General features: G+C 39.1%; 1 protein-coding gene across 1 annotated transcript; it reads left to right on the top strand.

Moving 5' to 3' along the window:
* Positions 1 to 25,387: 25,387 nt before the first annotated feature.
* wdr11 (WD repeat domain 11) lies at positions 25,388 to 139,650 on the top strand. The gene is made up of 29 exons (XM_062058622.1): positions 25,388 to 25,602; positions 30,618 to 30,729; positions 48,763 to 48,916; positions 49,154 to 49,327; positions 50,575 to 50,776; positions 58,568 to 58,733; positions 69,176 to 69,287; positions 69,919 to 70,117; positions 72,887 to 72,987; positions 73,611 to 73,787; positions 92,117 to 92,201; positions 95,520 to 95,626; positions 96,721 to 96,796; positions 103,029 to 103,137; positions 103,764 to 103,885; positions 104,047 to 104,194; positions 107,323 to 107,429; positions 109,407 to 109,521; positions 111,346 to 111,517; positions 111,682 to 111,790; positions 112,116 to 112,178; positions 112,889 to 112,954; positions 117,364 to 117,553; positions 130,296 to 130,391; positions 132,333 to 132,498; positions 132,827 to 132,924; positions 133,850 to 133,995; positions 134,496 to 134,578; positions 136,808 to 139,650. Exons 1-29 carry the CDS (start codon positions 25,517 to 25,519, stop codon positions 136,999 to 137,001), a joined length of 3,735 nt encoding a protein of 1,244 aa, XP_061914606.1. The 5' UTR covers positions 25,388 to 25,516; the 3' UTR covers positions 137,002 to 139,650.
* Positions 139,651 to 144,179: the final 4,529 nt, after the last annotated feature.

The raw sequence follows: 144,179 nt of genomic DNA, 5'->3' as shown, positions 1-144,179 counted from the left end.
AAAAACATTAACATTTAACTTAAGTGGGTTTTAAAAGCTTTTAATATGTTAAGTAATGTTAATAGGCAGGTAAACCATTTACATCATGTTGGAAGGCACACCTGGTGGAGAGTCTTCCTCAACACCTATTCATGCAACAAAGGGTTGGAGTTGGGGGTTAAATCACCAAAATGATTCCCGGGCGCGGCGCCGCTGCTGCCCACTGCTCCCCAAGGGGATGGGACAAATGCAGAGGACAAATTTCACCACATCTAGTGTGTGTGTGACAATCATTGGTACTTTAATCTTAATCTTAATGTATCCACCTGTTCATTCTCACCCTGCACTGCCGGCAGACTAACGTAACTCAACAGCGCCTGCTGCTTTGAGGGAGCAGCAAACATCTCCATCATTGTCTTGCACATTGATTTATGCTTTCTGATTAATAGGTTTATAGACCCCAAAGATTTATGCAAAACTCAGTGGAACAATTTTAAAAATGGTTATGCCACATTATGAGAGAGTGTTGATTTCGGATGACTTCAATATTCATGTCTGTTGTTCTGAACACAAGTTAGCTGCTGGATTTCTGACATATTTTCGTTTAAACCGATGTGTTACTGGGTTCTCTCACAACAAAGGTCACTGTTTGACACTGTCCTTTTCCAAGGTTTTTTATTAAAAACGTCTCTCAACGAAGGCAGACACTTCCCTTCCCTCTCCCTTAACTTTCCTCTACTTTTGCTTCTTTGTGTCGTTTCAGCTCTAAAACATAGAATTGATAAACTGGTCTCTGAATGCAATTGAAACATTTTTACGACGAGAAGCCGTAAGACTCTTGAACGCATCATAATTAAATTATCCCCTCAACTCAACTCCCCCCAAAATGGATTAACTCGCTGGAATAAAAAAGACAATATAACATACATCCATAAATGCGGACGCATGTGAAAAAGTGCAATATATTTATCTGTACAGTAACCTATTTATTTATTTATATATGCACCTTATTGCTTTTTTATCCTGCACTACCATGAGCTTATGTAACGAAATTTTGTTCTTATCTGTACTGTAAAGTTCAAATTTGAATGACAATAAAAAGGAAGTCTAAGTCTAAGTTTAAGGTTCGGGGGAATCTGTCTGTCCTGATGGAACGTTTGCTGCTGGATACACGATGGACGCGTGGGAGAAGTGGAGGGTAGAGAGCCTGGTCATTCTTTCCATTGAGGACATCGCCGTTATTGGTATTATGATAACAGGGCATCTGCTGATTGGATTGAGCGATGCCTTGGTGCATCGACAAATTCAGAAGTCAACGGAAGCTGTTCAAGGTACCCAGAAGCTGCCTGTCATGATTGATGGGATTAGCATGGCTCTAGACCAGGGGTGTCATTTTAGATCCACGTGGAGGAAAATCTACTCCCAAGTGGGTCGGACTGGTAAAATCACGGCACGATAACTTAGAAATAAAGACAACTTCAGATTGTTTTCTGTTTAAAAATAGAACAAGCACATTCTGAAAATGTACAAATCATAATTTTGTTGTTTTTTGTACAATTACCTGTTGCGGTTAATAGTATATATACTTTATTTGTAGTTATTTAGCGATGAGGGGGCGATTTGTCCAGGGTGTACCCCGCCTTCCGCCTGAATGCAGCTGAGATAGGCTCCAGCACCCCCCGCAACCCCAAAAGGGACAAGCGGTAGAAAATGGATGGATGGATGTAGTTATTTACATGTTCTGAATAAATGATGTGATAATGTTCATCAATCAACTCATTGGTGTTAATTTTCATTCAAACAAGATAAAAGATTTGTATCAAAATCAAATTACAGTATGTTATTTATGTAGTTTGCTCATTTTCCTCGACTGATGTACTAACATCATGTGGTTTATTTTGTACATACGTAGCATTATCTACAAAGATACAAAGAATTGCTATTGCGACATACAGTGGACACATTTAGAACAGCTGTCTTTTTCATTCCAAAATTTCAGGGTAATTTTTATACTTGGCAAACTCATCCCACGGGCCGGATAAAACCTGTTCGTTGGCCTGATCCGGCCCTGGGGCCGTACGTCTGACACCCCTGCTGTATAGCACTACGACAGGTGAACCAGGTAGTTGCCTGTGGCGCAATCCTTTGGAGGGGGCGCAAAATTGCAGAATGTAAAAAACAAATAATAATAATAAAAATATGTAAATAAAAATGTTTGTATAATTAGAACCTTTATTTAACCAGATAAGAAAACCCATTGAGATCAAGATCTCTTTCACAAGGGTGACCTGGCCAAGAGGTCAACAGCACATGTCACAGAGCAGTTTCAAAATAAATACATTAAGACATACATTTTAAAATACATAAGAGAAGTGTAAAACAACAGAGATTTACATCTTTAAAAACACAGGCACTGTGCAAACGTCTCTCGCTGTTTGTCCCTCAGGACAGAACGGAAGGCTCCAAATGGAAGTAGTATAATGCACACTCTGTACATTTAATTGGAATGTTTTCTTTAAAACATAACAATCTAACCTATGACCTATGACGTGACGTGCTGCTACCTGCGCCATTAACCTGACTGGTATACTCCTGCTATTGCTGGTGGAGGGGCCACGTCACATCGTGTCACGGTCAAAGAAGGCCAGTGGAGCAATTTTAATCTGATTGATAATCTTTTATGATGAAAAATAGGACATCAAAATGATCTGCTGCAGTCCATAAAGCAAAAGAAGGAGGAGGAGGAGGAGGAAATACGGGCTAAAAGCAGAGGTATGAATATACATTTAAGCTAATTCATTTTTAGCGTTGGCATCCTCCATCCATCTTCTACCGCTTGTCCCTCTCATCACTTTTCTTATATGGGCTAACAGCAGCAACAGGTTGTTATTGCTTTTATTGCTATTTCGAGACCAGCGAGAGTAGTACGCAAACTGTAACTATTGTAAGGGTATCAGTCAAGGTGTTGACCCCAGGATGCAGAGACGGGAGACAAGGTTGAATTACAAAAAGGAAATACTTTATTTAGTCAAAAAAGGGGTGACAAAAGGCGATGGGGCAGAAGCGCACACCATGTGTCACAGACCAATACATGTTCCTCAGAGGTCGGCAGGGGGATAGGCCAGGGCGCACTGAGCACAGAAAAAAGTACAACAAAAGATATCCTCTCTACCTCAGGGAGGGTATGAAGAAAACACAAAGAGGTCAGGGATATCAGGACTAAAGAGCGACCAACGTACCAGGACTGGTGAGGCCAAGCGGGCGCATGAGACGTGAGGAGTTCAGGAGACAATAACCGGCAAGGCCAAGCTGTCAGTGACGAGCTTAAATACTAACAGGCAAATTAGTTGCAGGTGTGCCTCAAGGTCCGCCCCTCGCAGAGGACGAATGAACTGAAGACAAAGACCATAGGAACAAATGCAGACATCAAAATAAAGGAGAAGGCAGGAAAATGATAAAACACAACAACTACTGTATAAGCTCAATTGGGCGAACTTCTGAAGTAAACCGACAGTAAATAAGCCACATCTGTAAAAAAAAAAAAATTCAGAAATGCACTAAAAAAGTCAAAAAAGGTGAAAAAGTCGGTTACACAAACTTAAACAGTATTTAATGTAAACTATTATTTAAATGAAATAATGGATGCTATTTGCAATGATCTCGATGCAATCAGAACATATTTACGGCCACGATAGGCACATGGAGAGGCTGCTAGAGAGGAGGAAGTAATACTGTGTTCACCTGAGCCTTGCCGTGAAGAAACATGTACGTTTTTCAGTTTTGGAATATGATTGCAGGAGAATTTCTTTCCATTTTCTATGTTTTATTTATCAATGATTACAATATGAATGTAATATCCATCCATCCATTTTCTACCGCTTGTCCCTTACGGGGTCGCGTTACGTGCTGGAGCCTATCTCAGCTGCACATGGGCGCAACAGCTCAATTTTTGTTTCATCTGACATCGCATTGACAAAGATAAGACTTTCTGGAGGAAAGTTATGTGGTCAGATGAAACAAAAATGCAGCTGTTTGGCCACAATACCCAGCAATATGTTTAGAGGAGAAAAGGTGAGGCCTTTAATCCCAGGAACACCAAGCCTACCGTCAAGAATGGTGGTTGTAGTATTATGCTCTGGGCCTGTTTTGCTGCCAATGGAACTGGTGCTTTACAGAGAGTAAATGGGACAATGAAAAAGGACGATTACCTCCAAATTCTTCAGGACAACCTAAAATCATCAGCCCGGAGGTTGGGTCTTGGGCGCAGTTGGGTGTTCCAAAAGGACAATGACCCCAAACACACGTCAAAAGTGGTAAAGGAATGGCTAAACCAGGGTAGAATTAAGGTTTTAGAATGGCCCTCCCAAAGTCCTGACTTAAATATGTGGACAATGCTGTAGAAACAAGTCCATGTCAGAAAACCAACACATTTAACTGAACTGCACCAATTTTGTCAAGAGGAGTGGTCAAAAATTCAACCAGAAGCTTGCCAGAAGCTTTGGATGGCTACCAAAAGTGCCTTAGTGCAGTGAAACTTGCCAAGGGATATGTAACCAAATATTAACATTGCTGTATGTATACTTTTGACCCAGGATTTGGTCACATTTTCAGTAAGCCCATAATAAATTCATAAAAGAACCAAACTTCATGAACGTTTTTTGTGACCAACAAGGATGTGCTCCAATCACTCTATCACAAAAAAAGAAGAATTGTAGAAACTATTGGAAACCCAAGACAGCCATGACATTATGTTCTTTACAAGTGCATTTAAACTTTTGACCACAACTGTATATGCCCATATGGCTGACCATCAGCTTTCTGTCCTGTAGCCCCTGTAATATTGTATTTCTGTTTCTTGGACAGGTTCACTGTAAACATATCTTGTTGTACATATTAAGTGCAATGACAAATAAAGCATCTTGTATCTTGTATGTGGTAGAAGAGCTTGTATATCAGAACATAAATACCTACTCTTTTCATCTCCAATCTATACCCATGAGTCAAAAACGCTGGTTTCTGCTTGTTGTTGGGTTTTTTTTAATTACACCACTGCTGACAATATTCACCAATGCTCTCATCTCCTACTGTATAACTCAGTAAAATAGGGTCGTGTCCAGATGTGGTAAAAAGGCTTAATAATTTTAACCAGGTCTGCTCTGTGATTCTAGAATAAAATACTTCAGCTATGTACAAACGTTTGTATAACTGATGGAATATTTACTTTACAAAAGAGGAAAGATCGAAACTGAAAAACATCTCAACAGTGCACCTTGAAATTCTGAAAGACAAAAATTGAAATATTAAAGGCAGAGCACGATACTTTTCAAACTTAATCGAGTCAAACACAAATCTCTATTTATTATTGTTGATTAGACTAGTGTGGTCTCACCTAATACTTACAACCACTGTTCTTAAGATCAGTATAAATATTTTCATGGTATTTTAATAAAGTGTCTGATATTCATACAAATGTTGCATCACTACATCATATTACCTCAATACAAGACTGCACAGTCCTACAAGAAAAAGTCTGTCCTTGACTTGTTTGACCCAGTCTCATTATCATTCCATGTGAGGTGATCAGCAGGGTGAAATACTAATGTTGCTTACTTAATCTCTGAGTGAAGTTCTTCCATCAAGCTGGATTTATATCCCAAAGTCTAATTATGGGTTTCAAATAATGGCATTAATTGCGATTGATTGGAGTCATTTTTACCATATTATGTTTTGTATTTATGTTATTCTAATTTTGAATCTAACTTTTTATAAAATCTGGTTTCATGTGTTGAGCTTTTTGTGCTTGAGTTGTTTTGATATATTAACTTCAGCATTTAATGTGGACTTGATGTATTATTTCAGTAAATGGATGAGACGGCTGAAAACAATACAATAATTCATAAAGACACTATTTTGGTTATATATCAATCTGTTAGTATGCCACAATAACCTCGTGAATTTAAATGAAAATACTTCAAATTTAGTTTTTTTATGTGCGGTTAAAAAGTGATCAATTAGATCAATTAATTACATCATAATTAACTAATCACTCGATTTTTAAATTGCTTTACAGCACTAAATCTAATAAATATAATACACAAGTCAATATGAATTCATGTCATGCTAGTGGTTCTGTTCTTATTCACTTTAAGACAGTCATATTCAATAATCTTTAAAGAAGCACCTTCTATAAACTTTAGACACATCTCAAAATGACCCCTCCTTTCAAAGAAAAAAGTCATAAACCAATTGGTATATAACTTTATGAACCACGATTACAACTTATGAGTACCCTAACTTACGAGTGTTGCGAGATATGGTCTCTCTGCATTTTGTTTTTTTGAATTTGCTCAGAAATTAACTAAGCTGCTGCAGAAAAAAACTCATTGACTTACTTTACTCACTTACCGTTTTGAAGTGTAAGTTCATACATTACCTCTGTACACTTTCTCTATGTGAGATTGTTTTGTGCCCCAGGCAAAGGTTAGCGTTACTATATACAGCAGCCTGATAGTCCCAATAGACATGCTATCATTGTGATAAATATGACAGAATGTCTGGAAAATCATGACAATTACAAAGTGTGTTAGTATGAGACAGTCAGTAACATTTTGAGTCAACAACTCACAATCAAAATGCAAATCAGATAAGGACTGCAGGGGAATTTTTGACAACATTTCAAGGCATGAAGGTTACAACAAATGTTTGCCATGTTTGCCAGCAACTTAAATTTTGCAGCTGATATCAATTAATAGTGACAGAAATTCAATTAACAGCTGTTAGAGAACATTTCAGTATTGGTAAGTACAATGTGACAATGAACATTGAAGAATCCTAATAAACAACATAAGTTTGATATTGCCTAAAGCTAAGCTAAGCTGAGCTCAGTAAAGCTTAATGAGGACAGCAATAGAAGCCTTATAATCAATCAAAGTGACAATAATATTATATTTGGAGATATAGTGTAGAACAGAAAGTTGGACTGTGTGGATTAACGTGTAATAACCTTACCCTAACCCTAACGTGTAATAATACCAATAATAACCCTAACCCAACCTTGTTCTACGAGAAATAGGTTGATCTGAAAATATGCAGGCCTAATATTTTTATTCACACATTATGTAAAGGATACAACCAAATACAAAGGTGAAAGATTTTGCAACTCTGAAATGCCAACCAATATTCCAGTACGCACTTCAACTAATTTGCCTCTAAAGCCATTTATACGGCAATCTTTACAGCTGGATGTTAACATTAAAGGTGACATTTATCACTTTCTATAAGTATTGATGGTGTAGTTGACTGAGATGATTCCACAGTAAATACTGTACTGACTGATATACTTACAGCCATTGTGTCCTTGGGCAAGACACTTTACCCACCTTGCTCCCAGTGCCACTCACACCAGTATAGGAAAGTCTATCAATGTTCGGTGGTCAGAGGGGGCGTGGGCAAAAATTGGCAGGCATGCTTTTGTCAGTCTACCCCAGGGCAGCTGGCACACCATCGAAGTGGGAATGTGTAGTAAATGATTGATGGGTTTCCAGTTCTCCCTGTATAGAGCTTGGAGTGTCTAGAATTGCACTTTATCAATCTAATCCATCAATTAGTTAAATAGGCCATATTATGCAATACCAACTTTCCTTACCTGTTTGTACCTGTTTTTGTGTATTTGGGATGCCCATAAATCCCGAAAATGATATTTATTAAAAACTTACTTACTTAGGCCTTTAAATTCCCTAAGGAACATAGGCCATTGATGAAACTCCTCCATCCCCTTCGGTCTTGTGCCCTCCGCTCCAGTTGTTGCCATGACAGCCCTTGCGCCTTCGTCTCCTGCTCTGTGGTTCTTCTCCAGGTGGCTCTAGGCTTTCCTCTCTTCCTCTTGCCTTGCGGGTTCCATGTTAGAGCATGTTTCGTGATTGATCTATTGTGTCTATGCAGTATGTGACCAATCCAGTTCCATTTCCTCCTCCTGATTTGTGTTTCTATTCTGTCTTGTCTAGTGAGATCCCACAGGTTGGCATTGGAGATGGTGCTAGGCCAGTAGATACCTAGGAGGCGACGGAGGCAGCGGTTGAAGAATGTCTGTATTTTGTTGAATCAAAATACAGACATTCTTGAATCAACACTGTAGTTAATACTATGATCAATGTTAATTCAAATACTAAATGTGGGATATAAATAATAATGGAAGTGTAATTGTTTGTATATAGTATATAAATTGGTGCAAAGGTTTAATACGTGTACAAGGATATTTCACATGCCTTTACTGTGAATATATTTGAACTGTGTTTATGTTGTGTATAATGTGTATTTATAATATGTTGTACAAAGGACATTTAATAATTTTCGGAAGTTCATCTTGTACTTGACATTGTTTATAGGGTTAGGCGCAATAAGTGTTCAACTTCAGCCTAAACCCTTTCGGTCTGCAACATTTTCATTTTCAATTTATGAATGTATAACAGTTTGTTTATTTTGTTGACGATTGACCGAAGAATAATAAACTAGAGTATGTTGGCGGTGATCTTCCAGGTTTCTGAACTGTAGAGTAAGGTGGATTTGACGTTTGAGTTGAAGATTTGCAGTTTGGTCTTGAGTGATATTGTCATGATCCGTGGGCCGGATCATGTTTTTGTGTTTTCTGTTAGTTTTGGACTCCTTTTGTTATTGCTTGTGCACCTGTGAGTTTGTTTCGTCATCGTGGTTACTTATTATTTTCACCTGCCACTTGTGTTCCCGACGCGCACCTGTTTGCCATCACTGACACTATTTAAACCTGCCTTTTTGTTCACTCGTCCTGTTCTCCTTGTTTGCGGTAAGCATCAGTCACGTTTTCTGTATTCTTGTTCCAGACTCTTGAGCTAGTGTTAGCCTTAGCTTCCCGTGCGTTCGGCACGCTTTTCTTTTGCTTGTTTTCTGTTTGGCTATGATTTATGTTAATTAAACCATCTCTTACCTTCACGTTTTTGTCCGGAGTGTTCGTGTTGCATTGGAGGAACGATCCCGCATATGCGACCCCCACGTGACAGATATGTTTTTTGCTTTCCAGATTTTATTTAGGATAGTGAATGTGGTCCTTGCTTTTCCAATTCTCACACCAGTGTAGGAAAATCTATGAATGTTCGGTGGTCAGAGGGGCCGTGGGCACGAATTGGCAGGCATGCTTTTGTCAGTCTACCCCAGGGCAGCTGGCACACCATCAAAGTGTGAATGTGTAGTAAATGATTGATGGGTTCCCAGTTCTCCCTGTACAGCGCTTTGAGTGTCTAGAATAGCACTTTATCAATCTAATCCATCAATTAGTTAAAAAGGCCATATTATGCAATACCAACTTTCCTTACCTGTTTGTAGCTGTTTTTGTGTATTTGGGATGCCCATAAATCTCGAAAATTATATTTATTAAAAACCTTGCCTTATATTTTGAGCAAGATGTTTGGAATTTGAGACTTTAGTGATAGTCAGCGGGTATTTCCCTATATGGTAGAGGTTTATCCAAAGAGCTTTGCGTGAGTCAGCTGTTTTTATTTAGTTGAAGTCCAAAGCTGTAGTCATTAAACAAACACAGATACTTAATAAACTATGAGACACTCGCGATTTAGGGCTATATAAGTAAACATTGATTGATTGATTGATTGATTGATACCCAATCATGGCACCCACCTGTTCCCAATTAGCCTGTTCACCTGTGGGATGTTCCAAATAAGTGTTTGATGAGCATTCCTCAACTTTCTCAGTCTTTTTTTCCACTTGTTCCAGCTTTTTTGAAACATGTTGCAGGCATCAAATTCCAAATGAGCTAATATTTGCAAAAAATAACAAAGTTTTCCAGGTCCAACGTTAAGTATAATGTCTTTGCAGTCTATTCAATTGAATATAGGTTGTAAAGGGGGGGGGGGAGGTATAGTTATTTAATTTTAATTTTTTTGTCATAAAAAAATACAATCTTGTGTGCTTATGGATTGTATCGCTGCGCACATTGTGGTTGCAGACTGACAAAGACTTGTGCTGCTTTATACAGGAAGTATACAGTTGATTGGTGTGTCTAAATTTAAGCAAACTGTTTGCACACCAGATGGCTGTGTTGAACCAATTGGTTGGATGGTCTAGTAAGTTCAGTCAGTTCTTTGCCATTGCGAGGAATGTAGGTAGGTAGGTGGGTAGGTCTTTATTGTCATTGCACAAGTACAATGAAACTTTGTTTTCAGCACAAACCCGTTCAAGATTAGACAAACAAACAGTGTACAGGTTTACAGAACAGGAACGCTGATGGGTCGCCACAAGGCGCCCAGTAAAAGATGGGAAAAAGGTAAACGCTTGGGGAGGAGGAGTAAAAAAATACAATCCAGACTAGGCTCCTTCAGTGAGACTGAAGTGACTTTATGATACATGTATGTGTGTGATGTATATTAAGTGTGTTCGGTGTTTTGCAAATCACTGTATGCATTGTTTCGCAAAAATGTGAGGTTGACAGTGTGCTTATGGTTGTGCAAATCCGGGATGATGTTTTGTTTCTTAAGTGTAAGGTTTTGCTAATAGTGTGATGCTTTTCATTACAGTGCGAAAGCAATCCTAAAAAACTAACAATTTTTAGGCTGCATGTTTTTACTTGGAGAGAGGTGTTGTCTCTTGAGTTTTGGTTTTGATAAATTGAGTTAATTATATTGCGAGCATGAGGTGCCGAATGAATACACAGTGCGATGAATGATTTATTTGGTCACTTTTGTCTGAGGTACAGAAGAACGTTTCAAGTTTGTGACATGTGTGTGTGTGAAAATTGTTGAATTGTGTTTATAGGGAAATGTGTGGGTGCTTCTGGTAATGAAGTTTTTTGTAATATGGGAACCAGGTTTTGTGTTTAAGCTCCCAATATGTGACTGATTATGTACAGTATCTTACAAAAGCAAGCACACACCCCCACATTTCAACAACCATTGCTGTTATTAAAGAAATACAACTTTATTACAGTGCATCCAGGAAGTGAAAACGTTTTTTTTTTTGAGAAATCCTGGATAAAAACCAACACTTGGGTGCTACAAAGAGGAATGGGCAAAGCTGCCCAAAGATAGGTGTGCCAAGCTTGTGGCACCATATTCAAAAAGACTTGAGGTTGTAATTGCTGGCAAAGGTGCATCAACAAAGTATTGAGCAAAGGCTGTGAATACTTATCTATAAGTGTTTTTTTTTTTGTTTTTTTTTAAGATTTGCACAATTTAAAAAAAAAAAACTTTTGACATTTTTGAGGACAAAAATGTACTGTATATTTTTTTCCCATTTTGAAAATAAGGCTGTAACATAACAAAATGTGGAAAAATGAAGAACTGTGGATCCTTTCTGGATGGACTGTATAGTGAACAGTTTTGATTATTAAAGTTTTTGTTTCCAGCCTACAGTCAAACAGGGTGGTCATAGCATCTTGGTCTATGACTAAGACCTTACCTAGACACTAGGTATAAATGAGTTCTGCCGGCACTGAAGAGCTGTTGTTCATTGAAAAAACCAAACATTATGACATGTTGTTGGCAGCATGGTGGGACAAGGGGTAAGTGCATGTGCCTCACAAAACAAAGGTCCTGGGTTCGATTCCCGGGTTAGGGGTCTTTCTGTGCTTCGGCTTCCTCCTACCTCCAAAGAATTGCACCTGGGGATAGGTTGATTGGCAACACTAAATTGGCCCTAGTGTGTGAATGTAAGTGTGAATATTGTCTGTCTATCTGTGTTGGCCCTGTGATGAGGTGGCGACTTGTCCAGGGTGTACCCCGCCTACCGCCGAAATGCAGCTGAGATAGGCTCCAACACCCCCGCGACCCCGAAAGGGACAAACGGTTGAAAATGGATGAATGGATAAATGGATGACATGTTGTAAATGTGATATTTGCGAACGAGTCAAGTCTTTGAAACATCTGTTTTAGGTAAGCGATGAGAATCGATTCACAATTGCGAGCTGTTCTTTAGCAAGCCATTTTAGTACAAATGTTCCAGGCCCATGGATGGATGGAGAGATGGATGTTCCAGGCATGTACGCGCCACCTGACTGGACTAGAAAATGAGACGGACTCAAAAGAATTGTTGAAACATTTGGATTATCTTACACACATTCACAGTTTTATATTGTCATAAATTGTATTGATAGTTTTTATATACAAAGACATATAATTCTTAGTTAATTATGTGTATATTGTTGTGTACTTGTGATCCACAAAGTATTTTAGGTAAGGGAAAATGTGATCTCATTGTTAAAGTGTATGGATATGGATATGACATCACCTTTTGGAATGTTTGCAATGAAAACGAAATTAAATTCCATCCATCCATGTTCAAACGCTTGTCCCTCTCAGGGTCGCGTGGGTGGGGGATCACCCTATCCCCAGGTGCATGTCTTTGGAGGTGGGAGGAAGCCATAGTACCCGGAGGGAACCCACGCAGTCACGGGGAGAACATGCCAACTCCAAACAGAAAGACCCAGAGCCTTGGAACCGAACCCAGGACCTTCTTTTTGTGAGGCACCAGCACTATGCTCTGTTCCACCGTGCTGCCGAAATTATATTATTGTATCAAAATAATTCCCATCAATAAAGAATATACTAGTCGGTGTGAAAATTTGATTTATTTTGTATCCAAATTGTATTTTATAACTCCTACTAGTCATTGTATCCTTGATTTTTTTTAAAAAGTTACCTCAAAAAAATGTATGGAAATAATATATATAATATAACAACCAACCAGACTTTTGAACAGCTCTTTGAAATCAACGGTTCCTGAAGATCCGGCTCCCTTTAAAGAGCCATAAGTCCCAACTCTATACAACATGAACTGTGACATTCTGAAACAGAGTGGAGGTTGTTTCCCTCCTCGCTGTTTGGCACTGTGCCCGTCTTTCCAGCCACTGATCGCTGGGCGGTGCCATGTGCACCTCTTAAAGCAGGTGTGTGGCCGCGCCCTGCACTCTCACTTTCACTCCTTGCTGGCTCCCGTGGTGGCTGTGGCTTGTCGTCCCAGCTTCACTCAGAGTGGTAGCTTGTATCTACTGTTTCATCCTTGTTTGGTGTGGCAGTCTGTGGACTGCTTGGTCCGGGGGGCACGGGGGCGGCCTGCTGGAGCCCTGCTGTGTCCAGCTCCCTGTCTGCTCCGATATTTCTACCTGCTTGTTGTCTGCCTGTTCATATCTATCTGTTGCTCAACTCCCAGCTGATTGCATCTGGTGTGTGATCCTCCTCAGGCGGTGTGTTAAAGCCCAGCCCTGTAATGCTCGCATTCTCTGCATTGTCTGAGTTGCTGTGCAGGCCTAACCTTGGTATATATTCAATTTAGCTTAAGTAGGTTTCAATTCAGTCAATTAATTATTTATTAAACGTTAGGTTTTTGTCTTTCTTTTTTTTTTTTTTTAAGCAATTTTTTATTTGACTGGCTACAACCATCACGCCTCGAGGCTGGCTGCTGTTTTGGATCTCTTTATTTTGGATTCTTAATTGTATTCCTTCAGTTTGGATTTGTATTCTCTGTTTTGGATTGTTTATTTTTTATTACTGTGGAGCGGACCGAGTTCGGGGGCTGACGCTGATCGCTGACTGGACCTGCTCCGTTTTCTGGCCAGGGCTGTGTATCCAAAGGCTGCATGCTCTGGGGTCTATGACCTGCGCCCAGAAATGATGATTAATATATTTTAAAATCCTTCATTCATTTGTTTCCTTTGTTTTCTTTGATTTCCTTTGTCATTTATTGTGAATTGATTTAGTTATTTCTATTTTCTTACATTTGATTCCAATTCCAATTGTAGTTTGTTAGCCTGCACAGGCCTTGTGGTTAGAGTGTCCGCCCTGAAATCGGTAGGTTGTGAGTTCAAACCCCGGCCGAGTCATACCAAAGACTATAAAAATGGGACCCATTGCCTCCCACTCAGCATCAAGGGTTGGAATTGGGGGTTAAATCACCAAAATGATTCCCGAGCGCGGCCACCGCTGCTGCTCACTGTTCCCCTCACCTCGCAGGGGGTGGAACAAGGGGATGGGTTAAATGCAGAGGGTAATTTCACCACACCTAGTGTGTATGTGACTATCAGTGGTACTTTTTTAACTTTAAATCACTTATTTTGTAAATTATTTTATTGTGTTCAGTTTAGTCCGCAACATTTTTGTTACAGCGCTTGGGCATGTTTTATTAATCCCTATTTTGTGTTTTGTTTCAATTGCTGGTGGCTGACAGGGGCAGTTTAACCCTTGGTGGTGGTGCGTACTTCACAGCCCCCTTCCATTTTGCTTCTGTGGGTGCATGTGTAATGTGCGGGTGGTTCATTTTGAAGATCTCTTCTCCCTTTTTGGTGTCATGCTGCCTGGTAAGCCCCACTTCTTGCCCAAGTGTCTGCTTTATTGTTTGGCGTGTGACATTTTATTTTGTTTATTTGATTTAGTTAATACAGTTTGGTTACTTTTAAATTATCAACAGTCTCTTGCCCGGTGGTATTTACGAGCCTGTGTGCTTTTGTCTTGTTAAAATTTCAAGCTTAGTAATTTCTGGTGTGCAGTTCCCCAGGTGGCGTTGTCGGGCACATACATCCTGGTACTACACCACCCTCTTCTCGCCACACTACCTTCAGAATGTGGACTGCAGTTTTCCAACAAGACAACGAGCCCAAAGAGAACCAATATGGATGCAGAGCTAATGTTTCAACTTCGAAGGCTTTAATTGAAATTACAGAAGAAATTACCAATGGAATAGATAGTAAAAAATGCGCGGCAGTCGTGTTTATGGCTCTAACTAAAGCATTTGACACAATTAATCACAATATTTTAATCAAAAAACTAGAACGATATGGCATCAGAGGGTTAGTCTTAAACTGGATAAGAAGTTAAAAAAAAGGAGAAATTATAATCATAGAGAAAAATGTAATTTAAAACATTTGTATGCACGTACAACACTTAAGACTTTCAGTATGTGGAATTAAATTATGGAATGGATTAAGCAAAGCAATCAGACAATGTACTAATATGATCCACTTCAAGAAACTCTTCAAACTTAAAGTGTTTACAAAGTACAAAGAAGAAGAAGAACCATGATAAACATTCTGAATTTATTTCATCCATCCATTTTCAAAATAATCTTACTGTTAGGTCTAGGCAAAAATGAGGACTCCGGTGCAGAAGAGAGACACTTGACTCAGACTTTATTTAGATAGTTTTCTTTGCTATCTCTTGGACAGAGTGATTAAACAAAGTGGCTACAAAATCTATCTATGATATATAAGAGCAACAATAGGATGAGTAGCATAGGACATAAGGCAATAAACAGAAAATCACTCCATAAAGAGGAAAAGGGCAATAGCAAAAGTTCTATATGAGTCTAATAACAAAAAAAACAACAATCTATGATAATCTACAAAAAGGTAATTTCACTCATGCAAAGAAGTCGAGAAGCTATAAACAAAAAGTATGTTATAAAGAGTTGAGAAGCCTGCAAACTAAAAGCGCTCCAGAAGGAGGGGGGAAAAAAAAGGACAAGGCAGGCACTATGAAAATTGATACAAAAAGACTTGACCGAAAAACTTTAGCAAAAGAAAATCACTCTCTGAGGAAACAAAGAAATCTATAAATAAAGCGAGACAATACTTATCAAACTTGTTTCAAGGCTGTGGACAAGGCTGGAGGTACGTAGCGAGACGATATACTCTGGCAACAAGACAGGGGAAGACAAGGACTATATACACATGAGGGAGGGTGACACAGGTGGGCACAATCAGGCAATCAGGAGAGACATCAGACCAGTGACACAGGAGGAAGAACAAGTGGCCAGAAACGAGAGGAGGATTACAATTTTCAAAATAAAACAGGAAGTTTGCCAGACAACCCCAAAACAGGACTTCCCTCACCACGATGTGACAGTAACCCTAACTAAGGTCAGACGAGCTTGGTAATTGGGAATGGACCTACAAAGCGTGGTGCCAGTTTCTTTGATGTGACCTTGAGATGTAGGTCCTTGGCTGAAAGCCAGACTCTCTGACCGGGTTGGTACGCAGGCGCAGGTCGTCTCTTGCGGTCTGCCGCTCTCTTCATCCGATCTCGTTGTCTGGTCAATACTTGACGGGCGGCTGCCCAAATGCGGTGACAACGTCGAACCATGGCATGGGCGGAGGGGACCGACACTTCTGACTCATTCTCTGGAAAGAGAGGGGGCTGGTACCCTAAGGCACAGTGAAAGGGAGAGAGGCCGGTGGCTGATGTAGGCAGCGAATTGTGCGCATACTCTACCCAGACCAGGTGTTTGCTCCATGTGGAGGGGTTCTGGCAGACCAAGCACCGGAGGCCGGTTTCCAGCTGCTGGTTAATTCGTTCGGTCTGACCGTTGGCTTCCGGATGATATCCTGATGTCAGGCTGGCCTTGGCTCCAATGAGTCGGCAGAACTCCCTCCAGAACCGTGACGCAAACTGAGGTCCCCGGTCTGAAACAATGTCTTTGGGAAATCCATGAACTCGGAATACATTAGTCATCATAGTCTCTGCCGTCTCCTTGGCGGATGGTAATTTAGGCATAGCGATGAATCTGACCACTTTGGAGAATCTGTCGACCACAGTGAGGACGGTGGTGTTACCTTGTGAGACCGGGAGGCCTGTAACGAAGTCCATCGAGATGTCTGACCACGGTCTGGAGGGGATGGGGAGCGGCTGGAGAAGTCCCATGCGAGATCTGGAAGACGTCTTGTTCCTGGCACAGACCGAACAGGCCTCTAAGTACTCCCGGACCTCCGTCTCCATGGCTGGCCACCAGAACCGCCGGGAGATCACAAACATGGTTCTTTTAACTCCCGGATGACACGAAAGCAGCGAGGTGTGAGCCCAATGAATCACCCGGGGACGCAGCTCAGCGGGGACAAACAATCGATTAACAGGACATCCCCTAGGTGGCGGGGCCACACCGTTAGCTTGCTTTACCTCAGTTTCTATTGGCCAAGTTACCGCTCCTACCACACAGTTCAGTGGAAGGATGGTCTCAGGTTGCTTGGCCTCAAGCTCGGGATCGAATAATCGTGACAAGGCGTCTGGCTTGACGTTGCGGGACCACGGCCTGTACGAGAGCGAGAAAGAAAAGCGATTAAAAAAAAAAGCGCCCACCTGGCCTGGCGAGAGTTGAGTCTCTTAGCCTTCTTTATGTATTCCAGGTTCTTGTGATCTGTCCAGAGGATGAATGGGTGTTCGGCCCCCTCGAGCCAATGCCTCCATTCCTCCAAGGCGAGCTTCACCGCCAGCAACTCAATCAATCAATCAATCAATGTTTATTTATATAGCCCTAAATCACAAGTGTCTCAAAGGGCTGCACAAGCCACAACGACATCCTCGGTACAGAGCCCACATACGGGCAAGGAAAAACTCACCCCAGTGGGACGTCGGTGAATGACTATGAGAAACCTTGGAGAGGACCGCATATGTGGGTAACCCCCCCCACCCCCCCTCTAGGGGAGACCGAAACCAATGGATGTCGAGTGGATCTGACATAATATTGTGAAAGTCCAGGCCACAGTGGATCCAACACATCAGCGAGAGTCCAGTCCATAGTGGGGCCAGCAGGAAACCGTCCCGAGCGGAGACGGGTCAGCAGCGCAGAGATGTCCCCAACCGATGCACAGGCTAGTGGTCCACCCGGGGTCCCGACTCTGCAACTCCCCCTCCCAAGGGACAGGGGAGAAGAGGAGAGAAGAAAAGAAACGGCAGATCAACTGGTCTAAAAAGGGGTCTATTTAAAGGCTAGAGTTAACAAATGAGTTTTAAGATGGGACTTAAATGCTTCTACTGAGGTAGCATCTCTAACTGTTACCGGGAGGGCATTCCAGAGTACTGGAGCCCGAATAGAAAACGCTCTATAGCCCGCAGACTTTTTTTTGGCTCTGGGAATCACTAATAAGCCGGAGTTCTTTGAACGCAGATTTCTTGTCGGGACATATGGTACAATACAATCGGCGAGATAGGCTGGAGCTAAACCGTGTAGTATTTTATACGTAAGTAGTAAAACCTTAAAGTCGCATCTTAAGTGCACAGGAAGCCAGTGCAGGTGAGCCAGTATAGGCGTAATATGATCAAACTTTCTTGTTTTTGTCAAAAGTCTAGCAGCCGCATTTTGTACCAACTGTAATCTTTTAATGCTAGACATAGGGAGACCCGAAAATAATACGTTACAGTAATCGAGACGAGACGTAACGAACGCGTGAATAATGATCTCAGCGTCGCTAGTGGACAAGATGGAACGAATTTTAGCGATATTACAGAGATGAAAGAAGGCCGTTTTAGTAACACTCTTAATGTGTGACTCAAACGAGAGAGTTGGGTCGAAGATAATACCCAGATTCTTTACCGAGTCGCCTTGTGTAATTGTTTGGTTGTCAAATGTTAAAGTGGTATTATTAAATAGATGTCAGTGTCTAGCAGGACCGATAATCAGCATTTCCGTTTTCTTAGCGTTGAGTTGCAAAAAGTTAGCGGACATCCATTGGTTAATTTCATTAAGACACACCTCCAGCTGACTACAATCCGGCGTGTTGGTCAGCTTTAGGGGCATGTAGAGTTGGGTGTCATCAGCATAACAGTGAAAGCTAACACCGTATTTGCGTATGATGTCACCCAGCGGCAGCATGTAAATACTAAAGAGTGCAGGGCCAAGAACCGAACCCTGGCGAACTCCGCACGTTACCTTGACATAGTCCGAGGTCACATTGTTATGGGAGACACACTGCATCCTGTCAGTAAGATAAGAGTTAAACCAAGACAAGGCTAAGTCTGACATACCAACTGTGTTTTGATACACTCTAATAAAATATTATGATAGACGGTATCGAAAGCGGCGCTAAGATCAAGAAGCAGCAACTCCCGACATCATAGTTTCTTTCAGCTTTGGACAGCCGCCACGACAGAAAGGCACAGGGATGCATCTTCCCGTCCTGCTGAGAGCGTTGAGACAGCACTGCTCCAACTCCTTCATTAGAAGCGTCCACCTCCACGACGAACTGGCGCTGCGGGTCCGGAATGGTGAGGATGGGCGCTGAGGTGAAGCGGTGCTTGAGCGTCTGGAATGCCCTCTCTGCCTCTGGAGACCAGTGGAACCGCACCTGGGTGGAGGTAAGAGCATGGAGAGGAGCAGCTATTGCGCTGAAGTTTCTGACAAACCGCCTGTAAAAGTTAGCAAATCCCAAGAATTGCTGAACTTTCTTGCGGCTGTCAGGTGTCGGCCAATCGGCCACAGCGCTAACTTTAGCCGGATCCATCTGCACTCTTCCAGGGGCTACAATGAAGCCCAGGAAGGAAACAGTGTCGGCATGAAAAACACTTTTCCTTTAACATATAGATCATTGTCTAGGAGTCTCTTTAAAACCTGATTTACATGGTCTTGGTGAGTGTCACTGTCAGGTGAATAAATCAATATGTCATCAATGTAAACATGGACAAAATGGTCCAGAAAGCCTCTTAGTACTTAGTTGATCATGGCTTGGAACACGGCCGGGGAATTGGTGAGACCAAAAGGTATGACCCTGTATTCATAGTGACCATAGGGTGTGTTGAATCCGGTCTTCCACTCGTCTCCCGCTCTGATTCGGACCAGATGGTATGCGTTGCGTAGGTCCAGCTTGGTGAATATTTTAGCCTTTTGGAGTTGGTCGAAGACAGAAGACATGAGGGGAAGAGGGTAACGGTTCTTGATGGTAATGTCATTCAGGGGACTGTAATCGATGCAAGGCCTTAACGACCCGTCTTTCTTCTTCACAAAGAAGAACCCTGCTCCTGCTGGCGATGATGACGGGCGAATCAAGCCGGTTTCCAGTGATGCCGAGATGTAATCATTCATAGCAGCTTTTTCTGGACCACTTGGGAATTGTGGCCCCGGGGAGTAGATCAATGGCACAGTCGTAGGAATGGTGGGGTGGCAGTGACAGGGCCTTGGTCTTGCTGAAGACTTGTCGTAGATGGTGATAACAGGGGGGAACAGAATTCAGGTCCGTAAATTCTGAGTCTGTGACAGGTTTAGCAGAGAAAAGATTTATTTGACACTTTCTTTCTGGATAGTAGAAAAAATACAGTTCTGGGTACATTCCCTTCCCCATTCACTGATATTCCCTGTCTTCCAGTCCACACGAGGGTTATGCTGGTACAGCCATGGATACCCCAAGATCAACGGATGAGAAGGAGAATTAATCAAATATGGACAAATTTGTTCCTGATGGCCGTCAATGTTCATTTGGAAAGGTTCACTGATGTGTGTGATGGTGAAAAGCTCCTTACCATTCAGAGACCTGGCCCCTAACAGGTTAACTAGTGGTTCTGACTTGAGTCCTAGTCTCCTAGCTAAACCCCAGTCCATCAGACTCTCATCTGCCCCAGAGTCTATTAACGCCTCTAGAATTGTGACTGTGTGATTAGTTAACGTGATCTTGGTAAGAGTGCGTGGCCAATGAGTAACAGCCGGAATGTGACTCACTGCCTGGGATCTCTTAGGTGGACATGAAACGACAAGATGGCCGCCCTCTCCACAGTAAAAACATCTCCCCTCCATCAGCCGCTTGCGTCGCTCCTCTGGCGTCAGTCGGGCTCTCCCCAGCTGCATGGGCTCCTCCTCCTGGTTGGTGCGTAAGTGAGGATGTAGCTCCGGGGGTGAGCGCCGAGTCGACCAGTTAGGTGCTAAAGGATGGGTGGTTCTTTCTGCAGCTTCCGATCCTCCACCTCGCTGTCGTTTGAGCTGGGCCCGTCGATTGTCCGTCCTGATGGCGAGCGCGATGAGGGCATCTAGATTGTTGGGTAGGTCCAAGGGAACGAGCCCTTTCAGAAAAACATCGTAAAGAGCCGTGTCTTCCCACCCGCTTTCTGCTGCCAGCGTGCGGAAGCGGATGGCGTAGTCACACACGGACCTGCTGCCCTGCTTTAATCTGCTTAGTTCTTGTGCCTTTTCTCTGTTAGAGGTCACCGGGTCAAAAGTCCTGGTTAGCGCAGCTTGAAAGTCTGTGAAGGAGTGGCAGAGTGACGAGTTCCGCCCCCATTCGGCAGAAGCCCACGCCTTAGCTCTATCCGTAAGATGAGAAATCATAAAAGCAATCTTGGAATGTTCAGTGGGGAATGCATGGGGCATCAGTTCAAAATGAATAGCACAGTCTATCAAAAACGTTTTGCACAAACCAGGAGCGCCAGCGTATGGCGCCGGAGGAGCCAGCTTGCATCCGGCTCCGGGAGGAGGTGAAGACAGAGTGGGAGCAGCGGGTGGCGTGGGGGGCTGGGACGCCGGAATCGGTCGAGCAAGCTGCTCAAGTAGTCCTTGTAGCTGGGAGGAAAGGTGACCCATGTTTGCTGCCATCGCCGTCTGAAACTCCTGTCGGGCGAGCCGTGATTCCTGGGTGTGCAGGATTTCCGTCAGTTGTTTAGCCTCTGCTGAGTCCATACTGGCCAGAGTATACTGTTAGGTCTAGGCAAAAATGAGGACTCAGAAGAGAGACAATTGACTCAGACTTTATTTAGATAGTTTTCTTTGCTATCTCTTGGACAGAGTGATTAAACAAAGTGGCTACAAAATCTATCTATGATATGTAAGAGCAACAATAGGATGAGAAGCATAGGACATAAGGCAATAAACAGAAAATCACTCCATAAGGAGGAAAAGGGCAATAGCAAAAGTTCTATACGAGTCTAATAACAAAAAAAAAACTATCTATGATAATCTACAAAAAGGTAATTTCACTCATGCAAAGAAGTCGAGAAGCTATAAACAGAAAGTATGTTATAAAGAGTTGAGAAGCCTGCAAACTAAAAGCGCTCCAGAAGGAGGAAAAAAAAGGAAGACAAGGCAGGCACTATGAAAATTGATACAAAAAGACTTGACCGAAAAACTTTAGCAAAAGAAAATCACTCTCTCAGAGGAAACAAAGAAATCAATAAATAAAGCGAGACACTACTTATCAAACTTGGTTCAAGGCTGTGGACAAGGCTGGATGTACGTAGCGAGACGATATACTCTGGCAACAAGACAGGGGAAGACAAGGACTATATACACATGAGGGAGGGTGACACAGGTGGGCACAATCAGGCAATCAGGAGAGACATCAGACCAGTGACACAGGAGGAAGGGCAAGTGGCCAGAAACGAGAGGAGGATTAGAATTTTCAAAATAAAACAGGAAGTTTGCCAGATAACCCCAAAACAGGACTTCCCTCACCACGATGTGACACTTACTCATTTCACCATATGAAATGTAACTTACTTCACCGAGTATTATTTAATTATTTTTATTGTGATTACTTATGGAGTATATTGTGAATAAATTGAGAACAGGAAGTGAACAAATGTTTTAGCAACTGTTATGTAAAAGAAAAGCGGTAGGATTAGTGGGGTAGGTAGGGGACGGCGTGGCGAAGTTGGTAGAGTGGCTGTGCCAGCAATCAGAGTGTTGCTGGTTACTGGGGTTCAATTCCCACCTTCTACCTTCCTAGTCACGTCCGTTGTGTCCTTGGGCAAGACACTTCACCCTTTGCCTCTGATGGCTGCTGGTTAGCGCCTTGCATGGCAGCTCCCGCCATCAGTGTGTGAATGGGTAAATGTGGAAATACTGTCAAAGCGCTTTGAGTACCTTGAAGGTAGAAAAGCGCTATACAAGTATAACCCATTTATCATTTATTTATATTTAGGATTAAATACGCTCTGCTTCTTCCTACTCCTTTTCGATCATGTTGAAAAAAGAAACTGGAAATTTATTTTTATTTTATTTTATTTTTTTTGTCCTGTCCAGCTTCTCAGGCAAATCATATAGTTGATGTAGATGCCCATATCGGCTGTTCAGATTTACTTTACAAAAGAGAAGTGTAGGATTCTTCTCTTGTTGGCTTATTTGTATTTGACTTTATTAAATGTATTTATATTATCATTTGGTGCAGCCGGGCCGGAGCAGGAAGGGACAGAAAGAGAAAAAAAGGAAGACAGAGGGGGAAATTGTGGGGACAAGAGGGGGATTAGACAGAGAGACAAAAACAACAACAGCAACAATAGAGCAACATCAGCAAATACGATATGTCCAAATATGTACGTAAAATATGTAAAAGTGATAGCAAAGAAGCAGTTAGCGAAATAAATAATAATACAGAAATGACAATGAGCATTATTACCCTACAAATGGAGCATTACAAATACCAATAGAAATAGCGCTATTGATAATGAACAATACCAATAATTTACCTCTATTATCAACAATACAGTTTTTCAAATGCAACAATACATAAACATATACATAATGATAACTAGAGATACAAAAGAATGCTGAAAAATGGAGGGGAAGAAAGAGAAGCAACCAATATTAACCTTGTAGATTGTTATAGTAACAATAGGTTAAGCTTTGTCAGTGTGCCATGTGTTACCCAGTTTCCCCTAGGGCAACAACGTTAATATATGTTTGATGAAACGTGCGTATGTGCATGAGTGTATGTATATATATGTACTTGTATATGTACAGAATGTGTATATGTATGTTTGTTCAGTGAATGTATATGTACAGTATGTGTATATGTATGTTTGTACAGTGAATGTATATGTACAGTATGTGTATATGTATGTTTGTACAGTGAATGTATATGTACAGTATGTGTATATGTATGTTTGTACAGTGAATGTATATGTACAGAATGTGTATATGTATGTTTGTACTGTGAATGTGCGTGTGGAATCCACACTGTGGATGTACGAACTTTGAGTATGTAGGTATGTACTGTATTTGTGTATGTATATGAGAGCGTAGGTACCTATGTATGTATGTACTGTATGTATGAATTACGGTGTGTATGTGAGTATACCTGTATGTGTATTTGTATGTACAATATATTTGACTCCCAGTGTGTGTGGGAGCCAGTGTGTGGCCCCAACCACCCAGAGAGCCCAACCCACAAACAGCAGGTGTGGCGCCCAGGGAACCAGGGACCACCGGCCCCACGCAGCCAGGCCACTGGAAATTGTGATGTATCGTGTTGTATGCTTGCATGTTCGAAATAAACTCAAACTCAACTCAAACACACTTCCAAGACGAGACGTGCCTTGCTGAGGAAGCTGAAGGTGGCCAAGTATGTTTACACACCTGAATCCAATTGATTACCCGTAGCGCATCTTCAAGCAGAAGGAAGGAGAAAGAGAGGCGTCAACATGTCATCATGGACAATTGGAAGAGGTTTCCATTAACAACCTGAGCAACTCTGGTGAATTTGATGCCCAAGATGATTAAGGTAGTGCTAGATAATTGTGCTCACACTAAATAGTCACACTTTGGACACAATTTGGACATGTTCACTGTAAGTCGTACTAACTCGTGTTCACACCTATCAAGGTTTTTAAGAGGACCGTACATTTATACTGGTTTCCAAGCTGCACATTTGCTACTCTAAGTTATAGTTTAGTCTCATTTAGTATTCTCTCTTGAGAAGCTATAATACAATGGTGCTGATGTGAATGGTTTACAAATTTGTGTTTACATGTTTGTTTATGCCCGAGTATCCAAATAACTCAACATTTAGTGTGCGTATATATGTGTGTATATGTCATACTTGCCAACCTTGAGACCTCCAAATTCGGGAGATGGGGTTGCGGTAGGTAATGTGACAGCTGTAATGCATTTACAGTATTTCGATAGTTTAAGCGCAATTACAAGATGTAATAACCACAGCAGTGCACAGCAATCTGATGCTGCTATTACATCGTTTAGTGCTAAATCATAGCACTAACAAGAGTATGGAGAACTGCATGAAGACATACAAAATGAGTCACCCACTATGTTGCTTGCAGTCTCTGTAGTGGTGGGTGGATCCGTCCAAATATGGAAAAAATCACGACCAAAGACAGTATCAGTTTTGTCTCTACTGTAAGCTAGCGTCATAATATCTATATTTTTCAATTACCCTCTATGACAGTTTATTAGTTTCACATATCTGCTTTTTGCCGTGTTGTTCATACTGTTACGTACTGTATTTGATATACTTGAGGTATATTTACATGTTTATAAAAGCCAGGGGAATGGGTCTTTGGGGGGAAAACTGCCAACGGCTTTAAATTACAGTCAATAGTAGTCTTTGCTTTTGTTTACTTATTTTTCACAACAGACTTTATTTTGCTCAAAACATGTACATAATTAAAAATGGATCATTAATTGTTTATAATGTTACATTGTTTTACATTGTAATTATTGCTAAATTATTCACAAATAAGTTTTCTGATAACTGACATTACTTTATTTTGCTAAAATATGTGTCCTGTGTTTTATTTTGATTATAATCATGATAAAAAAATTAGGCAAAAATCAAACACTGATTTAATTATTTTTAAATTCCAGAAAATGAACATCCAGAAAAAAGCTAGCAGTGGCAATTGTAAATGCGCCAGCGGAACTGCGATGGTGCTGGTTTGAGTTCCCGCACGACTCTATTTTTCATGGCACAGTTTCACTTCTGTTACCATCCAAAACAGAGCACCGTCAGCCACCGAAGCTAAATAACATTCGCCACGTTCGACCAAGCAGCGTGAATGAGGTGCAAAAATAATCACTAACAATGATTCCTTACACGGTCAACATCAAACTCGCAGCCCGGACGTTGACTGGCACTCTCAATTTGCAGAATAAAGCCGCAGTAGATTGGTGAGTACTGCAGCTGCCCCGTTAGCATGCCTTGATAGCTTGTGGTTGAATGAACTCGCACGACAATGTTTACATATTGCAGAATCCGCTGGTATGCGTGAATTTCACTTCATTAGTTTTTTTGTGTGTGTATAGTTATTTAGGTGCATGTCCTATTAGCGGTTGACATTGTGGAATTGTTCCAGCTGTAATACAAATAAACCATCTCTTTTGTCATGTGACTTTCCTGGCCCTGTTGTATTTTTGAAGCCTGTTTCTGGTATAGGAATGCACCAGACACGTATATTTACATACAATATATTTTACATACTTGATTGAATGTTGCTCATAAAACTACAGTGATTTTGGAATGTCTGACCCAGGATACTGTGTGATATTTTAAACAGAAACTAGCATCACTTCAGTGGCTGCTTTAAGTCTTAAAGGCCTATTGAAATGCGATTGTCTTATTTAAACGGGGATAGCATTCTATGTGTCATACCTGATCATTTCGCGACATTGCCATATTTTTGCTGAAAGGATTTAGTAGAGAACATCGACGATAAAGTTTGCAGCTTTTGGTCGCTGATAAAAAAGCTTTGCCTGTACCGGAAGTAGCGTGACATCACAGGTTGTGGAGCTCCTCACATTTGCACATTGTTTACAATCATGGCCACCAGCAGCGAGAGCGATTCGGACCGAGAAAGCGACGATTTCCCCATTAATTTGAGCGAGGATGAAAGATTTGTGGATGAGGAAAGTGAGAGTGAAAGACTAGAGGGCAGTGGAAGCGATTCAGATAGGGAAGATGCTGTGAAAGGCGGGTGGGACCTGATATTCAGCTGGGAATGACTAAAACAGTAAATAAACACGAGACATATATATACTCTATTAGCCACAACACAACCAGGCTTATATTTAATATGCCACAAATGAATCCCGCATAACAAACACCTCCCTCCTCCCGTCCATATAACCCGGCAATACAAATCAAACACCCGCACAACACACTCAATCCCAAAGGCCAAAGTACCGTTCACCTTCACAAAGTTCATACAGCACATATATTTCCCCAAAGTCCCCACAGTTACGTACGTGACATGCACATAGCGGCACTCACCTACGGGCAAGCGATCAAATGTTTGGAAGCCGCAGCTGCGTACTCACGGTAGCGCATATCCAACTCAAAGTCCTCCTGGTAAGAGTCTCTGTTGTCCCAGTTCTCCACAGGCCAATGGTAAAGTTTGACTGTCATCTTTCGGTAATGTAAACAATGAAACACCGGCTACGTGTTTGTGTTGCTGCAGCCGGCCGTTAATACACCGCTTCCCACCTACAGCTTTCTTCTTTGCTGTCTCCATTGTTCATTTAACAAATTGCAAAAGATTCACCAACACAGATGTCCAGAATACTGTGGAATTTTGCGATGAAAACAGACCACTTAATAGCTGGCCACAATGGTGTCCCAAAATGTCCTCTACAATCCGTGACGTCATGCGCAAACGTCATCATACTGAGACGTGTTGCAATGTTAAGATTTCATCATTGATATATAAACTATCAGACTGCGTGGTCGGTAGTAGTGGGTTTCAGTAGGCTTTTAAGGATCCTGATCATGGCAGATGTGGAAAAAGGGCATGTGGAATTGTCCTACTAGATTTAGCTGTATAAGCTTTAGTCAATGTGAATCAGTGTTGGTGCTAGGAATTTTCAAAATCATCAAGTCATACAAACGGGTTTCCACAGTAAATTTTTGGGGTCCCACTTTTTTGTAAGCGTTTTGAAAACAAATGATAAATGTATGCATTATCCTGTTATAACTCACATTCTACTATAACAATGGGACCCATTACCTCCCTGCTTGGCACTCAGTATCAAGGGTTGGAATTGGGGGTTCAATCATGAAGACTAAAACAAGTCATTTACTGAAGACATGCCACAGAATGAAGTTAAAATGGTTCACTTTACACCAGTGGTTCTTAACCTTGTTGGAGGTACCGAACCCCACCAGTTTCATATGCGCATTCACCGAACCCTACTTTTTTTTCAAAATTCTAGACAAAGTTATTATATGTTTTTGGTAACACTTTAGTATGGGGAGCATATTCTAAGTAACAAAGACTTAATTTAGAGTTTTTTGGTCACTAGGGCAACATATTATAAGTAACAAAGACTTAATTTAGAGTTATTTGGTTAGGGTTTGGGTTAGGGTTAGAGGGTTAGGGCCAGGGTTAGAGGGTTAGGATTATAATGAGGCCATGCCGAATAAGACAATAAGTACTTAATAATGACTAGTTAAGAGCCAATATGTTACTAATTTGCATGTTAATTAACAACTAATTAATGGTGAATATGTTCCCCATACTAAAGTGTTACCATGTTTTTTTACTTGTGCATAAAATGAACCGTGCATGAACATCACCTTGTTCTAACAACAAAACCAACACAGTGCATGAACTCACGACAAATTACACACCTGCAAATCAGTGTGACTTCTGCTGTTGCCGTATCCGTAATACGCCGATAGGGAGAAGTTTTTATTTACACGATGAGTCGGGCGTGTTTTGACCTGCGCCGAACCCCTAGGGTTCGATCGAACCCAGTTTAAGAACCACTGCTTTACACTCCCCATAGTGTTTACCATCAAGTCTTTTTTTTGACAGCCACTCACGCTAAAGTTGTCCCAGTCAAACTGAGGCAGTATTTGTCATCGATAAAACTTTCGGCGAATCAAAATTTACGACCAATAAAAGCGCAATAAACACGGACGGAATTTTGACTTGGCAAATATAAACTAAACAAAACACCGGCGGAAAGCGATAATCGATCAAATAAAAAAACAAACCAAGCGGTAAAACAAATACAATAATAAAATCCGCGTCCGGGGAACGCGCGGGCTTCTGTAATTGCGCGTTCCTTTCTAAATTCAATGCGTAAAAAGACACAAAAAGTGGGTTAACGCCAACACTGTGAATGCAATGATAAACAGTTTAAAACAGCAGTATAGTTTATCATAATGACCTCTACTAGGCATCAGCTGTCATTGAACATGAGCTGTCAATAGCCTTGCGAGGAGAAGATTGACATGTTTGAATGGCTCGGAGCTAAATCCTTTTATAAAGTTTGATGGATAAGACATTTTGCTCAGTGGCCTTGTGGTTAGAGTGGAAGGTGGTGAGTTCAAACCCCGGCCGAGTCATACCAAAAACTATACAAATGGGACCCATTGCCTCCCTGCTTAGCACTCAGCATCAAGGGTTGGAATTGGGGGTTGAATCGCCAAAAATGATTCCCGAGCGAGGCCACCGCTGCTGCTCACTGCTCCCGTCACCTCCCAGGGGGTGAACATGGGGATGGGTCAAATGCAGAGGATAATTTCACCACACCTAGTATGTGTGAGACTATCGTTGAGACTTTAACTTTAACTTTTAGGACAAGGGGTGTCGTACTCATTTTCAACGTGGGCTCCATCATCGTTAGCGAGCCCCTTCATTTGGATACTATCTTGTTTACGAACAAACAGATGGAAGACTTGCTTTTGGAATCAGAAGTCAAAGTGACAAGCTGATATAGAATATTTAGTGTAGAATGTTGATTTGATAAGGGTTTCAATGACAAAAAAAGCTTAGATTAGCTTGTTTCGTCCAATAATATCAAGTTAAGAACTGCATTCGCATGCCTTATATTGTTTTCTGTCAAAATTTAAATACATTTATTAATAAAGATGAAATGCCTTATTCACACACATTATTTGCAGGCTGTCGCCGGCCACATAAAGCGCTGTACTAGGCGGGCCCAGATGTGGCCTCCTGGCCTTGTGTTTGACGCCTGTAGAAATGGAGTTTGTCACAATCTGACCGGCTGTAAGCATGAAATATCAAATATTGCCCAAGTCAAAATGTACCAGAAATCAATATTTTATCTTTAACATCATTATAATTGTATGGTGTCTTGCTTATTTTCTATATTTGTTATACTTTTTCTTCAATAATGCTCCAATTAAATTAATAAGTATTTGTTTCACATTTCACTCATGTTTTATTGGGTCAATTTTCACATTTAAATCAGGCTTTTGACTTTCTTTTTTTTTTATTGTACACCCTAACAACATTGTATATCAACATGGAAATAAATCAAAGAGTAAAAATTATTTCAATATGCATCATAACACAAAAGGGTAATATTTAAAAAATGGTGTTGTCAAGCTTATGAGATGTGATGCAAGTGTAAGCCACTGTGACACTATTGTTCTTTTTTTTTTTTAAATGTTTTTATTTTTTATAAATGGCTGTAATGATAATGTCTGGTTGATTTCTAATCACTGCTATGTTGGAATTTGTATTAATTTTGATACTGTTAATATTCATTTTTGTTTGACTGCTTTTGGATTATTTTGTGTCATGTTGTGTGTCCTCTCAATTGCTCTGTTGATTGCTATTCTGAATGTTGCTGGGTCGGGTTTGGTTTTGGAATTGGAATTTAATTATTATGGTATTGTTGTGTATTGTTTTGTTTTGATTGATTAATAATAAAATGTTTTTTTGAAATACAGCTAAGAATGTGAGTGTATGAGGATTTGTGTACTTTTGTATCCAAGTTTTTATTTCAGTTCTGTACAAGATATATTTATTAAGATGTACTTATTGCCTGTGCTTGAACTGCACAATTATACGCAAACATGTACTACACACCAGTTACATGTGTCTTATATCTGCTAGTGCTGTGTGGTACATTTTGTTTTTGTGCTGATGACACCTATGCCATTTCACTATATAAAGTAATACAATCTGCTCATAAATCAGATTTTAGAGCGTTGAGGGTGAGACATGCCTTTTGTAATGCAATATTCTTCTTGCACATTTTACTTTTGTCTGCAAGGGAGAGTGTTTGTTTGCTTAGTTAAAGTACCACTGATAGTCAGTCACACACACACTAGGTGTGGTGAAATTACCCTCTGCAGTTGACTTAGTTTCTTTTCAATTTTCAATCCTTTTTGACAACAAAGAGCCTCTTCTTCCTTCTTTTTTGGTTCATAGGGGCTGGCAGGGGCTGATAGCTCAGGGATGTCACTCAAGCATTCTCATCATTGATCCAAAGACAGCACAGATCATCCAAGTGCTGGAAAGGCACAGAGCCAATGTGGTCAAGGTAAGTGTTTCATTAATTGCCAGGACACAAACAAATGTGTTGACATTTTTTAAAACAAAGTGATGTTAAAATACAGTTGGGGCATTTTAATGTAGGCTTGATATTTATTATAAAAATGTTGCTCTTTATTCCTGTTCTCTTGCAACAATAAAGCAACTGATTTAATTATAGCCTTCTTTCTTTGTTTGTAATACATAGTCGTAAATGTGGGGTAAATGTGGGAACTTGCTTTTTGGCGTAATATACTTGTCAGATAAGATGCACACACTTGCTGCTGGCTGAGAACCTTCTAACCCCGCTATCATTTATCCACACTTAGTATGGTATGACCTTGAGCTAAGTTGTTTCTGACTGACACCATTGATCCTGTGAGGATATTTCTCTGCAATGACTGAGTCCTTTTGTGTGTTTATTTCTGTGTGTGTATATTCGTGTTTTGGAGAAAACTAAATAATGGGCCATAAATTATCCAGTGATTATCAGAGGCTACGCTCTGCCTGAGGCTTCCATTCTTTACTCCAAAACACTTTACTCTTAAAGGCCTACTGAAACCCACTACTACCAACCACGCAGTCTGATAGTTTATATATCAATGATGAAATCTTAACATTGCAACACATGCCGATACGGCCGGGTTAACTTATAAAGTGCAATTTTAAAATTCCCGCCACACTTCCGGTTGAAAAACTCCTTTGGATATGATTTATGCGCGTGACGTCACAAAAGCAACGGAAGAGGTTGGACCCCATCGGACCCGATAGAAAAGCCTCTTGTTTTCTTCGACAAAATTCCACAGTATTCTGGACATCTGTGTTGGTGAATCTTTTGCAATTTGTTTAATGAACAATGGAGACTGCAAAGAAGAACGTTGTAGGTGGGATCGATCGGTGTCTTAGCGGCTAAGTACAATACTGTAATATCTGTGATATTTGCATTAGTGTACTGTGTCTTTAAGGGTTTGGGGAACGCGCATGCGCGAGTGAGTTGGCGGAGAACTTGAGTGTGTGTGAGCGTGAGTTGTGGCTAACAGCAGCTCGTGTATGTGTGTGCGTTACTTTTTGAACTACAACCAGTTACCGCTTGTTAATAAAGCGATTGAGCAATTTGTTTAATGGACAATGGAGACTGCAAATAAGAAAGTTGTAGGTGCGATCGATGGAGCGGCGGAGTACACCAACACCAGGAGGTTGTGTTGTGTTTTGAGCAGGATAACAGACGCACTACGGTGAGTCTAGCTTTGGCTTCCAAACATTTGATCGATTGCCCGTACGTGCGTGTCGATATGTGCATGTGACGTACGTAACTTTGGGGAAATATATGTTTCTTGCCGACTCTGATGGCGGCCGGGGTGTCGTCAAAAGCGTACAACGCCCGCCGCCGCATCTAAGTTAGCTACGCAGCTAGGTTAGCTTCTGTTTTTTTTAGCTTCGCCAAGCGGAATTTTATTAATCGTGTATTTACATGTTCATGGTTTAATAGTATTATTGATCTTCTGTCTATCCATCCAGTCAGGGTTTTTTTAAATTTAGTTTCTATCTGCATTTGAGACTGACGCTATCATGTTGGCTACGCAGCTAGGTTAGCTTCTGTTTTTTTAGCTTTGCCAAGCGGAATATTATTAATCGTGTATTTACATGTTCATGGTTTAATATTATTATTGATCTTCTGTCTATCCATCCAGTCAGGGTTTTTTTTAATTTAGTTTCTATCTGCATTTGAGACTGACGCTATCATGTTGGCTACGCAGCTAGGTTAGCTTCTGTTTTTTTTAGCTTCGCCAAGCGGAATATTATTAATCGTGTATTTACATGTTCATGGTTTAATAGTATTATTGATCTTCTGTCTATCCATCCTGTCAGGTTTTTTTAAATTTAGTTTATATCTGCATTTGAGACTGCTGCTATCATGTTGGCTACGTAGCTAGGTTAGCTTCTATTTTTTTTAGCTTCGCAAAGCTGAATTATTAATCGTGTATTTACATGTTCAGTCACTGTGAATGTCCATTTCGCGTTCTCGACTCTCATTTTCAAGAGGATATAGTATCTGAGATGGTTTAAAATACAAATCTGTGATACACAATAGAAAAAGGAGAGAGTGTGGAATCCAATGAGCCAGCTTGTACCTAAGTTACGGTCAGAGCGAAAAAAGATACGTCCATCACTGCCTCTCAAGTCCTTCACTGTAACGTTCCTCATCTACGAATGTTTCATCCTCGCTCAAATTAATGGGGTAATCGTCACTTTCTCGGTCCGAATCTCTCTCGCTCCATTGTAAACAATGGGGAAATGTGAGGAATACTAGCTCCTGTGACGTCACGCTACTTCCGGTACAGGCAAGGCTTTTTTATCAGCGAGCAAAAGTTGCGAACTTTATCGTCGATTTTCTCTACTAAATCCTTTCAGCAAAAATATGGCAATATCGCGAAATGATCAAGTATGACACATAGACTGGATCTGCTATTCCCGTTTAAATTTAAAAAAAATCATTTCAGTAGGCCTTTAAGCCCACTGCAGCAGTTTGCAATTCTTCAACACAGTCACAATGCAGGGCATTATGGTGGATTATAGCTATAAAAGAAAAAACAGCCACCTTAAAGAAAGACATACAACAGTCAATTATTTTAGACACTCTGCTTTGATTAGTTTGTCTTTTTAAGTACAGAGCTGGCTGTGTGGAATCCACTGATTATCAATTGGAATTTTCCCCTAAGCACCGCATTTACACTGGGATCAGTTGATGCAAAGCATTTGTTTTAAATTGGTACATATATTTGAGAAGTTTTGCCTTTTTATCATTCATTTTTGTGACCTTTGAAATGTATAATTTTTTTGTTTTAGGGAAACAAGTTAAGGAAAATGAAGCACCTATACCAAATTTCCCTTGTTCAGAGTTACTGTATAGGAAATAGGACATACATTTTGCGGTTAAAAGTTCATGCACTCACTGTAGGCGTGACTGTCATATTGATTTTGGGCCCCTAACAAATTATTTATTATTATATTATATTTATTTCAGTATAAAAGTGTAAAATGTTTTTTTCTTCGGTCATGTAATTATGATAATCGTGTGCTAGGGCAGTGGTCCCCAACCACCGGGCCGTGGCCCGGTACCAGTCCGTGGAACGATTGGTACCGGGCCGCACAAGAAATAAAAAAAAAAAAAAAAAAAATATTTTTAGTTTTATTTATTTTATTTTATTTTATTAAATCAACATAAAAAACACAATATATACATTATATATCAACATAGCTCAATACAGTCTGCAGGGATACACTCCGTAAGCACACATGATTGTATTTCTTTATGACAAAAAAATAAAATAAAAAATAAATACCATACATCCCCCCCACCCCCGGTCCGTGGGACAAATTTTCAAGCATTGACCGGTCCGCAGCTACAAAAAGGTTGGGGACCACTGTGCTAGGGCATACATGCATGTAACAAATTGAATTGATTATTCTCACCTGGATGTAGATCATCAGTCGTTTAAAAACCACCACATCTACACTTTCATGGCAAATAATGCCAACAAATTTAGAATTTGGCAAGTTAGTTTCAATGTCATTTATTACAGTGGCACTCAATGCCTCAAGCATTTCATCTTTGGCTTCGTGATGGCCATAAGCTGTGTTCCCCTTTAAGAATGGAAATATGTGGGGTGAGTGACGTGTGTAAGTGAGTGGGCAAGTTAGGAGAGGTAGCGCTAGCATGTTAAGGAGTATTAATAGCATGGTGGATGTCCGGTTGGTTTTGTGGAAAACATAAAGAGTTGTAACAAATTGACTGCCTCGTCATTCTGACCCAAGAGCGGATCTGTAGGGACCCACTGCCGGGTAAAGTGGAGGGTGTTACCCCCAACTATACATCGGCCCTGGAGGGAACGTCTCCCCTGCGCTCCTCGACCACGGTCTAGGAGCCGACAAGCAGGAAAGGTGTAATATGATGTTTCTTGGTGCCTGGTGAGGCTGGATCTTTGGAAATCAGTGCACCCGGTCGTAAAGGTGTTTTTTTTCTTAGCCTGTTTACATAGCGTGCAAAACATCTTTCCATCTTCATAAGTGAGCCATTTGCTGAAAAGTGGATCTTCAGAAGCCACTTTGCTGAAAAGTGGCTCCTGAAGCCACTTTTCATTGAAGCTTCGCTTCTTGGGTGTATTGTTCGCCATGACAAAAACAATAACACGTGGAAGTCCTACTACCGGAAATGCAGTTTTTGTGATTGATAAAACTTTCGGCAAATCAAAATTTAAGAAATGGTACAGGAAAGTTAATTACTTTGAAGTCGACCAATAAAAACGCAATGAACGGGGACGAAAATTTGACTCGGCAAATATAAACAAAACAAAACACAGGCGGAAAGTGTTAATCGATTAAAAAAAAGTAAACCGGAGTTTTGCCCCGTAGAAGGCAGGGTCTGTAAAAAAAATAATAATAATCTGTGCTAAGGCTGCAGCTAACGATTATTTTTCTATCGATTAATCTATAGATTATTTTTTCGATTAATCAGTTAATCTATAGATTATTTTTTTTCGATTAATCTATAGATTATTTTTCCTTTTACCGATTATTTTTTTATTCAAAATGAAGATGAAAAAATAAATGTAGGCCCGTTTTTTCAAAAGGCATGGCTTTTATTTACAAAAAAAAAGAAGTATGGCCACTCAGTCAACATTGACAACAACATGACTAAATATTCTGTAACAATGTAAACATTTAAAACTTTTAACATTTAAAAAAATTAAAAGTAGCTTATTTGCTTTTTAATGTGCAAATATAAAAGTCAACATCCAGTGCAAATCTTAATATTCTGCAATAGTATAAGCATTTCAAAAGTAAAAGTATTGCTTATTTTGCTTTAAAATGGGCAAAAATAAAGATAAACATCCAATACAAAAAAGTGCAAAACGTGTAAACATTTCAACAAAAGTGAAAGTATTGCTTATTTGCTAAACTGCAAAAATAAAGATAAACATCCAATACAAAAAAGTGCCAATCTAAATATTCTGGAGCACTGTAAACATTAAGTATTGCTTTTAAAATGTGCAAAATAAACATCCAGTTCAACACAGTACACAATAACGAATGCTACTCATTCCAGTGAGTGTCTAACAGTTGTAATGACGAAAGGTTAGCATGTCTACATGCTTTGGTTATTTTCTTGTTTACAATATTCCCAGCAGCTGAAAATAGGCGCTCAGAAGGGGTCGATGTGGCTGGAACTGAGAGCTAATTAGCCTTCACCTCAAGCCAGGATTGCGAGTGAGCTGAGCTGCAGTTTAAGTTTCTAGAAGGTCAACGGGCTCATAGTGATGTTACTAGTAGTTGACTGGGAGGTGTTTATTATCATTTGGGGAGAGTCCGCTGCCTGATGCTCACCTGCTAAATACCTATCTGCTCCACGCTGAAGCGCTGACTACATGCGCTCTGAATACGCACTGCTGATTGGCTGATAATGCTTCGTGTGTACCAATCAGATGGTTGTGTGGGTGGGACAATGCTGCGTGTGTACCAATCAGATGGTTGTGTGGGTGGGACAATGCTGCGTGCTGAGACAGAGGCAGACGGAGCAAAGCAGCTTGTTAAGACTTTAGCTTTAGCTTAGAAACTCGTTCGGTACACCCCCGTACCGAACCGAAAGCCCCGTACCGAAACGGTTCAATACAAAACACGTACCGTTACACCCCTAGCAGATACAAATGACACATTCATGTTTTTGTGTAATGATGACAACGTATGCTCGCGCGGACGATTGACTAGTTGATGGTTTTCTTTTCAAATGTTCGTTCATAGCCGTTGTGCTGCTATGATAGGCCATTTCCGCTCGAAACAGTGTGCATACAACAACATTATTAGGCCGTTTATTGAAATACTCCCACACTTTTGACCACTTTTGGCATGCTTTTCCCCCCTCGCTCGCACCGCTCGCATCGTCTTCTTTGATCGTCTGCTTTGCGCTTCGCCATGACTGTAGTGTGACGTCCTTACGCGACGCGTCGACGCACAAAAACGGCGTCGACGTATTTACGTAACCGATGACGTCGACTACGTCGACGCGTCGTTTCAGCCTTAATCTGCGCCCCTCCGGAAATGCGCGTCCTTTCTGATTTCAATGCGTAAAAAGACACAAAAAGTGCGTTAATGCCAACAGTGTGTATATATATATATATATATATATATATATATATATATATATATATATATATATATATATATATATATATATATATATATATATATATATATATATATATATATATATATATATATATATATAAACATTCATGAAGTTTGGTTCTTTTATGAATTTATTATGGGTCTACTAAAAATGTGACCAAATCTGCTGGGTCAAAAGTATACATACAGCAACATACATTATCAATTTGGGTGATGTAGAAAAGTTACAATCAAATCAAATTAGCTTCATGGCATGGCCTCTTAATTTCATGTGAGTGATTATGATTGACGACATCTGTAGACTTCTCTGAGCCTATTTAAATAGTGCTCATGTGATGCAGTCATTAGACTCGGTTACAAATGCGACAATGGTAAAGTCAAAGGAACTCAGCACAGATCTGAAAAAGTTAATCATTGACTTGAACAAGTCAGGAAAGTCACTTGGAGCCATTTCAAAGCAGCTTAAGGTCCCAAGAGCAACTGCAGACAATTGTTCTTAAGTATAAAGTGCATGGCAAAGTTTTGTCACGGCCACGATCAGGAAGAAAACGCAAGCTATCACCTGTTGCTGAGAGAAAATTGGTCAGGATGATCAAGACTCAACCGAGAACCACCAAAAAGCAGGTCTGCAATAAATTGGAAGCTGCTGGAACACAAGTGTCAGTGTCCACAGTCAAGCGTGTTTTGCATCGCCATGCAAGAAGAAAGCCCTTGCTCCAGAAGCGACACCTTAAGGCTCGTCTAAGGTTTGCTGCTGATCACATGAACAAAGATAAGACCTTCTGGAGGAAAGTTCTGTGGTCAGATGAAACAACAATTGAACTGTTTGGCCACAATACACAGCAATATGTTTGGAGGAGAAAAGGTAAGGTCTTTAATCCCAGGAACACTAATCCTACCGTCAAGCATGGTGGTGGTAGTATTATGCTCTGGGCCTGTTTTGCTGCCAATGGAACTGGTGCTTTACAGAGAGTAAATGGGACAATGAAAGAGGAGGACTACCTCCAAATTCTTCAGGACAACCTAAAACCATCAGCCCTGAGGTTGGGTCAGTTAGGTGTTCCAACAGGACAATGACCCCAAACACACGTCAAAAGTGGTAAAGGAATGGCTAAATTAGGCTAGAATTAAGGTTTTAGAATGGCCTTCCCAAAGTCCTGACTTAAACCCCATTGAGAACATGTGGAAAATGCTGTAGAAACAGGTCCATGTCAGAAAACCAACACATTTAGCTGAACTGCACTAATTTTGTCAAGAGGAGTGGTCAAAAATTTAACCAAAAGCTTGTGGGTGGCTACCAAAAGCACCTTATTGCAGTGAAACTTGCCAAGGGACATGTAACCAAATATTAACATTGCTGTATGTATACTTTTGACCCAGCAGATTTGGTCACATTTTCAGTAGACCCATAATAAATTCATAAAAGAACCAAACTTCATGAATGTTTTTTGTGACAAACAAGTATGTGCTCCAATCACTCTATCACAAAAAAATAAGAGTTGTACAAATTATTGGAAACTCAAGACAGCCATGACATTATGTTCTTTACAAGTGTATGTAAACTCAGTTGTGGTGTGTGTGTGTGTATATATATATATATATATATATATATATATATATATATATATATATATATATATATATATATATATATATATATATATATATATATATATATATATATGTCTTGAGCTTAACTTTGTTTTATTAATGCTCATGAGAGAGAGACAATTTTCTCACAAAGATGTGGGGTTCCAAACATGCACAATACTTTTGTAGCAAGGGCTGTTCAGTTGGGGTAACCTGGCAAGAGATACTGATAAAATGTGTCCAAGCTAACTGCGGAAAATTTGCCCTTCAAATCGGAATCACACTGTAAGTCTATTATTTCTAGTTGGAAGTTGCTAGGCAGATCAGAGGCATTCACAGTGAATGGTGAGCAAACAACTTTGAGGTCTTTCTCCAGTTCACAAAAAATCTGAAAGTGTTGCTTAAACTCCCGCAGTAGTGCCGTTATTTTATCTTTAAGCCGCGTCTCGTTTGTGGCATGTTGGGTCGCACACACATCTTTCAGACAAGGAAAGTGAGCTGTGTCACCACTTGCGAGTTGCACCTCCCACAATGACAGCTTCAACTTGAATGCACATGTTGTCATAATACTGCGTGACAACTTTATTGCGCCCCTGCCGCATTTTGTTCAACTTATTTAGGTGCTCTGTAACATCCACTATAAATGCAAGCTTCTGCATCTATTCTGTTGACTGAAATTCTAACACCGGTTTGCCCTTTTCTTCCATGAAATGTTCAATTTCCACTCAAAGATCAAAAAAGGCCTCAGCACAGCACCTCGGCTTAACCATCCTACCTCGGTGTGGTATGGCAGGCCTCGGTTGGGCTCGAGGTTGTCAAAGTGACAGTGATTCAGGCCTCTTGATTGTAGGAAATTAACAGTTTGGACCACCCTCAAGACGTCATCCATCTTTAATGATTTGCAGCACAAAGCCTTCTGATGTAAAATACAGTGAAAAGTCCAAAAAGCACGTCCTACATTTGCAGTCTGCACTTTCTTTTAAAATGTTGCTGCGGCACCTGCTTTTTTTCCGACCATTGAGGGCGCACCATCTGTAACCAGACTGACACCGAGGGACCAGTCCACTCCCACTCTGTCCAAAACGCCGACAAATGCGGTGAAAATATCAGCTGCTGTTGTGGTATCCGTCATTGGCACCAACTCTACGAACTCCTCCGTGACGGTCAAAGTGTCATCATCTTTGCGGATGAATATGGCCAATTGTGCAACATCTGTAATGTCCGTGCTTTCATCATTGGGCAACTGAAAACGCAATAAATGTCTTTACTTTGTGCTTCAACTGGCTATCCAAATCCGCTGAAAGATCAAAAATCCTTTCTGCAACTGTATTTCTTGTCAGGCTGATATTTGCAAAAGCTAGGCGCTTTTTAGGGCACACAATCTCCGCAGCCTTCAGCATGCATGTCTTTACAAATTCACCCTCACTAAAGGGATTCGAAGCCACTGCGATTGCATTAGCGATAACTAGTTTTCACTGTAGCGTCACTGACTTCTCGACTATGAGTAAATACAGACTGCTGTTTTTTTCAGAACTGCCAACAATTCATTCACCTTCTGTCTTCCTTGCAAGTGGTTGTATTTGTTGGCATGAAGAGTCTCATAATGGCGACGAAGGTTATTATTCTTTCAGCACTGCAACTTGCTGTGAACACACCAAACACACAGCTTTACCTTTCACTTTCACTGCGTCCACTTTTCCCTTTTTTGACAAAGACATTTTGCGGCAAAAGGGCGCCAAAGCACAATGTTGGGTTATCGGGTTAGGTCGAGGGGGAGGAGCCAGAGTCACACTGTACAGTTTATCTCTTGCCTGACATACTTGTAAAAACAGTTTGCTTGTCAGCAGAATTGCAATTGCGTCATTGAGTGAACACATTTAGAAAAGCAGTTTCTTTCATAAAAAAAAAATCCAGTTTATGTTTGTATATCTTTACCAAAGTCATCTCGCAGGCCGAATTAAACCTGTTTGCGGACCGTATGTTTGACATCACTGCTTTAGACCATTAAAAGAGGTGGACTAGAGCACTGAGCATTTGAGTCCACACGCACATGCAGGCTTGCAACATAGTCGAGTCATCAAATTACTGTAATGCTTCTTGCAAGTTCTTACTGATAACAAACACATGTCATGTTAGAAAAGAAAATACTTAAAATACAATAAAAAACCCACCACGCTTGCTCACCTGTAACTACATTTGTGTGCGTAATAAAGATAGCCATTTAATTAATGCAATCACTCCCCTAACAAGTATTTAGTGACAGCCGCCCCTTTGCACAATAGAAAACAATCAGATTAAAATACTTGGATTGGCCAAGTGTGAATAGCCCTTAATTAGTTTGTTTTCTGGTATCGACAGGGCTTATAAAACTGCTGTATGTTACAGACTCTAAATAGAAAAACGATAGTCAAACGATTAAAATATTTAACCAAGATTAATCAAATTTTTGTTCATAATTAACTCAAAATTAATAGCAGAAAGATATCATTTTTCGTCATTAAATAGTGTAATCTGGACAGATAATTTTTAGGTTTTTAATACCATGACTGTACAATTAATTTGCTTTAATGAAATGTTTTTAAACATTGTGCTTTTTGAAACAGCTCAAGACAAAAGGATATAAACACGTTAATAAATAATTTTTTTTGCCAGAATTCCTATTTTGTAGGAATACATAATTTGTATTCCTGCTTTAGAGGAGAGGAGCTACACGTCCATGTTTAGATAGCAGTTTCACGCATTATAAGTTGGGACGGTATAGCTCGGTTGGTAGAGCGGCCATGCCAGCAACTTGAGGGTTGCAGGTTCGATCCCCGCTTCCGCCATCCTAGTCACTGCCGTTGTGTCCTTGGGCAAGACACTTTACCCACCTGCTCCCAGTGCCACACACACTGGTTTAAATGTAACTTAGATATTGGATTTCACAATGTAAAGCGCTTTGAGTCACTTGAGAAAAAGCGCTATATAAATGTAATTCACTTCACTTCATTAATAACACAAAATGTGGCTTGTTACGATCATGCTTTGATTGTCAAAGATGTTAAGTGATATTTTTTCTACATGAATAAATTGTTCTGATATTCTGTACTTTACATGTTGTACAACTTAGAAGTAGTAGTTAATATTGGAAAAATCATGAAAAAAGAAAATCATATTGATATTATTACAGTAAGGTAAATAAATAGAAACAAATATTTCACAATGAAAACACATTAAAAAAATGAAAACAATGCATAGAATAGAAATCAATAGAATAGAATATAAATTACTTTATTGATCCCTGGGGGAAATTCAGCACGACAGTTCGCTCACAATAGACAATAAACACTTAGGTATTTTTTTACATGTGAATAATATAAATACAGTCTATTATGCAGAATTATTCACATGTGAATAATATAAATACAGTCTATTATACAGCATTATTCACATATGAATAACATAAATACAGTCTATTATACAGCATTATTCACATGTGAATAATAATAATTACATTATACATTTAAGTACAGTCAAAAAGGAACATATGCATTATACAGTCTGATGACTGTCGGTATGAAGGACTTTCCTGTGTCGTTCCGTGTTGCATTTTGGGAGTCTGAGCCTTCCACTGAACGTGTTCATTTTCTCCACCAGGTCCGAGTGTAGTGGGCGGGAGGTGTTGTCCATAATGACTAAGAGCTTTGCTAGACTTCTCCTCTCTGACACCACCGCCAGAGAGTCTAGCTCCACTCCCACCATGTTACTGGCCTTCCTTACCAGCTTGTCCAACCTGTTTGCGTCCCCTGCTCACAGTCTGCTGCCCCAGCAGGCCACGGCATACAAGAAGGCGCCCGCCACCACCGACTCGTAGAACATCTTCATCATCTTTGTACAGACGTTGAAGGATCCTAGCCTCCTGAGGAAGTAGAGGCGGCTCTGTCCCTTCTTGTAAGTGCCTCAGCGTGTTTTGACCCATTCAGCTTGTTGTCGATGTGTACTCCGAGGTATTTATAATCCTCAACCATGTCCACATCGACCCCCCTGATGGAAACAGGGGTCGCCGGAGTAGTCCTCCTCCTTCCCAGGTCCACAACCAGCTCCTTGCTCTTCGTCACATTGAGCTGGAGGTGGTTCTTTCCACACCATGTGACAAAGTCCTCCACCAGTGCCCTGTATTCCTCATCATCACCATCTTCAATGCACCCCACTATCGCGGAGTCATCAGAAAACTTCTGAAGGTGGCAGGACTCTGACTGATAGTGGAAATCGGTGGTGTAAATGGTGAAGAGGAAGGGGGAGAGGACTGTGCCCTGTGGGGGCCCCGGTGTTGCTGACCAGTCTGTCAGACACACAGTCCTGCAGTCGCACGTCCTGTGGTCTGTCAGTCAGGTAATCAACAACCCAGGACACCAAGGGGGCCTCCCCCTGCATCGTCTCTAACTTCACACCCAGTAGCCCGGGCCGTATGGTATTGAAAGCACAGGAGAAGTAAAAAAACATGACCCTCACACTGCTCGCAGGCTTGTCTAGGTGGGTGTGGGCTCGGTTCAGCAGGTAGATGACCGCGTCCTCCACTCCCAATCGGGGCTGGTAGGCGAACTGGAGTGGGTCCAGGTGGGGCTTGATCGTCGGGCGGAGTTGTTCCAGAACCAACCTCTCCATGGTCTTCATGAGCTTGTCGGAGCCACTGTGTCAAACCTGTTAAAGAACTGGTTTAGCTCATTGGCCCTCTCTTTGTCTCCGTCCACCCCCCTACCCCCGACGGTTTGAGGCCGGTGATGGTCTGCATACCTCTCCAAACCACCTTCATGTTGTTGTCCTTCAGCTTCCCTTCCAGCTTCCTCCTGTAGTTCTCCTTGGCCTCCCTGAGTTTGGTCTTCAGCAGCCCCTGAACTATTTTCACCTTCTCCCTGTTACCAGCATTGAATGCCCTCTTCTTCTTATTCAGTATAGCTTTGATGTCCTTGGTCACCCACGCCTTGTTGTTTGGGTAGCAGGTGACCGTCCTTGATGAGATGTTTGAGTCAACACAGAAGTTGATATAGTCTCTGACGCACTCTCTGAGCCCGTCAATGTCCTCTCCATGAGGCTCCATGAGCACCTGCCAGTCAGTTACCTCAAAACAGCTCTGTAGGGTCCCTTGGACCCCCTCTGACCACCTTCTCACTGTTTTTTTGGTTACAGGCTGTCTTTTGACCAGAGGCATATAACAGGGGTTGAGGTAAACAAGGTTGTGGTCTGACCAGCCTAGCTCTGGTAGTGGTATGGGGCTATACGCATCCTTGATGTTCGCGTACAGCAGGTCCAGGATCTTATTTCCTCTGGTGTGGCAGCTGACAAACTGGGTGAAGTTGGGTAGTGATTTGTCCATAGTAACATGGATACAATCCCCCGAGATGAGGATGAGAGCTTTCAGGTGCTTGGTTTGGAGTCTGGCTATCGAGCTGTGGATGACGTCACTCGCAGCTGCAGGGTTAGCAGAGGGGGCGGATGTATATTGCCATAATGATAACATGCGGAATCTCCCTGGGCAAATAATATGGTCTGAGTCCTACAGCTATCTCTATATTCGGGTCACAGTGTCGCTCTTTTATTGTGATATGACCGGGATGACACCATTTCTTATAAATAAACAAAGCAAGCCCCCCTCCTTTCCGCTTGCCGTTGGTTCGGTCCCGGTCAGAGCGCACAGTTTGAAACTCGTTTATAGAGACGTTACTATTAGGAACATCGTCGTGCAGCCGCGTCTCAGTAAAACACATTAGGCTACACTCACGATATTCTTTCTGACTAACGGCAAGCACCGACAACTCATCCATTTTATTTGCCAGAGACCGCACGTTACCCATGACGACGTAAGGAAGATATGGTTTATATCTCCTTCTCTCCCTCCTCGCTTCAGCCCTCTTCTGTCTCGAACGTCTCCCCTCCCCCCGACAGCCACGTAAACCTCCATTAGTCCTTTTTAGCTCCTCCAGGATCTGGTTAGTTAGCGCCGGGTCCGTTAGCTGGATGCTAACAGCAGGTTTCGCCAACAACTGTTCCCTGGTGTAGATAAAGGAGCCTCTCCACTGTTGTTGTCCGTCTGAGCTCTTCAGTAGTGTCCCCACCATCAGTAGGACGAACAAAACACTTCTAAACTGCATGTTTAGAAGGGCATGACTAGATGAAAAGTTAATGTAAAGTACAAAGCGAACAAAGAACAAAGACGGAGCGAACTGCAGCAGCGGCCGTCTAGATCGACACATGCACACTAATAAATATATATACACATGTACAATACATTAGTTTTTTTTCATATCCAAAAAGGAGTGGGAAGAAGTCAAACTTATTTACTTCCACCCCTTATTTTATAAATCAAGGCTCCAGCACCCCCCGCGACCTCAAAAAGGGCCAAGCGGTAGAAAATGGATTGAAATAACTACCTTTCTTATCATCATTGTTAGTACATACAATGATACACTTACCGGTCAACAACATATCAATAATCTTTTACCCACTTTACTCACTTTCCTTTGGCACAAAAATATAGTACATACGTGCAATATACACATACTGCATATCGTCACATGACTACAAGTACTAATTGATTGTAACACCTACCAACAAATAACTACCCAAAAAATAATAATAATGTAAATATTTTGATTGTTAGAAAACCTAATTTTTGCACATATTGAAAATCATGTATTTGTATTGTTTTTTTCAAAATGTTCCATAGCTTAATCCCACATATTGAGACGCAAAAGCTTGTTTGTGGTGTGCGTACATTCTGAAATTTAAGATTGAAAATTACCCCTTAAATTGTAACCCCCTTCCCTTTCAGTACAAAACTTCCAAGGCAGTTAATTGTTTTTTGCTTTGTAATTTGTACTGTTTGTAGTTACACAAGATCTTTAAATTTCAATAGTTTTGAATGTAAGAAAAATCTATGTGTGATCACTTTATCCTGCCTTATGAATGACCTTTATTGCTTTCTTCTGCAGGATGATAAGTGGATATAGTGTGCTTATGTAATTATTGCTCCAAACTTCTGCACAGTAGTGCAAGTTAATGGCATTCATATCTCTGCGTGACGAAGTTTTAACCTTTTCTACCTACGTAATACAATGTAATATTCAGTCTGGTAAACATTCTACAATTGTGGACAATCAATCAGAACAGGTTGTTAAAGAAAAGAGAAACTGGAAATTGTGATGTATCATGTTGTATGCTTGCATGTTCGAAATAAACTCAAACTCAATATACCATAGCAATGTTAATATTGTGTAGTGAACTGAAATTACCCGATGTGGGCTGCAGAGGGCAGTGGCAGGCATGCCTGCAGTATTAGACCTTGTCTCAGTGGTAGCGAAGAAGCGACGATCAACGACGATCTTCCTTCATATTGCCGCTGCCATTACAATACACTTAATTTCAATCTACCAGAAAACATTTATTTAGGTAGAAATATCACATAACACAGAATAGCATGATCGTATTGTAAGACAATTTTTCCTTGTTTTGTTGGTTAGACCGGATGTGAAGTGTAGCGCTATTATTGTGAAGCCGCCAACCGGACGTCTGTGATTGGTATGAGAACAGACTTGACGTGTTTTGACGAAAATCTCAGATAAAACTGACTTTAGACTTCCTCTCTCTTCTTTGTTTCTGCTGAGCGTACATTCCATCTTACTAAAACAGTTACAATATCAATCTACATTTTATGTTTTTAATGCACTTAACTGTAATCCAAACACGAAGGTGAAGCTTCTCCTCACGCCAAGCAGCAATGCGCGCTCAGCGTTCACTCCAATGATGTCGACCCACGCCGATTGAAGGTAAAATTGTCTTGTCTTCTCCGGAAAACGACTTGCCATGGCTTAGGATCTGTGCAGTTTTGTGAGCTAGTTTCGAGCCTGCGGCTCAACAGTAACTGGACCCCATTACACTTTTCCCCAAACTACGGAACCAGCCGAGGGTAAAAAACGTTAATCGCGCGTTTAAAAAATGATCGCCGTTAAAGGAACGTATAGTTAATGCGTTATAATCGCGTTAACTTTGACGGTAAACCAAAAAGCATAAGAACACCACAACGGTTAGCACATGCTACTAATAGTGGTTTATAAGAACAGATTTAACAAATTAATGTCTCTATTTGTCACAATTAAATTAATCTTGTACAAATTGCAATTGCCACAAAATGAGTGGCAATCAGGCTGTCAATCACAGCTGTCAATATGCATGCCTGTTGCACGTGCACATACACAAAAGAGGTCTTTGACACACAAGGATTTAAAAACTGATGCTTTGGTTGCTATTTTGCTGTTGAACTGGTGAGTGAAATCATTCACTATTCCAAACACTGCCTTTGTAACAACGTTATTCTATTAGTGGGGCATAGCTTACATGGTTAGACCACGAAGAGGGGGGGATGTATTGCTTGCAGCTCATTCAAACGCTTGTGCCATCGAGGCAGCTGCCTCATTGTGACATATTGCATCTTTTAAGCATAGTCCATACATCTTCAGTAAAGTTACGGTTAGTTGTTTGGCAAGGCCATTCCAAAAGGTAGATACAGTATTAGCCTTACTTAACCTTTTCAAAACCATTTTGATGTGTGTTTGGGATCATTGTCTGTTTGGAACAAACAATTGTATCCATATCTGAGATGCATTTGAAGTTAGTCTTCCCTGTCCGTTATTCCATCCATTTTGTGTAGTGCACTAATGTCACTGGCAGCAAAACACCTCCAGAGAATGATACCACTGCCACTATGCTTGGCAATTGGCACAGTGTTTTTCGAATCTAAAACATAAATATGGAAAATATCTACTAAAACAAGATATACGTAGATGACATGTCAATGCACAGCAAATTAAACAGCAACATAGTTTTAAAAATGCACTCCCATAACAAATATCCAGGTTGAAAAACACAGTACTGTTGCCAGAAAGTTATATAACGGTAAATGGACCCAAACGCAATACTGAAACATGTAATGAGGTGATAAGGTATTGCCAAGTCTTATGAAGCAGGTATAACTTAAGAATAATTGTGGATGTCTAATTGGGTTTTAGAGTGTCATTTAGAGAATATTTGGCAAAAGTTCATTGTTAGAAACTGTTTAATACTATGGGCAGGAACAACAGTTTTTGGGACTTTATTTTAATGTTGTACCTTCAATGTTTGAGTAGCAAATGAAATACTTGCAACCACCTCTGAGCATGTACGTGAAGATGATTATAAAAACAGCCCTAAAGTTTCAGAAGCAGTTCTACCCTACAGCAGTGTAAAGCTTAGCTATCTGTTTTTTTCTGCTTGCTATTTCATTTTAAACATGTTTACACAAAACCAGCAAATACACATCAACATAAAATCTTTCTCACAGATACATTGATAAACAACTATTCAATGCACACTCAGATGTTTCCAGAAAACACTGTAGTACAAAGTTGTTTGTATAGCTGTGTGGATAAAGATGTAGTAGTAGCATACCACCAGTGATTCATTTTGTCTCAAGAATCCTGACGGGTTACACTTTATCTGTTCAATAAATTGTGTGTTATTTTAAAAGAAAAGGTCACAGACAAAGTTATCTAAAAGTAGTTTGGAGTTACACCACAAATAAATCCTTAGCTGGTATGATGGTAAGCGCAGTGAACTGTCCAGCTAAATGCTCAGTGTGGATTTTTCAATAAAATTATGGAAAGCAGTAATGTAGTCTGTAAGAATTTAACTTTGCATGAGTACTTTGCAGCTGTTAGACCTGTGCAGGAAAAAAAATCATAACTGTTTTACTTTAGTACCTTAGAGAAAGACACTTATTCAGTGAAAAACAACTTTCATATCACAACCCCCGCACTCTCAAATAAATTAATATTTATTCATTTTAATTCATATGTCCAGAGGACTACGTGTCCATGCATGCTGTCACATCCTGATAGCCAATTTCCAGGTACTGTTGAAAGGAGGAACAATTAAATGTCCAGCTTCTGACGTTGTCTAAAAAAACCAAATATATTTTTTCTCAACCCTATTTCTTCTCGGCCTTGTCACCTATGTCCAACATAAATGCAGACCTGCTTGTAAAGGGCTGTATTATAGGGTAATATTAATTACTTCGCCACTTAATTTCATGTTGCACCCATGTACACCTACAGCACCTACAGATGTGGACAATAGCAAAGCCTTTGTAGATGCCCGTGATTCACTTTGTGGTCATTATGTGGATCAACAAATTAAGTAGTTACATCCTATAATGGCTTGCATCAGAGGCGGTTGACTTTATTGTTATTTTTTCCTCCAGGTGAAGTGGTCGAGAGAAAATTACTACCATAACCTGAGCTCGCCCTACTGTTTGCGGCTGGCCTCAGGAGATGCCTCAGGGAAAATCATAGTGTGGGATGTTGTTAGTGGCACTGCCCATTGTGAGATACAAGAGCACTCCAAACCCATCCAGGGTAAGATATCATCGCTGTTTTTATAGCAGGCTGAATTGATTCTGTATCCTGAGGTAGGACATTATGGGGCAAGGCCTGCCAAAATAACAGTCTATTCTGACTAGTACATCTTACATTGTGCTCTATTTGTTTTCATTACAAGGCTTTTGCTGTCATTCTGTCAGTCCTGCTGCAGATATCAAGCATTCATCTTCTTCATTCCTTCTTATCTTGCTGGCTTCCCCTCCTTTCTTTCAGATTTGGAGTGGTTGTGGAATCAGGATGTGTCTCGTGATCTGTTGTTAGCCATACATCCACCCAACTACATTGTTCTGTGGAATGGAGACACAGGAACCAAGCTGTGGAAGAAGAGTTATGCTGAGAACATCCTGTCCTTTTCTTTTGACCCATTTGACCCCTTCAACATGGCATGTATGTGCCTTATTTGGTTTTGTTTATTATTTAAGTTGTATTGTCTAATATGTAGTTCATTTTTCTTGAAATAACCAAATGTTTTTCCACAAACGACTAATGCATAGGGTTGGGTATCGTTTGAATTCGAACGATTCCGATTCTTTGTTTCGATTCCGATTCCTGACAATTCTCGATTCCGATTCTTTTAAGGGGCAGGGTCAAAAAAAAGTTTAGGATATTTTAAATGAGCTAGTTAACCTACAGTCTTTCTTAATGAAATAGTCTGACATTCTCCATCAATTTTAATTCTATTAACTTTTTATGAACTTTACTATAAATTCCTCACAGGGCTGTTTTCAACTAGAAAATAAATATCAAATCTATGAACTTGAATATAAATATTATAAATTATGAATACATTTTCCCAGGGGTACACTTTCCTCAAGAGAGCTTTATTTTTGAAAACCTCATGAAAACACATTTACACATATGTGTATGATGCTGCAGGAAACCTCATGAAAACACCTTTACACATAAGTGTATGATGCTGCAGGAAAGAGCACATCGCGGAGCCTGGCTAGCAGGTTGTAAATTGTCTATGAAAAAATATGCGGGGTAATTTGTTAGCTGCCTCAACGTTGGCGCAAAACACATTATTTATTGCATATATATTGTTTTACTTACCGGATTCGGACTGCAGTGCAGTCACCGAGGTGCCAGGCTGGGCGTCGGAACCAGAGGAAGAGGCAGAGGAGGACGGTCGGCGCAGCGCGTCGAAGACGGGACACGCATTTATTTGTACTCCATCAACTCGGAGGTGCTTCATCATGTTCGACGTGCACCCTCCTAAGCACGAAACAGTCCTGTCGCATGTGTTACATTTAGCCGATATTTCATTTTTTTTAGTAAAGTAAAGCCACACTTTCGACCGCCGACGCCCGCTATCCATGCTTGACTGACTCGCTCAGCTACATAGGCTCGGCTATGCTAACACTTCCGGCGGTGGGCATTTCTTCGTTGGTGTTCAGCGGCTTCTTCTTCCGGTCGGCGGACTTATTCTTTTTTTCCGGTCGGCGGACTGGGTATCGAAACTAGGAATCGAAATTTAAACTTTTGAACGATTCCGGGAGAATCGGAAAGTTAGTCCCGGTTCCAATCGATACTCGATACTCGATACCCAACCCTACTAATGCATAGTATCTATCCTCAATTTGTCCAATGAATACATTCTGTTTCATGAATTTTAATTTCAATTTTGTCAACAGTGCTGACGAGTGAAGGAATAGTCTTTATTACAGACTTTTCTCACGCAAAACCACCAGGAAGTACGGGGAAAAAAGTTTACATTGCCAGCCCCCATGCAAGCCCCGCCCACACCAAACCTGCACCCACTGCTGCACCAGCTCCTACCGGTGCCAAGAAGGCTCTCAACAAGGTCAAAGTGCTAATCACCAATGAAAAACCCACGTAAGAGCCACCAGTTTGGATATGGAAATATTAAAATGCTGTAATACAGTTGTAACTTTGTTTTCATATGCTCCGGTTTTAATATGATTTGATTTTAGGCAAACGTTTTCACATAAATATTGCTCAGTTTTTATACGCTGTTTAGGTTTTAGTACGATTAAAGACATGCTTAGTCTCGTTTTTTTAAATTATTGAGTACAACTGCAAAATAACCCACCGTAGCACCAAATAAAGATGTACCGGTCGCTTATAGTAATAATCCAATCAAATTTAATGAGTGCTTTAGAGTCAGTGAATGCACCACACTGCTACAGTAAGCCTCGCCAAATATTCAAGAGTAATATTACACTTACCGCCTGTCTTTTGTAGTTTTGTACAGAGTCTGCTCTTGCACTTTCACCTTGATGGTAGAAATGGAATTTGCACGCGCTAAGAGGGCTACATACGCTGATTGCGGTCCACCACTTTAAATGTACCTGGCACTCTACGATTGCCTCAAAGATTAGTTAAATTTTTTATGTATATTCCCTGCTGATTTAAAGGGAATAGGGCAACCAGGCATTTTGCCAGAACAAGTAAGCATGTATTGTTGCTGAGTCACAACAACGTGACTTATTGTGCCGTAATGCTTTCTCCCGCATGCGTGTGATTGACAAAGTTGTGTGAGCACACACAGTGGATATAAAAACCGTGCCATCACTTTGATATATAGTGTGAGAAACAGCATAGAATTCAAGAAATACCGTAAGTCCAAGCATAGAGGTGGTGTTTGTAAGCTCACCTTCCTTGCTACTTATTGCCATCAAGAGTCTTTACCAAAGCTAATGATGTTAAATAGTCATTTGTCCACTTCATTCGTCATATATATGCAATTTGCATCTTCATAAAATTGTTTTGTTTATAAGTACAGGGTTTCCCCTATGTGTCTGATCGTGGTGCGGCACCACAGCTAAATTGAAGCCGCCACAACTAAAAAAGGAGGTTTTTTTTTACTCTGAAACATATTATTAACAAATGCCTAATAAGACACAGTTTCTCTTGCTACAGAATGGAAAAGAGGGTCCAAACTTAATAATTCAATAAGTAAACCGAGTAGTTTTAACATAATGTACTGTATATACAGTTGTGCTCATAAGTTTACATATCCTGGGAGAATTTATGATTTCTTGGCCATTTTTCAGAGAATATGAATGATAACACAAAAACCTTTCTTCCACTCATGCTTAATGTTTGTGTGAAGCAATTTATTGGCAAACAACTGTGTTTACTCTTTTTAAATCAAAATGACTCTGATCAAAAGTTTACATACCCCAGTGACTTTGATCTGATAACATGCACAAAAGTTGACACAAACAGGTTTGAATGGTTATTCAAGGTTCCAATCCTCACCTGTGACCTGTTTGTAATTAATTTGTGTGTATAAAAGGTCAGTGAGTTTCTGGGCTTCTGACAGACCATTGCATCTTTTATCCAGTGCTGCACAGATGTTTCTGGATTCTGAGTCATAGGGAAGGCAAACTAATTGTCAAAGGATCTACGAGAAAAGGTAATTGAACTGCATAAAACAGGAAAGGGGTATAAAAAGATATCCAAGGAATTGGGAATGCCAATCAGCGGTGTCCAAATGCTGATTAAAAAGTGGAAAATGAGAGATTCAGGTAGACCAGCAAAGATTTCAGCCACAACTGCCAGGAAAATTGTTTGAGATGCAAAGAAAAATCCACAAATAACTGAAAAATTGTGGTGTGGCTGTTTCAAGATGCACAATAAGGAGGCACTTGAACAAAAATGGGATGCATGGTCGAGTCGCCAGAAGAAAGCCATCACTCCAAATTACTTTGTTCCGGAAGTTTTGAGGCTTGTCTCTGTGCTGTTTGGTGTAATGTAAGCGGGATACTTTGTGACATTTGCGCAGAAATGGCTTTCTTCTGGCGACTCGACCATGCAGCCCATTTTTCTTCAAGTGCCTCCTTGTGGTGCATCTTGAAACAGCCACACCACAATTGTTCAGATAGTCCTGTATTTCAGCTGAAGTTATATGTGGATTTATCTTTGCATCTCAAACAATTTTCCAGGCAGTTGTGGCTGAAATCTTTGCTGGTCTACCTGAATTCCTAATTTTCTACTTCTTAATCAGCGTTTGAACACTGCTGATTGGCATTCTCAATTCCTTGGATATCTTTTTATACCCCTTTCCTGTTTTATGCAGTTCAATTACCTTTTCTCGCAGATCCTTTGACAATTATTTTGCCTTCCCCATGACTCAGAATCCAGACACATCTGTGCAGTACTGGATGAAAGATACAATGGTCTGTCAGAAGCTCAGAAACTCACTGACCTTTTATACACACACATTAATTACAAACAAACATGTCACAGGTGAGGATTGGAACCTTGATTAGCCATTCAAACCTGTTTGTGTCAACTTTTGTGCATGTTATCAGATCAAAGTCACTGGGGTATGTAAACTTTTGATCAGGGTCATTTGGGTACTTTCTTGTGTCATTTTGATTTAAAAAGAGTAAACAGTTGTTTGCCAATAAATAGCTTCACACAACCATTAAACATGAGTGGAAGAAAGGTTTTTGTGTTATCATTCATGTTCTCTGAAGAATGGCCAAGAAATCATAAATTCTCCCAGGGTATGTAAACTTATGAGCACGACTGTAATGACCATAACAGTACAATATGACAAAGGGTACCAAAAGCGTCTCACAAGAAAGAATTTCCCTCAAATCCCTTTAAATGTATTATGAAAACGAATGACAATTTTTTTACCCCTTTTATACTGGCTTATTTATAAGAGTACAACCCTGCTTTCTCTGTCTACACACCCAGAAAAAACAACACATACATTCACCAATAATCTTACTTGCCTGTATGTTTTTACTTCTCTTATGTCCATTTCATGTCTGTGTTCTTTCATGTGTACTGCAATTACAATTTAAAAATGTGAAAAATGCTACTGCGCCTTCTTTTGGTAATGTTGATAGTGCTAGATTTAAAATAAGAGTCTGTCACCTTCAGTGCTGTCATCATACACATTTTTGTCATGTTAGTGCATACATTAGTTATCCCTATGACTACAGCAGGCATAGGTTTTAATATTATACTTACCACTAAGGGTGTGGGAAAAAATCGATTTGAATTCAAATCGCCATTCTCACGTTGTACGATTCAGTATCGACTCTCATTTTTCAAAAATGTATTTTATTTTTTATTTATTTATTTTATTTTTAAATTATTCAATCCAACAAAACAATACACAGCAAAACCATAACAATGCAATCCAATTCCAAAACCAAACCCGACCCAGCAACACTCAGAACAGCAATAAACAGAGCAATTGAGAGGAGACACAAACACGACACAGAACAATCCAAATGTAGTCAAACAAAAATGAATATTATCAACAACAGTATCAATATTAGTAACCATTTCAACATAGCAGTGATTAAAAATCCCTCATTGACATTATCATTAGACATTTATAAAAAATAAAAAAATGAACAATAGTGTCACAGTGGCTTACACTTGCATCACATCTCATAAGCTTGACAACACACTGTGTCCAATATTTTCACAAAGATAAAATAAGTAATTTTTTTGGTTCATTTAATAGTTCAAACAAATTTACATTATTGCAATCAGTTGATAAAACTTTGTCCTTTACAATTATAAAAGCTTTTTACAAAAATCTACTACTCTGCTTGCATGTCAGCAGACTGGGGTAGATCCTGCTGAAATCCCATGTATTGAATGAATGAGAAACGTTTTGAATCGGAAAAATATCGTTTTTGAATCGAGAATCGCAATGAATCGAAAAAATTGATTTATAATCAAATCGTGACCCCAAAAATCGATATTGAATCGAATCGTGGGACACCCAAAGGTTCGCAGCCCTACTTACCACCACTGACAGCATATTTGATGTAAAGCTTGTATTGGATCGGTTTCGATTGGGCAGGCAGGGGCGTAGCACCAAAGTCTAGGCCACCATACATAAACTAATCCAATCATCCCGCCTCACACTTGTTATATTTTGTATAATTGTCACACATGTAAGCACAAGGCACTGTCTTACTACTGCTATTAAAAACAGAACAAATCAGAACCAACGTGTGATGTTGAAATTGGACATCCAATGTTTTGCCTCTGGCCCTTCTTCTCTGAAGATCTGTTGCTTTTCTTTTTGCATCTAAGACTTAGCAGTCTTTAACGGTCTCTATCCAAAGCCTTCTTTCGTGGCTCAGACATTTCAGGCGCAATTGCTTCCACAATTAGCATCATTGAGTTGCTAATCGTGTGGAGCTAAGCAACTCTGAAATATTCATCTTTTGAGTCATTTTTCTCTTCAATGCCTTCACTGTATAATAACAATCTCATTGGTGTTTGTCTCTGCTGTATTGTGATCTTGCATTAAGATCAAGAGGGAGGAAGCAAACTTGATAAGTTACAGCTCAAATACATACCCAACTAATTTAAAACATACATAGTTCATCATTTTCAAACTCCTAGACGGGAATTTGGCTCCAAATGTACTTGCTTGACTAATCAGCTATTCAATATTGCATCCAATTTTCAAAGTTTCCCACACCCCTTAAAGGCCTACTGAAATGAAATGTTTTTATTTAAACGGGGATAGCAGATCCATTCTATGTGTCATACTTGATCATTTCGCGATATTGCCATATTTTTGCTGAAAGGATTTAGTAGAGAACGACGACGATAAAGGTCGCAACTTTTGGTCGCTGATAAAAAAAAAAGCCTTGCCTATACCGGAAGTAGCGTGACGTCACCGGAGGAAGGACTCCTCACATTTCCCCATTGTTTACAATGCAGCGAGAGAGATTCGGACCGAGAAAGCGACGATTACCCCATTAATTTGAGCGAGGATGAAAGATTTGTGGATGAGGAAAGTGAGAGTGAAGGACTACAGTGCAGTGCAGGACATATCTTTTTTCGCTCTGACCGTAACTTAGGTACAAGGGTTCATTGGATTCCACACTTTCTCCTTTTTCTATTGTGGATCACGGATTTGTATTTGAAACCACCCCGGATACTATATCCTCTTGAAAATGAGAGTCGAGAACGCGAAATGGACATTCACAGTGACTTTTATCTCCACGACAATACATCGGCGAAGCTCTTTAGCTACTGAGCTAACGTGATAGCATCGGGCTCAAATGCAGATAGAAACAAAATAAATAAATCCCTGACTGGAAGGATAGACAGAAGATCAACAATACTATTAAACCATGGACATGTAACTACACGGTTAATAATTCCCAGCTTGGCGAAGCTTAACAATGCTGTTGCTAACTACGCCATTGAAGCTAACTTAGCAACGGGACCTCACAGAGCTATGATAAAAACATTAGCGCTCCACCTACGCCAGCCAGCCCTCATCTGCTCATCAACACCCGTGCTCACCTGCGTTCCAGCGATCGACGGAAGGACGAAGGACTTCACCCGATCCCGTGCGGTCGGCGGCTAGCGGGTCTGCTATCCAAGTCAAAGTCCTCCTGGTTGTGTTGCTACAGCCAGCTGCTAATACACCGATCCCACCTACAGCTTTCTTCTTTGCAGTCTTCATTGTTCATTAAACAAATTGCAAAAGATTCACCAACACAGATGTCCAGAATACTGTGGAATTTTGAGATGAAAACAGAGCTTTTTTGTATTGGATTCAATGGGGTACCAATACTTCCGTTTCAACGATTGACGTCACGCGCATACGTCATCATATATAGACGTTTTCAACTGGAAGTTTAGCGGGAAATTTATAATTGCACTTTATAAGTTAACCCGGCCGTATTGGCATGTGTTGCAATGTTAAGATTTCATCATTGATATATAAACTATCAGACTGCGTGGTCGGTAGTAGTGGGTTTCAGTAGGCCTTTAACATAGAGCATTTCACTCTGTTTGCTGTATGAGAAAAAATTAACATCAACTATAGGAATCTATGTCTTGGGCACAGTATTTATAATTTTCACATGCAGTATGCACCGCTGTCTAAGTCATACTTGCCAACCCTCCCGGATTTTCCGGGAGACTCCCGGAATTCAGCGCCTCTCCCGAAAACCTCCCGGAAGAAATTTTCTCCCGAAAATCTCCCGGAATTCAGCCGGAGCTGGAGGCCACGCCCCCTCCAGCTCCATGCGGACCTGAGTGGGGACAGCGGCGACAGTCTGTTTTCACGTCCGCTTTCCCACGATACGAACAGCGTGCCTGCCCAATCACGTTATAACTGTAGAATGATCGAGGACGAGTTCTTGGTTTCTTATGTGGGTTTATTGTTAGGCAGTTTCATTAACATCCTCCCAGCGCGGTAACAACACACAACAACAGCAGTCACGTTTTCGTCTACCGTAAAGCAGTTCGTCTGCCGTAAACAGCAATGTTGTGACACTCTTAAACAGGACAATACTGCCATCTACTGGATAGCCTCCGGAACACTGAAATTCAAGTATTTATTTTATTTATATGTATAATAAAATAATATATATATATATATATATATATATATATATATATATATATATATATATATATATATATATATATATATATATATATATATATATATATAGCTAGAATTCACTGAAAGTCAAGTATTTCATACATATATATATATATGAAATACTCGAGTTGGTGAATTCTAACTGTAAATATACTCCTCCCCTCTTAACCACGCCCCCATACACGCCCCCGCCCCCAACCACACCCCCGACCCACGCCCCACCCCACCCCCCACCTCCCAGAATCGGCGGTCTCAAGGTTGGCAAGTATGGTCTAAGTTGACAGAATATGTTAACATGAAATTCATTTCAAAGGTTTTTAAAGTTTGGGTATGATAATTTTTAAAAGTACAAAAACAACAATGCAAGGTAATAAATAGCCTTATGTTTAAGAACTGAAGGCATACTTGCCAACCCTCCCGATTTTTCCGGGAGACTCCCGTATTTCAGTGCCCCTCCCGAAAATCTCCCAGGGCAACCATTCTCCCGAATTTCTCCCGATTTTCCCCCGGACAACAATATTAAGGGCGTGCCGTGATGGCACTGCCTTTAGCGTCCTCTACAACCTGTCGTCATGTCCGCTTTTTCACAACCTGTCGTCATGTCCGCTTTTTCACAATACAAACAGCGTGCCGGCCCAATCACATGTTGTATGCGGCTTCAGCAGTGACTGAGTAAGTGACTGCAAGACATACTTGATCAACAGCCATACAGGTCACACTGAGGGTGCCCGTATAAACAACTTTAACACTGTTACAAATATGCGCCACACTGTGAACCCACACCAAACAAGAATGACAAACACATTTCGGGAGAACATCGACACCATAACACAACATAAACACAACAGAACAAATACCCAGAATCCCTTGCAGCCCTAACTCTTCCGGGCTACAATATACACCCCCGCTACCACCAAACCCCGCCCCCCGCCAACCTCAACCCCGCCACCCCACACCTCAACCGCCCCACCCCCAATCTCCCGAATTCGGAGGTCTCAAGGTTGGCAAGTATGACTTAAGGTGTAATGTGATCTGTAAACAATAATTAATTAATTAAAAGAGCTGTGAAAGTGTAAATTAAAAATGTGTTTACGAGTTAACTTTTAAAAGGGTCATCTGTCCAGGGGGTACCCTGCCCTCTCCCCAAGTGCTGCTGGAATTAGCTATATTATCCTTAAAAAGATAATGTACACACAAACATTTTGATATGTTGTATCGCCTCCTTTTTTTTCATTAATGTTGTACTTCGGGTTTGTGTCCTGTAGTGCAGAGGCAGTGACGTTAAACGACTGTCTGCAGCTGTCTTACCTGCCTTCCAAAAGGAACCACATGTTGCTCCTTTATCCCAGAGAGATCCTCATCCTAGACCTAGAGCTCAGCCAAACAGTGGGAGTAGTGGCCATTGAACGTTCTGGAGTGCCCTTCATCCAGGTGAGGCTTTCCTATATCCATCATGTCGTAAAAACATTCTGTGACGTTTTTGTGCAATTACATTTTCTGTGAAACCCGTTATATAAATCAGGCTTGTTTTTTGTGTGAGATTAATATATTTAAATTGCCAATTACTTTGATTTTTTAAGGTCTGAATACTATTAACTCTCTGGATTTTTTAAATTTACAAAACTGATATGAAATACCCTTTGGTATTTAGAATGAGTTTTTTTCTGATAGTTTGGTTAGTTAAGGTAAGATAAATGAATCTGTGATGGTGGTGTTAAGCTGTAACATACCTCATACATCACTGTCTTTCATTCCCCCTATAAGACCCCCCTTCTTTGGTTTTATTCCATTATTCTCCAGGCTTTACTAAAGTCTGTATTTTTATATGGACAAATCTTCCAAGAGAGCAATTCCCCCTGGCACAAATGATAAAGTTGTCTACTTTTCTTACTCTCTCTCAGTGCTCACCTCATCACTGTGAAATGAGGGCCCAACAGAGCAGGGCTGCGTAGTTCACAGCAAAATTATCCTACCACCGCACTTAATATATGATGTCTTGTTCATTCCCAGTTTGATTCAGTACCACCAGTAACCTTTGGTTGCCAATTCTCCTTCAACTAGAGACTGCTTTTCTAATTGGAAATAGATTAAATCCGGTGGAAAGGTATATTTATCAAGGCTCTAGAGCAAGTAATGGAATATAAACTGTCTCTGAACTAAGCTTAGACTACTTACCAAGGTATATGAAGCAATTAGTCTGGTTTATTCAATAGACCTCAAGACATGTTTTACTCGGTCATTTTGCTTCTAACTTGTTTGTTCCATTTTTAAGTTCAGTTCTATGAATGTATGAAACATTTATTATTCCTTGAGTATGAAAATTACTTGATGTTATGGAATTTTCACGTTTTTAGAAGGTTTGTTGAGAAACCCTAAAAGGTTATTGTCCACACCGGAAAAAACAAACACGTCTGACCGCACAATCGTAAAAGTGCACAGTGCACACTTCTTTGTTATGTACCAATTGCGTGGCTTATCACACCAAGTCATGTCTTAGGTACTTCTTCTGATTTTTGCAATATAGAAACACAAACATCAGTGTTTCCCAGACAATCATGGGTGGTGGGGCGCCACAAATAGATTCCAACCACTACAAATAGATTCCAACCACCACAAATAGATTTGGGGCTACCTGTTCACCCTTCCTCATAAATACATAACGCGCTTGTTTTGCCAGAGAATAAGATGATGGCCCAGGAGGGTTCAATGTTGTCAATTTATCAGTTTTGTTGCTATATTCAGCGGGTAATCAGACCCTTCTAGATATTGTCCCTGACTAAAGTCTTGTCGCGTATTTAAGTTGAAGGAACAGTAAATACTAACTTGTGACTGTTTGCAACTAGTTTAAAGTTAAATATTTCTAACCACAACATATAACAAGAACACCACAGACTAGCTTATGTTACCATTAATGGTTTAACGGAACATGTATATATTTATAAAAATGTCTATTTTTTACAAATACTAATACTATTGAATGAAAATTTGCTCATTGGCCTGAGCAACTAACAATTTGTCATGTTGTGGAAACCGTAGCTAAACTTAGCCAAATCACTATCTTAAGCTGACAACACTCAAAGCTAATGCATGTGGGTTATGTGGTGCGTAGTTACGTGCTCAAAGCCGGAAAAGGGTGGGATATAATGGTTGGTTACACTACATTAGAAAGTTAGCACCGTCTAGGCTGCAAAAGGTTGCAATCAGCCCCTCTAAATTTTAGTCGATCATTTCCATCCATCCATCCATTTTCTACCGCCTGTCCCTTACGGGGTCGCAAGGGGTGCTGGAGCCTATCCCAGCTGCATACAGGCGGAAGGCTGGGTACACCCTGGACAAGTTGCCACCTCATCGCAGGGCTAGTCGATCATTTGGAATTAGAAATTACTTGCACTGTATAAAAAGCAAAAGCCTCTAAATTGTACTTACAATACCAAAATAAAGGCTTGTATCTTGTATTGATTGATTTGTATTATATATACCGTATTTTTCGGATTATAAGTCGCCCCGGAGTATACGTCGCACTGGCCGAAAATGCATAATAAAGAAGGAAAAAAACATATATACGTCGCACTCGAGTATAAGTCGCATTTTTGGGGGAAATTTATTTGATAAAATCCAACACCAAGAATAGACATTTGAAAGGAAATTTAAAATAAATAACAGGCTGAATAAGTGTACGTTATATGACGCATACATAACCAACTGAGAACGTGCCTCGTATGTTAACGTTACATATTATGGTAAGAGTCATTCAAATAACTATAACATAGAACATTCTATACGTTTACCAAACAATCTGTCACTCCTGATCGCTAAATCCGATTAAATCTTCTTCCTCGTTGTCGCTCCTGGTATGGTGCCATTTTTGTTCAGTTTTTATAAGGTACTGCCAATGTAGAAATGATCAATTTTAATAGCTACGGCAGTAGCATATAGCATATAGCAGTTAGCATCCCATGACCCACAATGCACTTCTGCCATGACCCTCCCCCGCCGAATTCTTATTGGTTGACGTGTGTGTGACGATTGCTGACATTTTGCTTCGTCTCTTCCGTGAATTAGATAAATAATATTATTTGATATTTTACGGTAATGTGTTAATAATTTCACACATAAGTCGCTCCGGAGTATATGTCGCACCCACGGCCAAACTATGAAAAAAAATGTGATTTATAATCCGAAAAATACGGTACTGTAATTGGGCGGTATAGCTCGGTAGGTAGAGCAACTTGAGGGTTCCAGTTTCGATCCCTGCTTCCGCCATACTAGTCACTGCCGTTGTGTCCTTGGGCAAGACACTTTACCCACCTGCTCCCAGTGCCACCCACACTGGTTTAAATGTAATTTAGATATTGGGTTTCACTATGTAAAAGCGCTTTGAGTCACTAGAGAAAAGCGCTATATAAATATAATTCACTTCACTTCACAAATTAGGACAGAAAGAATAGATTGTATTGGACAGGAGTTTTAAAAATAATGTGCAGTTAAAGGGGAACTGCACTTTTTTGAGGGAATTTTGCCTCTTTTTGTTCACAATGATTATTAGAGACAAGAGAACAAAAGGGTTTGTTTTGCATTCTAACTTGTAGAAATCTTCTCGTTCTTGGTGACTAGCAATGCAGCTAATGGGAGCAATCAATTCTACCTCTAAACTACCTCTAAATACTTCATTTACGTTCCGTAACCTGTATAATAACCAAGCTGTAGCGACATTTTTATTGTAAGCGCAAACACTGAGGAACTATTTTTCTAGCATAGTAACACATCAGCATGCTTCGGTATCTACGTTAGCACGAAACACCTTTGAGTTTGTAATGCACAACACAATGCAATAAGACACCAAATTTACTGACTAAAAATGTGAACAATTATATTACAGTATCTGTAAAATATTAGTCCACATTTTTGTCTGTCAGCAAGCCAGACAGCATATGTAGCTGTAATAACGCGCATGACATGCTGCATGATCGATATTAAAGTGACTCACTCGATGGACAGTTGTCTGTTTGGTCCAGCTGGCCAGGGATGTTTTTTCCGGTTTATTTAGGTAAGCACTCCCATGTCGAAATAGCTTGACTTCAAGTTTCACATTTACAGCTTTGAGTCACGCCGACCTCTCTCTATCGGCTTCAGTCTGCTCCAACGTCTCACCCTTCCTTCATGCCGGCTTCTAGAAGCAGTAGTTAATCCTCTGTATTTTCAGCTTCAAAAAGATAATTTTGTGAATCCTCCTTTGTCCAAAAATAGTCATCTTTTTTGTCTCTTACCAAGTCTGCCATGATTTCAACACACTTGTGTTTGTTTCTGGAAGTCGGAACACACCTTTGTTGCCATAATTCAGAAGTGCGCTGCTATGGTAACAGAAATCAATGTGCGGAAGACAAAATACGGTAAATATTGCACATATTACATATTGTTATGAAAGTGTCTGTTATTATATTATATATCGACTTGCAGTATGTTTATAAAACATTGATTGAAGGTTTTTGCAGTGGTTTTCAAGGTTTTTGAAGGCTACAATGGTGACTCCCATTAGCCCCATCTTCCAAGTGTTTTTTTTTGTCATTTTTAAAATCCTTAAAAAAAAAATCATATGCGTTTTTGTCTGTCATAATGATTGTGAACGATAGGCAAAATTCCAAAAAAGTGCTTTATTTAAACTATGCTTTATTTTGAAAACACTTACCGTATTTTCCGCACTATAAGGCGCACCGGATTATAAGGCGCACCTTCGATGAATGGCATATTTTAAAACTTTGTTCATATATAAGGCGCACTGCATTATAAGGTGCACCGCATTATAAGGCACATAGAATAGATGCTACAGTAGAGGCTGGGGTTACGTTATACATCCATTAGATAGAGCTGCGTTAAAGGGAATGTCAACAAAACAGCCAGATAGGTCAGTCAAACTTTATTAATAGATTACACACCAGCGTTCTGACAACTCTGTTCACTCCCAAAATGAATAAACAGCTGTTTTATTATTTTCCCCGTGGTAAAGTCAGTGACGTGGTGTTTTGTTTATCTTTTAACAACAGCAAGGTATAACATGTAGTGCAACATTTATATCACATAGTGGAGGGGAACTTTTCCCTGATTCAATAAACACGTAAAAAACAGTGATACTGTTACGGTAAATCAAACGTTAGTGCAATCCCAATATAGTAACACTCGAAATAGTGCAGAGCAATAACAATGTATCAATAACTCAACGTTGCTCAAACTTTAATGTCACACAACACCACACACAAAATAAACATGTAAAGCTCACTTTATGAAGTTATTCCTCATTCACGAATCCCTCGAAATATTTTTCTTCAGTGTCCGAATTAAACAGTTGGGCGAATACGGCATCCAACATGCCCGGCTCCGTCTCGTCGAAGTCTTCATTAATCGAGTTAGTGTCGCTACTGTTGTCTAGCAGTTCAGTGACAATGTTAAATTCTCTCGCTGCTGCTCTTTTCCCGTGTTCTACTGCGTGACTGATCATCTTAAGTTTAAACTCTGCGTCGTAAGCGTGTCTCTTAAGAGGAGCCATTTTGGGGTCTTTACATAAACAAACAAATGGAAATGAAACGGCACGCCTCGGGCAGTCATATATCCCAGCATGCACCGTGCGCTTCTTCTTCTTCTACGGTGGCGGCTGCTTACCGTAGAAGAAGAAGTTCTTCTACGGGGGAAAATGAAGACGATGAATTTGAAGTCGGCGGCTACTTACCGTAGTTGCAATTGATTGATTGATTGAAACTTTTACCTGTTGGAGGCTCAATATTGGTCCATATATAAGGCGCACCGGATTATAGGGCGCACTGTCAGCTTTTGACAAAATTGGAGGTTTTTAGGTGCGCCTTATAGTGCGGAAAATACGGTACATGCTACAACATCAGAACATAAAGTCATTGTGATTTTGTACAGACGTGTCTGTCTCAAATAACTTATTGAGGAAATTATCTGGAATGGCAAAGGAAGCAGTCTTACAGGACTCCCAGAGTTCCTTCTAGATTTCCTCCTTCTTACCCCAGACATGCTCAATAATGTTCATATTTGGTGACTGCGCTGGCCAATCCTGGAGCACTTTGACCTTCTTTGCTTTCATGAACTTTGATGTGAAATGTAGTATGAGAAGAAGCGCCATCCCGCTGAAAAAGTTTCCCTCTCCTGTGATTTCGAATGTAATGGGCAGCAACAATTTCTTGATACTTGAGGCTGTTGATATTGCTTGCCATCCACTCTTCCCCAACCACATCATGAGATTGGATCGGGCACCGATAGTTGCCTTGTTTAACTGATCTGAGATTGTCTTATTAGTTGACAAGCCCAGCAGATTTTTACCGCATTGGTGTCTTGGTGTTCACACGTCTAAACGATTTACTCAGGCATGTAGGAGGCATGTGAATTCTAAAAGAGTGCCTCTCTTGCCAGAACACAGGCTAGAATGTAAAAGCAGCTTGAAACGAACACATCATCTCAGTGCAGCTAATGTCCATCCACAGTGCGGATCCGCTTCTACTCCATGGCGAAAAATAAACAACGTTTCTTACAAGTTAAACGTGCTACACTACACACCGTAAGAAGCTACCAGAAGCATCTTACCGCCAAGCTTGAGGTCTTGAATTAAACAAGGGTGATTGGATTGATACAAATATTGATAGTCGTGGGCGGTGTTGCTTAGATGGTAGTGCGGTCGTCCAGAAACATGAAAGTTCCGGGTACAAATCCAGCTTCTGCCATCCTAGTCACTGCCGTTGTGTCCTTAAGCAAGACACTTCACCAACTTTGCTCCCAGTGCCACTCACATTTGTGTATGAATGTTTGATGGTGGTCGGAGAGGCTTAGGCGCAAATTGGCATCCACTTTTCCGTCAGTCTCTCCCAGTACAGCTGTGGCTCCAAATGTAGTTTACCACCACTTATGGGAATGTGGACTGAATGAATGATGGCTTCTCAGTTCTGTCAGTAAAGCGCTTTAAGTGTCTGGACATGCAATATGTAAATCTAATCTATTATTGCTAATAGTTATAATACCCAGTATAGTTTCAGTATATGGTAGATATTACAATGATTAGATGAATATTTTGTATAATATAACTGTTTTCATTATCATTTTGGCTGTCAAACGATAGCTATAATTTTCATCATTAAGTGTACCCTAGACAAATAATTTTCAGGGGGGGTGGCTTCATATTGCTGCATGACAATGGTTTAACCATTTCTATTAAACAATAACATTTAATATTGAGCCTGCTAATCATTCTGTAATTGAGGACTCGACCAGAACATGTTATAAAAAAATGTACACAATATTTCAGCCAACCAGAATAATCTCCACCCCCTTCCCACCCGACCCCATATTCCTAAACTGATGTACTAGCATTTCTTTAGGTGCAAATATCTCAGAATAACATTACAAAACATTTCTGACAAAGCATGATCGTAATATACGACATTAATGTCAGGGTTTCCCCTAAATTGCCAAAATACCTGTAGCGGTGGGGCGTGGTTAGGGGCGTGGTCGATATGACGTTACATGATTTGCGCTGCATATATTCTTTAAATAGGAAAAAAATGTGAATATACATTTAAAACAAATATGTTATTAAGTTATTGTTATTGTTATTGGACTTTTGTGCCCGTCACAAATTGTCCATAACGAACACCATGTTCAAGCATAAGGGTATCCATATGTGCACTTGGCACCAGGACACCCTAGGCCGCAGTTCCATGATCGACTTTGTAGTTGTGTCATCGGATTTGCGGCCTCATGTTTTGGACACTCGGGTGAAGAGAGGGGCGGAGCTTTCTACCGATCACCACCTGGTGGTGAGTTGGCTGCGATGGTGGGGGAGGATGCCGGACAGACCTGGCAGGCCCAAACGCATTGTGAGGGTTTGGTGGGAACGTCTGGCAGAGTCTCCTGTCAGAGAGAGTTTCAATTCCCACCTCCGGAAGAACTTTGAACATGTCACGAGGGAGGTGCTGGACATTGAGTCCGAGTGGACCATGTTCCGCACCTCTATTGTCGAGGCGGCTGATTGGAGCTGTGGCCGCAAGGTAGTTGGTGCCTGTCGTGGCGGTAATCCTAGAACCCGTTGGTGGACACCGGCGGTGAGGGATGCCGTCAAGCTGAAGAAGGAGTCCTATCGGGTTCTTTTGGCTCATAGGACTCCTGAGGCAGCGGACAGGTACCGACAGGCCAAGCGGTGTGCGGCTTCAGCAGTCGCAGAGGCAAAAACTCGGACATGGGAGGAGTTCGGGGAAGCCATGGAAAACGACCTCGGACATAGGAGGAGTTCGGGGAAGCCATGGAAAACGACTTCCGGACGGCTTCGAAGCGATTCTGGACCACCATCCGCCGCCTCAGGAAGGGGAAGCAGTGCACTATCAACACCGTGTATGGTGAGGATGGTGTTCTGCTGACCTCGACTGCGGATGTTGTGGATCGGTGGAGGGAATACTTCGAAGACCTCCTCAATCCCCCCAACACGTCTTCCTATGAGGAAGCAATGCCTGGGGAGTCTGTGGTGGGCTCTCCTATTTCTGGGGCTGAAGTTGCTGAGGTAGTTAAAAAGCTCCTCGGGGGTAGATGAGATCTGCCCGGAGTTCCTTTAGGCTCTGGATGCTGTGGGGCTGTCTTGGTTGACAAGACTCTGCAGCATCGCGTGGACATCGGGGGCGGTACCTCTGGATTGGCAGACCGGAGTGGTGGTTCCTCTCTTTAAAAAGGGGAACCGGAGGGTGTGTTCTAACTGTCGGGGGATCACACTCCTCAGCCTTCCCGGTAAGGTCTATTCAGGTGTACTGGAGAGGAGGCTACGCCGGATAGTCGAACCTCGGATTCAGGAGGAACAGTGTGGTTTTCGTCCTGGTCGTGGAACTGTGGACCAGCTCTATACTCTCGGCAGGGTCCTTGAGGGTGCATGGGAGTTTGCCCAACCAGTCTACATGTGCTTTGTGGACTTGGAGAAGTCCTGTGGGGAGTGCTCAGAGAGTACGGGGTATCGGACTGTCTGATTGTGGCGGTCCGCTCCCTGTATGATCAGTGTCAGAGCTTGGTCCGCATTGCCGGCAGTAAGTCGGACACGTTTCCAGTGAGGGTTGGACTCCGCCAAGGCTGCCCTTGTTCACCGATTCCGTTCATAACTTTTATGGACAGAATTTCTAGGCTCAGTCAAGGCGTTGAGGGGATCCGGTTTGGTGGCTGCAGGATTAGGTCTCTGCTTTTTGCAGATGATGTGGTCCTGATGGCTTCATCTGGCCAGGATCTTCAGGTCTCACTGGATCGGTTCGCAGCTGAGTGTGAAGCGACTGGGATGAGAATCAGCACCTCCAAGTCCGAGTCCATGGTTCTCGCCCGGAAAAGGGTGGAGTGCCATCTCCGGGTTGATGAGGAGATCTTGCCCCAAGTGGAGGAGTTCAAGTACCTCGGAGTCTTGTTCACGAGTGAGGGAAGAGTGGATCGTGAGATCGACAGGCGGATCGGTGCGGCGTCTTCACTAATGCGGACGCTGTATCGATCCGTTGTGGTGAAGAAGGAGCTGAGCCGTAAGGCAAAGCTCTCAATTTACCGGTCGATCTACGTTCCCATCCTCACCTATGGTCATGAGCTTTGGGTTATGACCGAAAGGACAAGATCACGGGTACAAGCGTCCGAAATGAGTTTCCTCCGCCGGGTGGCGGGGCTCTCCCTTAGAGATAGGGTGAGAAGCTCTGTCATCCGGGGGGAGCTCAAAGTAAAGCTGCTGCTCCTCCACATCGAGAGGAGCCAGATGAGGTAGTTCAGGCATCTGGTCAGGATGCCACCCGAACGCCTCCCCAGGGAGGTGTTTAGGGCACGTCCGACCGGTAGGATGCCACGGGGAAGACCCAGGACACGTTGGGAAGACTATGTCTCCCGGCTGGCCTGGGAACGCCTCGGGATCCCCCGCGAAGAGCTGGACGAAGTGACTGGGGAGAGGGAAGTCTGGGGGTCAAAAAGGAAGTGTTTGCGTTAAAAAAAATAGTGCCGTTATTGAAATGTATAGTTAATGCATTATCGCGTTAATTTTGACAGCCCTAATTATCATAAAATATTGTTTTGTCTCTTTTGTTATCGTTTACAAACTCGAACTATGGCTATAGGAGGATTTTGAGGGCAAAAACCAATGATACAAATGAATGGGAACCCATCCATCCATCCATTTTCTACCGCTTGTCCCTTTTGGGGTCACAGGGGGTGCTGGAGCCTATCTCAGCTGCATTCGGGCGAAAGGCGGGGTACACCCTGGACAAGTCGCCACCTCATCACAGGGCCTGAATGGGAACCAATAATTGTTTTTGCTTTTGTTTAGTTATCGTGCATGATCCACATTATTTTGCGACCAGTGCCATGCATTTAATGCATCATTTTATTTACAATGATACTAGTAAATTCTAAATTTAATAAAATAAACTGAATGAAAAGTTATTATTGTGTTTACTATAGTTATTTGCTAAAAACATTTTCAATTCCATAATATATTATCAAAGTATCCAATTCAAACTGAGGCCAAAAAATCGAATCTTTATCGGAAGCCAAAAATGCTGATTAAGACATCCCCACTATGCAATAAAGTAAATAAAAATAAAAACTGCATATGACATTATTGGGAGTTAAAATAAAGGTATTTTTTCAGATCATTTACTCCTAGCGCTGTACCTCAACAGACTGCCTCCACATAGTTTTCCTCTACCATAAATAAGCCAAACATGATACTTGTCAGGTCAGCGTTAGCGAGAGAAGTTGTGTAACCCATGAACATGAACACAATGATTGGTGGTGGTAAATAGCAGAAAGGCCAAACGTCATGTCATCTCTTCCTTGCCTTTTCTTATATTTTCTTGACCATGTGTCAGGTAATCCCCTGTGCCCAGAGAGATGCTCTATACTGCCTCCATGAGAACGGATGCATCACCCTGCGAGTGTGCCGCTCCACTACATCTCCAGAAGATGCAACAGGAGTAGTGGGTATGCCTCTTCTTACACGTGCAGTGGACACCATTTGAGCTTTGCTCACTGACACCTCTATATCATTCCCATGCTGTTTTCCCCTCAATTTATTCTGCGTATAGCACTGACAGAGCCTGAAGCCTTTCTTTATGCTCCAATGGGCATTCAGACTCTTACTATCTCATTTATCTTCTGGCTTAGCGTTACAGGCCGTTGGGAGTGTATAGTCCAAATGTCTCTCTCTTCCTCACTTATTGCTTCCCTGCTGATGTCTGCCAGATCCTTTTCTTGCTTCCTTGACATTTCCTTTTATGAGCCGCTCACACACTCATTTAAATGCTTTTTTCCTGTTCATGGTGCTTATGTCCTTAAATCCCCTCTTTTTATTTTCATACTGTCATTTGCCTTCAAGCTTACCTTTTCTACAATCTCCTACCATTCATCTCTCCTCTGTTTTTGTTATTAACACTAATCAATGCCTTATCCCACCCTTGTGTCTCTCTTTATTCACATGCCCAACACTTCTTCAGGATCTTCTCTTTCCTAGTCTTCTATCTTGATGTTTCCCATTCTCCTAACCTTTTCAGGCTGTCTCCATGTACTTTTCAGCAGTAGATGCATCATTCTATGTCTTATCCTTCTTTTTCAGACCCAGAACAAAGTACCCAGGAGCTTGTGTATGACCTCCGCTCTCAGTGCGATGCTATCCGTGTTACCAAGACTGTTCGACCATATCGCATGGTTATCTGCCCTGTCAACGAAAACAATGTGGCTCTCATGGTCAGTGACGGTAGAGTCATGCTTTGGGAGCTCAAAGCCTACACAGGCAGAGCTGCTGTCAACCAAAGGTACACGTATACAGACACATATTGCACTCAATAATTCTGCTGGCCTATATCACACATTTGCAGGCACTGGCCTGAAAAAAGGTGAGGTAAGAGTCACATTACTTTGTAAGTTACCTTAAATAAACTTCCTTAAAAACTGCATAATCCTGTGACCTAAATGTAGCCTTCTCAGCAACTGTCACAGGTAGGACATGCAGGGACTTATGCTATCACCAATGAGTCTCACTTTCCTTTGATGGGAGACTCTGAGCTCCTGTCAAGAAGACATGACTTTATTTCTCCTTTAGTTTTGTTTCCTGTGTGGGTCAAAGATGGATTTGTGTGCCTGCTAACAAGTTAATATAGGCAAATACATCTAAGTCACAGGATTAAATTTAGAAAAATGTGTTTTGCTCTTCACTTTGTGATAAAACTGCTTAGGTTTAATACATATTCATTTACTAAATTTTAAGACACACAACATGGATATCCCATCAACTTAAAGGGGGCTTTTGATGACTTATATGGCTACGTTCACAGTCCACACTGCAAAATAGGATTTCCAAATCTGTTGTTTTTTTCAAATCCAATATTTTCATGTAGTCGTTTACATTACAAACAAAATGTGATGTTGAATGTGAACGCAATCTGACCCGCGTGCAGTCATGACCTCACACGTGCTGCAGTGTTTACAGAAGTAAACATTTCCAATCAAGTTAAATGATAAATGATAAATGGGTTATACTTGTATATCTAGTAGGTTTAAGTCCTGGCACATTTGTGGCAATTTCAAGGATTTTGTCTAATCAAAATTTGATTTGAAAAATATTTTCTGAACCAAATTATTGTGCGTTAAAGAGTAAGAAAGAAGAGGACAATCATTTTGGATTTTGGTTCTAGCAAATGTTTGTAGGACATTTGCTTTGATGTCTGCTTCGAATACCGTGTGGACGGCCAGTCGGAGACAGGAGTGGTGGAACACTGATGTGAGTTCTTAAGTTCCAAAAGCAAAAATCATACGTTGAACCAGCTGCAGCCACATCGCTACAATGTTGCTTCAATGCATTTGCACATCACATATGTTCTGTACATTGATCGAATGAAAATGTTTACTGTTGACATATACGTATTTGTCATATTATGGTGCTTTTTAGCAATGTGTATGCAATCGATAGCTCCGATTACATTAGGAAAGCTTGCTATTGCTTCAAGTTGCGTTTTAATTCCGGCCTGTGCAGCTACCTTGTGTGGGAATGTATTATATTTGGCTACCATGCTGATAATTCAGTGTAGTTTTTTTGCACCACTTTGCCTTTGCTATTATATCCATTCGTGAATTACACACACAGGGGTGTGTTAATTGTTCATTGTCTGGTGTGCACATCAATCGTTCTGAGGAGTAATTGCTTGATATTTCTTTATTTAAATAGTTACCGTATTTTTCGGACTATAAGTCGCAGTTTTTTTCCATAGTTTGGCCAGGGGTGCGACTTATACTCAGGAGCAACTTATGTGTGAAATTATTAACACATTACCGTAAAATATCAAAAAATATTATTTAGCTCATTCACGTAAGAGACTAGACGTATATGATTTCATCGGATTTAGCGATTAGGAGTGACAGATTGTTTGGTAAACGTATAGCATGTTCTATATGTTATAGTTATTTGAATGACTCTTACCATAATATGTTACGTTAACATACCAGGCCTCGGGATCTTTCTGTGTGGAGTTTGCATGTCCTCCCCGTGACTGCGTGGATTCCCTCCGGGTACTCCGGCTTCCTCCCACCTCCAAAGACATGCACCTGGGGATAGGTTGATTGGCAACACTAAAAAAATTGGCCCTAGTGTGTGAATGTGAGTGTGAATGATGTCTGTCTATCTGTGTTGGCCCTGTGATGAGGTGGCGACTTGTCCAGGGTGTACCCCACCTTCCGCCCGAATGCAGCTGAGATAGGCTCCAGCGACCCTGAAGGGAATAAGCGGTAGAAAATGGATGGATGGATGGAACATACCAGGCACGTTCTCAGTTGGTTATTTATGCGTCATATAACGTACACTTATTCAGCCTGTTGTTCACTATTCTTTATTTATTTTAAATTGCCTGTCAAATGTCTATTCTTGGTGTTGGGTTTTATCAAATAAATTTCCCCAAAAAATGCGACTTATACTCCAGTGCGACTTATATATGTTTTTTTCCTTCTTTATTATGCATTTTCGGCCGGTGCGACTTATACTCCGGAGCGACTTATACTCCGGAGCGACTTATAGTCCGAAAAATACGGTACTCAGCATCACCTCTGAGTGTGGCCAAAATATCCACAGCATGTTGAAATGTGTGTACGACAGCCATGAAGTTGGCGTAAAGCACCGCACATTTCCACGTTCAGTTCAGAACATGTGGTCATACTATGATGAGCTAATTAGAGATAAGTTCATCTTTGTTTAGATCATCTTATGACCACTGAGTTTACTGTTTATGATCATAGGTTAAAGCCAGTTGGTATCAGACCACTCACTACATTTAAAAGCCCCACCATTTTTCATTTTACCATCTGTTTCTTTGTGTAGCATTAATTAAATAATATGAAACAACTATTTCATATGCTGCTGCCAAAAATATGTACATATCTTTAAAGAACATAATCATTTAATTATCACTTCCCATTATCTCAGTCAGAATCATAATCAGATGTGTTGGCCAAGTATGTTGAACAAACAAGGAATTTGACTTGATATACTGCGCCTTCATTGATTATTGTATTTTAACTTGCCCCTTTTGTTTCAGTTCAGGGCTGTCACCACTGTACTCCCCAGTGTTCTTTTGTGGAGCACCTCTGGGCCCATACCAGAAACATATTCAGAATCTCTCTCTCAACAGCATGATAGGTAAGGTTACATTTTAGCAGGGTGATTTTTTTTTCCTGTAATTTTGTTCTGTAATCTTCTTTCTGTGAATGAATGAATAATTTTCACGGAAGACTGCCAGTTTGGCTCAAACATGCATGTCGTAGCTACGGCCAGCATCTTGTCTATTTTTTGGTCACATTAAATTTCAGAGCAGCATTATTTGTAAATTGCTTGTTTTTAAATTTGCAGTTTTATATTAATGATGGCTAATACCAAAAAGAAAAAATACATTTTTCATTTATTGTCAGTTATTGCCTTAAGCGCCTCTCCAAAAAAAAAAGAAAAATGGTATCCATTAAAATAATATCACTACAGCAGTGTTTAACTCCTAAAAATACTTGTATCCAAGGATATATCAAGGAGCATGGGGCTGTTTAGTGACGAAAACTCAAGCTACATTTTATGGTTCCAGCTATTAGGCTGTTAATGAATCAAAGAAGTATAGCTAAGTGGGGAAAACATAATGATGCCCCTGTGTAAACTTCGGAAATCTGTGTGCTTCACTTCTGCTCATCTTGAGAAGTGGTTCAGCAAAAGTTTATTTTAATAACAAAGGAAAATGACAATATTGGCTAACTTCTGATGTATATTTTTATCTCTAGGTCAGACCTTGATAGCTGGAGAGGCCCCTCTGCCATCATCCAACCAGAAAGAAGTCCAGCTTAAATTCTTGTTAACTGGCCTTGTCTCTGGTTTGCCGCTGCCACCATTTGCCATCCGCATGTGTCCACCTCTTACCACCAAAAACATCAACCACTACCAACCGATGCTGGCTGTTGGTAGGTTATATTGGAAACACACACATACCAAGGGTGCTTTCACACCAATTGTTCACTTTGTTGGACTAATTCAATAGATACATTTTGAAATGGGTTTGTATCATACAGTGCTATTGTTAATGTTATTATATGGACAATATACCACAAGTGCAATTGAGGGGAACATCTTGAGCAAATGATCTTTCTCCTCATGATGAAAATAAGTTCTGCTATAAGACGATAAGAAGGTGTAACTACACATGGCAGTCACTTGAGCCTGTGTGACTTCATCATGCTAACGTGTACGTGGTAAACTAAATGTGTATTCGGTAAGACAATGGTATTATTTGTGTATATGTTGTAGTCAGCATGATCATACCTTAGGTTTTAGCTGATTTGTTGATTTACCAATTGGATATGGTCAAAGTTGAATCACTTTCTCACCACAACTGAAAAATGCTGGAATTTGTCTGGGAACGTATTGTAGAGGAATCAAGCCGAGGATGGCTGATTTTGAAGTTTGATTTTGATTACATATCGTTGCTGACCAAAAGATGTAAAACGCGCAAAAGAGGAAAACAAACTCTGCACAGTTAATAAGGTCCCAAGAGAGTCTGAAAGCACTGACCTTTGGCTGAAGTGCAATGGTTTTGTGTGTGCTGAGGTTGGATAGATTGCATTAAGTTGTGGGTTCTATGAATGCTTTCTAATGGTAACATTGTGTTCGCAATTAACATTTAACATTTCTTAACATGGTGATAACATTTTTATATATTTGTTTTGTCTAAAACTCATCAGAATTTTTTGTACACTTTGTAGGTTTTTGTTCTTTCAGTATTGCTCTTTTGTTGCATCAGTGCTTTTCAAAGAGAAAGCAAAAAAAGAAATGAACTCACTTGCTTTGTGCACATTCAAAGCATATTGACAATGATCTGGTTCCTTTACCCTGTAGTATTGCAAGAACACTCCAAGTTTGAATACTGATGTCAGAATATAGTTGAACAATATATTGTTCTTTTTTCTTTCTTTATCCTTTATTTCAATCCATCCATCCATTTTCTACCGCTTATCCCTTTTGGGGTCGCGGGGGACACTGGAGCCTATCTCAGCTACAATCGGGCGGAAGGCTGGGTACACCCTGGACAAGTCGCCACTTCATCGCAGGGCCAACACAGATAGACAGACAACATTCACACTCACATTCACACAATCACAACAAACATAATTACTCTCTATCTATACAATTTTAAAAAGGTAAATTAAAAAAGGAAATAACATGGTGTGTCCGAAAAGGGGCAGGAAGTCCTGCCCCGTCATTTAGATACAATAATCTGATTCTTTATCAACAACAGAATATGATATGACCTTATTTAACACAATTAATTTAGTGTATATTATAGTATATATTTAATTATAGTATATTAGTACAGTATATAATTAGTATATGATTACCAGATACATATCATATATAATTACACCTGGAATACTCAAAATAAAAATAAACTACAATTCATCAAATGTAGTTTATATTAATAAAATATACCCACAAGATATTTTATGTTTCCTCCTCATTGTTGTATACATGAACAATATTTTCTGTATTTATTTTTAAATTGAACAATGTTATTGGGTTGTTTGATTTCCTCGTGCAATTGATTCCACAGATTTACCCTACAAACTAATATGCACATTATTTTGAGTTGAGTTAACACATTGCTGTTTTAAATTCAATTTCTATCCATCCATCCATTTTCTACCGCTTGTCCCTCTCTGGGTTGCGGGGGGTGCTGGTGCCTATCCCTACCCCTCAAATTATATTTTCCATCTCTGTCTTTGAACTTTTTCTAGATTTTTGGTGGCAGCAGATTATTTATTGCTTTAATAATTACTTCCAGTTTAAAATTTCACCAGACCCATAAGTTTAATCATTTGCGTCTTAATTAGGAGTACATTTGTGTGTTCCTGATAGCCAACATTTTAAGCCACATTTTAAATTCATCTCTGGACCATGTAGAATATCGCAATGTAACACAATATTGCAATACTGTACTGTATCGTATCAAATCATAAAGTCCTTGCCAGTACCCAGCCCTGATTCGAACGCCTTAATTTGATGGCGTTCAGCATTTTAAAAAACAGATTGAATAAGATGATTAATATGGAAACCTATTGTTTGCACCAGTCTCTGCCCGTGCCACTTTTTTACACTTTAAATTCATGATTGAAGAAGACAAAGCCAGGGGAGTTGGGGAGGATAGGGGTGATGTTTAAACCAACAAGCATACAAATTCAGGATAAAAAGCTGAAATAGGTCAATATTTTTAAAGTATATGATGAAATAAAAACCTTCCTGTTTAATAAACAAGTTCCAGATTGTTCTTAAATAAGACATTTTAATACCATGACAACATTAAATAACCATGTGTTTTATTAAGTACGATACTTACACAACAATAAAAAATATCTGTAGCTCACATGAAACATATTCTCTTCATCAAATTCAAAGTAGATGCTGTCAAAGTCTAATTGGCATACATGGCCATGACACATTTCTTGTGGACACTATGGGTCAAACAAAACTTTAACAAAAAACATGAAAAGCAAAACAAATATGTTTAGAAATAGAAGTACACTTTCTCCTGTTGCTTATTTTTGTGGGTTTGTTATGTCCAATAAAAACAGAAAAAGTCACTAGATTTGTAGCTGGATTATTTGTATTTATTTATTTTTTGTTGAAAAAGACTACCATATTTTTCGGACTATAAGTCGCTCCGGAGTATACGTCGCACCGGCCGAAAATGCACAATAAAGAAGGGAAAAAACATATATACGTCGCACTGGAGTATAAGTCGCATTTTTAGGGGAAATTTATTTGCTAAAATCCATCACCAAGAATAGACATTTGAAAGGCAATTTAAAATAAATAAAGAATAGTGAACAACAGGCTGAATAAGTGTACGCCATATGACTCACAAATAACCATCTGAGAATGTGCCTGGTATGTTAATGCAACACATCATGGCAAGAGTAATTCAAATAACTATAACATATAGAACATGCTATATGTTTACCAAACAATCTGTTACTCCTGATCGCTAAATCCGATGAAATCTTCCTCCCCTGTGTCGCATCTGGTATGTCCTTTCTTTCTGCTGCTCGATTGCCGTTCTCTGCTGCATATTTCACTACGTCCAGCTTCTAATCTGCAGTATATGATTTCCTTGTCGGTGCCATTTTAGTTCTGCCCTTCTCAGTTTTTATAAGTTACCGCCAATGTTGATGTGATCCATTTTAATAGCTACAGCAGTAGCATGTAGCATATAGCAGTTAGCATCTCATGACCCACAATGCACTTCTGCCATGACCCTCCCCCACCGAATTCGTATTGGTTAACGTGTGAGTGACGATTGCTGCCATTTGCTTCGCCTCTTACGCAAATGAGATAAATAATATTATTTGATATTTTACGGTAATGTGTTAATAATTTCACACATAATTTGCTCTGGAGTACATGTCGCACCCACGGCCAAACTATGAAAAAAACTGCGACTTATAATCCGAAAAATACGGTACCTAGAGAGATGTGAATAACTAAATATAGCGATAGTTGAAAGTTTGCAATACTAATGTTCTTGCTGTATCTGATTGTTCAGTGGCAGATGAGGTGTGTAGGTGTGCAATAAGCAGAGTTACGATCCCATCTTCTCTGCAGTGTTTTTATGAGAGGCTACATTTGTGTATTGTCCCATTATAATGTGTTTATGAACAGCCGCGAGCAACTTGCACTCAATGTATTTATGGCAGTCCCGATTTATATATGGCAGGCCTCAACAAATACACAATCATATGGGAAACACTGCATCTATATAAAGCAGAACACATATTTGGCTGCCTATTAATTGCAGAGGTTATTGCTATTATGAATAGTATATGTGCATTTGGCGTATTGAGATTTTCTCTCTGTTTGAAACAATGGCATAAGAACACCACTAATTACAGGCCCCAAAATGACTATTAAAGAGTCTATTTATAGCAGATGTTTTTTATTTGCTTTCCCACTTTATTTTTTGTTTTATATAGCTGTGGTGCATTTGAAATATCTGTTGAGTTTTTAAGGCCAGAACCTTGTGCCCAAGGGAGGTATTCTGCTGAATTCACTGCTTCTCGATCGTCTGAAACAGCTTATTTGCAGACTCGCTGGTGCTACTGTTCCTAATTTACTTTGCAAGTTAACTTTGTGTTGTTTTGTCTGTTTGTGGAAACCTTGTTGATTTCTTAAAAACGTTTTGGGACATTCCAGTACGGTATGTTGTATACTACAATTACTAGAAGAAATAAAACTCATGCTTGTTTTTTGTCATCAAAAATTATATTTTAAATAAAGCAAAAGGGCTGGTAATAAAAAATGGAAAATCATGGAAATGATCTGTGAACATAATGATTATTACTCTGACCAAAATTATTTTCCTGCCATTATTATCAATATTTTATTACATTTAATCTCTGAAAATACATCCACACTTCAACCAAAGTTCACTTTGTAGGTGGACAAATTTCTAAATTGCTGTGAGTTGTTTTGCTTTACACTTTATTGTGTAATTGCAAAATAAATGATGCAGCATTGTAACGTCTGCTCAATATAACTCTCGCATAGAAACACAAATTTGGAAAAATCTGGATTATATTCTACTATTCATTTATAAACTGATTGTTCTTTTTTTTACCATAAACTAGGACTGTCCAAAGTGTAGCAATTTGCTCATGTCTTTATTGGTTAAGCATTTTCTTAAAATAACAAAGACAAAAATGGCCCCATTGAAAAAACAAACGGTTTATTAAAAAAAAAAAGTTGTTACAAGATATCGAACTGATATCATCATTATAACACAAACCTAAGATGCAATCGGCAGCATTTATCGTAAAATATATAAGCTGCTGAACATATCTTGAAATATAATTAGAATGAAATAGACGTCAGTGTGATTAATAAATCAAAGGCAAAACAGTTATAATTCTATGTCTCCCACATCCTTAAAGGGCTCATATTATGATTTTTTTTCTACATTTATAACACTTTTTTGTGGTCCAATTCCAAATAACATTTAATGGTTAAAATGTTGCATAGATTATGTTTTGCAGATCGTTTTCAAGCTGCTTTCTGATGCCTTCAGGATGCTGCGTTTTGTGTGCGGTCCTATTTACATGGCTCCACTTCGACAGCGTCTTCTCCTCGTCATCCTTGTTATAGTTTTAGCGCTTTTATAGCGAGTCTACTGACAGATATACGTTTGAACTATACGCTAATTTGTATTAGAAATGGCAACAGAGCAGAATGCATGTGCATGTACGAGCCATTCTGGCCCACAACAAGAGGATAGCGAAATAGGCACTTATTGACTCCAGCGCGGGGGACAATAGCACACTTGCGCAAAGCTTTTTGGGTAAAACTTTACCATACATGGAGATATCCACTGTAGTCACCAATGGGAAAAACATTCCAAATTGGGGACATTTCAAATGGCTCATTAAGAAGAAGTATGAAGGAAGGCAAGATTATATAAGATTTATAAATATCGCCGCCATGCTACCATGGTTTGATTTCAAATGTCCGGGACTTTTGCAGATCCCAAATAAACAAAAACAGTTACCAATAGGTAAACAAGTTGATTTTGAATATATCTAACTCTCAGGTAAAAAGTCTTCAGACACCCTGTTAATTTTTAAAGTCAAATGCCCATCTCTGGTGGAAAATATATATATTGTTTTAAATTATTTAATCTAATGTATTTTCTGCCATAAGCCTGAGTTCCATCCATCCATCTTCTTCCGTTTATCCGAAGCCTGAGTTGTTTTATTAATTGTTAATATTCCCAGCTGTTGAATTAAGGAAACATACTGTTAATTACTGTCTCTGACAATATGATGACAGTACAATGTGGTAAGTAGTGTAATTAGAATTGAATGGGGTGATTTGTGTTTACTGAGGAAATGTGTTGTACATACAGTATGCTTTCTGTTAAAGGGGAACTGCATTTTTTTTTGTTCGTTCACAATCACGAGAGACAAAAAGACAAAAGGTTGTTGTTTTTTCGCGTTCTAACATATACAATTTGTTTGTTCTTGGTGGCTTGCATTGCAGCCAATGGGAGCAATCAATTCTACCTCTAAATCATTTCAAAAATGCATTCAAAACCGTCAACAATACTTAATTTACGTTTCGTAACCCGTATAATAACCAAGCTGTAGTGACATTGTTATTGTAAGAACGAACACGGAGGAACTATTTTTCTATCGTAGTAACACATCGTCATGCTTTGGTATTAGCCGTAAAACCTCACTACGGCAAGAGATAAGCTAGCTTTTACAACAGCACACAACTCGTTTAAGGTTGTAATGCACAACACTGCGATACAACACCAATTTGTACTGACTGAACCACATTAACAATCCTATTAAAGTATCTGTAAAGAATTAGCACACATTTCACGTTTTGTTTGTACACAGCTAGCCAGACAGCGTATGTACCGTAGTTGTACTAACACGCATGAAGTGCTGTGTGTATCATGATCGATATTAAAGTGACTCGTTCAATGAACAGTTGTTCGTCTGATCCAGTTGGCTGGGGAAGTTTCTTGTTGATTTTGGATGATCAATCCATTCATGTTGAAATAGCTTGTCTGCAAGTTCCATATTCATAGCGTCAAAATCGCTTTCATCCCCCTCTCCGGGCTTCTGTCTGTTCCAACGTCTCACTCTTCCTTCGTGCTTGTTTCTATAAGCATCGGCATATTTTGCTTAAAAAGTATAATGTTGTGAATCCTCATTTGTCCAAAAATAGTCATCTTTGTTGTCTGTTACCAAGTCTGCCATGATTAGAAAACACACTCGTGTTTGATTCCGGAAGTAGGAATACATATTTGTTGCCAGAAGTCAGACGTGCGCTGCTATGAATACAGAAATCAATGCACAGAAAAAATTAGTCATGGAAATGATTACAATTATGAAAATACGGTAACAATTTAACATATTACATATTGGTATGAAAGTGTATGTTACTCCATCATATATAGAGATCACTGTGTATACAAAACGTTGCTGGAGGGTTTGCAGTTGTTTTAGAGGTTTTTAAAGGCAACAACGGTGACTCCCATTAGCCGCATCTTCTAAGCGTTTATCAACTTTAAAATCGTGTCTCTCATAATGATTGTGAACGATAGGCAAAATTTTTAAAAAAAAGACAGTTCACACTAATTATAGTGTGTTGAACAGTCGTTGAGTAACAATTAGCCTGAATGTGGTATGATAGTTTCTACTCAGTGATTGCGTTTGTCACAAGGTCATTTATTTTGACCTGGCATACATGTTTTTTATTTAATTTTAATACATTTGCATTAAAAAAATTACAGTAAATACTTAATGAAAAACTAATTTTACATCCGTTCATATGTTAAAACAGCATAAAGAGACTAAAATAAGCAATTTTGGAAGAAATTGAGTATGAATGTTGAAATGTTTAAGCCAAACTAAAATGCTAACGTTTGCATGATAACAGTTGAAATGCATCAAGTACCAGGTTATATGACTCTAAAGCAGGGGTCACCAACGCGGTGCCCGCGGGCACCTGGTCGCCCGTAAGGACCAGATGAGTCGCCCGCGGGCCTGTTCTAAAAAAAAAAATTAAAAAAAAAAAAAATTAAAAAAAAAAAAAAATTTTTTTTTTTTTTTTTTTTTTTTTTTTTTAATTAAATCTACATAGAAAAAACACAAGATACACTTTCAATCAGTGCATCAACCCAAACAACCTCCCCCATGCACACTCATCCACACCCACTCACACAAAAGGGGTTATTTCTTTCTGCTACCAATATTCTGGTTCCCACAACATAGACAACACATCTGCAAGGGACACAGTCCCTGAAGCACACATGATTGTATAGGCTGCTGGTCCACTAACATTTTCATTAATTACTATTTTTTATGTAATTATTTTTATATTGTTTTACTTTCTGTTTTATCCAAGAAAATGTTTTTTATTTATTTATCTTATTTTATTTTATTTTTTAAAAAAAGGGCCTTATCTTCAACAGACCAGGTTGTCAATGATATTAGATTTGTTTAAAGGTTTTTTTTAAACCAGACCCAGTCCAAATAATGTCCAAGTCGGATTCAGAAACACACACCTTCATTCATGTACACAGAAACAAATTAGGGAACACAACAGATTGCATATAATTTCTAGACAAAATTACATTTTCAAAATAAGCATTTATGTACAGTCCAGATTATGTCCAGGTCACTCAAATTAGGGAACACAACAACAGATATCATATAATCTATAAACATAATTCTACTTTCAAAATAAGCCTTTGAGGACTTATCTTTTTTTCAATGTTTTTTGGCATCATTATCGTTTTCAACCATGTAACTTTCTAAAGTTAGAAAATACTGAATAAATGTCTTAAAGAAAGTAATACTAAGTGAATATCTGTTTTTGGCCTTAAAAAAAAACATTTTACCGAGTACTATAATTAAATTGACTAAATCATGATTGTCAATGAACTCTCCTAAAATAACAGAAACCACATTAAGCTTCATAAACAAACCAATCCTTAAACACATTTTTTCAACTTCCACCCAAAACAAAGACACAATAGGACAATACCAAAACAAATGCAGGGTGATTCAGGCTCCTGACAACAAAATCGGCAATCATCTGACTCTGTCATATTCCATAATTTTAACATTTTCCCTGTGGGTAAGAAGTTATAAATAATTTTAATTTGAAAATAACGATTTTGCACATCGATACTGGTTTTATAGATTAGTTTGAATATGGCATCCCATGGCAACGGGCAGTCAAAAAAGTCCTCCCATTTTCCATATGTGTTGTATGGGGCAGCCTTCAAAGATTTCTTTATTAAATACAAATTATATATTTTTCTATTTATTTTAGTTCCTTTTTGCCAACTAGAATTTCTTATTAGAGGTTTACAAACTAATAATTTAGTAGTTCCATAATTAATTATTTGTTTCCATCTTTTCCCAATTACTCCAATTAGTTGATAAAATGAAAAGCTTGAGCAAGCATCACCATACATAGCTCTAAATTAATCATACTTCATAATTTTACCATTCTCATTGATAATATTGACAAAAATGATTCCTCTTTCAAACATATTTTTCCAAAAGAAAAGCTTTCCATCTATTACAATATTAGAGTTCATCCATATTAACTGCTGCAAAATATTGTCTCTTTTTTCTGGCACATAAAATTGAAAACACCACTATGAGTGGATTGTTTCCTTTATGAACCCTGCCATGTTTCCCAGCAGACTCTCTGGGAGGGGATCACTTGTAAAAAAGGATACAATTTCTTTTGATACAGTACATGTTTTTTGTCCAACAGGACACTTGACTCAATGTTTAAATACATCTTTGGAACAATTGATGCTTTTAAAGACAGACACATAGCTTCAAGGTTGAGAAGTTTCAGGCCCCCATATTCATACTCTTTGTACAAAACCTTTCTTTTAATATTTTCTGGTTTGCCGTTCCAGACAAAATCGAAGACCCTCCGCTCATAAATCTTAAAAAAGTTTTGTGATGGAGCTGGTAATGACAAAAACAAATAAATAAATTGAGGAATAATTAACGAGTTGGCAATAGACATTTTACCATACAAGGTTAGGGAATTCCCTTTCCATAATTGCATAATTTTGTCCAGCTTTCTTAGTCGATTATCATAATTTACTGAGCCTAGATCTTCCAGATTTTCTGGGACAACAACACCAAGTATGTTAACTGGTCCATCTGTCCACAAAACAGGCACTTTGCATTCCTTTCGAAAGGACGTTCCCTTTAGATTTCCGATCCTTAACATTTTACATTTATCATAATCAAGCTTAAGGCCAGGTTGCTGTGAAAATATGTCCAAAAGATTAAGAAGGTTCCGCAAACAATGAGGAAAAATCTTATCTTTGTGAATCAGCCTTTTCTGACATGAACTTCATCAAGAACAAACACAGAACACGCCTCACTGATGCACATCTGCAAGACTCACTCACAGTTGCAGTGTCAAGTTACACACCAGAGTACAACACACTAGTTAACAGTGTGCAATGCCAGGCTTCCCACTAACTGACAAAGAAACAGATAACAGATTTGGTGTCCAGTTCAAAGTGTGACATGATTTAAAAAATTGAGAGTTTACTTTTGTATTTTACATGAGTTATTATTTGTACAAACATGGTGCAAATTAATTCATGATTTGTTAAAAAATGTTAGTGGCTATCTAGTTAAAATGGGATATTGTGATTTCACAAGACTGTCTTAGAAGTGATCATTTGAAAATGTTCAATTTGAAAAATGTGCACTTAGAGAAAATATAAAAATAAAGTGTTGCATATTGATATTTATCTGTTTCTATGTATATTTATTGTGAGAAATCATTAAGATGATCACCACAAAGATAAATATCATTAATTATTAATAATAACAGAGTTAAAGGTAAATTGAGCAAATTGGCTACTTCTGGCAATTTATTTAAGTGTGTATCAAACTGGTAGCCCTTCGCATTAATCACTACCCAAGAAGTAGCCCTTGGTTTCAAAAAGGTTGGTGACCCCTGCTCTAAAGCATACGCATGCAAAATTGGCTAAAAAGTTAACATGTTAATGTTAGCATGCAAGGCCTACCATAACGTTAATATGTTGGGCGGGTGACCAACATTAGCTAGAACTTTGATTTTGTTACCGTTCAAAACTGTTGAGAAATATGGGATATGTAGAAGTTTGTATAGTGCCCATTCATTTTCAAAGGAGGAAACATTCTGGTAACTATGGGAAAACCGGGAATATTCAGAACGGGGACACATGTTGGTTTGAATATTTAGGATGAGTGAAGTGTCTGGATTGTGGAATGGTTTGAATCGGTTGAGAAACAAGGGATTTGCAGAGGTTTGTCTACTGCCCATTAATTTTTCACTGGCGAAAAGGTTTCTGGTAATTATCGGAATAGCGGGAATTTTTGGAACAAGCAAAAATGTTGGTTTAAATGTCCAAAATGAGTGGACTGTGTGGGTGCTGCAATGGTTGAAATCTATTAAGAAATGTGGGAATTGGGCGAGTTTCAAAAGTAGCCAATCAATTTTCAATTGAAAAAAATGTCCTTGAAAACCTGGAATTTTAGGTAATCTCTGATTTAAAATCTGAAAAAAATAGTAGCTCGGTTGTCATGATCGAGTTGAACGTTTTGCTACTAGAACGGTTCCAACCGGATAAACTGTGGGAAAAATAGGTGGGATTTATTTTTTCTTCTTTGCGGCTTAATTCACATGATGGTCAACCAGCTTAAGCGTAGCATTAAAACAAGTGAGAGTGAGTTTGAGCAAAAAATGCTGTATTGCTGTTCTATTCTTGGATGTTTCAATCGTTCAAAAAGAGAGATAGGAAAGAGCTTTCAAAGAGTCCCAAAATAAGTTGTTCATAATAGTAATAGTCAGGTAGAAAAAGCCCGAAAGTGCGTGGAAAAAATGGCTCTTAAAAATATGACTTTCATCATCTTGTGGAATTCAATCGGACCATGCTGCGATGACTTTGTAAAATGTTTGTTTGAACTTTTGATTTGTTTGAGAACGTTTCTGTTTTTCTCTACTATATTAGTAGTGTTTGAGAGCAGTACTAAACGTAAAGAAAGGACAATAGATCGCTTTAGTTTGTGTTCTGGTGTGGTTGCTATGCCTAAATATAACTTAAAAAGACCTGGTTTTGCAAATAAACTAACGTCATGTTAAGTCCTAGTAATACATTTTGTAATTGTTGGTCCAATCCACCGTATTTTCGTTGTCGATTTTATTAACAGAAACTAAAAGCTAAATTGTTGATACGCAGAAAAGCCAAATGATTTATTCGACACGGATGATCACATTATAACGTCTTTAATGTTATTTGTTAGTTTCAAGAACATATACTTGATAGTATTTATAAACTACATTAATTATTCTCTTGGAGGCTCAACATCATATACTGAATCTTCAAACAATGCTGAACAACATGGACATTTATACCTAAATATTGGGGCAAAATATGAACTTCACACCATAAAAACAACTGTAGACATGAATTGTAGACGAGACTAATATTAGTGGAAAAAATTTAATGCAAGCAAACGTATCTTTTTTCTCATTAGCTTCACAATAACAGCAGCACGGCACACGTTATGTCAATCAAATACAATACTTAACGATGCACAAACTAATCCCTCATTGTCTTTCACAGATTAATGGATAATTTGTGGACCCCTCCAGATTTAAAGACATGTGCCTCCGATCTTTTTTTTTTAATAATGTTAAGTGTCCAAGGAAGTGAGTTCGAGGCGAGCAGTAAATGTCTTGGGGATTATGAATGCTTTAAATCTTTAAAACATAATTTTATTACCGTATTTTTCGGATTATAAATCAGTTTTTTTCATAGTTTGGCCGTGGGTGCGACATATACTCCGGAGCGATTTATGTGTGAAATTATTATCACATTACCGTAAAATATCAAATATTAATCTAATTCACGGAAGAGACGAAGCAAATGTCAGCAATCGTCACACACGTCAACCAATAAGAATTCGGCGGGGTAGGTTCATGGCAGAAGTGCATTGTGGGTCATGGGATGCTAACTGCTATATGCTATATGCTACTGCCGTAGCTATTAAAATGGATAATTAAAAAAAAAAACTGAGAAGGGCTGAACAAAAATGGCAGCGAAAAGGAAATCATATACTGCAGATTACAAACTGGACGTAGTGAAATATGCAGCAGAAAACGAAACGGCGATCGAGCAGCAGAAAGAAAGGACGCTAGCGGCGCATACCAGGAGCGACACCAAGGAAGAAGATTTCATCAGATTTAGCGATCAGGAGTGACAAATTGTTTGGTAAACGTATAGCATGTTCTATATGTTATAGTTATTTGAATGACTCTTACCATAATATGTTACGTTAACATACCAGGCACGTTCTCAGTTGGTTTTTTATGCGTCATATAACGTACACTTATTCAGTCTGTTGTTCACTATTCTTTATTTATTTTAAATTGCCTTTCAAATGTCTATTCTTGGTGTTGGATTTTATCAAATAAATTTCCCCCAAAAATGCGACTTATACTCGAGTGCGACATATATACTGTATGTTTTTTTCCTTCTTTATTATACATTTTCGGCCGGTGCGACGTATACTCCGGAGCGATTTATAATCCGAAAAATACGGTATTGTATAAATTCAGTCAATCCCACTTTAAATATTTTTTCATGATCACTTTTTTATTTGCCTCTAAACCTTTCAAAATACGCCCAAATTTGCACTGATGTAGGTAAATAAACAGTAGTTTAATGGGACTGTAGACCATTGTCTGAAACCTGGAAGTACCTCTCAGTCACATGATTACAACCCAGCAATAAGAAGAGGCAGAAATAGAAGATGTTTTGGTGTAGAATAATTCAGTCAAACTACTGTTACAGAAGATCAATATCAAAGTACAAAACCCAAAACCAGCGATGTTGGCACGTTGTGTAATTTGTGAATAAAAATAGAATACAATGATTTGCAAATCCTTTTCAACTTATATTTAATTGCAATGACGAGATATTTAAAGTTCGAACTGAGAAACGTATTATTATTTTTTTGCAAATAATCATTAACTTATGATTTAATGGCAGCAAAACTTTGCAAAAAAGTTGGCACAGGGGCATTTTTACCACTGTGTGACATGGCCTTTCCTTTAAACAACACTCAGTTAACGTTTGGGAACTGAGGAGACCAATTTTTGAAGCTTTTCATGTGGAATTATTTCCCATTCTTGCTTGATGTACAGCTTAAGTTGTTCAACAGTCCGGGGTCTCCGTTGTGGTATTTTAGGCTTCATATTGCACCACACATTTTCAATGGGAGACAGGTCTGGACTACAGGCAGGTCAGTCTAGTACTCGCACTCTTTTACTATGAAGCCACGCTGTTGTAACACGAGGCTTGGCATTGTCTTGCTGAAATAAGCAGGGGCGTCCATGATAACGTTGCTTGGATGGCAACATATGTTGCTCCAAAACCTGTATGTACTTTTCAGCATTAATGGTGCCTTCACAGATGTGTAAGTTACCTATGTCTTGGGCACTAATACACCCCCATACCATCACAGATGCTGGCTTTTGAACTTTGCGCCTATAACAATCCGGATGCTTCTTTTCCTCTTTGGTCCGGAGGACACGACGTCAACAGTTTCCAAAAACAATTTGAAATGTGGACTCGTCAGACCACAGAACACGTTTGCACTTTGCATCAGTCCATCTTAGATGAGCTCAGGCCCAGCGACGCCGGCAGCATTTCTGGGTGTTGTTGATAAATGGCTTTCGCTTTGCATAGAAGAGTTTTACTTGCACTTAGAGATGTAGCGACGAACTGTAGTTACTGACAGTGGTTTTCTGAAGTGTTCCTGAGCCCATTTGGTGATATCCTTTACACATTGATGTCACGTTTTGATGCAGTACCGCCTGAGGGATTGAAGGTCTATAATACCATCGCTTATGTGCAGTGAGTTCTCCAGATTCTCTGAACCTTTTGATGATATTACGGACCGTAGATGGTGAAATCCCTAAATTCCTTGCAATAGCTCTTTGAGAAATGTTGTTCTTTAACTGTTCGACAATTTGCTCATGCATTTGTTCACAAAGTGGTGACCCTCGCCCCATCCTTGTTTGTGAATGACTGAACATTTCATGAAAGCTGCTTTTATACCCAATCATGGCACCCACCTGTTCCCAAATAGCCTGTTCACCTGTGGGATGTTCCAAATAAGTGTTTGATGAGCATTCCTCAACTTTCTCAGTCTTTTTTGCCACTTGTGCCAGCTTTTTTGAAACATGTTGCAGGCATCAAATTCCAAATGAGCTAATATTTGCAAAAAAATAACAAAGTTTTCCAGTTTGAACGTTAAGTATCTTGTCTTTGCAGTCTATTCAATTAAATATAGGTTGAAAAGGATTTGCAAATCATTGTATTTTGTTTTTATTTACGATTTACACTACGTGCCAACTACACTGGTTTGGGGGTTTGTTATTTGTAATTATAAAGGAAAATACTTGCATCACCAGCATCACAAACAACATAATCTATAAGTCACTATTTTCCATGTATAATGATTTTTATATTACACAATCAGACAACAATCTCAAAATATTTGTGACAGAACATCAGTGAAACGACTGCATTAAAAAATATATTTCTGCTGAACTGTTTTGATTGTCTTTTTCACCGTCATCTTAAAATTGGCGAGTTTTTTTTGTTTTTTCTTAAACTTGCCCAACATTTTTCTCTGTGTTGTGGCTGCAACTCTCCAGCTTACTGGTGTGTGAGAGTGACAGGGGAAAAAGCTCTGACTACCCTGGTGATCAGTAATTTTCTGCCACTGTTGGTTTGCATTTTTAAAACTCCATGCCCTGAATATGGACTAAGACACCTACCGACTTTTTTCAGGGAAAAAGTACTGTCTTCGAATCCGTAGGGTATTTTGCTTTTATTGAATAATGTATGATTGCAGCAAAGCTTTCCTAGAGTGCACAAAAACTACAACTGCAATTGAACACGGGGTAAAATGTGCAGTACTGTATGTGACTTACCAAGGCTGCGTTTGCAGGGTTTCTTTTTTGTGATGAACATTGTTGTTTTCTTCATTTGATGCTCCTTAAATTTCTGTCAGAGTAAAGTCACAATGTGTTTAGAAAATTGAAAGAATGAGAGCTGTGTGTATAATTTGTATCTCTCTGCTGGCTCCATGTTTGTGTGCGATGATGTGCTGCAGAAGCACCTTCCAAACACATCAAACTCTCAGTTTAGTTATGAAGCTAAAAAATAGGCTACGCTCAATCTCCTGACTTGGCCCAGTTAAATTAATCTTACCTCAGAGATACGTTGCCTCCCAAGACCTGCAGAGAAGGGAATGAATAATGACACTTTCAACCTTGGCAATGCACAGCTGCTTCTAGCTGTCCCGGATTTGCGTACAATGACTAATATGGAATGGCTGGCAAAGTTCACTTTGCATTTTCTCATTTATACCACTGATCTACTGTACATAACTTAAATATGCGCTGTTCTCCATGTGTCATCTTTCGTTATGATATGTATTAAAAAACACTTTCAAACACTTCTTAAAAAAGATCCCCAACTAGTCTTTTTCTTGCTGACTCTCAAAAAGTAAAAAAGAAAGAAAATCACTACAGTACATGAAATAAAACTTAAAGCATAAATTGATTTGAAATAATACACATCTCATGAGCTAGTGAATAGTTATGACCTCATTTGCAAGGATTGTTTTTTCCCCCACCCATCTTTAATGTTTTGTGGGGAGTATATATTAAAAACTGTCATCTGTTATATTAAATAGCATGTGGGAATTACTGTATTAAAGGGGAACTGCACTTTTTTTGGAATTTTGCCTATCGTTCACAATCATTACGAAAGATAAGACAACAGAAGTGTTGTCTTGTCACCTCATCACAGAGCCAATGCAGATAGACAGACAACATTCACCCTAATATTCACACACTAGGGCCAATTTAGTGTTGCCAATCAACCTATCCCCAGGTGCATGTCAGCTGAGACAAACTTAAGTGTTCTTTTTGGCTGCAACCAGCATAGGTGCTCTTATCCAATGTTAACTATGTTGCAGTCTAGCTGTACTCACTTTAAGCCGGATCTGTGCATAATATGGCCCACGGGGCACATCTGCCCCTATGCCGGTCCGTGACCGCTGCATGTAAGGTTATTTATCGGTAATTGTGTGATTAATTCCAATAAACTTCCTTTACCTTGTTAGCTTACTAATAGATGTGTTACAACAGTCACATTAATTGCGGATGTTGATTCAAAATTTGAGAAGATGTTACGGTAGGTGGGCTGTACGCCCTCTGAATGTAGTAACACACAAGAAATAAAGTACGAAAAGATGTCCAATTTCAATGCACGTTGCTACAGTAAGCTATGTTGCCCCTCTCACTCTACAAACAGGTATGAATCAGTGCTTTGTTTTGCGCCCATCTTGGTCAATGCATTTCAGCCCATCCTCAGGTTATTCATTGTGCTATGGTTTGCAAGGATACATTACTTGCAGGTTACATTTCTGAACATGCACACTCTTTTTACTGGTGTTTTGAGTAATTTACAGGACATATAATAAAGAATGATTTTACTAATCGTTTCCATTGCTTAATCATCGCATTTCCACATACAAGTCAGAAAAAATATATGTTGTTTCTGCTTTTATAAAGAAATAAAACTGATATTAAGTGTAAATGATTTCAGACTTTTGGCACAGCCCTCCCCAATATGTTCTGGTTTTCATTTACCCTTAAGGAGGATTGTTTATCCACTTGTACACTAGCTTGTACTCGTACTGTGCATCTGGTCCGTTTTAGGTCCCATTACTTTAATTCCACACCTTTTAATTTCAGTTGGTCTTATTTTGTGCAACCTTTGCGTCAGTTTTGTGCATTTTTTTCCACTTGTGGAGTGCGACAGGGTGACATGTTGTGTCATAAAGCACTGTCTCACATACAGAATGTGTGTGATTGCACAGCCATTGTCCATGTGTTCTTGGATATAACACAAGTGCTTTCAAATGTCCATTCATCCTTTCAATTCGTCATTATAAGTAACATAATGTCAATCAAGTAGCCCTCCACATAACTCGATATGCTTAAGTACTTCTAAATGTGTTTCTGCCTACGTTGGAAAAAATACTTCCCATAAGCTATAAACATTTACTTATTTGCTCTCCCTATGTTGATGAATTTTACAATGCTCCCCATTTGAGTAATTATTTTAATTGCAGCACCTAGCAGCCTCCTTTCCCTAACCATTATTTTATCCTGTTTGCGTTCTATTAATCCTTAAAAGCTTTTGAATTCAAGAAGTAAACATGCAATTACAATGCACAAAGACTTTAATGGTTAAAGTTTGGACCTTAACCCTGACATTTACATTATGCCAATCTAAATGGCACTTTGTAGTGCACAGAGCTCCATCAAACCAAACAATACTAATTTCGGTCAGCATCAAATCCACGTGCCTATTTTTGGTTGTTTGCTTTCATGCATTTGTAGGATGGAAGCATGATTAACACTTTTGCTTCATGGCAAGAAGGTCACCGATTTGATTCTCGCTAAGACCGCTTTAAACACTTGACTGACAAACTGCATTGACAGGCATCATGTAGATGTTTGACACTGACACGCTGTCTTCATGCTGAACGATAGATGCTGCATTGTAGTATATTCTGTATTAATCTATTGCACTAACTTTGTCTTTTCTAAGGCACCAGTAATGGGTCTGTACTGGTCTACAACCTTACCAGTGGTCTACTGCACAAGGAGCTCAGTGTCCACTCTTGTGAAGTCAGGTAAGATGCTGTGAACGTTAACATTAATTTGACATTGGGTGAACATACATTGAGATTTAGTTTGATCATACTACTTTTCAGCTTTGCATCCATTTTTTTAATTGGCCAATCGAAACCCACCAGGCTCTAAGTAATTCATGTGAACCTCATGTGATGTTCCTGAAGCTCTTAAAGACATCCTCCTAGACATCCATCACAAATATCCTGATTTATGAAGATACAGTTTAACGGTCATTGCTGCCTGACTTACCTCCATCGGTGCCTTTGTGCAATTATCTTCCTCTGAACAGCTCTGTGGGCCGCCATCAACTGGGGACCATCAGTCATGGATGTTAACCCCAGTACATCACCTGGTGGCAGAGCGATGGCAGAAAGCTCACCCTGCCACTCCTTCTTCCTCCTTCGCCATAGAAAGGAGTTACCCTTATCTAAGACTAGACTACTTTCAGATCAGCTAAATTGAAGTCACCGCTATTTGTTTTTTCAGGATCTTTGCTATTTTTTCTGACAATGCCACTCATTTTGACTAGTTTATGACAATGTGTCATTGTCAAGCTCAGTGATGTTTCAAAAGTTACAAGAATGAGAGGGAATTTTGAGTTGGAAATGTTACAGGGGAAAACTGTGCACTCGGATTTTTTAGCACTTCAAATTGAGCCTTGTCATTGGTGAGCTTAATTGGACTTGAGGATAGACAGAGAGCAAGCAGGGAGCAGGGGAGAAACTTTCAGCAATGGAAAAGACCCAGCTCTTGGAGACAGAGGTCTAAGATTTTGGTTCAATTCAAACATAAATACTTCATAGAAACTAGGACAAAAAACACTTTTTAGAGCAATTCATAAAATATGAATGATTAATTTTGGAAGAATCATCTCTCTCATTCCGCCACTCTGATATTGGATTGCTTTCATTCAAACCCGAATGGTTCTTTTTAGATATCAAGAGAGGGGGATATTTTACTCACCATCATGCCCGTATGGGTGAGGTTTTTAAGAATTATTTGTTTTAGTTACTCTTACTATTATGACAGCTGATGTTTGGTTGTTGTATTGCTGCTTCAGCAAAATATAATGGTCAGTATCAGCATTTATCTTTAATGGGCTAAGTATTCTTAATAGGATTACTTAAGCGCTATTATTATTCAGTAATGAGTATTTGGTAACAATTCACTGTATTTAAAACCATGCCACATGCATTTTTTATTCAGAGAAATTATTTTTTTCTTAAATTGCATACTCAAGGAAAAACTCAACAGATGCACATACAGTGGATGCAAATAATTATTAAATCCCCTGCTGATTTTGTACATTTACCCTTTAACAAAGACATGAACAGTCCATAATTTTCTTGACATAATTTCAACAACACATCTAGAAAAAAATCATGAAGTTAAAGTTATACATTCATTCATTGATTGAGTAAAATCCTTCATCCCAAGATTTTGTGTGGTCAACAAAAGCACCTTGAGGATTCTGGCGGGAACTCTCGTTCAACCCTTTTTCGATTACGCATGCACCTCCTGGTACCCTAGCACCTCCAAAACCCTCAAATCTAAACACCAAACATCTCAGAACAAGCTAGTCAGGTTACTTCTAGACCTACACCCCAGATCCCACCTCACTCCTACCCACTTCTCTAAAGTGGGCTGGCTCAAGGTGGAGGACAGAGTTAAACAACTTGCACTGAGCCTAGTCTATAAAATCCACTACACCTCCCTGATACCGAAGTACATGTCAAACTACTTCCTTAACGTAAATGACCGCCATAACCACAACACCAGGGGGAGCTCCACTAACCACGTTGAATGAATGAATGAATGGGTTATACTTGTATAGCGCTTTTCTACCTTCAAGGTACTCAAAGCGCTTTGACAGTATTTCCACATTTAAACCCAGATTCCGAACTAACAAAGGTCTTAACTCATTCTCTTTCTATGCCACATCAATGTGGAATGCGCTCCCAACAGGTATAAAAGAAAGGGCATCTCTATCCTCCTTCAAAACCGCACTAAAAGTTCACCTCCAGACAGCTACAACCCTAAACTAACACCCTCCCCGGATTGCTAATAATCAAATGTAAACAATCAAATGCAGATACTTTTTCTTATGCCTTCTGATCTCTCTCTCTCTCTCGCTCTCTCTCTATATGTCCACTACTTGCTGTCCATATCCTACCCCCCACCCCCTCCACATCCCTGATTGTAAATAATGTAAATAATTCAATGTGATTATCTTGTGTGATGACTGTATTATGATGATAGTATATATCTGTATCATGAATCAATTTGAAAAACGTATTCGGGTGTTACCATTTAGTGGTCAATTGTACGGAATATGTACTTCACTGTGCAACCTACTAATAAAAGTCTCAATCAATCAATCAATCAAATTAACATGGCTTAATACTTAGTGGAGAAACCTTGTTGGCAAGTACAGTGGTCACCAGAATGTCAATCAGCAGGCTGTTGCTTGGCAGCACAATGTTTCAGCTCCCTCCACAGATTTTCTATGGCAGGGGTTTTCAATGTGTGGCACATCGTCCTATGCTCACCCGAGACTGTGTACTTGCTCACTGTCGGTAATTCAAATCAATTAATTTTTTTCAAAAAAGTAACTGAAGTCATCTGAGCGGGTCTCTTTTTCACCAAGCATTTTGTTGAAGGGGCATAACTCGTGTGTGTATCCAGGGCACATAACTGTCTGTTGGGCTCAAAATTAGTGCTGGTAGGTACTGGATGAAATACGTATTTCACAAACTCAGATGAGAATTAATTTACAACCTTTTAGTCAATGCTTTTTTTTCTTGTTTCTGCATTGATATTCTGCCTTTCTCCCCAAAAAAATGGCCGTTAACATATTGTCTGTTCATGTCTTTGTAACAGGGTAAACTTACAAAATCAGCAGGGGATCAAATAATTATTCCCACCACTGCAAGTACACCCACACAGATATGCACTCAATGTTTTTTAGCCATTTAATGTTCCACATTTATTTTGCATATGTCATTAAAGTTGCAATTTTGGAATGGGGTTTTCTCCCTCATGTGCAGTACTGCTGTCAGTTGGATGATATGGGAGGGACATGAGGGCTTTATACAGATTAGCCAAGCAACCGATGCCCCATCACAGCCAAGGAGGCCATACTGCTTAGCATCTCATTTAGATTTACTGGGGGAAATTGACTAATTAATCACATGGGTCTTTACCATCTCACGATGCAGTTTTTGCTCCCCGAGTCCTCTAAAAAAAATGTATATTGCTCTGTTGGCCTATTTGATTTACAGTGCAGTTTCAACACTGCATGTATGTTCATTCCACAGGGGTATCGAGTGGGCGAGTCTCACCAGTTTCCTATCTTTCGCCACATCGTCTCCCAACAACATGGGCCTGGTTCGAAACGAGCTGCAGCATGTTGATCTGCCAACAGGTGAGAGACACACACAAGAAAAAGTTTAGGCAGGTGTAAAATAGTTTGATGTTAAAGCCAATGTGAAACCCCTGATGTAATTGGTATAGCATATTTTAATACTTACACACGCTTGACCAGAGGTCCCCAACCTTTATTGCACCAGGGACCGGTTTAATGTAGGCATTATTTTCACAGACCGGCATTCCATGTGTCACATATAAATACAGCAAGAATAAGTGTATGAAAAATACAACACACCATAACGCTGAATTAGTGGTACCTCTGGGCTTGTTTCTTTAAGATGAGATGGTCTCCGGCATGTTAATGGTGCATATACTATATATACCATCAACATACCATCCCATGCAGATGAAAATAAGCCTTTGGCTACAATCTGGCACATGTACTATACATTGTATATGTTCATTATGCAGTATGGGCCATATCCCATGAAACAAAGATATTGCAAATATAACAAATGGTGACATCCAATCAGGAGTTTTATTATACGTCAATAAACAAGTTTATTGGGTTTAGGCTAGAGAAAATGCACTTGTTTATAAATTATTAAATGTTTCTGTGCGGCCTGATAGCAAATGCGTCATGGACCAGTATCAATCCCCGGTGGTTGAGGACCACTGCGTAAGACAATATGTGGCTGAACTTGGGCATGATCCCGCTTCCCTCTTTGGGCCCCCTCTGACTGGGAAAAAATAAATACTTGAAAAGGGCTGAAGATGTGGCGACCGCCCAACAGGGTGACCGGCTGTAATAAATGCCAAATGTGTACAATTATTGAATTGTTACATTAATAGATAATGTGAGAGTCCAGTCCATCAGATAGGGGATCTTCTTCCATGTAGACAAGTCCGCAGTGCAGAGACGTCACCAGCTGTGCATAGAAAAATGGTCCACCTCGAGTGAAAATAAGTTGTCAGTCGTTTTGTTCCCCAACTTTCAAAAAATGAGATAATACGTCTGGCGCTGGGACTAATGTGAAATAGGAAGAATCAGTTGTTTTTACAAGTGCAAAAAATAAGTTACCATATTCTGTTTATTCATCAAGCCTTTCTAACTTTACCTCTTCCTATATGTGTTTTTCTGATTTTTAGGCCGGTGCTTTGCATTCAGAGGAGAACGAGGAAATGATGAGCCACCCATTGAGATGATTAAAGTGTCTCATCTCAAGTGAGTTTCCCGTTTTCCACAAAATCTTACAAATACAAACTAATCTTCCATTTGCTATACTTACCTAGTGGTACCTATTGTTTCTAACTTCAACAAAGCTCCACAATTAATTCACAATTATGAGTTATTTGTCACCTGTGTTGTTTTAGCATCACCAAATATTGGATATAGAGAACATACAAATCCTTTATTTATTGAATCAAAGATACTGAAAGTCCACGACATAGTGAATTTGCAAACAGCTAAAATTATACACAAAGCAAACTATAACCTGCTACCCAAGAATATACAACAATTCTTCTCAAAAAAAGAGGAGAAATATAATCTTAAAGAGAAATGTAATTTAAAACATTTGTACGCACGTACAACACTTAAGACCTTCAGTATATCAGTATGTGGAATTAAATTATGGAATGGATTAAGCAAAGCAATCAAACAATGTACTAATATGATCCACTTCAAGAAACTCTTTAAACTTAAAGTGTTTACAAAGTACAAAGAAGAAGAACCATAAAAAAACATTCTGAATTTATTTAATTCATCAATTCTTACACTCTCAAAATAATCTTACTTATCTCATCATATGAAATGTAACTTACTTCACCAATTATTATTTATTTATTTATTTTATTGTGATTACTTATGGAGTATATTGTGAATGAATTGAGAACAGGAAGTGAACAAAAGTTTTAGCAACTGTTATGTAAAAGAAAAGGGGTAGGATTAAATAAGCTCTGCTTCTTCCTACTCCTTTTCAAACATGTTGAAAAGAGAAACTGGAAACTGTGATGTATCATGTTGTATGCATGCATGTTCGAAATAAACTCAAACTCAACTCAACTCAAATATGAAGCTCATGACACAGTTTTTACATTTGTTGCCCTTAATTTTCTGAGAGCATTTATTTTCTGTTTGTGCACTCAGCTGCAATATAAAAATATGTGATTGAATTGCAGCAATATAAAGCCCTTGCCTAGACTCATGGATTGTCTTCTTAATAAAGTTTGAAACCTAGGCTAATGTTTCTACTTTGCTGTATGATTATAATTGACAGTCACTTAATCATGAGGCTTATTGCCACTTGTTTTTTATTTGATGTATTCTTATTACAACTTTTAAGCAAACACATATTGCCAAATTTTTGTTGAAAGTCAGTATGTAGCAGCAGGTTAGAATTGAGCTTTGACTAATTCAACAGTCACATTACCCTGTAAGACCCGGACATAGAAATACATGAATAAAAAAATATTCAACCTGTCAGATGGTGTTGTAGGGGGCATTTGGGAATTAAAATGAAGTGTTGGCAAATTTTTCATATTTTGATAAGGTTTTATGGAACCGTTGTAACGATACAACGTTGGGTGAAAAGGGTAGCAAAATTTTCCATAAGCCATTTGTATTCATTTTCTGAACAACATGTTCCACATGTTTTCACTTCAGTCAAACAACTAAGGGTTCATTTGAATGCTTATTGCTCATCACCTTGACTCAGAACACTGTAAAATAATAATTATAATAACAACATTACTCATTTTTATGAACAGTCAATTTTATTTGAATCAATGAAATACACACATTTTCAGGAACTTCTAGGGTGGTCAATGCTGTATATACAAGTTGGCTTTGCGTATGATTTTGGTAATGTGTCATGTGTACAACACTGTTGGTGTGATCAAGTTCTGCATTGTTCTTCTGGCAACAGCATGCATGTGCTGACTATGTTCACTTGCAGTGAAAGTCCAGGAAACAGTTCTTGCTGTCCGAGAAGCAGAAATGCGCTTCACACTTGTGGCATTGTGTGTTGGTGTACCCAGTAGGGCAATGCCTGCAGCGGCCTATCGTTGTCTTCTTAGGTAAATGCCCAATCTGATAGTGGCGTACATCCAGTGGCAGGTGTCCACATGATTTCTTGTATGGAGTGCTGGTTGGAGCCGAGGATGGTCTCTTGCCAGTGACCGGGCTGCTTGTGACTGGGCTGCCATTGCCTGAAGGTTGTGGTTCGCCTCCACTCTGTGGTCGAAGGCTCCTCTCCCTTTCTTCTTCAAGCTCTTGTCATCTTCAAGGTTGCAATTGGGGATGCGGACTTGCTTTGCTGTACCCACATAATGGATGCCAAGCCCAAGGAGCTTCTCGATCAGTGGGACTGATGTGAAGTAGTTGTCTGCATAGATCTTGTAGTTTTGGCCCGCCGGCAGAGTTGAAGCAAGCTTCATCACAACATCACCTGACAAGCCAAGTTCAGATTTGGTTCGGACTCCATTGTTGCTCCCTTGGTAGACATCAAAGTCACACATCATGCCAGAGATTCCAGTTCTCACCCAACTGATACCCCATTAGTACCCTATTAGTACCCAAGTACCCTATTCACAAACCAAACAATACTGTCTGGCTGACCTTATTATCATCCTAAAAGGAATTAATTCACCTGTACACAAAGGAACCTGTTCTGGTGGTGAATTACCAATCTATATTTCCAACACCATCCTTGAACAAAAGAACCTGTTTTATAAAGTTGCAGAAGCCTTCTAATAAAAACTGTTCTTAACTTTTAGTTTGCAAAAGTAATGTACAAATGTGCACAAAGAGAAGGAAAACATGAACCTACCCATCTACATGCTTATCATAAATACCATTATCATCCTAGAACAACAAGCTTTTAGTAAGTTGCAGCAGCACTTAGCGATGTTTGCATAGTTTAGTTTAGCCTTCTGCCTAACTAAATGTTTTTTTGTTACTTTTATTTTGCAATATTAAAGTGCAAATGTGCACAGACAGAAGGAATAAGTGTGTGTAAATTAAAATATATTGTAGATTCCTGACAAAACATCTATTTAGACTACACAGTATCCTGGTAGGTAAACTAGTCACAAGGGAATATTTGCTACCACATTGAGCCATGGTTGTACATATACAACCAATATAAAACATCATCTAAATCATATTTTTTTGGAGGTATTTCACAATAATAACATAGATACATGTTCTAGACATTATAAAGATCTCAGTAAAAAATATTAGATGCATTCTACTTACATTGAATTGATCAATTTGGTCCAGTAAAGAAAAGGGTTGTCACTCTGCGAAGATTTTCAAGTTGTGTGAGATTCTATAGCCTGTGGGCGGTCCTTAAATACAAATTTTGAATGTAAAGTCATCGTTAGACTGAACAATAGACCTCAATGACTATGTTTATGTAACCCTTTTTTAAATAAAATAAAAATGTTGTAAATATATCACTGTGGCTCCTAGAGGGTTAATAAGATAATCATAAATCGTCACTTCCTGTCAATGGGAGAAGACGCAAAGAAACAGGCTCTGCTTTTGCTTCCGGGGTTTTTGATAAATTTGAACATTTGAGACCACTGATTTGTGATCACAGCCACAGGAGACTTACATGGCATCTTCGAACTGATTGTGGTCTGGTGAGAGGCATTGTTTTGCTGAAATAAGGCGAGCTGGAAGAGCACCCCCACCCCCCGCAATTAAAAGTGGAAACTACGGCGAGAGTTTGAAGCCGTTTTAAAGTGCTTCCGACGACACAGAGTGACATAAGTTGATAGGCTGAAACTTCAAGTTGATATTTGAACAGTGTAAGGTACGAAATTGTTGAAATAAACAAGATAAAAGTGCTGCAAGTTGCTAAAGAAGCCACTGCCGTTAGCAAGCTGATACAAGAGGCACTGACGTCAGCTAGCTGCTGCGATGTCAAAATCTAAAAGAAAAACGTAAATCACGAAACCTGCAGTGTCATCTGAATCAAATTATTCTCTGGACACAGGACACAAGGAGAAGAAAGATTAGATGTTGGACACGATGACAAGCAAGACTTAATGCTAAAAAAAAATAATCGATGACATAGAAAATGCAAGATTAGAACACAAAGCAGACCTGTAAAGAGTAATAAGAGAACGTAAAAATCTGAGAAAAGCAACAGCAGAATACAAAGAAGATCTGAGAAGTCTGCAGGAAAATATAGAAAGTCTGCAAACTCAGAATAATAACACAAGAAGGGACTTTCAGGAAATGCGTCAAGAAGTGAAGATTCTCTAAGAAGAAAATATTGCAGTGTCATAGATGAAATGGATCAGGATAAACAAATGAATGATATCATCGTGACAGGGTATCGAATTAAACCAAGATCCCACGCCAAAGCTGTGAATAATGGAGGAGAACCCGATTAAATGGATGTAGACTCAGCAGAACAGCAAGTGGTCAACTTTCTGTAATCAAAGGAAATTGAAATCGACATTAATAACCATCGAAACATGCATCCCACTGAATGGGAGAAACAACAGCACCACGTCGGTCATTCTCTTGAAACTCGTTAACAGAAAATCTAAAATGGCCCTGCTGAAACAGGGAACAAAGCTGAAAGGTACAATTGTGTACATGAATGAGCATCTCACAAAATGTAATAATGCAATCCCCAAGATAGCACGCAACTTGAGAAAGCAGGGAACAATTCAGGAAACTTAGAGCGCCAACTGTAAAAAGTACATCAATCTAAATGGATGTCCAGAAGCAAGAATACTAGCTAGGCCAACACACATCTACAACACTAAATATATCCTGTTGCGTACCACAGGAATCAATACTGGGACCAACATTGTTCAAATTGTTCTGTATATAAATGACGTTGATAAAGTTACAAAAGAGTTATGATACAACAGCGTTTTGTTCAGGAGAGAACACACAGAAGCTAATACAAATAATAACATCAGAAATGAATAAATCAAAAAGATGCTTTGACAAAAACAGATTATCCTTAAACCTCAGTAAAAATAAAATAATGTTATTTTGTAACAGGAGAAGAGAAAGTCCAACACAAATACAAATAGACAGAATATAAATTGAAAGAGTAAATTATATCAATTGTTTAGGTGTAATGATTGACGACAAAATGACCTGGAAAACTCATGTAAAAAATATACAACATAAGGTGGCAACTAATACATCAATAATGAATAAAGGTAAATATGTCTTGGACCAAAAATGACTTCATATTCTTTACTGCTTGCTAGTGTTACCAAATCTGAGTTATTGTGCTGAGATATGGGGAAATAACCTCAAAAGTACGCTTCAGTCACTAACTGTTACATTAAATATTAGAATAATAAATAATGTTGTATTGGGAGAACATTCAAACCTTTTATTTTTTAATCGAAAATCTTTCAATTCTACAATATAGTGAATTTGCAAACAGCCCAAATTTTGTACAGAGCAAACTATAACCTATACCCAAGAACATATAACAATTCTTCTCAACAAAAGAGGAAAAATATACCCTTAGTGAAAAATTTAATTTAAAGTACTTATATGCATGCACAACATTAAAAACCTTTAGTATATCTGTATGTGGAATAAGATTAGGGAATGGATTAAGTAAATAAATCAAACGGTGTTCTAATATGATCCAATGTAAGAAACTGTTCAAACTCAAAGTGTTTACAAAGTACAAAGAAGAAGAACCATGATACACATTCTGAACTTATTGTATTTATCTTAAAATGTTAACTACAATTTACATCACTAATTAGTATTTATTTATTTATTTTTTAAACTTATTATTTATGGAGTATATTGTGAATAAATTGAAAACAGAAAGTGAACAAAAGTATTAGCAATTGCTATGTAATGGAAAAGGGGTAGGACTAAATAAGCTATGCTTCTTCCTAATCCTCTTTGAACATGTTAAAAAGAGAAAGTGGAAGTTGTGATGTATCATGTTATAATAGTATGCATGTTCGAAATAAACTCAAACTCAAACAGGGCAATAATGGCTAGGCAGTTAATCTACTGTAATTTGCATGGTTTTGCTTAGTTGATTAAAGACACATCATGTACAAAAAAACATTGAAACAATAGTGTTAAAATGTAAAAAAAAGATACAAATGAATGAACTTTGACCATTAATACCGTTCCAAAGATTAACTAAAACCATGGTCCCAACAATGAACAGTATTCAAAATAAAAAGCTCACAAGGATTGACAGTCATCCAAATGTAATTTGTTACATTACATACTGTAACTGCAGCAAAGTGATGACAAGTTGGGCACAAAAGGTTACTGTGGCATTTGCACAAGACTGCGTTCATGCAAATGTACTTTTACAATCCGATTCCTACACAACAAAATGAAGCGGAACATTACTTGTAGGATACAGGACTAACTACTTTAACAAAATAAAGAAAATTCCTGTGTGTTTAATGTTGTATCCCAAACTCATCCTCAGGCAGTACCTGGTCGTGGTGTTCAGGGAGAAGCCCCTGGAGCTGTGGGACATCAGGACGGGGACGCTTCTACGAGAGATGGCTAAGAACTTCCCTACTGTTACAGCTCTGGTATGAGGAAATAAACTGCCAATGAAATACTTAATGGACAGCAATATTGGGAACACGTGTCTTACCTTCTGCAACTAAAATGAATATTTGATGTTATTTATTTTAATGCATGGATTATAGTATGTGATCTTAAAGTGCTTAGCAAAAACATGTTGACACTGCCTCTTATTTCTGTCTTTTTGTCTTCTATACCGTCCATCCTTAGCTCATGAGGGCCATTTGCATGATTTTCTTTAAAAAAAAGCACAGTGTCATCTTTAGTCTGAGTGGTAATAAAAGCAAAGTTATGTAGGCCAAAATTCTACAGTGGGGTTGTAAAATCCTTGACACAGCAAATAAAACCACCAGTAGCTTTAATAATAAATTTAGTACCATATTGCTGCCTCATTTCCATATTGATTACAAGCCTGAGATCCAAGACCAATCCTACGGTGCTCCAAAAGTTACTCCTGAAAGGTTAAGGTATACATGTGTGTGCTTTACTTCCTTTGTAATTGAGCAGCAACTGTACTATGAAATCCCATCTATTTCCTCCAATTTATGTCTGACTTTAACCCTGTAATGGAAACCCTGCATGCATACAGTATATGCATTTTCCTTTAACCTCACATTTTCTGTGTGAAAAGGAATGGTCCCCATCACACAACCTAAAAAGTCTAAAGAAGAAGCAGATGGCAGCGAGAGAAGCCATGGCTCGGCAGACTGTGTCAGATGCGGAGCAAAATATTGTTGAGTCCTCAGTTATCAGGTCAGCACTAGAAAGCATCTGAATGTTACTTTTTAAAATATTCTCAACTAGTTTGCCTGTTTATGGTAATGGTTTTGTTTAGCTTATGTTTGTTTTACGGTTAATGTACCTGATCTATATACATTGAGTATTTAAAAGGAATTTTATCTTTCCTTCTCTAGTCTGCTGCAGGATGCAGAGAGCAAGTCTGAGACCAGCCAGGCCATATCAGCCAGGGAGCATTTTGTGTTCACTGACACTGATGGACAGGTCTACCATATCACCGTAGAAGGCAACACTGTCAAAGATGGTGCCCGAATTCCCCCTGATGTGAGTCCAGGATTTATTACACTTTTTTGTTGTGTTTGAACAGTATGTTTTTGCTTTTCCTTTGCATAAGGAATGCCTCCTCCTCATAACTCTGAATTATGAGACGTGTCCATAAGTGCATTAAGTGTCCAAGTAGTAAATATAAGACACTAGTGTATAATAGTTTTGTTTATTGATTCCTGCGTAGCCAGTGGATCAGAATTTAAACCCCAGCATGTATGAAGCTGCCGTCAGCCGCCGGCAACTGTGAGTGAATATAATTGGTAGATAAAATATCTAAAGAAGGAATTTATAGTCTTGTATATCTATATGTATGTGTGACAATCCAAACTAAATGCTACTCCACATCAACTTTTCTGTAAGCATCTACTCTTGAAAATATAATGCCACATTTTTTCCTCAACTTGTTGTCATTATGGTCATATATATCTTGCACATGAGTCAAATGGGTCAGTTGTCCACCACATCAGGCAGATTGGAACATGGTGCAAAAAGCTTCCTATGCATTGTATTTGGCAGCCACTGTGCATTGTGTGTTACCACCACCTTCAGGACTGGAGTAGAAGAATATCGCCTGCCACGTATGAGTCTGGTTTACATATTGGTTAACCTATGCAGATACCTGCAAATTTCTGAATGTTGTAATAGTTTGCTATTAGTTGGAGCATACCACCAAATTCTGAACATATATAAGCCTCCTGAAGGCTCCCCCACCCCACCTGCACACAATTTGTTTACACACAGTAAAACATTATTGAATACATTTGGTTGAAACCAGCTTTTTAAAATGCATGTAAACCCTATTCAGATTAAGATCTAGATTATATTTTTGTATGTATATTGTTCCATCAATCAGTCATCAGCCGGTTTTCTGCGGACTGTACATGGGACACTCAATGATCAGAAAGCCCACACTATTTTAGAGGTTTATATGTTTGTTTCACCACCAATGTTTTTCATCAAACACATTTTATTTGCCGGTCCTTGAATGCATTACAGTTACTGTATGTGCTTTAAGACGCAAAAGTGAAACTTGTACATAACTTTCTCCGTCACTGCCACAGATAAATGTGTATTTTTACTTTACTCCCTTTGATATCACTTCATCTTTTTCCCAAATGCTGGCACTTTGTGTAAATGCATAAAGCTAAGCTTTGATGACATTTTGATGAGACAACAAGGAAAAACAAACTTTTAGAAAAATATAGTTTTAACAACAATATTGTAGAATGTGCTATAAACAAATATAAAGTAATGTAATATAGTAATAATGTACAGTATTTACCTCTCCCAGCACACTTACAAGGATTCCAATTTGTTTTCTTCTGATTGGCGTCTTTCCATCTCATTAGATTCAACATGGAAAATAAGATGAGTTACTGAAGAAGAAAAGGCTGGTCAATAAGGCTGGGAGGGCGTTAACAATGTCCATACATTTGGCTCCTAGATAGCAGTGAGTAATGGTGTTGAAAAAGCAGATATTCTTAATTATGCTGTGAAGCAGCAGGGCCAGACAAGCACAACACCGCCGGTTTGGTGCGCTGTGGCATTACAGAACACCAGGACATCGCATCCTGGAGTAGTCATATCAATCTCTAGCCCTTAGCTATTGCTAACAAATCGAACCGGATGTTTTGGGGCGAATCTTACGGTGTTCACTTTGACGTTCACTACAGCAACTAGCAGCGGGGAAGCCTGTAACTCAAATGTATGCTCGCAACTTAAAGCATAACAAAAAATAAAGAGACAGCTCGTATCTCAAAATACTTGTAAGTTGGAGTACTCATAAATTGAGGTCCCACTGTATTTTATGTTCTATTATAGTTTATAAAATAAAGTACCAAAGTTTGACTTCACTAAATAGAAATGTCCTTACATCCCCCTAATCACAATTTAATTCTCTTTTAGTGTGTTTAGATATCAAGGTACTTTTTTAGAGCTCATTAGGAAAATTATACTACTGTAAGCCAATATCATTACTCTTTTGACCTTGGTAAAGAGGAACTGCAATTTTTTTAAATGTTGCCTATAATTCACAATCCTTATGAGAGACAAAAACATCTACAGTGTATGTATTTTTTAATGCATTTTAACTTGTAGATAAAGGTAAATACAAGGAATCTTACATTGGAGCCAAACGAAGCAAAATGCTTTGTTCCACCCCCTTTTTTCTTCGCGAGGATTATGGGTCATTCTTCATTTTAACTGGAATATATGAACATTCCAATCATCGGCATGCAAGTGAGAGCAAACATTTTACAGTAAATGATGTTTAATTAAGTTTGTTGTCTCTCGTGATGTCTGCAGTTAGTAGTAATCAGTGATGTTGTTGAAGGAAAAAGCCATCAATGTGATATTTGTGAAATTAGTGCGCGTGTATACAAGATGTTAATGGAAGTGTTTGGGTGTTTTTTAAATGCCCCATAGGCAAAATAGAGCGATTTTTATTTGTGGTAATAGGGTAAGGAAAATCCACTTTTAGGTAAGACAGGTACCACTATCTTGACACTGAACTTACTTCAAGGATAAAATAGTACAAATGTAATAGAAAATTAGCTTTTATTAACGAAAATGTTATCATACCCCTGATTTTTGAAAATATAATATCAATTTTGCTTGGTTTGCAATTTCTGTTATTTACTGTTTTGCAAATATTTCTGTTCCTAAGAAGAACATTGGATTTTCTTAGGGAGGGTATTTTTTTACACTCTATTTGCAGGTTTTCACTCTACAGCAATAGACACCAGGGGGTTACCTGTGGATTTCAAATCCTTCATAACTTCTCCATGACTGATGCAGATTCATTTCAGAAAGATTTGCATACCCCAAAGGTTTTGCAGCCTTCATATCTATGTCAGCCCACAGGCAGAAACTCCTTAAAGGTTTTATCCTGTCAGCCACTGCGTACACACTGACATGCAGCGACTTCACATTGCCACTTGTCTGGCGACATAATCTAACTTTAACTCATCCATGCTTGTTTACTTATTTTTTATAAATATTTATATACTCTTGTCCAATTATCTTTTTGCCTCTGAACATAACATGTCAAGGATAGTTTTATGTTAGATAATGCTGGGAAATGTGGAATTGTAAAAATGTGTTCTTGGTTATTGAATATGTTGTAGGGAAGTATGGGTAGTATTGCCTGCATTGCCTGGAAAGGTGACACATTGGTGCTTGGGGATGTGGATGGAAATCTCAACTTCTGGGACCTTAAAGCACGTTTGTCCAGGTAATTGTAATAAAGGTTCTCAAAATGATTGTATACTTAAAGGCCTACTGAAACCCTCTACTACCGACCACGCAGTCTAAAAGTTTATATATCAATGATGAAATCTTAACATTGCCACATGCCAATACGGCCGGGTTAACTTCCATCCATCCATCCATTTTCTACCGCTTATTCCCTTCGGGGTCGCGGGGGGCGCTGGAGCCTATCTCAGCTACAATCGGGCGGAAGGCGGGGTAAACCCTGGACAAGTCGCCACCTCATTGCAGGGCCAACACAGATAGACAGACAACATTCACACTCACATTCACACACTAGGGCCAATTTAGTGTTGCCAATCAACCTATCCCCAGGTGCATGTCTTTGGAGGTGGGAGGAAGCCGGAGTACCCGGAGGGAACCCACGCAGTCACGGGGAGGACATGCAAACTCCACACAGAAAGATCCAGATGCCGGGATTGAACTCACAACTACTCAGGACCTTCGTATTGTGAGGCAGACGCACTAACCCCTCTGCCACCGTGCTGCCGCCGGGTTAACTTATAAAGTGCAATTTTAAATTTCCCGGGAAATATCCGGCTGAAAACGTCTCGGTATGATGACGTTTGCGCGTGACGTCACGGATTGTAGCAGACATTTTGGAACAGCACGGTGGCCAGCTTAAGTCGTCTGTTTTCATCGCAAAATTCCACAGTATTCTGGACATGTGTGTTGGTGAATCTTTTGCAATTTGTTTAATGAACAATGAAGACTGCAAAGAAGAAAGCTGTAGGTGGGAAGCGGTGTATTAGCGGCTGGCTACAGCAACACAACCAGGAGGACTTTGAGTTTGATAGCAGACGCGCTATCCGACGCTAGCCGCCGACCGCACCGATGATTGTGGTGAAGTCCTCCGTTGCGCCGTCGATCGCTGGAACGCAGGTGAGCACGTGTGGTGATGAGCAGATGAGGGCTGGCTGGCGTAGGTGGAGAGCTAATGTTTTTATCATAGCTCTGTCGAGGTCCCGTAGATAAGTTAGCTTCAATGGCGTCGTTAGCAACAGCATTGCTAGGCTTCGCCAGGCGGGACAGCATTAACCGTGTGGTTACAGGTCCAGGGTTTGGTTCGGTGTCTCCTGATAGTAGAAGTAATAGTAGTATTGATGATCTTCTGTCTATCCTTCCAGTCAGGGGCTTATTTCTTCTGTTTCTATCTGCAGTTAAGCACGATGCTATTACGTTAGCTCCGTAGCTAAAGTGCTTCACCGATGTATTGTTGTGGAGATAAAAGTCACTGTGAATGTCCATTTCGCGTTCTCGACTCTCATTTTCAAGAGGATATAGTATCCGAGGTGGTTTAAAATACAAATCCGTGATTCACAATAGAAAAAGGAGAAAGTGTGGAATCCAAAGAGCCCTTGTACCTAAGTTACGGTCAGAGCGAAAAAAGATACATCCTGGCGTCCTGCACTGCACTCTAATCCTTCACTCTCACTTTCATCATCCACGAATCTTTCATCCTCGCTCAAATTAATTGGGTAATCGTCGCTTTCTCGGTCCAAATCGCTCTCGCTGCTGGTGGGAATGATTGTAAACAATGTGCAGATGTGAGGCACTCCACAACCTGTGACGTCACGCTACTTCCGGTACAGGCAAGGCTTTTTTATCAGCGACCAAAAGTTGCGAACTTTATCATCGATGTTCTTTACTAAATCCTTTCAGCAAAAATATGGCAATATCGCGAAATGATCAAGTATGACACATAGAATGGACCTGCTATCCCCGTTTAAATAAGAAAATTTCATTTCAGTAGGCCTTTAATATTATTTTAAAACTGCATGCACATATTTTGAGTATTATTTTTGGCAGAACTTTTTAGTGCACAGTCATATTTAGTGTTTAAAATTAATGTGTGTATACAATAGAAGAATACAATAAGCTGCATTTGTTCAGAAAAATTAAATGATGATATTGAATGTTCCAATGCCATTGGTATTTTTAGGGGAATACCGACTCATCGCGCCTGGGTGAAGAAAATACGCTTTGCACCAGGAAAAGGCAACCAGAAACTGCTGGTTATGTACACTGATGGAGTAGAGGTGTGGGACACCAAAGAGGTAGGACTCAAATTCCCAGGGTAACACAATCTTGCTGGCAATATCTAATTTTGATCAACAAATGTGTTGGTTGATTATAAGTTTAAATAATGTTTTTGCGTTTGGACTCTAGTTGTGCATGGCTCTGGTGGTATTGATTTCAAGTTTGATTGCCAAGCCCATTTATTATTAATTGTAGTGTATTAGCTTAATTTTTCTCTACATGTAAACAAATATTCAAACCTTATGCAACATTACTCTGTACAAACAGGCTTATAAACGTTGCGCTGACAAGTATAGGCTCAAACATAGCAGTTTGAATGAACATGTTTTTTTTCAAGCAGCTTCAGTTCTGGCTGTCTTTACAATGCAGGCCTCTCTTTGCGCTGTCTTCATTATATCTGGTTAAAGAAAAGCTCTGGATGCTTCTATCTTATTTTCACCATCTTAGCTAAGGTCACAGACTGGACTTATTTTTATTTTGCATGTACTCATCAGTAAGTAACATGCTACTTTTCCAGAATGAAGGAGTGATGCAAACTGCTTTGGTGAATGTGCACACGGGTTTGGTCTCTGATGTATTTAGTAGTGCCGGCTGTAGGAAGATGCTTTATGGGAACGGAGAAAAGACATGGGGAGAGAAAAGACGCAGTGCTCAGTCCCCAATCGTAAAAGGCAGACAGCAGATGGATCAAGTCACAGAGGGAAACAAGTCAGTCATAGAAAAATTGAGAGCGGGGGGAGCAGGAAAAGCTCCCAAATGCTTCAGCACTCTGCTGACAGCTGCCTTGTACTCACTTCTGTACATTCCAATACAAAACGAGAGAGCCATTTGCACCCCTTAGTTGGTTGGTTAGTCTGTTTATTGCAGTCCACATTCTGCTGTTTATTCAACATAATACACATGAATTGGTTCTTGAACAGGATTCATAAATAGGAAAGTTCCTATATTGACGCACATTTCACCATAGGAAACAATGTAAATATGAATGAATGATGGGCTCAAGTCGCGACAAAAGTAGCAAAGGTTTGTACACTTTGAACATATTATAAAGCACCATACAGTGCTGTAGATCAAACAAACACAACACGGGGTAATGGATCAGCTTTATATTTAATAACAAAACAACACAACTAGCTAAACTGTCCTCTTTTCAGCCACCGTGCCGACACACGCAGGCATGCACACACACGCTGTCACTAGCCCTGTAGTGCACTCAAAGTTTAAAATCATAAGATTAATACATTTTAACAGCCAGGATTCTGCAATGATGAGGGGAAAAAAACAATCCACTTTACCATGTTGTAATCTTCTTTTCTGTGCAGCCAAAGGGAGGTGGCGGAGGAGACAGTGTTGACAACGCTGTAGATAATTCATGAATGTTTCCTCAATGAAACTTGACAACGCTTGTCTACTGCTTTTTTTGTACTGGTATTGATCCAGCAAAACTTACAAATTAAAAAAAATTTTTTTTTTTAAAGGCACATAAAGTAGCACAGTAGCTAACAACAGCACTGTGCTCTGCTGACTGAATGAGCATCGGAAATCAATGAGCCCACCCACAATTGCTGTTCTGCCGGGCACCAAATGGCTGCACTGCGAGACACACAATGTATGGAATAATTGTTTGTACACTGAGAAAAAGTTTGTACAAAAAAGCATATTTGTATTTGGTCAGTGGTTTGTAAATAGAATAGTAAATAGAACAAGGGGGTCTTAAATCAAGGTTGCACTGTAGAAGGATCAACATTTCTTTATCTGACAAAATCTTGTATCACATCGCTAGGGATGTCCAATAATTGCACACTTGTGTTTTGATCTCCATTCGTTCTAACCTATTGTAGGTTCAAATGGTCAGCAGTATGCGGATTGGTCGCAATGTTAACTACCGGGTCCTTGACATTGACTGGTGCACTTCAGACAAAGTTGTGTTGGCTTCAGACGACGGCTGCGTTCGTGTGCTGGAGATGGCCATGAAGTCTGCTAGCTATCGTATGGACGAACAAGATTTAACTGGTAAGGCACTTCAGAAAAATATAATAGAAACATACTCTATGTAGAGTTTAAAAAAAGCAAGTTGAGGCAAGATTGCTTTCAATGTTCTTTTCAGTTGTATTCTGACAAATTGTAGTTCTTCATCTTGTGTTGTTTTTTGTCTGCTTTGTGACCGATATGCACAGACTCAGTGTGGTGCCCTTATTTGCTGCTACCACGAGCAGCCCTTACTCTCAAGGCTTTTCTCCTGCTGCAGCCCTGGTCAGGAACCTTCACAATGGACATCACACAAGTGTATGTTCAACCACTCAATCATTTGTCAATAAGCATCCTCTCACACATCATGTGTATCTTGGGTGAAAGTAGAGCTAAAATTATCTCCCAAAATTTGACAATTCTAAATAGAAGTATTACATTAATCATTCCACATCCAAATGCAATAATTTAACATGGCATGTTAGTTATGAGTGTGGTACTGCTTTCACATACACTGTCATCTTATAAATCCTATATACAAACTAATTATACAGTATACTGTTGCCTGCTATCTCAGCATATTAATTAAACTACAAAATACAGACTACAGCAGCCACTTGACTAAGTGTGATTGCATTTTCAGAGACTACAATGAAAAAGATGAGATCAAGGGCCTAATTCAGGAGCAACTCAATTCATTGTCAAAGTAAGTTTTTACATTGCTCGGTTTGGACAAATGAATTTCTATATCTGGGGTCTTCAACATTTTCCAGACCGAGGACCCATAATGTCATGATGTCTTGAGTTTCCAATAATTTCTTCAACTCTTATTTTTTTGTGATAGAGGGATTGGAGCACATACTTGTTGGTCACAAAAGAACATTCATGAAGTTTGGTTCTTTTATGAATTTATTATGGGTGTACTGAAAATGTGACCAAATCTGCTGGGTCAAAAGTATACATACAGCAATGTTAATATTTGGTTACATGTCCCTTGGCAAGTTTCACTGCAATAATGCGCTTTTGGTAGCCATCCACAAACTTCTGGTTAAATTGTTGACCACTTCTCTTGACAAAATTGGTGCAGTTCAGCTAAATTTGTTGGTTTTCTGACATGGACTTGTTTCTTCAACATTGTCCACATGTTTAAGTCAGGACTTTGAGAAGGCCATTCTAAAAACTTAATTCTAGCCTTATTTAGCCATTCATTTACCACTTTTGACTTATGCCTAATCAACCCAAATGTTCTCGAACCCCAGCAGTACATATGCAGACAGCCTAGGCGTTGCAGACTCTGATTAAGATTATTTAATGAATGTTTTAATGAAAGTGGCAACAATCCCATTGATGACAGTTTTATAAAATTGGGCTTGCTTAAGCTATATTGTGATAGTGTCTGTTTGACTGGCTCTCCAGTGATATGAAGAGTGTGCTGCAGGACCCAGAGCTCAGCTTGCTGCAGCGCTGTCTGCTGGTCTCACGGTGAGTTGCTGGCAGTACACACAGAGCACTCTTCTTGAGGCTTTGCTGATCAACACAATCTTTTAGATTTTTAAAGCAACCTATAACCACAGTTACATATCTAGTGTAAGATAGAAAACAGAAAATAAAATAACACAGTAGTACAGTAACACATACAAAGGGACTACCAAAATGCAGTACTGCATATATTTTACAAAACCATTTTTGACTAATCATTATACTGTGAGTAAATTATCCATGCAGTGATTTATACAGTAATTTGTAAAGTTTTTGAAGAAATGGATAGTGTTTCTTATAGAGCAGGGGTGTACAAAGTGCAGCTATTTACAGTCCGCAGTTAATTCTTTATTGGCCCGAGACCCATTCTAAATCCAAAATAAACACATTTACGATTAGAACATGACACAAAAACTAAGAAAAAATGCAGCTGGTCCAAATCTTACTAAAAGTGGGACCTGAAAAACAAAACGGCCGATGACTGTATATGGTCTTCAATGATTTACATGTGCTCTGTCATGATGAACATGTGTACACATTTTTTACAAGATACCGTATTTTTCAGACTATAAGTCGCTCCGGAGTATACGTCGCACCGGCCAAAAATGCATAATAGAGAATGAAAAAAACATATAAAAGTCGCACTGGAGTATAAGTCGCATTTTTTGGGGAAATTTATTTGATAAAACCCAACACCAAGATTAGACATTTGAAAGACAATTTAAAAGAAAGAAAGAATAGTGAACAACAGGCTGAATAAGTGTACGTTATATGACGCATAAATAACCAACTGAGAATGTGCCTGGTATGTTGATGTAACATATTATGGTAAGAGTCATTCAAATAACTATAACATATAGAACATGCTATACGTTTACCAAACAATCTGTCACTCCCGATCGCTAAATCCGATGAAATCTTCATCCCCGGTGTCGCCTCTGGTATGCGCCGTTTCCTTTTTCTGCTGCTCGATTGCCGTTCTCTGCTGCATATTTCACTACGTCCAGCTTGTAATCTGCAGTATATGATTTCCTTTTCGGTGCCATTTTAGTTCAGCCCTTCTCAGTTTTTATAAGTTACCGCCAATGTTGATGTGATCCATCTTAATAGCTACGGCAGTAGCATATATTATATAGCAGTTAGCATCCTATGACCCACAATGCACTACTGCCATGAACCTCCCCGGCCAAATTCTTATTGGTTGACGTGTGAGTGATGATTGCTGACATGTGTGTGACGATTGCTGCCATTTGCTTCATCTCTTACGCGAATGAGATAAATAAAATTATTTGATATTTTACGGTAATGTGTTAATAATTTCACACATAAGTCGCTCCAGAGTATATGTCGCACCCCCGGCCAAACTATGAAAAATACTGCGATTTATAATCCGAAAAATACGGCATACGTTTTCGAGTGTGCTAAAGCCTTTAAAAACATTTTAGTTGGCGGAATAATCATATCAATAAAGAATAATACAAATAAATTAAATATCTCAATGGGGTTACATTAGATATTACAAACGCCGTTTCCATACGAGTTGGGAAATTGTGTTAGATGTAAATATAAACGGAATACAATGATTTGCAAATCCTTTTCAACCCATATTCAATTGAATGCACTACAAAGACAAGATATTTGATGTTCAAACTCATAAACTTTATTTTTTTTTTGCAAATAATAATTAACTTAGAATTTCATGGCTGCAACACGTGCCACAGTAGTTGGGAAAGGGTATGTTCACCACTTTGCTACATGGCCTTTCCTTTTAACAACACTCAGTAAACGTTTGGGAACTGAGGAGACACATTTTTTAAGCTTCTCAGGTGGAATTCTTTCCCATTCTTGCTTGATGTACAGCTTAAGTTATTCAACAGTCCGGGGGTCTCCGTTGTGGTATTTTAGGCTTCATAATGCGCCACACATTTTCAATGGGACACAGGCCTGGACTACAGGCAGGCCAGTCTAGTACCCGCACTCTTTTACTATGAAGCCACGTTGATGTAACACATGGCTTGGCCTTGTCTTGCTGAAATAAGCAGGGGCGTCCATGGTAACATTGCTTGGATGGCAACATATGTTGCTCCAAAACCTGTATGTACCTTTCAGCATTAATGGCGCCTTCCCAGATGTGTAAGTTACCCATGTCTTGGGCACTAGTACACCCCCATACCATCACAGATGCTGGCTTTTCAACTTTGCGCCTATAACAATCCGAATGGTTCTTTTCCTCTTTGGTCCGGAGGACACGACGTCCACAGTTTCCAAAAACAATTTGAAATGTGGACTCGTCAGACCACAGAACACTTTTCCACTTTGTATCAGTCCATCTTAGATGAGCAAGCCGACGCCGTTTCTGGGTGTTGTTGATAAACGGTTTTCGCCTTGCATGGGAGAGTTTTAACCTGCACTTACAGATGTAGCAACCAACTGTAGTTACTGACAGTGGGTTTCTGAAGTGTTCCTGAGCCCATGTGGTGATATCCTTTACACACCGATGTCGCTTGTTAATGCAGTACAGCCTGAGGGATCGAAGGTCACGGGCTTAGCTGCTTACGTGCAGTGATTTCTCCAGATTCTCTGAACCCTTTGATGATATTACGGACCGTAGATGGTGAAATCCCTAAATTTCTTGCAATAGCTGGTTGAGAAAGGTTTTTCTTAAACTGTTCAACAATTTGCTCACGCATTTGTTGACAAAGTGGTGACCCTCGCCCCATCCTTGTTTGTGAATGACTGAGCATTTCATGGAATCTACTTTTATACCCAATCATAGCACCCACCTGTTCCCAATTTGCCTGTTCACCTGTGGGATGTTCCAAATAAGTGTTTGATGAGCATTCCTCAACTTTATCAGTATTTATTGCCACCTTTCCCAACTTCTTTGTCACGTGTTGCTGGCATCAAAGTCTAAAGTTAATGATTATTTGAAAAAAAAAATGTTTATCAGTTTGAACATCAAATATGTTGTCTTTGTAGCATATTCAACTGAATATGGGTTGAAAATTACTTGCAAATCATTGTATTCCGTTTATATTTACATCTAACACAATTTCCCAACTCATATGGAAACAGGGTTTGTACACTAACTCGCATTGTCGGCTATAACACAAAGCTAAGATGTGGATGTTTTGTTTAAATAGTTAGGCATTTATTCTATCACCTAAATTGTGTTGCTTTTAGTGTCTTTAATCCGCAAAATGTATCAAAGTGAGCCCCACATACTTAATTTTTTGTGTATGTGGCCCTAGTTGGAAAAAGTTTGGACACCCCCGTTAGGTCAGGACATTATAGACAAATTCCAATCAGGGAATCCTTGAATATTTTTTATGGTGTGTGTGTGGTTTATTTTGTTCATAAAACGCACACAGTACGATGAAAAACATGTTTAGTCTCTTTTCTTTGTGTCAAGCGCCGTGAAATGTTAAAATAGCCTTTTAGACAGACTGTGCCTCTGTTAATATTTGAGTATGGCTGTAAAATAACCAACCATGGGGCAAGAAAAAGTCACTGGTGCCAGTACTTTGATAAAGAATGTGAGAAAAAAAATTGAATTTAAAAAAATATATATTTTAGATGCATTTTTGTCACATAATTGATTTCAAAAATAAAATATGTACCACTATTTATAGTTAATAAAACATGAAATAATTTACCACAAAAGCAACAAAACATTGCTACTCTGGCCACAAACTAAATACAAATTATATCAACAACAACGCTGCTGGTTGCAGTGAGTGATGCACTTCATTTTGCTTAAGTTACATCAAGTGAGCGAGCACTCATCACCAATTAATTTTACGCAATCAACATAATTTTTCCTAATCAATTAATCAAATACTCAAGTATTATGCCCATTATTAGTCATAAGAGCAGGCCAATTATTTACTTTAATCTGCCAAAATGTACTTTGTCTAATTGCACATCAGTGTATTGCATCCCCACAGAGAAATATCACATGACAGCAGGTGTCTGCAACTCTGCTCTCATGTCTGCTCCAACTGTAATTTGCTTCAGCGAATCTGGAACAATCGCTACATAGCAACTCCCATGTTAGTGTCACAATTAACTTGGAACGAAAAAAAGGAAACTTCTGGCATTGTAAATGATGAGAGTATGCTTTCACAGTACTCATGAATGTGTAATCTCTCTGCATCTGTTGTCAGGCCATTGTTCATGTGGTTTGGTAACCTAGCAACAGATGTGTGTCAGGGCTAATATGCTATAGGACAAGGAAAGTGCTTAAAAAAATAAATAACAGGAGAATGTGGTTGGTGAAAGTGGCGGGCAGATTGCGCAGAGAAAAAATTGCGGACTGCAAGATGCAAGAAATTGAGTCATTAGAGAGCTACAACTACAAAGACAACACGGCATGCTGATTCAGACTGATACCATGTTGTGGCTCACCGCAGGCTGTTTGGAGACGAGTCTGACCTTCACTTTTGGACTGTGGCTTCACACTACCTCCAGTCATTTGCCCAGGCTCGTCAGCTCAGTGTAGCCACAGCGGAGGGCCAGGTTCAAAGTGATTTAGCCCAGCAGTCTCCTCAGAATCACCTAGACATCTGCAATGACGTGCTGTGTGAGAGCTCCTATTTCCAGGTCAGTGAAAAGAGAGAAGAATGTTCTTTCTTTATTTGACCTCAGATCAATATAATCAGTAAGTGTACTATAGCAAAAACATTGACTAAATAATGGAATAATTTTTCATTTTTTTCATTTATTTATTTATTTCAGGCAATGACATAAAACAAATGATAATGATAATAATTTTTAAAAAAAAGTACAAAGTTGACAACACATAATAATATAAATTAATATAGTGCAAAAGGTAATTTATAGTATGTAATGCATGATTGTCCAGTTTTGCCTGAAAGGGAGTGGGAAGAAGATCATTTATTTAATCCCACCCCCAGTTCTCCATTCAGTGATTATTCACATGTGTTTCACTGTTACTTTGTTTAAGGATTATAATACAAATGTTGTATCATAGTGGCATTACCACAGGTAACAATAATTATTACACTGTAACAATAATTTGTATCAACAATGTAGGAAGAATGAATATACCAACAATGGTAATAGACAAAATACCAACAATGGTAATAGACAACATAGCAATAATGGTAAGGAAACATTGTGCACATGTTAACACTTTGAGACAGAGTACAACAGCAGGTGAAATTAAAGACTCTCATCTCTATATTTGAACCAGACCCGATGTTTGTATAATAGTTTAAATCGATTAATAGTTTGGCATTGCTTGTGTAGTAAGTCCAGTTTGTTCCATAGTTTTACTCCGCATACAGACACACAGAAACGTTTACGAGTGGTTTGAGCTCTCGGCAATGAGAAATATCCAAAGCCTCTCAAGTTATGAGCCTGCACTCGTCTTATAAAAAAACGTTGTAGATTAGGCGGCAATAATTTGTTAAATGCTTTATATAAGATTATTAATGTATTATATTTAACAAGGTCATCAAATTTGAGCAACTTTGATTGCATAAACAGATTATGAGTATGTTCTAAATAACCAACGTTGTGAATGATCCACACTGCTCTTTTCTGTAATATGATCAGAGGATGAATTGTGTTGTGGTAAGTATTCCCCCATACTTCAACACAGTATGTAAGATATGGCAGTACCAAGGTGCAGTATAGAGTACGGAGTGCATTTCCATTGAGGTATAGTTGTGCTTTGTTTATAATTGAGGCTTTTGGAGATTTTTGTTTTAGTGTGTCTGACATGAGGTTTCCATGATAGTTTACTATCAATTATTACTCCCAAAAATGTATTTTCATTTACGATTTCAATTTGGGTACCATCAATACTTATTTTCTGTTCATGAGGTCATTATAGTCATCACTACTGTAGAATATATTTGTGTCGTCTGCAAATAGTATAAATTTCAGTACTTTGGATGTATTAAACATATCATTAATACATACATTAAATAGTTTTGGCCCCAACACGGACCCTAGGGGGACACCACAAGCAATGCCAAGAGTATCAGATAAAAATTGACCCATTTTTACAAACTTTACCCTCCCTGTTAAATAACTTTTTAACCAGTAATCAGCCAGCCCCCTAATTAAAGTTAAAGTACCAATGATTGTCACACACACTAGGTGTGGTGCAATTTTTCCTCTGCATTTGACCCATCCCCTTGATCACCCCCCTGGGGTGATCAAGGGGATGCTGAGGGGAGCAGTGGGCAGCAGCGGTGCCGCGCCCGGGAATCATTTTTGGTGATTTAACCCCCAATTCCAACCCTTGATGCTGACTGCCAAGCAGGGAGGTAATGGGTCCCATTTTTAATTCCATATCTTTCCATTTTATTTAGTAGAATTGAATGATTAATGGTATCAAAGGCTTTTTTTAGATCAATAAAGATACCAACTGCATATCTGTTATGCTCCAGTGCATTAGTAATTTCTTCAATAGCTTCAGTTATCGCCATTGAGGTTGTTCGTTTGGACCTAAAGCCATACTGACCGTCATTGATTATATGATGCTTCTCAAGAAAAGATTCAAGTCGAGAGTTAAATAGTTTCTCTTAAGATTTTTGAGAATTGAGGCAAAAGAGAGATTGGTCTGTAATTGGTGAAAACGTGTTTGCTGTCACTTTTGAAGAGCGGAGTTACCTTAGCGATTTTCATTTGACTTGGAAAGCAGCCAGTCTGGAATGATAGGTTACATATATACCGGTAAGTTAAGGGTTTTACAATATTCAGTATAACCTTTTGAACCAATATTATGTTGATATCATGGCAGTCAGTGGAGCGCTTACTTTTACACTTCCGCACAATGTTTGTCACTTCCTGCTCATTTGTAGCTGAGAGGAAGAATGACGAATAATTCTGTTCAATAGTTGATTTTGTAACTCCATTGTCTGGGATATCAACAGTTTTTTTTGATTGATTGAGACTTTTATTAGTAGGTTGCACAGTGAAGTACATATTCCGTACAATTGACCACTAAATGGTAACACCCGAATAAGTTTTTCAACTTGTTTAAGTCGGGGTCCACTTAAATTGATTCATGATACAGATATATACTATCATATATACTATCATCATAATACAGTCATCACACAAGATAATCACATTGAATTATTTACATTATTTACAATCAGGGGTGTGGAGGGGGGCGGGGGGGTAGGATATGGACAGCAAGTAGTGGACAGAGAGAGAGAGAGAGAGAGAGAGAGAGAGAGAGATCAGAAGGCATAAGAAAAAGTATCTGCATTTGATTATTAGCAATCCGGGGAAGGTGTTAATTTAGGGTTGTAGCTGCCTGGAGGTGAACTTTTATTGCGGTTTTGAAGGAGGATAGAGATGCCCTTTCTTTTATACCTGTTGGGAGCGCATTCCACATTGATGTGGCATAGAAAGAGAAATTAAGACCTTTGTTAGTTCGGAATCTGGGTTTAACGTGGTTAGTGGAGCTCCCCCTGGTGTTGTGGTTATGGCGGTCATTTACGTTAAGGAAGTAGTTTGACATGTACTTCGGTATCAGGGAGGTGTAGTGGATTTTATAGACTAGGCTCAGTGCAAGTTGTTTAACTCTGTCCTCCACCTTGAGCCAGCCCACTTTAGAAAACTTAAGACCAACATTTACAAAAAAACTATTGAACTTATTCACTACATTACTCATATTATAATCTTCATCCATTCATTAGCTCACTGGTTTGACTAAATTGTGAATCGCAAAAAAACAATGTCATCATATATTTCTATGCCTGTAGATAAGGCATAAAGTGAATCTGAAAAGTATTCACAGCGCTTCACTGTTTCCACGGTTTGTTACAGCCTTATTTAAAAATGAAATACATTATTTTTTTACCTTTTTACATAATGACAATGTAAAAAAGTTTATCTTTCCACATGTACATACAGTTAGGTCCATACATATTTGGACATTGACACAATGTTCAGTATTCCAGCTCTGTACAACACCACAATGGATTTGAAATGAAACAATCAAGATGTGCTTTAAGTGCAGACTTTGGGCTTTAATTTGAGGGTATTTACAACACATTTTATATGTGCCTTCCACTTTTTAAGGGACCAAAAGCAATTGGACAATTGGCTACTCAGCTGTTCCATGGCCACGTTTGTGTTATTCCCTTGTTTTTTTTCCCTTTTATTTCATTTACAAAGAGCAGATAAAAGGCCTAGATGGCATTTCAAGTGTGGTATATTAATTTGGAATCTGGGGAGGTGATCTCTCAATATGAAGTCCAAAGAGCTATCACTATCAGTGAAGCAAGCCATCATTAGGCTGAAAAATCAAAACAAAGCCATCAGATAGATAGCAAAAACATGAGGTGTGGCCAAATCAACTGTTTGGTACATTCTTAAAAAGAGAGAACACACTGCTGAGCTCAGCAACACCAAAAGACATGGAAGACCAGGGAAAACAGGTGTGGTGGATGACAGACAAATCCTTTCCCTTATCAAGAAAAAGCCCTTCACAACAGTTGGCCAGATGAAGAAAAGTCTCCAGGAGGTCGGTGTATCTGTGTCCAAATCAACAATTAAGAGAAGACTTCACCAGAGGAAATACAGAGGTTTCATCACAAGGTGTAAACCATTGGTGAGCCTCAAAAACAGGAAGGCCAGATTAGAGTTTGCCAAGAAACATGTAAAAGAGCCTGTACAGTTCTGGAACATCTTATTGACAGATGATACAAAGATCAACTTGTAGCAGAATGATGGAAAGAGAAGAGTATGGAGGAGGGAAGGAACTGCTCAAGATCCAAAGCATAGCACCTCATCAGTGAAGCATGGTGGTGGTAGTGGCATGTATGGTTGCCAGTGGAACTGGTTCTCTTATATTTATTGATGATGTGACAGCTGACAAAAGCAGCAGAATGAATTGTGAAGTGTTTGGGGCAATATTATCTGCTCATATTCAGCCAAATGCTTCAAAAGTCATTGGACGGCGCTTCACAATGGAGATGGACACTGACCCGAAGCATACTGCAAAAGCAACCAAATAGTTTTTTAAGGCAAAGAAGTAGAATGTTGTGCAATGGCCAAGTCAATCACCTGACCTGAATCCCATTGAGCATGAATTTCACTTGCTGAAGAAAAAACTGAAGGAAAAATGCCCTAAAAACAAGCAGGAAGTGAAGACAGCTGCAGCGGAGGCCCGGCAGAGCATCACCAGGGACCAAACCCAGTGTCTGATGATGTCTATGGGTTCCACACTTGAGGCTGTCACTGACTACAAAGGATTTGCAACAAAGTATTAAAAATTGACAATTGTATTTATGATTATATTAGTTTGTCCAATTACTTTTGGTCCCTTAAAAAGTGGAAGGCACATATAAAATGTGTTGTAATTCCTACACCGTTCACCTGATTGGGTTGTAAATACCCTCAAATTAAAGCTCAAAGTCTGCATTTAAAGCACATCTTGATTGTTTCATTTCAAATCCATTGTGGTGTTGTACAGAGCTGGAATACTGAAAATTGTGTCAATGTCCAAATATTTATGGACCTAACTGTAAGTATTCACAGCTTTTGCCATTGTCACACCCCGCCTCGGGTGAAGGTAATGTAACCTTTGCAAAACCGGATTTTCAAATCAAGGATGGCAAGGCACGCAGTTGGTAACAGTTTACAAACATTTATTGAAATCCCAAAAAAAAGTCAAAAGGTGAACAATGACAGGAAAACAAAGCACCTACAATCTCAGTAGATGATGCATGGAGACCGAAACTCCTGCTCAGGACAGAGAACCTCCTCTGGCAGTGACCAACAGCAGACTGTCAAAAAAACTGCATTTTCCAACTTAAATAGCCCATAGCTTCGCCCACTAGCTGGGACCAATTTGACAGGGGGAATTAAGAAAACAGTTATTTTGCAAATTACACCATAAATAACCATCACATGTCTAAAAAGTATTCACATAGTACTTTTGCATGTGTAGAGCAGTCATTTTTGTACACAGTATATTCAGGCTTTAAGCAACACAACTTTCAAATGTCCAGTGTCCTTCTGTAATACCCAGCTTTTGATAATCATGGTTCGACCCAAATTTGGCCTAATTAGTGAATGCAGGTGTGTTCACCTATATAACGCCCTCAACCCCACCCTGACTCTTTTAGTCAACTGTTCAGAGCCATGGTGGGTGACAGGTAACAATTTGTTTGTTGAGCACATGCTTTTCACTAGCTAACAAGATTGAAAGTTTGTAGTTTGTCCATGTTGAGCTTCCCAACAAATGTGCACGGTTTGTGAGGAAGTCCAAAGGTCAAACAGTGACAGTGTGGGGTCAAACTGTCACAGCCATGAAGCTCAAAAGCGTTTAGTTTCAAACTGTGTTGGACTTGATTGGACATGACTTGGACATGCACACACCTATCTATAAAGAAGGTCCCACACTTGACAGTGCATGGCAGAGCACAAACCAAGCATGAAGTTGAAGGAATTGTTTGTGGACTTCTGACACAGGATTTTCTCAAGGCATAAATCAGGGGGAGAGTACAGATAAATATTTGCTCTTCTTGAAGGTCCCAATAAGCACAGGGGTCTCCAACATTTGTAAATGGAAGACATTTGGAACCACCAGGACTATTCCTGGAGCTGGCCAGCCTTTTAAACTGAGTGATTGGGGGAGAAGGGTCCAAGTCAGGGAGATGACCAAGAACCCGGTGGTCACTCTTTTAGAGTTACAACATTCCTCTGTGGAGAGAGGAGAACCTTACAGAGGGACAACCATCTCTGCAGCAATCCACCAATCAGGCCTGTATAGTAGAGTGGCCAGACGGAAGCCATTCCTTAGTGCCTGAAATACTCTCAGACCATGAGAAACAAGGTTCTCTGGTCTGATGAGACAAAGATTGAATTATTTGGCATGAATGCCATCAAGGCGTCATGTTTGGAGGAAACCAGACACTGCTCTACACCAGGCCAATACAACCCCTACAGCAGGGGTCACCAACGCGGTGCCCGCGGGCACCAGGTCGCCCGTAAGGACCAGATAAGTCGCCCGCGGGCCTGTTCTTAAAAAAAAAAAAAAAAAAAAAAAAAAATTTTTTTTTTTTTTTTTTTTTTTTTTAAATTAAATCTACATAGAAAAAACACAAGATACACTTTCAATCAGTGCATCAACCCAAACAACCTCCCCCATGCACACTCATCCACACCCACTCACACAAAAGGGGTTATTTCTTTCTGCTACCAATATTCTGGTTCCCACAACATAGACAACACATCTGCAAGGGACACAGTCCCTGAAGCACACATGATTGTATAGGCTGCTGGTCCAAGGTTCTTAGAGTGCCATTTTACACTTAAGTCCTGAGAATTTGCGAAATTTAGTCCTACTCTCAAACTTAAGAATAAAAGCTTTTTATCAACGTTCTTAAGTCTAACAATCACTCCTACTCTCCACGATATTTAAGAGACCTTCAGAGGTGTCTTAAGTGGTTAGGAGTTGCCAGCAGGGGATGGCACTGAGGCGAGAGGGACGTGCACGAACGTTCAGGGAACGGAACAATGTTTTTGTTTTTTTTGATGACGAGCAGCTGATCAAACGGTATCGTTTAGACAGAGCGGATATTATTTTTGTCACAGATTTAATATTTTTCGATTCCTTGTTGATTTCTGCATGTGGCTGCAGTGGGCTAGTATATATAGAGCCACCCACACCAGTTTCAAATTAGTTGCCTAATTAATGAATTGGAAAGAAAATGTTATGACAGTAGCGTATGTGTGTGGCCGTGAGGTGAGTGACGTCAGTGAGTGTGTGGGCGATAGAAGAGAGGGAGCGGTAGCGTGAGTGCCGGCGGGGACTAGTTTGTTTTGTATTATTTTGTAGTTTATTGTCAAAATATACACTCCCATTGTCCACTTAAATATTTCCAAGATATTCCTTTATTCTTAGACAACGGATTCCCTTCCGTGATTGGTCATTTCTATGGACACAGAAATGACGTCACCTAAAATTCCGTTTACGGCACATAGTAATGTCGTAATTCAGCTCTGAGTGTGACACTTAAGATTCAGTCCTACACTTCGCTGAAAGTGTGAGTAAGACGCTTGATAACTAACTTTTAAGTGCAGCTTTCAGCGAATAATTTATTTACTCTTAAGTCAACTCTTAGCAGACTTCTTAGGAGTAATTCTAAGAAGCTTGATAAGTACGGCCCCAGGTTGTCAATGAAATTAGATTTGTTTAAAGGGTTTTTTAAACTAGGCCCAGTCCACATAATGTCCAAGTCGGACTCAGCAGCACACACCTTCATTCATCTACACAGAAAAAAATTAGGGAACACAACAGATTGCGTATAATTTATAAACAAAATTACATTTTCAAAATAAGCATTTATGTACAGTCCAGATTATGTCCAGGTCACTCAAATTAGGGAACACAACAACAGATATCATATAATCTATAAACATAATTATACTTTCAAAATAAGCCTTTGAGGATTTCTCATCTTTTTTTAAATGTTTTTTGGCATCATTATCGTTTTCAACCATGTAACTTTCTAAAGTTAGAAAATACTGAATAAATGTTTTAAAGAAAGTAATACTAAGTGAATATCTGTTTTTGGCCTTAAAAATAAACATTTTACCGAGTACTATAATTAAATTGACTAAATCATGATTGTCAATGAACTCTCCTAAAATAACAGAAACCACATTAAGCTTCATAAACAAACCAATCCTTAAACACATTTTTTCAACTTCCACCCAAAACAAAGACACAATATGACAATACCAAAACAAATGCAGGGTGGATTCAGGCTCCTGACAACAAAATCGGCAATCATCTGACTCTGTCATATTCCATAATTTTAACATTTTCCCTGTGGGTAAGAAGTTATAAATAATTGTAATTTGAAAATAACGATTTTGCACATCGATAGTGGTTTTATAGATTAGTTTGAATATGGCATCCCATGGCAACGGGCAGTCAAAAAAGTCCTCCCATTTTCCATTTTTCTATTTATTTTAGTTCCTTTTTGCCAACTAGAATTTCTTATTAGAGGTTTACAAACTAATAATTTAGTAGTTCCATAATTAATTATTTGTTTCCATCTTTTCCCAATTACTCCAGTTAGTTGATAAAATGAAAAGCTTGAGCAAGCATCACCATACATAGCTCTAAATTCATCATACTTCATAATTTTACCATTCTCATTGATAATATCATTGACAAAAATGATTCCTCTTTCAAACATATTTTTCCAAAAGAAAGGCTTTCCATCTATTACAATATTAGAGTTCATCCATATTAACTGCTGCAAAATATCGTCTCTTTTTTCTGGCACATAAAATTGAAAACACCACTATGGGTGGATTGTTTCCTTTATGAACCCCGCCATGTTTCCCAGCAGACTCTCTGGGAGGGGATCACTTGTAAAAAAGGATACAATTTCTTTTGATACAGTACATGTTTTTTGTCCAACAGGACATTTGTGTACCACTCAATGTTTAAATACATCTTTGGAACAATTGATGCTTTTAAAGACAGACACATAGCTTCAAGGTTGAGAAGTTCCGGGCCCCCATATTCATACTCTTTGTACAAAACCTTTCTTTTAATCTTTTCTGGTTTGCCGTTCCAGACAAAATCGAAGACCCTCCGCTCATAAATCTTAAAAAAGTTTTGTGATGGAGCTGGTAATGACAAAAACAAATAAATAAATTGAGGAATAATTAACGAGTTGGCAATAGACATTTTACCATACAAGGTTAGGGATTGCCCTTTCCATAATTGCATAATTTTGTCCAGCTTTCTTAGTCGATTATCATAATTTACTGAGCCTAGATCTTCCAGATTTTCTGGGACAAAAACACCAAGTATGTTAACTGGTCCATCTGTCCACAAAACAGGCACTTTGCATTCCATTCGAAAGGACGTTCCCTTTAGATTTCCGATCCTTAACATTTTACATTTATCATAATTAAGCTTAAGGCCAGATTGCTGTGAAAATATGTCCAAAAGATTAAGAAGGTTCCGCAAACAATGAGGAAAAATCTTATCTTTGTGAATCAGCCTTTTCTGACATGAACTTCATCAAGAACAAACACAGAACACGCCTCACTGATGCAGATCTGCAAGACTCACTCAGAGTTGCAGTGTCAAGTTACACACCAGAGTACAACACACTAGTTAACAGCATGCAATGCCAGGCTTCCCACTAACTGACAAAGAAACAGATAACAGATTTGGTGTCCAGTTCAAAGTGTGACATGATTTAAAAATTTGAGAGTTTACTTTTGTATTTTACATGAGTTATTATTTGTACAAACATGGTGCAAAGTAATTCATGACTTGTTAAAAAATGTTAGTGGCTATCTAGTTAAAATGGGATATTGTGATTTCACAAGACTGTCTTAGAAGTGATCATTTGAAAATGTTCAATTTGAAAAATGTGCACTTAGAGAAAATATAAAAAATAAAGTGTTGCATATTGATATTTATCTGTTTCTATATATATTTATTGTGAGAAATCATTAAGATGATCAGTGTTTCCACAAAGATAAATATCATTAATTATTAATAATAACAGAGTTAAAGGTAAATTGAGCAAATTGGCTACTTCTGGCAATTTATTTAAGTGTGTATCTAACTGGTAGCCCTTCGCATTAATCAGTACCCAAGAAGTAGCCCTTGGTTTCAAAAAGGTTGGTGACCCCTGCCCTATAGTGATGCATGGTAGTAGAAGCATCATGCTGTGGGGATGTTTTTCAGCGGCAGGAAATGGGAGACTAGTCAGGATAGAGGGAAAGATGAATGCAGCAATGTACAGACACATCCTGGATAAAAACCTGCTCTGAAGCGCTCTTGAACTTAGACTGGGGCGACAGTTTTTCTTTCAGCAGGACAACGACCATATGCGTACAGCCAAGATATCAAAGGAATGGCTTCAGGACAACTGTGTAAATGTCCTTGAGTCGCCAAGCCAGAACCCAGACTTGAATCCAATTGAACATCTCTGGAGAGATCTGAAAATGGCTGTGCCCTGACACTTTCCATTAAACCTGATGAAGCTTGAGAAGTGCTGCAAGAGGAATGGGAAAAACTGCCCAAAGATAGGTGTGCCAAGCTTGTGGCATAACAAAAAAGACTTGAGGCTATAAGTTGCATCAACAAGGTATTGAACAAAGGCTGTAAATACTTTTGTACATGTGAGTTCTTAGTTTTTATTTTTCATTCTTTTGCAAAAAGCTCTAAAAAAAAACATTTTCCACATTCATTCCACCTCTTTATGGGGTATTGCGTGTAAAATTTGAGGACAAAAATTAATCTTCATTTTGGAATAAGGCTTTATTGTAACAAAATATGGAAAAACTGAAGCGCTATGAATACTTTCCGGATACTTTGAGCACTTGTAAGCACATAAACCAACTGTACTTATTAATTAATTAATTATAATCTGTTTTTCTTGTAAAGAAACATTTGTCAGTGAGGAGTACTGAGTAACCACATGGCACCCATTAAGGGGGTTAAGAAAGTTCAAATGCCTATTTTCAAGCGTTTATTCCATAAATAAATACAGTGCAGCCCAGGCTTGGCTACCAGAGTTCATGGCTAGCGATGGTGCCAAAGAAAAAGCCAAAGCTTGAAAACTATCTACCGTTGTTCAAATGTCCTGTTAGGGAACACTCCGCTTCACACAGATTTTGCTTCCTCGATGAAATACATTAACGAACACTGGCAAATAAATAAGACCAAAATAGTGTGCCGGTGTTGTTCAGTAGAGATCGGGAATAGGGCTACAAGCTGGAACTATTATTGGTGCACATCAGACAATAAGGAACTTCATTTACAAAAAAAAAATAGAACCATAATTTCCGGACTATAGAGCGCACCTAAATATAAGCCGCACCCACTTAATTTTTAGACAAATTATATTTTGTATATATATTGGCCGCACACGTCAATTAGTCGCTGGTAAAAACATTGAAATATTAAATATTTAACAAAAGACAGTGTCTGTAACACGGCATACAGTAGCCGAGCGGAGAACGCTGTCTTTATTCTTTCTCCTCCTTCTGTGTGCTGGGACTTCGGTGTCCGAGTTGAGGGTCCTCAGGGTTGCTTCGTCCGGTGTTTTCTCGGCCTCGATTTTGCTTTCAACTTCGTCTAGAGGCGGTTCGCCTGTGGGCTTGTGCCGTTTTCTTTGGAGCGTGGCGGTCCGGCATTTCGGAGCTTGTTGGTGGTGGTGGATTTCCTTTGGACTAAATACTATTTTAAATGTTTCAACTTCAGTTGTTTCTATGCTCAGCCTCAAACCTTATTACAGACACGTGCTCTCACTGAAATTAAAGTACTAATTTTTCAAATAATTTTTTTTTTTTAATATTTCAGAGGCATTAAGCAAGGTTAGACTAATAGCGTCTGGCTTTACCTTGCATAAAGAATAGATAAAAAGACACATTCACATTTTATGAAGCAAGATTAACAAATTAAGAGAAAAAGCTTTTAGATGACACTGAAGAATGAGAATGTAATTTGACTTTCTAATTTCAGCTAGGAAAGCTCTTCTGTAAAAAACATTTTAATAAACCATTTTGTTTTATTAAAAGTTGTACCACTTTTTTAATGAGGAGCCTCATAGTGATTACAAATGGAAAAGTTTCAAAGAACTACACGGACAATCTGTAACTGTGTTTGGCTCATGCTGTCATGAAACAGCCGCTGTGGCAGCAGTGTGGCTGTAATTACTAATATCTGAGACTCCGACAGAGTGTACACAGTTCAGAAGCTTTTAAACACATTTGATGTACACCCTGGGCTGTGACTCACTAAAGAGTTGAGCATAACAACATGAAGAAAAATAAAGCTTTTGTGTCTGATATACAGTGTATAAACCAGTTTGCTTAGAGCCACCCCACGCCCCACCCCCCTCCCCCACACACACACACACACGCTCCCTTTCTTCTATTTTTCTTCGAGCTGTCAAAAGCATATAATGAGCTTTCTGACTCTGAAATATATCTCTGTTTTCATGTTTTACACAAAACAACAACAAAATATCTCATCAGTGCACATGCGCTGGTATCTTGGAAATAATGCACCATTATACAGACTGCGACACTTAAACCTAGAAACTCCTGAATATTTAAAAGCTTGCATAATGAATATGAAATAATCTGTATTCATGCAGTGTCTGTATAATTATCTTCCGTCTTTGGTATTTCGGTCTTCCTAATCACTGCTAATGTCCTGTAGCTTAATCTTTGTTGTTTAGTCAGTCACGCCCTTAACGCATGAAAAAGTTTTGCTCTTTTTAAAAAGTATTTTACTTTTTTCTGTTTGATAAGGCTTGTTGGGAAATAGCGAGCAAGAACTGATAACTTTATTGCTCCTCAGAAATTCCAGTTGGATCGTGTGCACCTGCAGGAGGTGAAGCGCTCCAGTTATGAGCATACTAAGAAATGTGCTGACCAGCTTCTTCTGCTTGGCCAGGTAAGTGCTGCTCTGTCACAAAAGGGTTTCTATTCCACTTTACCTTTTTGTATACATACACAGTCTGGTCTAGTATTTTGAAAACATGTTATTTTTCTACTGCATAAAGGGGCTGGACAATTGTTGTAAAAATAATAATCGCAATTATTTTGATTGATATTGTAATCATGATTAATAACACAAATATTCATTAATTTGAAAACATGAGTATTTATTGTCCCACCGAAACTCAACTTTAAATATAATTAAAAAACTGATTTAAGTTAGTAACAAGGGCAGCACGGTGGCAGAGGGGTTAGTGCGTCTGCCTCACAATACGAAGGTCCTGAGTAGTCTTGGGTTCAATCCCAGGCTCGGGATCTTTCTGTGTGGAGTTTGCATGTTCTCCCCGTGACTGCGTGGGTTCCCTCCGGGTACTCCGGCTTCCTCCCACCTCCAAAGACATGCACCTGGGGATAGGTTGATTGGCAACACTAAATTGGCCCTAGTGTGTGAATGTGAGTGTGAATGTTGTCTGTCTATCTGTGTTGGCCCTGCGATGAGGTGGCGACTTGTCCAGGGTGTACCCTGCCTTCCGCCCGATTGTAGCTGAGATAGGCTCCAGCGCCCCCCGCGACCCCAAAGGGACTAAGCGGTAGAAAATGGATGAATGGATGGAAGTTAGTAACAAATAAACAAAAACAAGTAAAGAATAAGAATAATAGAAATAACAATGGCAATATAAAAAACAATACAATTCATTTTTTTCTCACATTTACTGGTGCAATACATCTTTGGACAATTTTGACCAGTATTTTAGGTCAAAGCATAATAATTGTGGGAATGTATCAATAAGTGTTTTAAGTGCATATTGCGTGTGTAAAGTACTTTTTTGAAACCTTTATTTTGTTACCGCACTTTTATTGTGAAGTGAGAAAGTTGCTTTGCTGTTGTTTTCAGCTTGATGATTAAGGAGACAATTTGAGGCTGTAAAAAAGAGAGCCTCTCATGTAGCAACATCGATGATGTTGTTCAATACAAAAAAAGCAGATGAGATGTGTTGTGGGTGTATGGATCGTTCTTGCTTTAGCTTCGCAGTCCCGAACACATTATTTTCCCAATCAAATGTTCCTTACTCATTCGTTTATCATCTGTTTCACTGTTACAAAATGTTTATACTGTAAATACTGTATTCATTACACACCAGCTGTTTGATTATAACGTGTAGTTATTTCTGATTACAAAATTTGGAAGTGTTGAAATGTAAAATTGCTAATGCTAATCGAGAGCATGTCTATGGCAAATCCAAGCATTAAGTTTGCGCCTCTCTAAAAGTGGAGACTTACTCTCATTTCTAGCGCCTTTTTCTTGCTTTGTTGACATGCAAAATTGTAACATTACTTGAAGGCAGTCCGCTCTTGAGTGCTTGACTGCATGTTTCCCAGCTAAGTGCTTGAGCCGGTGCCGAGGCTGCAACAAGACGTGACGTCACGTGCAACGAAGGTATCAAAATATGGCACTGTTTGATTTTAGGTGGATGGGTACTCGGTAGTACCGGCGGCAATGCCTATAAAAGTACCGAAATCAGTACCCATACATTGTCATGTGGTTAAATAGGATACCTGTGCTGTGTGGACCAAATGAATCAAGATGGAGGATAACCGCTCCCTCTTTCCTCACTTGTATCTCAGCCCACAGTGATTGTAGTCACCTCCCATTCTCACTGTTCCTGCTCTAATCACAGGCTGCAATCAGCAGGCTGTGTATTGGATCTGTCTTTCTCTCTCGACAAAGCTCTGACCAGAGCACAGAGCCTTCATCTCCACCAGATAAAAAGCATGATAATGAACATAATATCCCCCCTATAGTTTTGTCATCACTCCCTGCCTTTTAGGAGCTCCAGCCATAGCTCAGGTAAAACCTCAGACATTACCTTCTAGTGCATTCTGGTTTTGCTTTCAGACGGACCGCGCTGTTCAATTATTGTTGGAGACGAGTGCAGACAACCCCAGCTACTACTGTGATTCACTCAAGGCATGCTTGGTGACCACAATCACCTCATCTGGTCCTTCCCAGTCCACCATCAAACTTGTGGCCACTAACATGATCGCCAATGGCAAGCTAGCTGGTAGGTTTTAGTACCTCGTATGAACCTTTTTGTACTCTGCAAGCAGAAGCCAGTGTGTTCTATTGAATGTCATACAGCTTTAATTAAATCAGCAAAACTTCAAGCATGTAATTGAAGCTAATTTAATTGAAATGTATCTATTACAGGAGTGGTGTCTCATTCACCCACTCACAAAAACCAGCCACTTGTTTAAAAATGTCATTTTGGATCACATCCAAATAGTGCATCAAGACTGTGGCAAATTTACAGCGTTGAAAGAAAGTTATGAAGGACATCATCGCTTGTCATCACATAAATAACTTTTCAACATGCCCTTTTGTTTTACTAGAGGGGGTGCAGCTGCTGTGTTTGATTGACAAGGCTGCGGATGCTTGCCGCTACCTGCAGACCTACGGGGAATGGAATCGTGCCGCCTGGCTGGCTAAGGTAACTTACTGAGAACACTGTCCATCAGTAGGACACATCAGATATGTTGAGGGTGAGCAGTAGTTAGATGATATGTATCTATATTTATATAAGAGGTCAGAATAGCAGCTAAACATCCACAACAGTCCAATCCAACAGCTTTATGACCGAATTGTACGAACACTCAGGCAATTTTTATCATAATAAATAATGCAAATCCAATTAATCTGTTCTGGAACTCCCAAAATATTAGCACAAAACACGCTATTGAGAATTATTAAAGTTGTACATGCAGAAAACTATACGAAGTACATAGAAATGAACGTTTAGCATCACTTTTCTATTTAAGTGTAAACTTGTTAGCGATGAGTGAAGAGGGAGGAAGAGAGGAGACAGGTACCTTTGTACATTGCTACAAGTTTGTTTTAATTTAATAGTGTTTTGTCATCTTTACGAAAGTGCTGGCTTTTGTTTTGGGAAACTGTTTTGGCCCCATTGTGGCTAATTTTGCGTGCGTGCACGCGTGCGTGTGATTGTGCGTGCGCGAGATAAGTATCCATTGATAAAAAGCTGTGTTGTTGTTGTCATATTGACAGCCTATAGTGAGAGGGGTGGTTACGGGTCAAGGAGGAACACATTAAAATGTTGCTGCACAGGCATCTTTCTAGAGGGCAAGGGGGCATCTTTCCACAATGTTCCTTATCTTGTAAGTGAATAATGCATGAATCTTAATGATCAGATTCATCCATATGCAGGAAGTGGGTATCTGCAAATGTATACAATTTTGTGCTGAGCCAAATTAAGATTGTTTGACCTTTTATCACAATCTCTGTGCTGGGATACACAACCACGTGTAGGATAATGTGAACTGCCCTGTTTGTCAAAATACTATGCCGTTTCGCTGCACGAGGTTGATTCATTGCCCTACGCATGGCTCTTTTGTCAGGTGCGTCTCAGCCCAGCAGAGAGTTCAGACGTGCTGAAGCGATGGGCAGAGCATCTGTGCTCCCCTCAGGTCAATCAGAAGTCTAAAGCCATTCTGGTGCTGCTATCCTTGGGCTGCTTTAACAAAGTAGGAGAGATGCTGCACAGGTATGAAGGAGGCTTTATCATAATTTTTGTCTACAATTTTGTACGAGCACAATATAACAAGGTTCATCATGTCTTCTTGTTGAATATACCGTACTAGACATAATTTTGGGTATAATAGATGGAATATTTCAAGGTAAAGTATTCCATCTAATATACCAAAATCTTAAGCGACTAAAAGCAACTGGAAAATGTAATATGAACACTTCAGCTTCTTATCCGCTTTTTTTAAGAATGTCTTTCTTCCTTTTGAAATCACCATCAGTAATTTGAATCAAGATTGTATTTTGGCCACATATCTTATTTTATGTCATGGCTTCTTGGTATTGATTTTTTTTCTTGGTAATCTCATCCTCTTTTATGACACCTTATGTTCTAAAGCACATTCAGGAGGCATCGGAACATCAACTGTGGTGGATGTTTCAGGGTCACTAACATCAAAGGAGGCATAGTGCTGTTTTCTGACAATTGTCTGTGTCTTTCTCCTCCTGCCTCGCGGCCAGCATGAGGCACTTCGACAGCGCCGCCCTCTTTATCGAAGCCTGTCTGAAATACGGGGTCATGGAGGTCAACGACTCGTCTAATATCCTTTTCGAAAACCCATTACGCTGCTCCAAGGACCCGAGATTTAGCTTTTACGGTAACTTTTTATGGCTTCTCTGTGATGGGCGAGCGCTTTTCAGAGAGCTATTTGGTTTCTCAATTGTTGAAGCTGATATCAAAGCTTAGCAGACAATTTCAACATAAATATACAACAACTTAAGTATCTAAGAAGTGGATCCCTGCATATTCAGCATGTATGCCTTGCATATTTGCAGATTTCTTATTACTTAAAAAAATACTTTATTTGTGGGAAAACCCGCCCATTTGTATGAGGTTTTCTCCCATTTTTATTTTTTTACAGAACACTCATCTCTTTCCCCTGTGGTCGGTAATAATTTATAAATACAGTGTACCTTAACTTACAAAACACTCATCCAATATCATCTTCGCCCATTACAATTATTTGAAATCAATTTTAATTTGTGCTTTGTCTCCTAAAACAAAACAATTTTAACATGTAACATGCCTTTTAAAAATATAAACACTTTAAGATAAATGTTCGAAAAACAATATGATACAATGTACTACCAACAACTACAATAGTTTTATGAGGTACATTCACCTTTAACTTTTACGGTATGTCCTTCGAGCTGTTTTTCCTTCAAACACACCATCAGCAGCTTTTCCGTATTTTCATAAATAAATGTCCGCCGTTTAGATATTATTTTAACGTCCTTGGTTGGCACTAAAGCTGACTTCTGCTTCAGTTTCATGCAGACTAGCAATGCTAAGCTCAAACTCAGTATTCATTAATATTTGTATTAATTAAATGAATATCACCCGCTTCTCCTGCTCAGCACTTTCTTTCACACTCACTTTCTTATGTCATGTCGATCTCTAGCTGTAAGCTAATGCTAAGTACTAATGCTGAGTAAGACCAGATATTTTGGTCAGAGCTTACGTGGTTCACTGTGATATTTGATACACCAACTAATGGCGGGATGCCTGTAACTCAAAGTCTTGCTTGTAACTCAAAAGGGAACTGCACTTTTTTTGGAATTTTGCCTATCGTTCACAATCATTATGAAAGACATGACAACGGATGGATTTTTTTAATGCATTCTAAATATTTTATACATTTGCTTACAATGGAACCTATAGGAGCCGTTCAATTCTGCCTGTAGAGCCCCTAAAAAAACATCCAAATACCTCCATTAGGGTTTTACATACATGATGTAAGTATACTGTATATGTAATGTAGTAATGGGCACATTTATAATTACATTTAATACCGGTATGTACGTATTTTGATCATTTTAAGCATACACGGCGCATTATTTTCACAAACCTATCACGTTTGCTTTTTTTTAGTTCATCACTGATTTCTGCTCACTGCAAGCTTAATGAGAGCTAACACACATAATAAAACATCACTTTCTGTATAAGGTCCGCTGTCATTAGGATGCCGATTGCTAGGATGTTCATATATTCCCATTTGGATGAAAAATGTCTCAAAATCCTCGCGAAAAGACGGGGTGTCGTTCTCGCCAGTTCCAGATCCTAAATGGCTATTGAAGTGTCCCAAATTGTCGGGTTATATCTTCAGCAATCTATTTTTCAGGAGAGAGGCATGCTTTATAATCTATAATAAACCTACTGGGAGCAGGGAAAGGAGGAAGCAGCTGATCAGCTGATGATGTAATACAGGAAGTGACCACAGCGCCGCTATAAATGGTTTGTCTGCGCTAGTGGAGTTCCCATTGGCTACGCTCTAAGCAGACTTTTATTTACGGTTATTTAATATTTAGAATACAATTTTTAAAAATCCATCTGTTGCCATGTCCTTCATAATGATTGTGAACTATAGGCAAAATTCTAGAAAAAGTGCAATTCCCCTTTAAAGTATAACACTTAGCCGAAAGACAGCTCTTATCTCAAAACACTCTTTAAGTTGGGGCACTCTTAAGTTGAGTTACCGTTGTATGTGCTTCCTTCTGTCTAATCCTGCTGTTCTTTACTTTTTATGTCAAGACTTGTGACAGCAGAGACAAAGCCAAATACAAATAAATAGACTAGTCTGAGTGCACAGTTTTTCTTTGGAGGTAAATTGTAATTCATAAAACTTTCTGACATCTGGCTAATCTTTAAGCAAGAAAATGCATTGTCATCACTCATTGTCTTAAAATGCATGTTTAGGCTTGTTTACACAATGAGTTGACATGTGTTTGATCGTGACCTATTAAGTCTTCCTTGACCTGGTGTTTTTCACATAAACTCATCGAGGCTGCGTTTTTGGAGTACGCACGGCTGCTGCGCTCGCTTGGCCTACGAGAAGGAGCGGCTCTCTGGGCATCGCGGGTAGGTACCGCGGGGGAGCAGCTGATGGAAGAGTTGTTCAAGGGGGACGGAGGAGGGCCAGAAGTCACACTTAATGATGATGAAGCCAAGCTGGCGACTGACGCATGAGGATGAACGGATTACGTTCGGAAAATAAACCTTTTTTCCGTGGAACTGTGATCATCTGCATCGTTAGAAGACAGAAGAGTTTCCATTTTGTCATTTATTGCTTGTTTCGGTCTACCCGCATCTGTGGCTGGGGCAGGATTGACATTTCGTAATGTTTGTTTTTTGTAATGGTGCAAACATTGTTGTTTGTGGGCAGCTGTGTTTGCATGCTGCTGCCTTTAAAGATTATATGTTATTTTCCCAAAAGGTAAAGTAATGCACATTATTGTTCACAGTGACGTCTGACTATAGAATTTAACTCATTTTTTATAGTGGTTATTGCGTGTGCGTGTGTTAATTAGTGTAGCAAAATGTGCTGTTCTGCTGCTGTGATGAAACGTATGTGTTATTTGCACCCTCCAATATTTTCATTTTGAGTATGCACTCCCTTAAGGAAAGATTACTCTCACTGTTAGCTCATTCCACCAAAATATTGCACTTTCTAATTGAACCTAAATGAGAATAATAACTTGCAAGAGCTGAGGGTGTCAGTGTTGCTCTGCAAAAGAAGGCTTGAAATTAAGCGACCAAACATGCATAATCCATTCCTATTTGAAACTTACTTGTACAGTCAAGCCTAAAATTATTCATAGTCAGGTCAACTTTTTGTTAGTTTTCATTGCTGAATTTGTTGAATAACTATTTTAGTTGAAAATGCATGAGACAAAAGAAATACATTTTCAGTATTTTCTTACATTCTGTCAGAAAGTTCCATATCCAAAACTAGTTACAGGTGTTATACATTAATACAGGCATATCCAATGTGTTGCAGGTAAGTTCCTAAAAATGGTGTCCAAACATTTTTCCACTTGCATACAGAAAGATTTTAAAATGCAGATTTATGTTAAATGAGACCAAACAAATTGTATGTTGGATAGATGTTTACATTCAATATGTCAACATATTTCAGATAATCGAGTTGGTAATACACACTCCACGTGCTTGTCGGGGTGCCCTGCAAATCGGAATCTTGTTCCCCTGCAAATAGAGGAGCTGCTTGCATTTGATTAACGAGTAAATATCTGACACCAGATACACGTCCTGTCTTTCACTTTTAAAGCGTACTGCACTGTGTGAAAATTCCGTACAACTTGTTTGCGTGCCGAAAATTCTGAATACGATCGTTCAGATGTAATCTAGATCTGACTAATATAGGTCTATGAGCATGAACTAATATGAATACATTTACCGTACACCCCTTGTGTTTACAAGGGGTCTAAATACTAATCCCTCATGGCACGTCTTCTTATTCTCTGGCAGACCAAAGGCCTCATTAAAAAAGTTGTTGTGCACAAAAAAGTTGGGTCTTTAGGGTTGAAATGTTTGTAAGTAACTTTCTCTGCAAACATTGGAATTCATAGAAAACTTGACCGCGGAAAAAGGTTTGTTTTCGTACGCAATCTTCCGCAAAACTTTTCAGACAGAATCAGCGACGCCCGAAGTAAAGGTCATACTTGCATAAAAAACACATCACATTTCATAGTATACAAGCCTTCCTTTAAGCTTAGATACATTGTGTATTTGTTAGAGCCTACTAATCTAAATATAGTGCTGTGTTCATGTAGTTATTTACATGTAGCTGTACTGTGGTGGGTCATTGAAGTGTTGTTTATTTTACTCATTTTGAATTGCACTTTGTGAATAGGTTGTGAGGTCTTTTACTTTGTGTGTGGCCACACTGTCAATCATTACTTTTTCTGGCTAAAGACCAAAAAAAACAGATTGCAGCACAATATTTTGTTAAATAAATCATGTTGAAATATTAATACATTTAGACTTTGGGAGTTTATAACACGGTTGGAGTACAAATGGTTGGATTTCACAAAGCTACGCAGCATACACACAACCACTATGTAATCTCATAATATTATTATTTCCACTCATATAGTTTCATAGGATAAACAACTGTACAAAAATATATATTGATTGTGCTAATGATATATTGCAATCATCTTGTATGTATATCAGTTGCCCAAAAGAGGTTTAAATATTGCTTATGTTGACTACTTGTGTCATGCAACGCAATGTCTGCTTTACTTGACAAAATAAAAAAATATTTGGACCAAGACTTGGCAATCAGGAGGCTAAGACATGAACATGTTCTTCAAAAGTTTAGCAACAGTTCTCAGTCCCGGTGGATCTTATACTATGTTGGTCAAATATTGTCATTCTAAATGTTGTTTTAATTAGATATGAAGTTATATATCCCCTCCAAAATAATTATGCTATGTTATAAACACCAATCTGAAAATGTCGCCTTTTTGGATTTGTCATCGCTACATTCCTTCATTGGCAGTCAGTCCATCACTTGAACTCATCACCATACTCATGAGCAGTTTTGCATTGACCATTTATGGACACAAGTGGGAGAACACCATGTTGAAGGAAGTCTTTAGTGTGGCCATAATTTATCATCAGAAGAGTGCCTAAAAGTCTACAAAGTATGCTTTAATTGATCCGATTTTTGAGGGAGTTTTTGCATATGTACATTTTGAGATTAGTGCGTATGCAATGTTTTGTTACGGAATCAACGCACCATTTTTTTTACAAAACCTAAAACCAGTGACGTTTGCACGTTGAGTAAATCGTAACTAAAAACAGAATACAATGATTTGCAAATAACGTTCAACTTATATTCAATTGAATAGACTGCAAAGACAAGATATTTAATGTTCGAACTGAGAAACTTTTTTTTTTTTTTTTCAAATCATTAACTTGGAATTTAATGGCAGCAACACATTGCAAAAAAGTCGCCTTTCCTTTTAACAACACTCAGTAAACATTTGGGAACTGAGGAGACCAATTTTTGAAGCTTTTCAGGTGGAATTATTTCCCATTCTTGCTTGATGTACACCTTAAGTTGTTCAACAGTCCGGAGTCTCCGTTGTCGTATTTTACGCTCCATATTGCAACACACATTTTCAATTGGAGACAGGTCTGGACTACAGGCAGACCAGTCTAGTACCCGCACTCTTTTACGACGAAGCCACGCTGTTGTATAACATGTGCAGAATGTGGCTTGGCATTGTCTTGCTGAAATAAGCAGGGGCGTCCATGAAAAAGACATTGCTTGGATGGCAACATATGTTTTTTCACAGATGTGTCAGTTACCCATGCCTTGGGCACTAATACACCCATATCCCATCACAGATGCTTGCTTTTGAACGTTGCACCTATAACAGTCCGGATGGGTCTTTTCCTCTTTGGTCCGGAGGACACTACGTCCACAGTTTCCAAAAACAATCGTCAGAACACTTTTCCACTTTGCATCAGTCCATCTTAAAAGAGCTCGGGTCCAGCGAAGCCGGCGGCGTTTCTGGGTGTTGTTGATAAATGGCTTTCGCTTTGCATAGTAGAGTTTTAACTTGCACTTACAGATGTAGCGACGGACTGCAGTTACTGACAGTGGTTATCTGAAGTATGTCTGAGCCTGTCTGGTGATATCCTTTACACACTGATGTCGTTTTTTGATGCAGTACCGCCTGAGGGATCGAAGGTCATGGGCTATCAATGTTGGTTTTCGGCCTTGCCGCTTACGTGCAGTGAGTTCTCCAGATTCTCTGAACCTTTTGATGATATTACGGACCATAGATGGTGAAATCCCTAAATTCCTTGCAATAGCTCGTTGAGAAATGTTGTTCTTAAACTGTTCGACAATTTGCTCACGCATTTGTTCACAAAGTGGTGACCCTCGCCCCATCCTCGTTTGTGAATGGCTGAACATTTCATGGAAGCTGCTGTTATACCCAATCATGTTCCCAATTAGCCTGTTCACCTGTGGGATGTTCCAAATAAGTGTTTGATGAGCATTCCTCAATTGCTCAGTCTTTTTTGCCACTTGTGCCAGCTTTTTTTAAACGTGTTGCAGGCATCAAATTCCAAATGAGCTAATATTTGCAAAAAAATTGAACAATTTACCAGTTTGAACATTAAGTATGTTGTCTTTGCAGTCTATTCAATTGAATATAGGTTGAAAAGGATTTGCAAATCATTGTATTTTGTTTTTATTCACGATTTACACAACATGCTGACTTCACTGGTTTGGGGTTGTGTATATAAATGAGGCCCCAGGTGTGTACAAGCAGTGTTTAGAAGCAGACAGGATGCATACCACATTCATTTGCTGCAGCTTGCCTCAAACAAAGTAACATAAGGTATAAAGGCGACTACATTATTCTTCAAGTTACCAGACTACTTAGTAGTGGAATGTATAGGTTCAGAAAATGTCAAATATGTTAAAAAATGCATATCTCAAACACAAACTATTCTTAAATTCTTTTGCTGCTAATCATACCAAATAAAAATCATGTTTAACAGATATTTTGACCAAGGTAAGATTCATTAACTGCATGCCATGCAGACCACAAGGACATATTTGATTAGTATTTGTTTGGAAAAAAAAAAAGTATTTTGTTTAACTGTGTGAATATTAACAGGATGAGCTGTCAACAGGTCTTGAAAAGAATCGTTTTCACACATGCTTAAAGAAAAGGGTTCTAACTTGTCGCCATATTTCCCCTGCACGTATTCTCTATACCAGGGGTCACCAACCTTTTTGAAACCAAGGGCTACTTCTTGGGTACTGATTAATGCGAATGGGTACCAGTTAGATACACACTTAAATAAATTGCCAGAAGTAGCCAATTTGCTCAATTTACCTTTAACTCTGTTATTATTAATAATTAATGATATTTATCTTTGTGGAAACACTGATCATCTTAATGATTTCTCACAATAAATATATATAGAAACAGATAAATATCAATATGCAACACTTTATTTTTATATTTTCTCTAAGTGCACATTTTTCAAATTGAACATTTTCAAATGATCACTTCTAAGACAGTCTTGTGAAATCACAATATCCCATTTTAACTAGCTAGCCACTAACATTTTTTAACAAATCATGAATTACTTTGCACCATGTTTGTACAAATAACTCATGTAAAATACAAAAGTAAACTCTCAAATTTTTAAATCATGTCACACTTTGAACTGGACACCAAATCTGTTATATGTTTCTTTGTCAGTTAGTGGGAAGCCTGGCATTGCATGCTGTTAACTAGTGTGTTGTACTCTGGTGTGTAATTTGACACTGCAACTCTGAGTGAGTCTTGCAGATGTGCATCAGTGAGGCGTGTTCTGTGTTTGTTCTTGATGAAGTTCATGTCAGAAAAGGCTGATTCACAAAGATAAGATTTTTCCTCATTGTTTGCGGAACCTTCTTAATCTTTTGGACATATGTTCACAGCAATCTGGCCTTAAGCTTAATTATGATAAATGTAAAATGTTAAGGATCGGAAATCTAAAGGGAACGTCCTTTCGAATGGAATGCAAAGTGCCTGTTTTGTGGACAGATGGACCAGTTAACATACTTGGTGTTGTTGTCCCAGAAAATCTGGAAGATCTAGGCTCAGTAAATTATGATAATCGACTAAGAAAGCTGGACAAAATTATGCAATTATGGAAAGGGAAATCCCTAACCTTGTATGGTAAAATGTCTATTGCCAACTCGTTAATTATTCCTCAATTTATTTATTTGTTTTTGTCATTACCAGCTCCATCACAAAACTTTTTTAAGATTTATTAGCGGAGGGTCTTCGATTTTGTCTGGAACGGCAAACCAGAAAAGATTAAAAGAAAGGTTTTGTACAAAGAGTATGAATATGGGGGCCCGGAACTTCTCAACCTTGAAGCTATGTGTCTGTCTTTAAAAGCATCAATTGTTCCAAAGATGTATTTAAACATTGAGTGGTACACATGTACTGTATCAAAAGAAATGGTATCCTTTTTTACAAGTGATCCCCTCCCAGAGAGTCTGCTGGGAAACATGGTGGGGTTCATAAAGGAAACAATCCACCCATAGTGGTGTTTTCAATTTTATGTGCCAGAAAAAAGAGACGATATTTTGCAGCAGTTAATATGGATGAACTCTAATATTGTAATAGATGGAAAGCCTTTCTTTTGGAAAAATATGTTTGAAAGAGGAATCATTTTTGTCAATGATATTATCAATGAGAATGGTAAAATTATGAAGTATGATGAATTTAGAGCTATGTATGGTGATGCTTGCTCAAGCTTTTCATTTTATCAACTAACTGGAGTAATTGGGAAAAGATGGAAACAAATAATTAATTATGGAACTACTAAATTATTAGTTTGTAAACCTCTAATAAGAAATTCTAGTTGGCAAAAAGGAACTAAAATAAATAGAAAAATGGAAAATGGGAGGACTTTTTTGACTGCCCGTTGCCATGGGATGCCATATTCAAACTAATCTATAAAACCACTATCGATGTGCAAAATCGTTATTTTCAAATTACAATTATTTATAACTTCTTACCCACAGGGAAAATGTTAAAATTATAGAATATGACAGAGTCAGATGATTGCTGATTTTGTTGTCAGGAGCCTGAATCCACCCTGCATTTGTTTTGGTATTGTCATATTGTGTCTTTGTTTTGGGTGGAAGTTGAAAAAATGTGTTTAAGGATTGGTTTGTTTATGAAGCTTAATGTGGTTTCTGTTATTTTAGGAGAGTTAATTGACAATCATGATTTAGTCAATTTAATTATAGTACTCGGTAAAATGTTTATTTTTAAGGCCAAAAACAGATATTCACTTAGTATTACTTTCTTTAAAACATTTATTCAGTATTTTCTAACTTTAGAAAGTTACATGGTTGAAAACGATAATGATGCCAAAAAACATTAAAAAAAAGATGAGAAATCCTCAAAGGCTTATTTTGAAAGTATAATTATGTTTATAGATTATATGATATCTGTTGTTGTGTTCCCTAATTTGAGTGACCTGGACATAATCTGGACTGTACATAAATGCTTATTTTGAAAATGTAATTTTGTTTATAAATTATATGCAATCTGTTGTGTTCCCTAATTTTTTTCTGTGTACATGAATGAAGGTGTGTGCTGCTGAGTCCGACTTGGACATTATGTGGACTGGGCCTAGTTTAAAAAACCCTTTAAACAAATCTAATTTCATTGACAACCTGGTCTGTTGAAGATAAGGCCCTTTTTTTAAAAAATAAAATAAGATAAATAAATAAATAAAAATTTCTTGGATAAAAAAGAAAGTAAAACAATATAAAAATAATTGCATACATTTTATAACATACATTA

Source organism: Entelurus aequoreus, linkage group LG09, assembly GCF_033978785.1.
Source record: "Entelurus aequoreus isolate RoL-2023_Sb linkage group LG09, RoL_Eaeq_v1.1, whole genome shotgun sequence".
NCBI classification, from domain to species: Eukaryota; Metazoa; Chordata; class Actinopteri; order Syngnathiformes; family Syngnathidae; genus Entelurus; species Entelurus aequoreus.
Note: the sequence above shows the minus strand (reverse complement) of the source record. Positions and strands in the feature narration are given on the sequence as shown.

Excerpts from the sequence above, each read along its gene's own strand:
- wdr11 (XM_062058622.1), top strand. The coding sequence starts at position 25,517 with ATGATTCCTTACACGGTCAACATCAAACTCGCAGCCCGGACGTTGACT. Across the intron at positions 96,797-103,028 it reads ATTAAAGTGTCTCATCTCAA|GCAGTACCTGGTCGTGGTGT; the intron begins GTGAGTTTCCCG and ends ACTCATCCTCAG. Across the intron at positions 111,791-112,115 it reads ACAATGGACATCACACAAGT|AGACTACAATGAAAAAGATG; the intron begins GTATGTTCAACC and ends TTGCATTTTCAG.